The sequence below is a fragment of the Plectropomus leopardus genome, chromosome 13 (assembly GCF_026936395.1).
Source record: "Plectropomus leopardus strain MGB_pleo_1.0 chromosome 13, ASM2693639v1, whole genome shotgun sequence".
Classification (NCBI taxonomy): Eukaryota; Metazoa; Chordata; class Actinopteri; order Perciformes; family Serranidae; genus Plectropomus; species Plectropomus leopardus.
The window spans coordinates 8,504,419-8,626,314 of NC_142188.1; the positions used below are offsets into that span (position 1 = coordinate 8,504,419).

Sequence of the window (121,896 nt, forward strand, 5' to 3'; positions counted from 1 at the left end):
TAAGATTTCATAGGTGAAAATTTTGTAAAAAGCTCTGAGTTCACAACTTTGCCTACACAAGTTCCATTTGAACTCAGTAATCTAAAACAAATTAGAACCCCAAAGATGGCGTCATCATGTGACATAATTAACACAAGGTTATATAGGTTGGGTTTAGGTGGGTAAAGTTAAATAAGTTAGGTCAGGTTTAGGACACATAGTTGGGCGTCATAACTCAAAGTCATTTGGTTATCGCATGGTTCCAAACCCCACTCTCCTGATGGAAGGTCCTGTGTTTGTTTGACTTATCCACCACTCAAATCTGCTTCCCAATGCAGACTTTTACTCTTACTTCCTTCTTAACTTTTGTCAGCACATTTGTCACATTATCGCAGCCGTCACTATTATGGGGGTTATATATGAATTACTGGCTCATGATTATGCGGGTCATATACAAAATCTGGTGCACTACTTTTTGTAGGTATATATACGAACAGTGCTTGAGAACAGCCTGACTCGAAAGACATCATCAGCGTTATCACTCATGAGACAGCAAATTTAGAACTGCAACTTATAGCAGAATGTGGGGATGTTGAGATCTAGAGGTGTGTGCATTTTTCAGACAGGGCAGGTGTTAATAAAAAGATGTAATTGGCTACATTATGGGGGAAGGATCCAACACTAAGGGGTTCTCAGATGTGTGCAGGATGTTTCAGGTAACGGGTTATGAGACACCAAATGATTTGTAAGACTATGATGGTTGTCAGATGAATTGTAGAAATACAGCATTGTTTGGAAAACAAGGATAATCTGTTTGGTTTTTTTTTGCCAGAGCACTTTGTGTTTTTTTCATGTGCTGCTGATGTCTGTACACCACCTATGCCCTTGAGGAAGGCACTTAAAACTGAACTTTACTATTCGGAGCTGTTTGATGGTTTAAGTAGCTCTAAGTTTTGTGTGTGTCTAACTGTGTGGAAGGAAAGTAAGCTACAAAGCTAAAAAAAAAATAAAAGTAAAAATGACACAAAGATACAATGTGCATGTACGTCTTCAGGTTGAGGGAGGAAATGTTCTGCATATTTTATCTGCAGTCTGTGGAGGCTTTATGGATGCTGCTAACATGAACCTCAGACTAGGTGACAGCTCCTCGAGATGAGTGACAAGTGTAGGGGCGTGACTAAACACTGGGGGTGTGGACAGCCTACCAATACTCGTCTTCTCATCTCAAGGCAAAAAGTTTCATACAGCTGCACTTTCACATGCAGATTTAAAAAAAATGTCATACTGTGATAACTCGAATGTCGAAGTGTAAATAGCTAAGACATAACATTCAGATCAGAAAAACGACGATGCTGACACTAAAGGAAATTAGGATATGGTGTAATGTTCAGACGTGTGAAGCCCTGTCTTGCTCCGCTATAGTGAAGTGGTTAGTAATGCAGGCTGGAGACCGATGTGGACGTGACAAATTGAGCCTGCTTTGAATTCCCCAAAACCATCAGCATCTGCGGCTTGGGGGAAATAGGCCTGTCACACTCGCCTGATAGATTAAAATAGTCTATATATACATATGTATTTACTGAGATACACTTTGCCTTCCATTTGACAGCTGTCAGACAGCAAGGCATTTGTGTGTGTGTGCATGTTTGTGTGTGTGTGTGTGTGTGTGTGCATGCGTGCCTGCATGTGTGAGAGAGAGAATGTGATTCAACTTGTGTGTGTGTGTGTCAATATGTATGTGTGCACCTCTGCAGCTATGGCTGTTGCTGTGTGTGTGTCTGGAGGAAGCATGCTTGACATGCAGGAGCTTAACACACAGCACTTTGATTTACTGCTCTCTCTCTCTCACACACATACACACATACCTGCCAGGCTGCTCATACATTTATAGATGAATGGAAGGTTTTGGGGAACTGGCTGGCCTGAAGACATTATTATTGCTTGTAGCTGGAACGTATAGATGAATGTTGCACTGCTGGTGGAGTGTTAGAACGGTCAACCACAAGGGGATACAGGAGGAACAGAGGATATAGAAGGAATGACAGAGAAAAAAGCAAAAATAGAGATATCGAATGACTTGGAAGGAGTAAGCACTAGTGGAGTATGTGAAGAGGAGACGGGGTGAAAAGAAGAAAGATACAGAGAATGAAAAAGATACGGACAAAGATTTTGAAGCAAGCATCTGCACCTTTAACACCGTGCACACTGGAGAGAGAATAAATCAGAGGTCTCTCTCTGTGTATGTCCATGGAGGACTGGGAGTTTGCAGGTTTTTCCACTTAAAAAGATACTTTAGCGATTTCCATCCAGCTTTGATCAAAACAGTGTGGGTAGTATGTATGAATGAAATTATGTAAACTTTCTTCCATCTTACCAACGCACAGATCTACCTGCTTATTTCTCAGCTCAAAACCTGCAGATGACTCAAAGCACTTCATCCTAAAGATCTCAGACTCAGACCAAACTCCAATCAAACGGCAAAACTAGGTTAAATGCTGGTTAAATATAAAATAAGATTCTGTTGCCTATTTCTTGCCTAATATGTCTTTAAAAACATATTTTAATGCAATGTTTTGCTAAACGGAAATGGAAATCTTTACTCTAGTCATGTAGCACCAATTTCAAAAGTATTTGCATTGTTCCACTGCAATCATAGCCCAGTCTTATGAAAAGAAATATTTCCAACATTGAAGTATTTCTTTAACAGAGATCAGCTATTTCAATCTGTAGTTTATCCTGTGTGGTCAATCTTAAAACAGCACAACTGATAAAATATAGTCCAATTAATTCATGCTCGGGGAGTGAAAAGGGTGAAAGTCTGCAGATTTTCCTACCAAGCTAAAAAATAAACCTCACATTTTACTGATTTGCAACCAAGGAAGAGGAGCTACTCACTAAAATCAGCCATTCCCTGTTTAGAGGAAAATCTGCAGCGCCTCAGCCCCCCAGGGATGCAAAGCATAACGATTTTGTCAAAAAAGACTGGTTGCTTCTGTTTACATTCGTTTCTCGAAAGTAGGGCGACCCACCTGTGAATGTGGTATAAATCAAATATGTCTGCCCTGTGAAGCAAGCAAATTGGGTTATGAGTTGTTCAGAGGAGGATGAGGCTTGTTTACAGGAAAGACTCCTTAATGTTTTGTGGCTCAGCAATTAGACAACAGAAGAAACTGCTAATTAGAGTTAATGTGAAAGAGGCAGTGCGGGGAGAGTAGGTGAGAAGGGAAGAGGGACTGGGAGACTGGTGAAGGAAAGCCAATGGATGAAAGAGAGCGAACATGAGAGATCCAGAGAGCAACAAAGAGGAGAAAATCAATATCTAATTTTGCAGACAAACATCCTCACAAACAGCGCTGAACCTCGAGAGGTAATTCCTCCGGTTGCTTCATTCCGCATTCAAGTGAAAACGTGATTATTTTTGCTCCGTCCTCTCTAATCTTCCCACAGATGAAAACTGTATGATAGATTCAGTTTTTAGTTGCGTTGATGCCTTTCTGAGGGTTGTGGCTGCTGTGACCTTTGTTATGAGTTGATTAAAATCTGTTGTCAATAAGTGGCAATCAGTGAAGATCAGCCGACAGAAATTATGAAACTTATCATTGCTTAATTACCAGACTCTATCCACTGACACCATGTTATGTCTAATTCTGCAAAGGCATGGAAGAGGTGGGAACTGTGATGTTGATTAAATCATCAGTCAGTGTATATCATGTTATATTAGTATTAATCATAATGTAATACACTGTCAGAAAATTAAAGAAACCAATTGGCAATGTCGAATAAAAAATGGGGTGAATTAAATGAAAAATCTAGATGTTTCATTACATAAATGCAAAAAAAGCATGTAAATCAAATTGCCATAAAGCTTGGTGATTAATTGGCAATATGTGGGATAGCTATAACTGAGAAATTACAATTTTGTGGTCCTCTCATGGTATGTTATATCACATCGACCATCCCTAGAGAGAATATACAATAAAATGCAGTGAGTCAATGTACTGATGACTGAAAGATGGACAGGAAGAGAGATCATGTTTTTAGGAATGTATCGATGCAAGAATGAATAAGTAAACAGTGTGAGCGAGGCAAATTTTCATTTAAATGAACAATAATTGATTTTTTGGGGGGGGCCACCCAGGGGCATTGGAACAAGTTGTAAACACAACATTGACATGTTATCAACTCGTAGAGTTGTTTTGGTAATCCTGCCAACACAAAGAGCAACATTTTATATGGAGTCTTGTGTCTGGTAAGCTGATGAATATACAGTGAGTCTAATATTCACTCTCCTCTAAGCTCTGTTTTGGTCTGCACCATCTCCTGAGGGAAATCTGACTTTTTAACCTGATCTCACCCTCACCCTCCCTACTTGTCATATTTTAATGCTTGGGCAGAAGCCCCTGGCATTACTATAATAACCTTGGGGGAAGCCTTTTGTGTTCTTGACCTAGGGTGATGAGGATCTTGACTGACAAGGTGTCGACGGTTAGGTTGAGGCAAGGCAAGGCCAATTTATTTATATTACACATTTCATATCCAGAGGCAACCTAAAGTACTGAGCAGTCCTAAGTGTTGTTTGGTGGATGGACAACACTTCCCTATCCAATCATTAATGCTAATGTAAAAGCACACAACATTCACTAAGATCCGAAAATATATAAAGTTTTGTAGTGCAGCGCTAAAGGCCACTGGTGCAAATGTAAAAATGCAAAACCACTACAACATCAGCTATGCATGCTACGCAGAAAGCATCATGAATGAATCATCTTCACCATCTCACTCTCATTCTCAACCAAAAATAAAGTATTACAGTCCAACTGTGCTTTCATGCTTAAAAGGTCCTGTTATAGTTCCATGTCTAAAGAATCATTTTGTTATACTTTATACAACCCTTTTTGTTGCAAGTTAAGTTTCGGCAGTGAAGTTTGTTCTACTACTGCCTCTTAAATCCCAGCTGAAAAGTGCATCTGCCGAATACCTAAAATGTTAAAATGCAAATGCAAACCTCTCTTTTTTGGAAACTGTCAAGCCAAAGTCTAAAAGAGAGTAAAATAACAATGAGGCTCTGAGTCAAATATTAATCAGTGTTGAGGTCACAGATTCTGCCCCAGCGGCCTATGTAGAACCAAAGAGGAAAATGTGTGTAGCGGCCTTTCAAACCAGGTCAGGGTAACACACACACACTCACTCACACACTTTGGGATTCATACAAGCATTTTCACAATTTAACCAAACAAATCCATATTTATGAATGTACAAACTGAATGTTCAAATTCACAAAGAGAAACAGATGATCAGAGTCAAGGCACCACCTGAAGCACATTCAGTAGATACTTTCCTTTTTTCTTTCATCACGCCTGCTATTCTGCATTTAACCTCAAAATAGGACAGAATGGCAACACTACACTTTGGCATCAGCTCCAATGAGACTAAGCAAACCTTGTACTGCATGCTTTCAGTTGTTTGTTTGAGAGAGAAATGTTAAGAGGACTCCACACATCTAGTTCTTGTGCCAATGAAATTTAACCCTTAAAAACCTGCGCAAATTGGCTTGATTTCTTTCAAAAAAAATGGGAAAATGGCAATGAACGACAAAAGAAATTATCCAAAAACATGCAAGAAATTAGTAAAAAGTACAAAAAAAATTACTAAAACAAAAAAAGAAAAAACAAAGAAAAGACTCCAAAAAAAGAAAACCAAGGAAGTGACAAGAAAAGCACAAGAAAAGTAATGTCATTCCAAGTTTCAAAGGGTTAAATGCACTTAACATCCATCCAACCATCTAACATCCATCTCAAGTCTCTGCAGATTCTGTAGTCAGTTGGGTAGACAAATACAAACAGAAATTGTGTTGAAATAACAGCATTAGCTTTGAAACTCAAATAATATCAAATGCTAATCTGAAAAAACATTTGCACTGAGCTTTCCAAAATGTCACTGAACATATTAGGGGTTCATAATCGTATCATCAACATGATGTTTGCAGAGAGGAGGTGATGCTGCACATCTCACACAAATACACACACAGATTCAATCTGAGCATTTAGCTGTGAAATGAGTTGATCTCAGTGTGACTGAAGCAAGCAGCCGCAGCACAGTGGAGCCAGCCTCGGAGCACCAACTCGCTTTTTCATTTCCCCTGTTACAAGTTACATGATAAACACATGCGTTGTCAGCTGCATCTACCTGCATGTGTTCGTGTGCAGGACGGTGAGTGAGATGTGTGTGAGTGGGGGTCAGACATAGGATCGGATTGTATGTATAAATGTGTGTGTGCGTGCGTGTGTGTGTGTGCGTGTGTTCCACAGCTGTCTTCTGCCCTCTACTGATTGCAGCACACATCTCCAGTCCTGTCTAAAGAGTGACATGACAGACAGCAGAGTCTGGGCTGCTCAGAAACAGAAACACAAGTCTGTGCAATAAAGAAAATGTTTGAGAGTGGGCGTTTAAAGAGAAGATTAACAAATCCTAGAACTACAATTCAGTCATTAAGTCATTGTTGTCTCCTTGGAGCCAAGTAAAAAACACAGTGAATTTTAAGAGAGGACAATTTACCTAGTTTACCTCTCCTGCTGGTGCACCTATGCATACCAAGCCCCGAGAAAACTTTTTATAAAGGTGCAGGGATCATGACTTTTATCAAATTTCGTCCTCATCTATACTGTAAAGTATGCATGCGATGGAAAGCAAAGCATTTAAAGTTACAGAAAACCTCAAATAGCAACTAAAAGTCACCGGCTTGTTCTTACTCTTAACACTGAAGTCCAGACGCTGGAAGGCCTGCACATACAATTAAACAATAAATCCTTGTTATTGCTATGGTGATAACCGAACTCAGTGCACACACACAAGCTAACAGAGGAATCCCACAGCTGCTTTTCAACCTCTATGTTTAAACCAGACGAGCCCCCAACAACCACAAACAGAGATACTCCGGGGCAACTTCACTGAGCTCAACAAGTAATCAAATGAAATGTTTGTTTTAGCTGAACGCTGATGGGGTTTAAAACACCTGGGTGATAAAGGTACTAATGCCTCACATACACCAGATTGATCAACAGCCTCTGGAATAGCAAAACAAGATCTGTGTTACACTCTGTGTACCATATTGTTGGAGAGAGAGAGAGACATGTTAATATAATTATGTAGACATGCCAAAGGTGCACCCACAGCTGCAGCTGCAGGAGCAAAATCTGCAGAATAACAAACAAAATCTGCAGGTAACAAACAGAGCATGCGAGAGGAGAGTAGGGGTGAGAATTTGTGCTCTGTACTCATTAGGCGGGTTTCCATTAATCCCATTTATCATAAAAAAATGTCTTACTCGCATGAGATGGTATTTCCGGTCAATCAAAAAAGCCATATTTCTCAAAACTGCAATGGAAAAACTTTTTTCGCTTTTATAAGTTACATGATGCTATGGCTATGTGCTTGTCAGTAGGAGCTGGCTCCCTCTGACATGATGCAGCAGGAGCTGCAAGAGGTGTTATCGCAACACATGACTCTTCAAAAGCTGAGCGGATCATCCGCAAGTTTTGTATCCACTATTCCTCTGTGAAACTGGACTATCACATCCCAGAAATCCCTCATACGGGGCCGCTCCCATGTATAAGGGGCTTGCCTTTCCATTGCATCCATTCCATTGTGTGTGCGCAATGTTACGGACGCGTTCTGGATCAGGAATGCTTCAACCTCATGATGAGAGGTTGAAGCACTTTTGCTTAAGCAAAACTGAAACAGGATGAAGCAGGAGAAAAGGCAACGGTCCAACTTTTTAGAAATTCTGTTCTGCGCTTTCGCTCATGCTCCATTTCACTCACATGCTCTGGTAAACAACAACAATAATGGAATGCAAAACTTATGCAAAAGGGGGTAAGTTCTGAATGGACAAGAAAGTTATATGTAAAACCAAACAGAAAACTCAATGAATAAAGACTGAGAGGTCCGGAAGGAGTTGTGACAATGGGTAGGGAATGGTTACAGTTCGGTAACTAAAAACACTTTATTAATATGTGAATATTCCTGAACTGGCTCTCAACAATGGCACTGAATGTAAATTCTGAAGTACATAATTGTCCAATATGGAAGCAATGTTACTGTATTCCTCAGGATACTGGGCTGGGTTAACACCACAATCTTTTGTTTACAAGCGTCCCTCTGTTAATCCACCCGACAGCTGCCACCATTTGGGTACCACAGTGACAGGGGAACTTGGTTTTGTCAGTAAATGTGTTTTGGCAGCACAACCTGCTCCTACAGGAATTAATCCACCAACTGTGAAGGAATAAGATCATGAGGATTGTATTTTGTAGAGAAATTTTGGAAGAAACGTGAGTCAGAACAACAAAATGTCACTTATTTAAACTTTGTGTCTGACTCTGAGGAAGAACACGAGCCAATGCTTCATCAAGTTGGCATTTCTGGTTGTTTTTGTCAAATTCTTAAAAAGATTCATCTCCTTGGTTGCCTATTCTCCACAGTGTGAATGTGTGGAAAGACTGACAGCCATTAGTAAAATAACAACCTGTTTGTTGTCCAGAGATGACTGCATTAAACACATTTCATGTCTTCCATAGTCACGAATTCTCACTGCCATTATTTCCTGGTGCTATTCTGTTGCACATCTCATTTCTGCTTCATGCATTATTCTTTTTTTATTGCTTTAATCTGATGTCCAGACTGTCAGTCCTGCACAAACTGAACAAGCAGGTACTTAAGAGCCATCATCTCTGGCTTGCAAATTAGACACATTAGACTAGATGTCATTAAGCAAACAGCAGGTCTGTTTTCCACTGTTGTGTCGCAGCTTTGTGGCTGAGCTGTCAGGATTTTAGACAAATTACTGTGAAAATGCTGAGAAAAAAATAATTTGAAAAAGTTGAGCTCCCGATCCATGCATCCATAAGCGACCAGGTAGGTGATAGATGGGCCTGTTTACTCCCTTTGAGAGAAGGATGAAGGGAAGGGAGGAGAGATGGAGGAAAAAGTAAAAGTGTGGAAACAAGAGAGAGAGATGGGACAGGGTGAGCAAGAAGAAAAAACAAGGGATGCAAAATCAACGATGGGGAAAGGGACTGGCGAGGATCTTGTAGATGAGAAGAAAAAAGGAAAGAGAGTCAATGAAGGAAAGAAATGTAAGTGAGTAAAAACTGAAAATATGAAGCCACTAAGACCCAAAGGAGTAAAGACAAGTGAGATTGAAATAAAGAAGATGGTCCTGCAAAAACAGAACAGAATGAAGATGGAGTGAGGTGAGTAAGACTTGATGGATAGAAAGTGGGAGAGAAAGACAAAATGGAAAGAGAGAGAAAGTTAGGGAGCTAGAGTTAAAGGGATGAGCTCAGGCATGGTGACAGATGCTTCAATTTCATTTCAAGGGAAATGTAAAAAATGATTTTCATAGACGAAATCATCAGTCAGCGGTTGGCACCACTGCAATTCACCTGCTGCTGATGTATGGCTGTGTGCGGATGGTCATTGCAAAGCACCTGCTGCTTTTCAACAAATTCCAACATGTTAGCCGCACAAGTAATGAAAGAAAGAGGAAATGAAAGGAATCAGCAGTGCCAGTCCGTTCTTGTTCCCAGGTCATCAAATACTGATGATACTCCTTCACACCCCTCGGTCTATGTATGATATCAACACCAAAAGCACCCTTTAGCGTCTTTATGAGATGCACCAGGCTTAGAACTAACTCCAATATTAATCTATCCGCTGCTATGAGCAGCATTTTAACACAAACACATGAGCCCCCCCCCAAAGCTCAAAGAGCAGGCTGCCTTTCTGTAGCTCAAAGCAGGAAAAAAGTAAACATCTTTCATAGTGAGGATACTTACCATTTCAAACAACACCTTGCTGTTGCCTAATTTACATATCTACTTTTAGTGTGAAACCAAACGTCTTCATTATTAGGTAACATTACATAATATACCTACAGTCATTAGGCACTGACTCAAGTGACATATCTCTGCACGTTACATGTCATAACTAACGTACTTATTTTAGCTCAATACAAGATCTTTTTTTCTAAACCTATCCGCAACCATTCACGACATTGGCAACATGTTAAAATGTGTTTCAGCTGTGCATCACTTAGATACGCTTAAGGATGCCATGTGCGTTGCTGTCGGACGCTGAGGGGCACAACAAAGTGTTGACCTGGGAATGAGAATATGTTGGAAGTACAGCAGCAGTTTAAGTTGGTGTCTCCACACTGCTGTGTGATCACTCAGAGTTTTGGTTGCACTCAGAGACCAATAAAAAAATCATTGCTGTGTCACGTAAAATTGTGGTAAATAGATCTGCAGCCTAAAAGACGTTTTAGGGCATGGGTATGTGCACACAGCACAGGTGGAATGTAAGCCATTATGTTACCTGTGAAGGCAGCAGTGCAACTGAAAAATACAACTAAAAATGCATGTAGACAGCATGTTGTCCTAATATGAACTCCAAACCATCACAGCTAAAATTTGAATAAGAAAAAAAAAACATTGTTAAGTTGCATTGTTATAGCTGCCAAATTAAAGCTGCCAAATTACAACCTTATAATGATACTGGAATCTGTCAGCAAACTACTGTCCATTTCAGCATAAAGTAGACGTGAAGCAACAACAGCATAAATGAATAATTTCAATATTCTCTCTGCTTATGGCATTTTAGTTAGCTAGTCATTAACTTTGTCTAATTCCACAACTTGTTATGTGTGTCTTGGTGGCAATTGTTCAACAGGCTTCATGCTGTTTCCCAAATTTTGTGTGGTACCAAATGTCTATAAAAATGGAATGAACAGTAAACCCAATTGCAAGGTTGGTCTGCAGTTTGCATAATTTTTTTAGAACCTATGTTATATAACAGAACCCTATCCTGTCCTCAAATACCCTGACAGAAGCAAGGATCATCAAAATCTACCATTATTTTGAAGTTATATAGGTAAAGTCAAAGAAAATAAATACATAAAAATCCAGTGTTGTTACTATAAGAATGAAAGTACAGTACACACACCCACACAAACACAAACACACACAAACAGTGCAGCCCCTCCAGTGAATGAATCTCATCGTGCTGGGATATTGAGCCCTATGGGTAAAAGGCATTGTGGTCTAATCATAGACGGCTAGATTTGTTGTGCTTCCTGTGTGAATCCTGTCGCACATCAACACAAAATCCTCACAGTGATGACAGCTATATCAGTACTAACAGTATTCTACGATTCTGCCACATAGAAAGTTTAATCTGCAATCTAAACACAAACTGTAAGAAAGATAGTGGGGTGTGCGTGTTTTGTGTTTTGAACGTGTTTTGAATAACAATGTGTAAAGAGTGATGAAGTAGGAATATAAGGTTGCAATGGTAGGACGTACAAGTAAGTGCCAAATGTTTCTCAATATAATGAGAACAGAACTTTGGTGTTACAAAAATAGCTAATATGATGTGGACACTCAACAAGGATGTAGGGCTATCCTATGAAGTCATAAATGCCAGCCTAGTTTCACTGTATTTAATTTGCCTTTGACTAGACACCCAATTCTCTAAAGAGACTCTCAGGCACAGTTTCCTTCTGCTTTTTTTCCTACTTTACTACTTTTATCACCTTGTCTTTCAGTTGTCTTTCCAATTGACCTGGTTGGTCCTCCTCTGAAGCAGATGGAAATGTTGAGACCTCTGAGCAGTTTTGCTGCTCTATCACCTTGTTCATTACAGCATGATAATGACAAGATGTCCCATTCTGTACTCTTAACACACTAGCAGATATATATATATATATAGAAGTAGATGAATGCACAATTCCAACAGCAGCTCTGAAAGTAAGCACTATAACTCAAAGGTCTCCAGTTTCATGGTGGTAAGTCCACGGGGAAAGAGCAGCAGCAACCGATATCACAAATATACAAACTTAATCAGTACAATTTCACTTGACAACTAATATCCATTAGCCTCAAGAAAAAAAAAACATTTACCCAAAGATCCTGCCCAAAAACTTCCATCATCATCTAAATTGTGAAGAAATGCTTTGAGTAGTGTCTTTATTTCATTAAGTGGTTTATTCAATCGATTTCTGCATGAATAAAAATAACTGTGGAATTTGTAACATTGTGCCTAATGTATTCCATGAGGACAGCAGAAGATGTGTTATTATATTCAGCTGTATTGAATGATATAATGTAAATCAACATGTACTAATATAAGCAGTGAGTGAAAAGTGGTGTGTCGTCAGTATATCTGTGGTAACTGTTTTTATGGTTGCTGGTGATGTAGCCAGAGAAAAGCATGTAGAGACTAAACATCACAGAGCATATCAATCTGGTTCTTTAGCTACCTAAATGGTTGAACATTTTCACTGGGCATTTTTTCTCCTCCTAGGCAGTCAATAGTGAGCTGCAGAGGGTGTGTCACAGCTTGTTTGTTGGTAATGGGTGAATGGGTGCCTATGTGGGCGACGACTGAAGCAGGACCCATAAAGTCCATATATACTATACTTATGGGGCTGCTGTGGCTCATGAGGTAGAGTGGTTCAATCCTCAGTTCCTATCCAAATATTGAAGTGTCCTTGAGACATTAGGCAGGCCACCAGTAGTGTATGAATATGTTAAATATAATATAAATATAAATAAATCCAGTCCATTTACTGTATAATTTATGTGCAGCCAAAAATAAATAAAAATAATGAGGGAAAAGCTGTGCTGAGCAGTAGAGCTGGATATCGATTCTCAGTGGATTTACCATCTACCAACTCTGACATTCGCCATATGTTAATGTCAGTCTCAAACACATTGCTTCACATAGCTTTACTTCATATATATGCAAAATTACCCATTCTGTGCCTTGCAAGATTATTAAATATTCAAATTATGAATGTCTTATTCTGAGATTTTCTCATCCTGTTGACATTTGATGGAAGAGTTTCAGGCAAATCTTTTGGCAACGTTTCCGTTATTTTCCTGCCAGAAAAGTTTGGCTGTGCACAAAGGAAACAGTGAGTTATGTAATGGACGGGTCAGAGGAATGTCAATCAGTCACCATAGAAAAATCACATTATGCTAATTACCCATATGCTAATTAACCTTATGTTAATCCTCTTAAAGCTCACTGCCTTAACCTAGGCCTTAGATCATCTGAGAATGTGTGTCTGCAAGTGTGCTTTTGGATACCTGTGTGTTGGATGTTAGTGTGGCTGTGTGTGAGTATATCTGTGTGTTTGTGCATGTGTAATGCTACTGTAAGAGCTGTTCTGGAGTCAGTCACCCAGCATTAAACCTGTGTCTGCACGGTAAAGCTGCAGTCCATGCACTGAGCCAAAATCGGCCTTATCCTAATCCTCAAATCTTATTTTTGTGGCAATTCTACATTCACCAAGGACAGAGGGCAAGTGTGTGTGTGTGTGTGTGTGTGTGTGTGTTTCTGTGTTAGAGAGAGAGAGACAGAGAGAGAGAGAGAGAGAGAGAGAGAGAGAGAGAGAGAGAGAGAGAGAGAGAGAGAGAGAAGAAAACATGCTTCTTATGCACTAATTTAACAAAATCTAAGGAAAAACATGCATTTTTCTTAACCTGCAGCATCAGAGTGCATCACTTAATCCTAGACTTAATCCTGTTCAATAGAACAAGGCCATAGGGAAACATCTTTGATACATACAGGCATTTTTTTTTAGCTGCAAATAGGCCTAAGTAATGTAGTTACTTTATACCCATTTGATTAAGGAGTACGGTTGCTGCATGATGTCTAGAGGTCTAGAAGCAGTTAACTTCCTAATCTATACAGTGCAGTCAACAACACCTTCACACCTACACAAATTATGCCGATTCAGTGATCTCCTTTATGGTTTATATTTATGGCTGTTTTGATTAATTAAAGCAATGGTTGCTCATAAAACTGCAGTGTGGTGTCCATGAATTTATGGTTTTAACAAGCAGACATAAGGCCAATAAAGCAGAAAAGCTGCAAAAAGATAAATATAAGATGGCTTCACCTGGCACATCTGGTGTATTATTTTGCAAAGAGGAAATGCTATAAAATCCTGGAATAGTCTGTGGAAAAGTTGACACACAGAGTTCAGTCCTTGTGTCTCTCGCTGCATTTTTTTCCTCTCTATGAGGCAATAATGTGGAAGGGGAAAATGAATATTTCACAGCTCACATATCAGCAATATATTCTTTTTAGATTAAATTCTGCTTCCCAGCCCCCTACAGGCATGACTGCTGGAGAATAACAATACAAAATCAGCCAAAACAATCGCGGCAATAGAAATGACTGAGTGTGTTCTACTTGCTTACATTTGTGTAATCATGTTGCATTAATTTGTATCTGTTTACAAAACAAAATAGCTGTACTGTGAGGTGTCATCTCACCAAAAGCCAGAAAACTGGTAAGCACATGTGAACATGTGTGTGTAAAAATAAACACCTGTGAAAAGGCAACTTTACTGTTGATGCATTATCCAGATACACACCACATACTGTATGTGTGACATACCTCATTTAACAAGACTAAGAGTCTACAGCCATGCTAGCAGCTCTGTGAGGTGCAATTCCACTGTTTCGATGGCCTATTACTCTGAAACCCCAATTTTCAGAAAAATGTCCCATTGAGGCCCATTTGTCCTACACCCTCCTATCCGGAAAGCAAACACCCATTACTCCGAAGGGCCATTGCTCCAAAACAACACACTCTGCTTGTAGTAAGAAAGATTCATGGCTGTCATCAGTCGACCCTAACGTGATTTTTTTATACCATTGAGATGGCAAGATACCCTCTACTCGACCTATCTCATTCCTCATGCCTAAATGTAACTGATCCAACCAACAAAGGAAATGAGTACCAGCCAGTCAGACGCAGACTACAGCGGGTCATGCTTCACCAAAGTAAAATTTGACATCTGGTGAGGATTTGTGGAGAGTGAGTAAAGGTCAGGGGATCACCAAAGTCTGTGAGATTCATCCTCTGGGGACTATGACTGTTTGTACAAAAGTCCATAAAAATCCTAAAAAGGCTACAGTAAAAACATTTTCAAGTCACACTCTTTGTATTAATGTCTCTATCTCTATCTATAGTCTCACACTGTGTCCTTGTAAATTTTAAAGCCTATCAAATCTTTTTCCCCACACTGCTCATTTGATTATCATATGTAATAATCCTCCCTGACCAACGATTAAGCGTGACGACTGATTCAGATTCCATGTATAATTACAGTGAACAACTTTTACCTTGGTCTGACTGAGATACACTCATTAACAATGTTGAGCTCACACAAATCTCCAGTGCATGAGCACACATGTACTTGAATAAGATGACGTGCAGATGAAAGAGCAGTGACACATACTAAAGTAGGAAAGGGCTTCATATAGCAGACTTACAACACTTTTTTTGAGCCGTCATACTTAATAACCACTCAAAATGTCCTGGTTGAACGAAACAAGACGACAGCATTGAAATGGTGGAAGTGCTGTGCATATTGTACATTAGTCATACTGAGAACAGCTTTTGACATTTTTCTTTCTGTTTTGGGGCCCCTCAAAGGCAGTATCTTTATTCACAAAGAACAATAAATGTGGAAAAGTTGACACGTTATTATTTTACTTGCCTGGCGGAAGGCATATGTTTATGCAAATTAAGATATATTGATCCTTGAAAGTACAACAGAACATCAAATTTCAGGAAATGTATTCGTCCTTACAGTTTTTAAAGTTACTGTAATGCAGAAAGTGTTTGCCAATAAACAACATCATACAATAAATAAGATAAATGTCAGCCATGGCCAAATGGAAATTAGAAAGGTTTGAAATAAAACTTCCCACCTGCTGTCAGCTGATGACCATTTGAAATTTACTTTGTTAACGAGTCACAAAGTGAAGCGCTTATTAGCTTTGAAAGGTCATGCACATATTGCACACAAACGCACTTTAGGGAGGGGTGGCTATATTTCCATAGAGAGAAACGGTTAACTGGTTTTGATAGACACAGTGAATAGTTGCGACAATGGAAAGATCACACTTTCAAAACACAATGCTCAAACACCTGATGTTCTGCCTCTACTCTAATAGTCCTGTATAAATGCTACATATACTGTGCAGTGCGGCCCACAATAGCTCCACTTATCATTGAGGTGACAGGCACATAATAACATGGCGCTGCGGCTAATGGCTCCCACACACTCAGGGCTTAAAATGTATTTCTCTCTGACTATATAACTCCTGCCCTCCTTCTCAAACATGATGGGATAATACATCCAACAAAAGCCAATGATTCATGGGTAATGACTAGCACCAATGTGGATGGACTTGTCTTTAGCCCGCAGCTAAAACCTCTACAAAGCTAGTTTGTTTGTTTGCTTTTTAGTAAGATGTTTTGGTAATGCTTTAGATTATGACACACAATTTACTGCACAATTCTTTCACATGTGTGTGTTTACAGTGTACCAGTACAGTTTAAACAAGTAGGTAAAGAGGAATAAAATGTCTTGTCAGGCAACAAGAATATAACAATCTTGAAACTTAAAAAATAATTTATACTGCTGGCATTTTCTAACAACCCTGTACCTATTCTAATTTTATAGTATGACCTACTTAGTAAGAACTTATTATCCATCTTTACCCCAAGAAGTTGTGGTAAGATGAGGTAAGACGTTGAGAATTTGCCACCACAGAATAAAACATACTGTCTGCCAGAGTGGAAAATTGTCTTTGGCTCACTAAAACGTAAAAAACAAAAAAGAGATTGAATGAAAAACTTACCCATAACCATGCCAACAAGACAAAGGCTGCTGTATTGCAATATGCAGCAAAATAAAGAAAAGAGCTGAGTGAGGGCAAGACTGAGAGGTGAGATGATGCTTGACCATAGCTGTCAAACCCAGAATGATCTGAAGAACCTGGGATCTTACAATTATTTAACATGTGTAATGAGGAAAGAATTAAATATATTTTTACTTGCTTAGAAAAAAAAAGACATATGCTCACTCTTGAGGCTCATTTATGCTCAACTTAAGATGTGCATATAGACATGAACAAGCTTTCTGTCCAGAATCTGTGTCCATTTCCTCTGTATTTGTGCACATTTCTGTAAGCTTGTGAATACGGAAAAAATAAAGCAATATTACTGGAGATCATGTGGGCAGTGTCACATAGTCCAGGCCATACAGGACTTAAGGACAAAGACATTTAAAAAATGGCGGAACAGACAGAATCTGCAATGTAGTGAAATTAATTCTAGGCCGACACATTGTAATATATTTCAATGGCCTCACAGTGACCACCATCTACAACACTACCTCTGTTAAAAGGTATATTATTGAGACCTCCTTTACTGTGGCCATATTTGATGTTATAAGAATCTTTTGAGTCCATCTATTGGATGTATCTGCGCCAACATAGAGGACACGTGGACATGGGCAGTGATGACCACAACATTTGAAATGGACGGATCTATTTTCATACATAAAGGGAGTATAAATAAGCCTTTAAGCTATGCTCAGACTGCAGGAAAATAAGATTTCTTTCTCAAAGGAGATTGACTATCTGCACCGTTATTTGCAGGTGATCAGATCAGATTTGTATGTTAGCACATTGCAATCTATCTACATGTGTTGCTGCCGTAACGTCATAGGCGCCAGTAATAAATAGCTACCCTGGTGATGCTGCTTTACAATGTAGAAGAAGAATAAATGAAGATCCATCATATTGTCCTCCAAACAACCATACCAGTCTCAGACAATTTATTTCTGTGATCCTCCATGGACTGTTCTCCATGTTGTCCTCCATAATGCTTTGCTATAAGCATCATGGATTCTGCTTAGCACTTTCCGTTATTCTGAATTCAACCTTGCTGTTGTGTGTTGCATTGCAAGTGGCACAAGAGACATAGCGTCTGGACTAAGATGCATGTGTAGAAATCTGATTGGAGTCACTTCTCAAATCCAAATCCAAATGTGGTTTGGATCCAAATTGTAGAAATCTTTTTTCACGTGTTTTTTTTCTGTGTAGACTTTCTAAAATCCTTCTAAATACAATCTGGATGTGCCAAAAAAAAAAGATTTGGCCTGGCAGTCTGAAAAAGGCTTTGCATCCATAAACTAATAAATCAGCTGATATATATTATGAATATCGTCATGTATGAAGTCAGCGGGATCTGTAGCCTGGGGACTCACCAGAGCAGGATTCCTCTCCTCTGATCTGTTGCACTGTGTGCTTCTGGTTTCCCGTCCTGCCAGGTAGTTAATTGCGTTCACCTGTTGTTGCAGATAGAAATCAGCCTCTGATTAGCCCGAATGGCCCCACATCAATTCCACACTGCATTATCATGCCAAAACCCATTTCAGCAAAAGAAACAGTTGGGTTTGGTTATCAGACAATAATTACAAAAGTATCATCATGGATGGCACTGAGCCCATGACAAGGTGACACGGTAATAAGAACATTTTTTTATTATAATAATGTGTAGCTGCATGCTGTCCACTCTAAATGACTGAAATTAAAAGTGATTTTTTTTGTCTTTTTGACCTTGCATTCACACCACATTTATATCAATTTCAAATTCCCGACTGTTATAGTGTGGTTATGTACACGACTGTTGAATTCATAAAGAATCAATCATCATTAAAACTCTGTCACATGAAGAGCTGGAACTCAGGTGTGTGTGATTACAACATGTGAAACATCTGTTACCAACACGGATGACCTTCTGCTTGCCAGCCAATGAAGTACATGGATATTGACATATTTTACCCATATTTGTTGTAAGTAGTGTCTGAAAGTAACACGTTACAGGATTACTTCTTTCAGGAACAATCAGTGCGAGGGATTACAATTTAAAATGCTGTACTGCAGATACTAATCCCAGTAAAGCTCTTTTTTTTCAATAATATGTCTTGTTCACTGAAGACATTCTGGCATGTCACGGTAAGAAAAGCACAGGTGTAAATACTAACATTGATGATGGCTGATTTCCATTTAGCTGCTTGTTTTTATTGCTCTTGGTATTTTGCATGCTGGCACATGGTCACACTATCATTGCTTACTGGGGCACTTAAAAGGAACAGAGCAATCATTATTATTTTAAGTAGAAGAGGTTGTACATTTTCCCCTGTCGGGTCACCGTGTTTGCTCTGAGAAAGGCCTATTTGGAGGATCGGCTTTTTGGCTACTTGTACTTTGATGAAGAGTTGATGCCAGTTTCTTCTCTGAGTGTGTTCAGTGCAGTTTTGTAGCACTCATGATCAGTATGATCTTGGTCTCGAGATTGGTCTGAAAACCCCTTTTTGAAGGTCTTGTTCTCGTCGTGGACTAGACCACATTTTTACGCAGACTCATCTTGGTCTCAGAAAAAGAGTCTGGATTTTATTTCAAGACTTCAAGACTGCTGATTGCAGCTCTTTAGTGGTTGTCTTTTTGCTCATTAAAAACAAAGGAAAATTCCTATACATAAAATTTACCTCTGCAATGTGTTATGATTATTTTATCAAGTGATTTCATACTTTTAAAATTACAGTATGGTGATAAAAAGAGGTGAATAAAGAGGAATCTTTATTTTTTTCTGTGGGTGTTTTTATTGGAATGTGGATCTTTCAGATCAGTTTGAGGAGTGCCTACAGCCTGCATGTTCCACAATTTATCGTGAAGTGTGGGACAAAGACTAGTCTGGACTCAGACTGGTCTGGTAACTATGTCTCAACCCCTCAAAGTCTCTGCCTCATCTCAGTCCTGATACATTCTGGTCATTTGTTGGTCTTGATTCAGGTGGAGAATCTGGTCCAGGATATGTTAGCTGGTGCAATTTCACAAAGTGATAATATAAATAATATACCAAAAAATGTCTTTTGAAAAATGGAAAACGATAAGAAGTACAATAAATACGATACATTTCTTGTTTACTTCCCTTACTAAATCTAATTTAAGCTTATTATTACTGGCATCTTTGACCAAGCTGGACTTGCAGAAAGTTATACAAAGAAAGCAAATCTTTTTATTTTTGCCATTTAGTACGAATAATTATTTTGTGAAGCGTTCAATGCATATAACAAAGAATTGATTAAAAAAAACAACAACAGGTAACTTGCACAATGGTTGCAAAAGATTTTGACCATGCCTTTCTATACAGAAGCTCAGATGTTACAAAAACTCAGTTAGCAGGTAGCACCTAGAGAACAACCCTTGATCAAATCACCAAATTATTGTTAGTTAAGCATTATTAATATAGGAATTATGGCACCCTATCTAAAGCTGAAGTTGAGGAACAAAGCAGTTGCAAGCAAATGTCTACTGTTTTAGCATGTCAGTGTTGATGGAAACATTCAAGACATAAATGGCATTTTCACATTTATTTGCACTATGTGGACACAACCCTGCAGGCAGCTTTTAGCAGAAGCCTTTACTAACAACATCGCCCAGGGCAGAACTGCAAAGAGCTTGACAAAATGGGAACTGGGAGGCTTGATCAAGCAGCCGATATTAGCTAAGACACGCATTTTCCCTGATTACGCTGCCAGAATTAAAACTACAAAACCTGAAAACCAGCTGGACTGTGAACCCTGATCAGTGGAGGAAATGACACTCAACTGTAGGATTAACAGAGAACCTGGCACTCAGGGTAAATATCAAATCCAATAACTGATACCATTCAGATGACCTTTGTGCAGCATCTTGGCTACTTCTTGTCTCTTCTTTATTCTCATTCTTTCCCTTCTCCTGCCGAGCGTCGCCACAGAGCACATGTGTTTTTCTAACCAATTTTTCACATTTTATTGCCCTCCCCTCACCTGCTTAGATCTGTTCCCAAGGACATGTTGTGTGTGTGTGTGTGTGTGTGTGTGTGTGTGTGTGTGTGTGTGTGTGTGTGTGTGTGTGTGTGTGTGTGTGTGTGTGTGTGTGTGTGCGTGCGTGTGCGTGCGTGCATGCGTGGGTGCGTGCGTGCATGTGTGTCTAAAAGGTAAGAAGTGCAAGGTCTCCGAAGATGTGGAAACCCTTCCCCCCAAGCAATTTCAGTCCAGGTATTGACAACTTGATCTCTCCTGCATTAGTGTATAGGTACAAGAGTGTGTGTGTGTGTGTGTGTGTACCTGGTGACAGAACTTCTATATCACTGTCCCCGCTGACTGGACGGGCTGTGTGTGGGATCACTCAGGCATGCTGCTGAAAGCCCTGTAAGCCATAAAATCAGGGAAAGAGACCATATATGCCATCAAATGAACAAGGTATTACAATCTGAAATGAACCATGCAAGAGTGAATGAGTGCACGTGCATATAATTGTGTGTGCGGTGATCTGTGTTCACTGGCTTTGTCAAATGACTGGGGGTTTAAATAGGCAGCCTGTTCTTGTTCACACCCCTTGGTGTGCGGCATTGATGCCAAAAGGCTGCCTTTAGGCCACTTGTCCACCAAAGCGTTTTTTTACAGCTGAAAATGCCGGGCACTTCTCGGGAAATGCCAAACTAGGAGCGTTTGAGTGAATTTTGGAGGCATTCAGGAGGCCTGAACCTTACTGTGGCTGTTTCAAGACATTAACCATATTTTAAAACATCTTTCAGCTGTGTGTTACACAGATACACTAAAGGAGCTCCTTTAAGTCACTACGAGACTTAAAGGAGCGTGACAAAATGTCAGCTTTTGATTATCTGAGAATTCAAAAAGGTTGAAAGAGGAGAATGTTTCATAATAATTTAAATGTCTTAAATTTCAAGATGTGCCTGTGTGTTACTGGCTTCATTACCTTTATAGATATGTGTATCTTCCTTCATGTAAGTATGAAGGTTCATATACATTAACTATGTGTGTGTTACACTCCACTAAATCCCATTTGCCATCATAATGATGTTGTGAACATGAATTTATAAGGCCTTTTCTTTTCCGTGTGTGCGTGTGTGTGTGTGTGTGTGTGTGTGTGTGTGTGTGTTTGACAGGACTAAAGGACATCTTGCCATTATCATGCTGCACTGAACTGTGGCAGAGCTGAAAATGGCTCAAAGGTCAAATTAGTTCCATCTGAAAAGAAGAAGAAACGGAAAAGGCTGTTCATGAATGAGTGTGTGCGGGTGTATGTGTGTGAGCGCGTGTGTCGGGGTTTGTGTGTGTTGAAAGGGAACCAACAAGGTTTATCACCTTAATGTTAGTTTGAGATGTTTTATGGCATTCATAGAGCTTCAGCAAATGGCGCGATGGGTGCCTTTCCTGCTGTTTGCTGTCCTGTCAGTTAAAACAGCTCAGATCATAAGTGACTAATGGCAATGGTTGTGTGTGTGTGTGTGTGCGTGTGTGTGTGTGTGTGTGAGTGAGTGAGTCAGTGAGAGAGAGAGAGAGAGAGAGAGAGAGAGAGAGAGAGAGAGAGAGAACCAGAGAGGGATGTTTGTGTGCAACATTTCAAGAAAAAAGGCTATTTTTTAGTGTATGTGTGTGTATGTGAATGTGTATTTGTTTGTGGTTGTGTGTGTATGTGTGTGTGTTTGTGTGTAAGTGGATGTTTATATAGTTAATAAGTGAATGAGCTGCTGGGCACTGTTTCAGCATGATGACATCATTTGCCCTGAGCAGAGTCAAGAACATTCAAAACTGTTTTCCTTGTCCAACAATGAAATTGTATTTACAGTGTGTGTGTGTGTGTGTGTGTGTGTGTGTGTGTGTGTGTGTGTGTGTATTTTTGTGTGATGAGCTGTGTGTGGGTGTGTGAGCATGTCAGGGGGCCTGTGTGTATGTCTTACAAGAAACATGTTTTTGTGTAGTTGGTAACTATGTTGGTCTGGAAGATTGTGTTCCTCATCAACAAGCCGATGAGGAACACCATGACTGCAGAGTACACATTTCAGTATATGGGAGCGTGTGTGTGTTTTTATGAGAAAGTACAAATTGTGCGTCATAGAGGTTATTCAATTGTTGCTGTGGCCAAACCTGCTCCTCAGAATAAGAGATAAAAACATGTTTTTTAGGCTTTATACCAGAGCTTAGGCCGCAGTCTGAGGCTGCCATTAAAGCTGCTTTCACCCTCGCTCTGAATTACAGCTTCAGGTAGGCAGAAAGCTTTGTATCAAATGTTGAATAACGTCGACATAAAAAGGCCTCACAATGTTCCCGTGACAACAGAGCCAGGGTTCAGTACCTGTGACAGTGTTCTGGGTCATGCAAAGCAGTGGGTTTAATCTAAAAATGAACACAGAAAGACGGTGGCTGCAGGGGTGAGGTGATGTCACAGTTTGGTTTGGGGCAGATGATTAATCCTCATGAACATGAATTAAGTTATTGGAGTAATGGGGGATGATTCAACTTCAGTCTGATTTTAGTTTAAAGGAGATAAATATTGTTTTAATTGGTAATGGCATGATTTATTCGTGAGGTTTGTTCATTAGTTGATTAGTCATGAGTCTGTTGAGCGAGATCGTGTGATATAATTGAAAGTACCAGAACACCCACTTAAGGTCCAGTGTGTAAGATTTAGGGAGATATATTAGCAGAAATGAAATATAATTTAACAGGTATATTTTCTTTGTTGTATAATCACCTTAAAATACAAATTGTTATGTTTTCGTAACCTTCGAATGAGCTGTTCATATGCACATAGGGAGCTGGTGTTCAGTTATGGTGATTGACATGTTCACCAACGTGTTTCTACAGTAGCCCAGAAGGGACAAACCAAACACTGGCACTCACATTTTTGCATTTTAACGTTGGCAACCGTAGTAATTAGCCTATAAACTAACTTATTTGTGACATGAAACTGCTTCATTCTGTGTTTTTAACGATTTAGATTACTGTTTCTGTCTGTTTTGTGGAGGAGGAGGCCTCTGTGAATAATTCAGTCACTGCTTTCCAGTTCTGCCTGCTATCATTTTTTGCCATTTAGCAAACAAGCACATTTCCTTCTCCAATATAAGCTAAGAAGACAATGCAACATAATGAAAAAAGTGGTTGTTTGTCCTTTCAGCTGTGGTGGTTTTTAATGCTGACTTAAAAGGTTGATACTATTGATGAAACTGTTGTTTAAAACCTCTATGATGGGAAACATCCACTGTAAGTGAAGTACAGAGCCACTAACTGCCAGTGTGCCTGTGACACGCTGAGAAAAAACACTCCACTGACGTTCCCTGCACAAATATAGCTTTGTAACTGAAATATCACTACAAGCCAAATTCAAAATCATAATGTCAGAAGTTACATGACATGCACGCTCACCCGGCTTTGTCCCCGCCCCAGAGTCTCTTTTAATGATAGGCTGTGAAGCATTAGCGCCGAGGGAGTGTCAAAGTCCTGCTCGGCTGTCAGAGCTCCTCTGTGAAACTGCAGATGGAGACAGAACATGACTGTAATTATAACACTTGTCATTTATGTAGAAAAGATCAGAAGCAGAGAATGAGAAGAGGGCAGACACACAGACAGCAGAGAGAAAGCAGAGAGGGAAGACTGATTCATTCAGTTTGTTCTTAAGCTTATGCACTTATACACTTACATGTGCTGTGCTGCAGATCCAATAAACAGCATCTCCTAAGCAAAAATAAATAACTGTGATGTAATCAGACAAACTGCAGATGAAACAAGGTCAACCACAACATTTGTCTGGTTTTAGACTGACTGACACGACCATTCTGAGTTTTGCCATCATCCATCCCTATGTAAGAACACAGTGCAGTCGCCAGAAGAAAATGTGGGCATTGCCCATTTCTGCAAACCACTAATAAGGTACACTTGTATGTTTCATACATAGGCTTGTCATATCAATGTTTCTAAAGTGACATAGTGTATGAACTAACATGAGCTTGTCATTAGTGGACATAATGGTGGATGGTGCAACACCTGCAAGACAGCTGCCAAGCTGCAGAGTACTGTTCATGATCAACAAACAATCCTGGCTAATTCTGGCATTTTTATACCTTGTGTATTTGTTAATTTGCACTGTCCCTTTTTAAACAAACTAAACCTAAACAATGAAGTACCACACTCCCATGTTACAAGTACTTAGGCATTTCATTTGCCTAAGTAATGTGTTTGTGTTTTTCTCTTTTTTTAATGCAGATGTGTTCTGTTATCATCACAAAGCAAGGACAAGACTTCTACCAAGGGCAAACATCTGCGTTTTAAGCAACATTTTCATGTGGCATCCCCCGCCCGAATGTACATGAATCTTTTTTTTTTTCATAATTTTTTCCGCTTGATAAATCGGATCAAATCAAAGCAGTGTAAGACAGTAGGCTGAGACAGTGTGCTCAGTCAACCTTTTCCTTGTAAATAAATGTTTAGAACTTCCCAAAAAAACCCTGTAAATCAGGTTCAAACCCAGATGTTATAAATGCCTATAATTTAAAAAAAAAAGTGATAGAGGCTTTTGCAAATTTGGAAGCACATGCAGGATTTTTCCTCATTATGCTTTTGTGCCTCATAAACAAAAGTGTAATTTGCACTCATTGTATCCTTGTTGGCGAAAGCACATTACCAGTCTCCATTGTCTGAAAACACTGCCGGGGGTCCAATGACCTTTCACTGTCCCTGACCTTGAGTGGGGAAAACCAGTGCTTCCAGCCAAGCTATCAGACAGACAGACAGACAGACAGAGAGAGAGAGAGGATAACAGGATTATTTTACGGTGGTTATAGTTCGCTGATCTTAATTGTATTGTACGTGGTGTGGCTCACAGCTACATCTCCCCATGTCAAAGAGAATTAAAGTTACGGGAGTTCAAAGTAACTTTAATGTTCGGCCGCGATGCCCTCAGCCCTGCACTGTATCACTTTTATCAGCCTGCTAACTCTCCTCAGCCTGGTTCCCACTGCAGGCCACAGTTTACTCATTACACTGTTTACTATGAGAGAGACAAACATGTTTAGAAAACGTTTGCTAATACACAGGTGCCTCTGAGCAAGGCTTTCAACTCCCACCTGTTTTATTGGAGATGCTCAGTGGAAGAATAAATGTGTATACTAAATATTAATATTACACAAGGTTGCAGACAGGACCAGGGCAAAAATACATTAATTTTGTTGATAACAGGTCGATCTTAAGAAGGATACGATTGCCATTTTAACAAATATGCATGAATAAAATGATTTAATTGAAGGAGTCAGCTCGCCTTGGTCCCTGCCTGCCGCTCGGCTTACAATGCGCCTAACCTCCATGCCTGTCCCTGCAGGTGGTGGGCCCAAAGGGTGGCGACCCCACAGGGTGGTGGCTCCATGTTGTCTTTTTGGGCTGTGCCTGCCACCGAATGTACAACTGCCAGCGCCCTTCCCAGGTCTGACCCCAGAGGGGGACCCCAGTTTTCCCATACTGAGCAAGGCTGCCAAGCTCCTTTGCTTCCTTTTTTCAGTCGGATCACATAACAGTTGCTAACAGCACTTTCTGACCCAAACAGGTTGTGTGAAGGTGAGGGTAAGCAGTAAAAGTACTATAAATATTGCGCCCACTAAAAATGATATTGATTTTTTAGGTAAACATTTTTAAGGTGGCTACTTTGGAGCTTGACTGGTCACTATGAGCACTATTGAAATATATATAGCGTTGGGTTATTTACAGCATTCTTGGGGCACAGATGCTGCAGCAGAATGTCACTGCTGGGTCTAAAAGTTTTTACTTACAAACTGTTCCTCTCATCCATCAATGTGATCTGATCAGCTGTGAACGGATCGACAGATCAATTGTCCACCCAGCAAGTGACAAACTTCTGCAGAGGTCAAAGTTAAAAGGAATGTGCTGTGATAAACCCACTGTGCACTACCTGCTCAGCAACAAACCACTGACAAATAAAGTTGGCAACTAGCTGGAGAACAATGTGGTGCATTTAGCAGCTAAAGACCCAGATATTTCCCTCAGGAGTCGGTGGAGACCAAAACAAAGCTAGGAAGATATTGAACATGGCTCCTAATGAATACTTATGTTGCTCTGTGTGTGCCGGATGTGTAAAAACATGTTTGCTATCACAGTGACAAAGAAGTCATTGTTGTTTTTTTTATCTTTTTATGCTGCCCCCAAGTGGCCAAAGATAACTACTTTAAAAAAAAGTGCTGCATTATGAAACAGTATAAATATACAGAAGCAAACAATCATTTTCTCTTTCTGATGGCCCAAACAACACCCTGGATAAACGCTGCCTGGTGCTAATTAGCCCTGTTTGATCCTTTGGTGAAGATGTGGCAGCTGCTTTGGTGCTCATGAGGCTAATACTGTTTAGAAGGCATTTTCATACTAGCTTTTTGCATCACAGTAGTTACACAACGAAAACATCTTAGTCTCTCTAATCAACTTTCCTTATGTTTTCTTCCCTGTTTAATATTTTCTTTTTAATCTCTACATCCCTGACCTTGCTCCATCACCTTTCTTCCGCCTAAAGCCAAACCTCTACACTTCACTAATGGGCTTTCGCAATGGATAATTAAATCCACAGAACTAACCAATGAACCTGACACACCAGTCTGCAGGGAGATCAATGCCTTGCACTTATTCATGCAAACCTTGACTTTGCTGCCATGAAAAGGCTTTCAAGTCCCCCCCTGTGTAGATTGCACTGCATGCCTGTATTTTCCAGGAAGGTGCATTTAGAGAAAGAAAATGGCTTAAATTATGTACTTGTCTTGATTTGCACAAAATTAGTGTAATCAAAAGAAAAGTACGGCTGCGTATATTTCCATCCATACCTTAATAAAGACGGTGGCAGATTTGCAGTCCTGTGGAAGGTTCTGCAGCAGAGTGAAGTACTAACTATCAGTGCTGAGTGTTGTGGAATTGCTTAAGGGTTAAAAGCAGTCAAGCTGAGAGAAAATGGAGGGAGGGTGAGGGAGTTTATGTAACGTGACATAGCAACTACAGCTTTCCCGTAAAGTTCACCCCAATGGCTACGCTGGAGGTGTGCGTTTGTTGTGTGTATGTGTGTGTGTGAGTGATATCCCTGTTGACATTTAAGACTATCGAGGATCACCCTTCTGCTGCTGAGAATGAAGATTACAGACGATACAGAGAGACAGCTTTGAGTGTTGTCTCAGTTCTCACTGCAGTCACATTACCTGAAGACAGGAAACGATTTGCTGTAATGCGGAGGATCATATTAGTCCTGTTCTGAAACATAAACAGGACTGCAGGGCTATTCACGCTAAGTAACTATTACTATAAATACAACATTTTAGTAACTGTTCTATCTCAAGTGGATGGCAGAGTCCACACCAAAACTATAATGACAACGACAGTGCCAAACAATATTGTTAAAATCACTTTCAGAGCAATTTGAGTAACTATGGAAACACTGACAGCCAATCAAAATCCATCTGATTTTATAAGTCACACAGCTGGAGCATGCAATGAGGGCTTAGTACCACTGTTTAAAAGATGGTTATCATTCATCAGTATGGATGCTCACATTGTGATGATTTTTGTTAAGTATTGTTGGTGTGGAGAGCATAGACTGTATATAAAGACTGACAACATGACAGCTCCGCAAAAGTGTAACCCCCCCCCGGTGTCTCACTGCAGAATAGGTCTTAAAGTTTGCCACTACATGTTAGTGAGTGGGACATAAGCCAAACTAAAAACTCAAAGTATACGCCAAATACATTTTTCCCAAAGATGCTTTCTGTCACTGAAGGTAGTTTTCATCACCCTGCTGTTTGTTCAAGTGATTGAGTGTTTTTAGAAAGCTAGGAGCACTCCATACAATGCATGTCCAGACATTTCACTAAAAACCACTTAACTAACCACTAAACCTTTTGGCAAACTATCCAATAGCTCTCTCTTGGGATATTTCAGTTTTGACCAAAGTGGTGAATCCATCAGCAACTCCCCCGATGTTATTCAAAATTAAAGGAACATATATTTTTACCTCTCAAATATCCAATCTTCCTGTTGTCAGGAGAAACAGAGGCAGCAGTGAAATCCATAGAGGAGACATTTTTTAAAACACCAGTAGAGGAGAAAGAGAAACACTTGACCTTATACAAATGGATCTGCAGCACTGATGAGTTCAGTGAATTTCATTATCCTTCCTGAAATGGAAAAGGTTGGTGGGAAATACATGGATTAAATGTCTCTTCACATAACAGTGTTTCGTAAAGAGGATTAACACCATTTCCCATTTTTCTCAAGGATACTGTCATTCTGTAACTGACAATTAAAGTTCATCAGCTACATACTATGGATATGCATTGTTATGGTAAAATGCCAGATGAATCCACCATTTCAGTCTGCAGTTATTGTTTTAAGTACAATCCCAAAATAGAATATTACAGATTCTCCATGGAGGGAACCCTCAGTCTTGCACATTACAAGTTTGTGTTAGCTGAAAAGTGCCGTCCAGATCGAGAAAAGAATAGAACTTAATCTAATGAGATCACACCAATGACACAATATGTCTGCGGAGGACAAAGCGTTTCTGTTGGACTTGGAAAGTGTTTCTGCTAAAGGGAAATGATGATGGCTGTAAAACGTTGTCTCCTGTAGCTCAGCTGCCATTAAGAGTTGGATTTAAGCCATGCATCTCAAACAGGATGTTTAAAAAAGACTGCTGGTTCATGCGGTGTGACTCATTCCTGGATGGATCAAGAAATATGACGTGTCCTCTCTGCGTTCGGTATTGATCTGGTTTGGCCGTGACCAGATTAAAAATATCACCGGAATGCAGTGTTGTTGTGTATTGTTATGATTTTTTTGAGTATGTGGAATAATTCATTCACGTGTGGGTCTGTATGTGTGTGTGTTTCTCTCTGCTCTTGTGCTCTGTAAGAAATCACTGCAGGTCACGTTTATCTGCAGCTGTGTCAATTTCCACTTATGTATACTTTGTAACTCTGAGATATCCCCAGTGCTTGCATGGCAACATTTGCAGCGCCTCTGCTGCCTCACCTAAGTGACCAGCTATCAGACGGATTCCTCTGACTTGTTGTCGTGGTAATGTTACTGTAAGACACTATATTATCCTTCACAGGGCCCTGGTACTTGTGACATACTTAAATCTTTCATTTTTTTTAAGCTGAATTTCACATTAATTCCACAGCAAATTAATCTCATCAGCTTCTCAAGGGTGTGTCAATGTTGCAATCACAACAATCAACACAAATTCAACCAGTCCCGTGAAGTCTGTATAACCTTACAATTTTCTTCAATTACTACAACTTTTCTGCATATTAGACCAATCATCGTAGTTTCCTGTGAGTTTCACCAATAATAAAAGTCCTCGGCTTAACTTCAACAAACTCACTATCTTGTTTCTGAAGATGACATGTGCAACACAAAAGATTTACATTTACCAACAAAAATTAGTATTACTATTTTGCATCGTTTGTCGACTGACACTTTTCAACCGCAAAATACACCTAGACAATGGTTGAAACGCATGAAAGAAGGAAAGATCAAGTCACCATAACAGAAGCTGTTGCATCAAGATGAATTGCACGTGCTGAAAAATCAAGCTGAGTTTTACCAAAGATGTACAATCAGGGGTAATCTTAGTGTAGTGTAGCAGAAATCCCAAACTCAGAATAGTGCAACTTTCCCACAAAAAAAATGCCTGAAAACACTAAAACATGCTTTATGATATTTTTTTAAAAAGCTGCCCTGAAATCAGTCATTTTAGATTAAAAAAAATCCCCCCAAAAAAAGCCTGAAAAGTCCTGAAGGGACAACAAGATCATTTCAATTGTTATTACAGTGGCTTGAAGTTTGAGTTTTTTAAGATCAGAATCAAGTGGATTTCCAAGTGGATTTTCACATATAAGGAGTTTGCTTTTGTATTTTTCTGCATAACAAAACACAGTGAGAGAAAATGAAATGAAAAATAAAAGCATGTATTGCAAAAATGAAGAAATGTCATTATAGAATAGAAGATAATCAAAATAAAATTATGAACAAATATATATATTTTTTTAAATATATACAATATATCTGAATTAAAGTGAAAGAACTGTGAAAAGTATGGATACCCAATCAAATAAGTACATAGCCCCAGTCTGTGCCTATTAGAAAACATTTGGGTCGCAGAGGCATCAGTTTCTCTGATCAGTAACCTGAATGTTGGATAATACATTACAAGTATAACCTGAGGCTAATATAGATAAAACTTTGTGACATTTCTGTGACAGTTAAATGCTTTGATTGTGCACGTCAGCCACAAATGTCTGCACACAGTGAGCTGTCTGCTTGGTCTTGGTAGGTAGCTGTTAAACACTCTCTCTGTCTCCTTCACATTTGTTCATTTAGATTTCCTCCAAAACTCTTTCATGTTATCGCTGTCATTAAAAACCAACGTAAAATCACATTTTCCAACAACATACTCATTTGCGCTCTCTTCTCCTGCATTGCATTTTACTCACTCTGACTCTCAGCTAATTGTGAGCCCACAGTTAAAACTGGAGCCATTTTTACCTCACAGTGAATTATTTATCAGCTTACATTATTCAACAAGTGTAATAAGTGCAGTACGCTGGTTAAATGAACAAGGGAATGGCACTTATTTAAAAAAAACACATCTCTCACTCGGTCTAACTGGCAACAGCTTTCGCATGACTGCAGGGCATTCAGGCCGCCTTCCAGAGGCGTGCTGTGCTGGGCCGTGCTGGGTTAGCTTATGTTTTAACATACTGTGTGATGCTGCACAGATGCCTGTCAAATCACATTTGTTGTGGATTCTCACAGCCCAAGTTTGTGTCCAACTAAATTTTTTGGGCTACCAACCTGTCTGTGACAAGCTATACAGCATAGAAAAAACACTGATTTATATTGTGAAACTGCTCAATTCAGTATTTATACAAGTTTAAATCACCAGGTCAGTTTGTTTTAGGGAGGAGAGGGTCTCTGCTGATAATTCGGCCACCGGCAAATACCTCCTGAACATTTTGAACACTGAAGGATTGCTAACCAGTTTCAACTGGCTGCAATCTACAACCCTCAACACTGGATGTCAGTAAACTCTTCACACTGTTCCTACAAACCATTTTTGAATGAAGCAGTAACATCACAGTTTTGACACTGGGGAAGATGACCATAACGACAGCACTGGTGATAAAATGCACTGCAAACATCTGTTTGCTGGACAGCTAGTTAGCTCCTCAGCTGCAGCACTGTAAACAGTATGTAAATTTACCTGCACATGATGAAGAAGCTGCTGTGATCCTTACTCTTCATAACCACTGCAAGAACACTATCTATCACTATCTGTGTCACAAGGACTTTCTAGTCTGTGGTCATTTTACCAGGCCTGTCTCTTTGTCTCTGTCTTCAGCTCCTGTTTACTTCCCCTAGGCCTTGCACTCTACCATTACTCCAAAGAGCTGCAATCCTCCAACTTTCCATTAGATGTCTCTCTCTTGGTCACCTGACATCCCCTCCCACCTGCACACCTACTACCAGTTTCCTCACCAGCCCTGCAGTTTATAATTAAGACACTCTGGGGTGTACTTTAATATTAAAAAAAAGTGTTAAAAATTAACACTTTTTAAAAATGTGAAAAAAATTGTTGGAACAACTTTATTTTTATGAGTATTTAAGTTAAAACGTGTGTTCATAAATAAAGTAATTATATACAGAATTACACTTCAGGGTTACTGAAAAATATCTTCATAATTATAGTCACTTTAAAAGGAAAGAATTTTAAAACGAATTTTAAAGTGTTATGTATTGTTACCATAATTATGAACACGTGTTTTTAAGTTAGTTACTGGTAAGAATTAAAACAACTTTTTCGCACATTATTTAAAAGTAATTTTAAAGTGATGATGCGGTCCATAAGCATTACTGAAGTGCCACAATTAACACTAAAGCACACCATCGAAAGTAATATCACAATTATACAACTAACTACCAAAAAAATAAAGCATATATACACCTTGAAAGGCAATTAGCTCTCCAAATAAAACGCCTTCAGCGACTGTTGTCTCAGTTTCCATGAAAATACACGGAGTCTGGCTAATAACTGGAAAACAACAAGTCCTGTCAGTAGAATCCTGTATGTAATGAAACTTAGTTCACTACTCCAGCAAGTAGGCCAAACCTTAGTAACGACCTAGCAACGGACATATTTCTAGTCCATGTCGAGACCGCTGGCAAACTAATTAAATACCCGATATAAACACAAAATATTTAGCCTGCTCAGTCTTGTTACGGCTAAAACATCATCTGAAAAAACAACAACATGTGAACATACACGGATATAGCAACTACGTCAGCAAACTTTACCTGGATTTTTAAGCTAGTAGCTCCGTGTCAACCCAGCAGCTCATGGAGGACGCCAAACATTTCCAAGCATTGTAAAGTCCAAAAGTCCAAAATTAATACAAAAATAAAATAAAAAAAGACACACCAAAACACTTCCAAAAATCACACTATGTTGTTATCCGACGAAATTTTCTGCTTCGAGCAATATTTGATAGCATTTAGCCTTTCCCAAACAACGTTTTTACCGTCCCAAGCGCTTAGCCTGTATTTCCCATCATGCCTTGTGCTGGACTGAGAAGTTTTTAGTTTGTAGTTAAGTTTGCAGTTTTACTTTCCAAAATGCAAGTGTCGTTTTTTTGTCAGTGTTTATAATGTTTCTGTTGAGGAAATTGTGGATTATGCTGGTTGTTGTTGTTATTATATTTGTGACAGTTTATAGTTTACACCATTAGTGAATTGGCTTTTACTTTGTCATAGTACCAAGTTATTGTGCAAATGTAAGTTGCTCGACTTAAAATATTGAAATGCGTGACTTAAACGAAGACAAAATGACCAAGCGAAATACAAAATAAAAATAGTCATAAGTTTATGAACTTATAAAATGTTACTATAAGTGAGGAAAACCCAGAGGCTGTATTAAACTTAAAATTAGAAAGATAAAAAGTAAATAAAGTTATAGTAGACTTGAATAATAATGGATAAATATGTAAAATACTCTAAATAGTAATTAGGAGATAGTAGCGAATACTAAAACGATAGATAAATGTGTTAAAAGTGTTTAACTGATATACAAACTAGTAAAAGAGATTAAATTTATAAATAAATAATCAATAGATAAATAATGTTCAATTAAAAGTCTGGCTAAAAAGGTAGGTCCTGATGAAAATAATCACTTTTTGATAGTATGTATCTCTTATCCTTTTATACTTTTTAAAAATGCTCCTTGTTCTCCACCTGGAGAATGTTACCATCAGTGCAGATTTTCTGCAGGTGCAGTCTGTAAGAAATGGCACATTTTTATTGATGAAGAAGGTGTGCTGTCACGTTGATTTGAGCAAATTCTAAATGCCACGTCAATCACATTGCTTAGTCTCAACTACCTGTTGTATAATTTACAAAAATTGCCCACAGATGTGTTTGTCCATCTGCGACATACTGGTTACATTATTCTAACATAGTGCATAGGATCCATACTAGAAGTGCACACAAAAGCTGAAAATGTTGTGTGCTAAAACATAATCACGTGCACACATCTGCAAGTAGCGCTGCCTTAAATCACAGTCCACCTGGGAATGTGTGCATGTGATTTAGCCTCAGTTCAGTTCAGTTCAGAGCTTTTATTGTCCTTCAAGGAGAAATTTGATCTGCAGTCGGCAGTAAAACAAATAAATGCATTTAAAAATATAATAAAAATCAAACTTGATTAAAAGAAATCCAGATCAACAGTAAAAGATAGTAAAAATATCAATGAAGGTCGTCTAAAACTGTCTATAAGAGGAGTGATCACAGTCATTTCCAATCGTTAAAGGTCCAAAAGTGCCACAAAAACATTGCTCTTAAGTACTGTGCATGCTAATTACATTGATTGCACATGGAAAATATGAACATTTACACCTAAAGCTAGAACATTTATTGTTCTAGCTCTACAGAGCCTATGAATGACTCAGAGTGGAAAGATGGAGGCAAAACAAAGAATTCAAAGAGGTTAAATAACTGTTTTTGCAACAATAAGTGTTTAAATAAAATTGTTTTTACTTTTAAAAGAAGGAATAGATACGTTTGACTTTCACCTAAGAAAGGGTTGTCTGTGAAGTATTGATTATATGATATGGATATGGATAAACAAGACTTGGATTACACTGCAAGAGTAATATGAGAGTTTGTGTTTTAATATAGTTTTGCTGCTGTTAAATCTGATCGCCTATGACTTCAGTTAATCCAGAATTTTTTGTTCTGTTGGATTCTTCATTCACTGCAGGCATGTGAGAGAAAATAACTAGACTGTGATGTAACTGCACTAAGTAAGACCTTTCATTTGAGCCCAAACAGTGTCTCACCGTGTCATCGCAGTGTCAGACAGAGTGAGTAATGATGAATAATACCGGTCATGGCCGGCTCATCATCACTGCAGGTGAAAATGTGATGCTGTCGTCAGTTGTGGCTGCTTTGGCCTCTCTCCCTGTACCACTGTGAGAGATGACACAGTGCCTCTGACATTAACAGAAGTTGGCAGAAAGTGACAAACAGCAGATAATGAACAGATGTTTAGAGGGAAGGTAGCGGGGAAGGTTCAGACGAGGTTAAATATTGAATTTACCTGAATGTGAAGATTTCTTGTTAATTAAAACTCTATAGAAGTTAAAAAATATCTTCGCTTATCTACTTTTTCTGCCTTGTTAGTTCCTATATAACTAACAAGGCACATTTCACAGGCAGCTTTTGCTCATTTGTTCAGATAGAGATGAATGCTACATAAGTGTGAGGGCCTGACCTTTTGGCACAACGCTCTTAAATAAAAAATAATCTGATATAATCAGCAATGTTGGGCTACAGTGGATAGGGCTTTGTAGTGGATACATTTTAGCTTAAAATACCCACATTTGGCAGCACAAAGCTGCTGGATACTTGGCCACCAGTCGCTAAAACAGTGTGTAGTGGTCTGCAGTTTGGCAGCCGTCTCACGCAGGAGTAACGCCATCTTTCATCCCCTTCCTTTAGAAAAGTTGATATGAAACAAACAAATGTAATGCATCCATTGTTTGCATCAACAAATGCCAACATTTCTTCTGGTGACTGGGATGAGTTCCTTGGTCCAAAATCAGAAATAATCTTGTCACTCAGCCTAAAAAATAGTCTGATTGACCTGGTTTCGGCTACAGATGATAATCATATTATTGCCTGTATGTGGTTAGGTTTAGGCACAAAAAACACTGGGTTATGGGTTGGGAAGAGATCATGTTCTGGCCTAAAATACCCGATTTGGGGGGCATAATCCTGGCAGGAAAAGCAACAGCGTATCAGTGAAAATCAATCACACTATCTTCACCAACTGGTCACTATGAAACACCCATGTTTGGTGCCTAAAAAGCAGATTGAAGCACAACAATGATTCAGCAAAACACAACAGGTTTTGTCGGTCGCTGGTCTCAAACTGTGGTCGACAGTTTGGCAGCTGTCTCACCTAGGTGTCATACCATCCACTGAAAGATGCAAAATTAACATTTATGGTTTGAATATTGCAGAACAGCCGATTCATAAGGATAAAATGGGTTTCTGCAGTCTGCATTAATTGCTCTTTTTTCCTCTGGCTAATGTTATGACTTAGTGATTCACTTTCTTTTTCTCTCATCCTCCTTTTGTTCTCTGCGGGTGTCCATATGTTTTTCTCCTTATGTTTTCACCCCCTCTCTCTTTCTTTCGTTAAATCTCAACAGCTCTCTGCTGCCACACACACACACACACACACACACACACACACACACACACACACACACACACACACACACACACTTCCTCCCTTTGCTGTTCTGCCTCTCTGAGTTTCTATTCATCATTCTTTCATTTCTCTCCTGTTCAGTCAATCAGTTTAATTGACACTGGGTCTCTCTGTTTCTCTTTAGGTGTTCGGTCACCCTGTTTGATGACACTGCTGACTTTACAGCTCTGCCTCTGCGACTAACAACGTACTGATGTGCTCACAATTCCTTTGTTTCCCCTCGAGCCGTTTCTCAATTTTCATCCTTTTTACCTTCCTTCCGTAATCCCCCTTTCCCCTTACAATGCTCAATACTTTTATATCCTATTTTCTTTGCATTTCACATCCTCCTTTTGCAAATCCTTTGTTTTTTTGTCACTCTCCATTCATTTCTCCATCCATTCCATTTTTTCTTTCCTCTCCTCCTCAGTGCCTCCTCACCTCTATCCTCCTCCTCTATCTGCACTACAAACACATAAATAAAATGCAAATTTGCAAAATATGACAAGAAAATAAGAGAAAGTAAGCAAGAGCTAAAAGAAAATTTTAAAAAGGGGAGAAATGTCCAGAAACTCATACTTCTAATTATTATAACTTTATATTTGAAACAGTGACACAGAATCTTTCTATTTAATTTTTAGTACTTTTTTCCAGGTAATTTCCTTGCTGATTATTTTTTCTTTCTTTTCTTTTAATTCTTCTTTTTTTCCTGCCATCCTTCCAAATGTCCATTCATCTTTTCTTATTTGCTCCTTCCTCCATCTCCTCCACCTCAGGCCCTCCTTCCCTCTTTCGCTTCCATTAGTTTCACCCCACCTCTCCTCTTTTTCTCCTACCCCCCACCTTCTTTCATTCAGCTCACCTCACACATTTCCATTTAAAACTCATTTTACCCCCTGCGTTCTTCCTCCCATCTCCTTTGTTCGTGTCAAATAAAGACACACGAACACACACACACTTTCAGGGTACTTTCTCCACGCTTCCACTGACTGTATTTTTTCATTTTCCCTCCTTCAGTATATATTTTTTGCCTCTCCCCCTCTTTGACTGTCCTCTTCTCTCCTACACTTTTTTCTTCCTCCATTTTCCCTCTCCTCTGCGTCCTTCAAGCCAAACTTCTAAGCACAGTTGAATTTCATCACATTCCTCTTCTCTGCCTCTTTTTTTCTCATTCTGTTCTCCCGCTCCTCCTGGCATCAGCAATGTTTTTCTACCCACTACCCCTGCACCCTCTTACATAACAACGTCATCAGTTCGCCTGTCAAGCCTGTTGTCACCAGAGTTGCAATATTCACACCATTCACTTCCTCCAGTTGTTTCGCCCTGTCAGATATCACTCTCTGATGTTTCTTTCATTAATGGTTTCTGATTAAATGTTACATTTTAATCCTCTTTTCCTCAAACTGCCTCATCTGTTTCTACATAAGTTAATGATTGACTCAAAATGCCTTCGGGTAGACCTCAAATCAAAAAAATCAGGCTGATAATACTCCACTTTATGTTTAGCCAGCCCGCTCTGGTTCTCAATTCGTCGTATACGGCCACAAATGTCAAAGAAAAAGCTGTGGAAACTGGATGGCGAGCAGCAACAAGCTTGTTACGTACTGGTTTATAAGTGACGTCATATGAGCGCATCATTTTCCATAACTGCAAGAACCAAATACAGGTTTCTCCTCATTAACCTTTATAGGAGACACTGTAAGGGATATTCACACAATGAAAGTATGCATGCAGATTAACACAGCCGGTGACAAAGTTTAGCCTGACTTTAATATCTTGCGTCAGGCCTCCTGCTCAACTAATTCTGCTGATACACGAAGATTAAAACAAAGCCAGGAAGGATTAGAAGACAATATTAGTTTGTACAGTTAAAGCCAGGTGTGGTGTCACCTTCCCCTCGCCTCCTGTCCCATCTCGTCTGTGTGAGGAGTGAAGACGAGGAGGAGGAGGAGGAGGTGTCAGAGAGGGGACAGCTGGGAGTTACGGTATCGATCCACGTCAGGTGAAGATGACCTGAAGACAACTCCGCAGGGAGAAGCCTTCAACTCACTCACTAACTGTCTGCCTCCGTCTCTCTGTTTCCTGCTGGTGTGTCGCAGCTTCAGTTAAGCTCAATTCAAGGTGCTTTAAGACATTTTTACGAGGAAATGTTCACATATGTATGATTTAATTGCTGTCATTAAAATAACTGTGTATTTTTTACATTGCGGTACATATTGCTAAAACACAGTTTTAAACTAGCAGTAACAGTATATCCAGTGGTTCAGTTGTTTGAGAAGTCTTCTGCATTTTCTGCAAACAATCTCTCCTTCTTTTCTTTACATCCAAAACACAAGAAATGTTGTATTTTACATTTATGGTTTGTTTGAAATCAGTCCAGTAGTCCAGCAGCAAACTTGACATTTGTTCACTTTTTCCTCATGTGGAAAACTGAATTTTGTGCAGTGGGTTTTACTTGAAAATTAGTATTAAAACACACACACACACACACACACATGCACACACACACACACACACACACACACACACACACACACACACACACACACACACACAAAACAAAACATAAAAATGTAATATATACATATATGAATGAAGAAAACATAATTAAGAAAAAATGCTAAAAAAGTATTAATTCTGTCACATAATTATTATAATTCTAAATATTTGTTTTTTCCTTTGACATGCTATAGTTTGCTTTTTTTACATTTTCTTTTTTAAGTGATGCGCTAAATCTGATCATTTCTTGCAATTTGTGGAACATTTTCTTTTTCATTTTTTTTTAAATGTTTTTGAAAGAAATCATACCAACTGGCTCAGGGTTAAAATATCTGGCATGTGACATCAGCACAAAGCCTACCAGCCTAAAAATTCATTGTTGATATGTTAACATGATGCCTTATTTTCTACAATTTATACACAAAGTAAGAGGACACACTCCTTAGTCCTGTCAGGTTTGTGGTTTGATGAGCAGTAGCTGCTCGAATCATTGATGAGCTAATCAGGAAATCCGACCCAGTTACTGTAAAACTAAGGACATATCTGTTTTCTTTTTATTGTGGATACCATCGTATCTTCTATCTCTCTTTCCCACATTTCTCCCACTCGCTCTCATATATTTTGATCTTTTAACTCCATATACACGACCAGCAGATCTGCTGACCAGCGGCTGTTAAATGCTCTGTGGTCAAGGCTCAAAATAAAGCTGCGCTCTTACTGATTTGGCTCAAGCATCATGGATCAGCCGCCTCCTCGGGTCAGTGCTTACATTTTAAAAAGCCTTAAAACACAGTTTGAATAGATTGTCATATTCATAATGTGTTGCTCTCCACTTTGTTTTTCATTGTTTTATTTAGCTGTTATTAATATTTTTTGGTTTTCATTGGTCAGTTGTTTTGCTGTATCTTCCCCTTTGTTCTGGCTTTATAGGTGGATTATAAATAAAGCTTCCTTAGACACTTACTCTTTAACACATACACATGCACACACACACTATTCTCACACACACTGTCCTACTCCTGACTCCCGAAGAGAGACAGAGGCAGGGTGATAGATGTCTACCTTTAATCTCTAAAGCCACCTGGAGAAGACAGATGATTGGAGGATTTCGTTTCTCTCTTTCTTATTTTTTCTTTATCATTTTTTTCTCTCTCATTTTTTCTTTATCAAGCTGTTCAGATTTTAACAGTGTGTCAAATAGGTTGAACGGTGTGTTTATGAGTGTGACAGGGTCTGAATGACATAGATTGTGAAGGCCAATAACGTACTCGTTCTTTCAGTTTCCAAAATGCTTTTACATATGAATACATTCATGCATCCCTAACTGTGCCCAAATTATTGATTTTTGTTGTTTTCTTTGTGTGCTGGCGTGGCATGCAAGATTGCAATAAAATTTTGTGATGGATATTTATTTTCTCCAGAGGATAAATCTCCCTAGACTCCACATTTACCCTTTCAAAACACAAACAAGTCAAGAGAATATCTGAACATTTTGCAGATACGTTTATAACGACCACTGTGGCTAAAATGATAAAGAAAAGTTAATCCAGGCAGCATGACATTAGCCAGATAACCCACATTTCTGTAAACTGCAACATGCATGAAAAAGATTGTTGAGTGGTGCACAAACAGGGCACCGTACGTAATTTTATAGTGAAAATAAGTAGTTACTCGCATACCATGTCTTGTTCTAATCAAGCTACATGCTCACACGACAAAATTAGAGGTTACATTGTATCCTGGAACAAAGGAAACCGTACCGTGTTTTGCGTTGATTTGATTTGACTTGATTACCTATGTTGTGCAATATCAGGAACTGTAGAAAAAAACAAGGACCTAATCAGAAAAATGCTCAACAATAAATAAATAAATAACCCATATTTAACCAAGTAAGTCCTTGGAGATCAACAATCTCAAGGGACATCTGGCCAAGACAGAAGCATAAGAAAAGCTACAGACAGACGATGGCAACGACAATTTTGTTAAACATAGAAAATACAAAATAGGAGAGTGTAAATAAATAAATAAATAAATAAATAAATAAATTCAGCTATAGGAGCTTGTTTTTTTCCCTCCATGGTTACAAAACAACAGTTCCTCTTTCGGCCAGAGGGAGTTTGTTCTGAAGTATTTATACCCTAGAGGCTCGATTGGAATATGGACTTAATTGAATTACTTTTCCTGAGTCATAAATAAAAGATTCTTTTTCATTATTTAATTTGCATTACCTGACAAACACAGAGATATGTGCGTAAACAGAGTAGCATCCACAGATGCAGTACAAACAATCGAGGTAGTGAAGGTCAAAGTTGGAGTTTAAAGACATGTATTATGGAAAAGCTAAAATGTTTTGTTAGAAAAAGACTAGAGAGAAGCAGTAGTGTATGAGCTGAGGAGAGAGGTGGAGGTGGTGTTTAAGTGATAAGAGAACAGTGGAGTGTACAGAGGAGAGAGATTATGATTCAGCAGGTAGAGGTGATGTAAGGTTTTACTTCAAGCCAAGAGATTTAAGTTTAGGATGGTAGTAGTGTGAGTACAAGACGTAACATCATTCATTCTGGGTCTGTACTACTCATGGATGCATGTACCTCACCACAAGAGGATTTTTCTTGTTTTTGTCTTATTTTTTTCATGAATTAAGGACAATGATTTTCATGGTAACAGTAAAACAACATTTAAAAACCAACGTACCGTATCGTTTGGGGACAAAATAACATGTACAATAAAGTTATAGAATATCAGGATATGTTTGTATGTTTGTGTATAACTATATTATATCCTTATTGTATTTCATTCTATTTTTTAACATATATGAAATAATAATTAATAATTAATAATAATTGAATTAAATTAAATTAAGGTTATAACATGGTCTGCTAACTACAGATAGCCTACAGATGAATCAAATAGGATGTAAATATTTTTGTGACTTTCTGTATATTCTTTGAAGGCTGCTGGAAACTGTTCGACTTGACTGCAGCTTTTTTTCACTTCCCCTTGCTGCTGCTTCCTGATCTCATCCACGCTCCAGGCGAGGCACAGTTCATCTCTTCACCACTTCAAGAAGGTGGATTTTTTTTCTCCTATTCCCCAGAACTTTAATGATGCTGCAGAGCCATTGTTAGCCTGTGCACAGTGTTTTGCAATCTTCTTTATCAAAGAACCAGATACTGTTTACTGCAGTTGCTAATCTTCAGGACTTGTGATTCATGTCCATTCAAGCCTTGGAAATGCTCCAACTCCCAGTCACCTCACATTGTCCATGTACAAAACTGACAAAATAACTCCTCCAACTCTACATCTCACAATGAAATATTCAGTGTAACAAACAGCTGACCCCTGTGGCTTGAAACAGCCCACTCAGATTGTCCAGAAACCAAACTGCGTCACCAACATCTTCTCAGTGAGCTGCACTTCTGTGTTTCAGAGACAAACTTCTCTTACTCTGACTCGAGCAGCACTGAACTCGAGCGGCACTGTGTTTACCTCCAAAAAAAAAAAAAATTCCCACTCCTTCACTCCTCCGCTCGCGACTACACAAAGCCGAGAAAAGTGACTCACTCTTTTACATAAAAACCCTGGATGAAGCTGTCATTATGGGGCAATTATTTTGGAGAAAAGTTGCTGAAGGGAAAGGCATTGATTCTTTCAGCAGCAACTCCCACCTCCTGCTACACAGCTGTGCAGCTGTCCTTTCTTCAGCAGCTCTTTGATTGCAGCTCTCCTCTGTATTGGGACAAGCGGCTGTAATATTGAGGAAATGATCCTGAATAAGGTGAAATTGAGACTCAAACTGTCATTGCTCTGCTGAGTGGAATCGTGTCCAAAGGCTAAAGGTGCTGACTGGTGGCCTACTGCACACGCTCAGAGACAGCTGCGTGAATATGTTTGGATTGTACAAAGAACAAACTGATCAGCCAAAACATTAAAATCACTGCCTGATGAGGTAAATAACATTGGTCACGTTCTGATGGGAAAACATGGGTCCTGGCATTCATGTGGATGCCACCTGACATGCTCTACCAACCTAAAGCACATTGCAGACCAAGTACCCCCCTCACCCATGGCAACAGCACTCTCTGATGGCAGTGACCCCTCCAACATGACAATGCACCAAAAAACACAAAAAACTGCTCAGAAATGGTCCAAGGAATGTGACAAAGAGCTAAAGGCATCAACCTGGTCTCCAAATTTCCCACATCCCAATCTGATTACGCATCCGTAGGGACATGCTGGTGCTCCACCTCACAACCCAGAGGACTCAAAGGTCTACCACCAACACCCCAATGCAAACATCACAGGACACCCCCCCAGGAGTCTTAAGTCCACTTCCTGGACAGGTCAGAGCCAAGTCTAATGCGTCTTCTACAAAGGCCACATCATCAGTGCAGGACATGGTGGTTGTTTTGTTGACAGTGTGGTAATACTCTGTAACTAACCCTTTTATGTCAAGTTGAACAAATTGTTGCATAAACAGCCCTCATTTTGCCCTATAAAAGAAGCGTTGATTTCTACCGACAGCGAGATCTTTAGCTGCACAGACATGAGTAGCAAGCATGCTACAAAATCCAAACACAAGAGGTCAGCTGACAGGCACAGGTCTAAAAGGCGAAATGTCCCAGCTATCCACTTGCATTCAAAACACAGAAACACATGCTAATACTGGGTCTGAACAGGCTCTGTGTGCTCTCAGGTGCTCGTTAGAGTGACTGGAAACACCTGAGAGTGCTCAGATTATTGAAGCCCATGTGCAGCTGATGGCTCAGAGTCTGGTTGAACCTCCACTCTGCTGCTCAATCTCCCCGCTCTTATTTTATTTGATTGTGTTTCCTTAGCTCCTCCCAACACCCACACACATTTTACACTCATACTGACACCCCTGACTTCCACTCTCTAATCTGAAACCACCCAGCTAGCAGTGTTTATATCAGCAAAGTAGCTAAAGCATCTCAAAACAACAAGGGTGGCTAGCAAGTTAGCCAAGGCCTACAGCCAAGCGCTGTGTTTATGTGCTAACGTTAGCTGCAATGTGAGCTTCAACCATCAATGCCTCAACACTCGGTTTGTTTTTTCACAGCACATTCACGACTCATGAAGCATACTTACATTATGTGATCCCGAATCTCCGGATATGCCTAACAAAGAGGGAACTGCCTCGTATCTCAGGAGTAACGTTGTGAAAAAAGAGCTTTAAACTGTTTCCAGTTGGTGAAGTAGTAGAAATGAGTCCAACCCAATAAAATGTTCAGGTTGTATTATTGAAGAATAGTGGTAAAAATGAATTTCAACCACTGGAAAACAGCAGCGTCTCCTTGACATGGCGACTCAAGCTTAAACTCTCAGGAGCCTCCAGCCCAGTGCTGCCAGATTAGAAATGTAAACTATCGCACCCGAGGCTTAAAATGATCCTATTTTGAGATAAATTACAATCACAACAACAAATAGGTTAAATTTATAACTTTAGTAAACAAGTATTTAAACAATATTTGTGCTTAATGTAAGTGTCCCAATGGTCAGATTATATCAGTTTTGTAATTATTGATCGTACATTGTACAGAGGGCAAAATTATTGTACAAATACGATAATTATGGTACATTTTGCAACACTGCTCCAGCCTCCAGCCCCTGTGGTGGGCGGTGACTTAGGCAGGCATTCTATGCATAATTAATTTGTTACATTGTGATGTCACCAAGTTACTAAAGTAAACACTGACACTCAAACGAGCTATTTCAGGCAACTTAAGCAGTGTCTTCTGAGAAGGAGAGATCTTCCTTTGGCTTGGACTTTATTACTTAGGAGACCTTTTATAAGCACAAAAATGCTATACAAAACAATAAAGACAAGCAAAAAACCCAAATAGTATAATATATCTCCTTTAAGTTAAGCATTAATTTTGTCTGATTTGGTTCAATTTAATAAAATAAAGATATTTTGTTCAACTTCACCATGGTGTGTCTGTCTCAATTTTTGTTGTGGCCATTTTTAGCCAGGTCATAGCAAAATTCAGTACACAATATGGAAAAAACAAAAACAAAAACAAAAAAAACAGTAAGGGACTACAGCTTGTTATGGCCCTGGTACCCCGAGTGTCTTCATCCCTTCCATAACAAAAACCAAACACAAAATATTTAGTGTATTCCATCATTTAGGATGATATTTTAATAATAAATAATAATATAATAATAATAATAATATAAATTGCACATTTAAAACGTGCTTGAGTTCATATTTTTAGTTACTTTCCACCAGTGTAGGCCTTGATAAGCAGTGCTAACTTCTTTTTCTACAGTGACAGCGTTCTTTACCCATGCTTTGTATGTTTTCTTATTATTTTAATATTAGGCCCTCCAACAGATTTCCTCTCATTCCCAAAATCATTCATACTGACTGATTAACACGCACCACTTCCTTTATTTTGTTACTATCTGTAAACAGATATCATTTTCCCACCCTCTTCCTCCATATTTCCCCCCTCATCTACTTCACCTTTCTCCTGCATCTCATCCTCAGCTTCTCTGCATTATAATCATCTTGTTTCCTCTCCTCTTGATGTGATAATTCGTATCAGAGGCAAAGTGGGGGAAACTGAGGCTCTGTGGGATTTTATATTTGCAGCCAATCAACAGACAGCCTCTTGGAAAAAAACTCCTTAATTTGTTTTTCCTCTGATTGTTTTCCTTCTGGAGCTGAGAGCTCATCAGATGGGCACAAACATATCTTTCCTGCTGAAATTATTCACAGAGCATGTTTAAAAAAAAAAAAATGCAACTCATGATTACAAACAGAGTTTAAGGAGCAGCAAAGATGGCTCAGTTTGGATGAATTAACAAAGAATATCCAACCAATGCAATGAACATAAAGTGAAGAAAAAGAAACTGTAAACATCATAGAGATACCATGTTTTAGATACATATAGGATTTGATGTTCTGTATTTTTAATGCAGTTAAAGGCTTTCTGGCAGAAAGGGGTTTCTTGGTTACGGTTAGGAGAAAAAGTTGTGGTTTAGGTTACAGTGAATATAAATTTTCATCAGAGAGGACTTACAAGGAAAATGTCTCCCATGTGCTTATTTAAGAGATAATGGACATAAAAGAAGATGGCAAAGAAGAGAAAGAAGGCCTAGAGGAAGGATATGTTGTGTTTTAATACGATTCTTGACAATTATATTTACAAGATTTAAAAGATTGCACCAAGGTTACATGACAATTTTATATTAAACATTTTCATTCATTGAATTTAGCCTTTTTTAAGGAGTTACTTTTTATATTTTTTTCCATACTAAATTAAGCCTATCTTGCTGTTATATTTATTTTATTAGTCTATAATGTTGTTGTTATTGGCTCATTTTCTGCCACTATGTTGCAGAACTCTTTAAATAACCTTTTCCCCCTTTATTACTTTAACTTTTACCATCCTTTCTATTGAAACATGCTCTTTAAACTGTTTTTTTCAGCACTTATTTTGACAAAGCCATAATTGGTAACTTACACCAACAAAGTACTACCAAAAACACTACTACTACTACTACTACTACTACTACTACTACTACTAATAATAATAATAATAATAACAATAAAATATCTATAAACATAAATATAAAAATGAAATACGAAAAATAAAATTTCAAAACCAGATACGTTGTATTTTGCTATTTTTCAACAGGCATTTTTCAGACGCCTCTGAAGGACCCCTCATAATTCCAACATGGCGGCGTCCATACGGGTGTGCTGTGCCCTCCGCATCACAGCCGGAGGTGAATTATTTCTCTTTTTTATCTTCCACAGCTTCGTTTAAACAGCTCAGTATATACGTCTGAATATATTTACTGTATGTATGTTTAGAAGTGTGACCTGTTACTTATATTCAGCTGTGTTTAATGACCCGGGACTGGCCTGTGGTTGCTGCAGGGCTGTCACGATGAGGCAGGAAATAACTTTAATTTTAGTGCAGTCATATTACTTATATGTGTTTCATGCATTCAAGAATAACATTTATGTCCTTAAATTTTAGTTATTTACAGTTGAAATGAGTAAATTAGCTGTCCTCGTGCCTTCTTACGGGTTGTCTGTTGCTCGCGCGTGTTAATGCTCCATAAAAATTACTGAAATTCAGGTTTTTAGATTTTGTTATTGCACAACATAAAAGTCTAATTCAAGAAAATCTAAATATATGTGACTGACTCTCCAGGTCTGTCGCTGATATCTAGGTATGACCCCCACGAATCCTTAAAACGATGCATGGATTTTCCCACCAAACGTCATTTAAAATTGTGTCGTTTTATTGTCTCCCTGCTTATTAGTGAACGAAGACTTCTTTTAAGAAACAACTTAAGACTAGTTATGCAATAGTTGAGTTCATGCTTTAATTCGGCATACTTAAACAGCATTTATTGTATTTAAATATCAACATTTATCATCTCATCTCTATCTTCTGTGCCGTGTTAATGGGCAGAAAACTGTGTGGATTAACCAGGAGAGAACCTACGAGGTGGCTGATGCTGCTTAGCTTTTATTATTTTAAATAACAGGTCCATTTCTGCATTGTGTGTGATGTAACAGTCAAGGAAGTTGTGGTTCGTTACAGTCGCTCTAATGCCAAGCATATGGAATTACAGCAAGTAGTAGTAAGTACAAGCACAAACATTTATATACAAATAGAAATGTAAAAATATAAATAAAGCAATAGTAAACAATAAGAATAATATGTAAATGCATATATAAAAAAGTATGTATTATGTGCTGAGTATGTCAGTGTGGAAAAATATTAATGTAAAGAAATACATTAATAGATAATAAGCACTAGTATGTAAATATTTAAATTGTAATATGGGTACTGTGTATCATATAAAACTGTTCCTCATGCTGCACACTGATGTGTAAAACTAGTATGTAAATTCAAAATATAAAAATGCTACAATGAACAACGGATATACACATAAGTAGGAATAACAATAAGAACATATGCAGTATATGCAGTAGTGAAGGGTGCTTTCATAGCTGTGTTTTTGTATGTAAAACCTGCTTGGTGTTATGCACATAATGCAGTTTTAATCCATCTTCCTCTGGTGCATGTCTCTTTCAGTTGCAGCACCCCTCCGAACATTAGGCGGAGCAGTTCCGATTTCCCACTTGGCGAGTCGAGCCTCGGCTTCCTCACTCCAAAGAAACTCTTCAGTTCCACTGTTTCCTGCAACCGCTTGGCAGCAAACCAGGCACGGCAGCTTCTTCAACAAGTGTGAGTACATGATAAGATTATTTCCAAAATCCCCTGTCCCCACGTCTTTATCAATAAATACACCATTGTAGCTGATAAAAAAATGTAGGGTTAATTTCTAATTTTTGTAAACATAATACATAACTTACTTAGAGTATTTCTCATATCCAAACAGTTTCCCATAATCCATAACTTACTGTCACAGGAATTGTTGTTGCTCCTTCCCAGTCTTGCATAGCCAGACCCATCTCCGCAGCGCTGGGTCAGTGCTCGAGAAAGGTCTGGAGTCACATATTATCACTCTGCTCCAAATAAATGTTTCCCCAAAATGTTTCTGTCACTGAAGATAGTTCTCATCACTCTGATGTTTGTTTAAGTTATTGTTTTTATGACAAGTTTGGTTTAATGAGGTATTAATTTCTACAAAAAGGGGATTTTCCACCATGATTGACAGCCAATTCATGCGCTTGCATTCAGTGGCGCTGCTCCCAATTAGTCAGAAAGGGTGTTTTGGTGGGAACTCGCTAATGCGCAGACTCTGGCTCTCAATGACCTCAACAGCACGAGATTGCAGTGTCCATATCCGGGATACTTGAGCTTCACTTAAGCATAGCGAGAGTAAGTGGGGACTCATCGTCCATCTTTATATACAGTCTGTAGCATTTTCAACAGTTGCAGCTAACTGTGAGGCAGCACTTTTTTGTTTCAACATGACAATGCCCATATGCACAAAGCCAGGTCCGTAATGAAATAATTCTCCCAGTGTGGTGTGGATGAACTTGACTGACCTGCTGAGTCTTGACCCCCTTTAACACCTTGATGGTGAACTGGAACACGACTGCGAGTCAGACCGTATCACTTAACATCAGTCTCCGACTTCACTAATGCTCTGGTGTCGAAGTGGGTGCAAATCTCTGCAGCCAGGTTCTTAAATCTGCTTGAAAGCCTTCACGGAGCAGAGGAGGCTGTTGCAGCAGCAGATTAAATTCCATTGTTTTGAAATGACATGTTCAACAATCACATAAGGACGTACTGTCAGGGCGTCCACGTTCTTCTGGTCCTGTAGGTTTTGTTGGATGATTTTCCATCAGAAGATGCAGGTGCACGTTTGCAGAGCTTGTTTGGACAACATGTCAGTTTGATGACAGTCCTTTAAATGGGCATTTATGGAGCTGTCATACATCCCCTCTTTCTCTCCCTTTCTTGCTTTCTCAGTCTGTCCCCAGCTCCTCTATTTATGTCTTTTTCAGACAATTTAATGCTTTGTGTCATTCAACATGTCTGGCTCACAGTTTGGATTGTGATACAAACACAGACAAACACACATTTCAAACACCAAAAACCTGTCGCTTTTTAATTGACTCCATATCGGAGCTCATATTTCTCCATGAAGAGTCCTTCAGTATTGGCTCTCAGCAGAGTATTGGTTCTGTAGATTTACTTTCATTGTTTGGTCTTTTTTACTGATGTGCAGCATTTTCAGGTTGGTCTTAATCTGTAGATATACCTCAGCACATAAACTGAACCTGCTCTACTGTATATCCACTTTAGGTGCCAGTTCTTTGCAAACACTGAGGGTTTATTGTGTTTTAATTACAGTCCCGTGGCGACCCCATATGTTACCTTCTGGACATTTTAATTCCTGGCCCTTGTCGCCCCCAGAGTCCATACATCCTCACACCAGCTGGCTTTAATGGGACGCCTAAATTCAGCTGCATAATGTCTCACAAATTGCATTCATAGTTTGCTCGAATTGTCGTGTTCTGGCTTATTGAGTAGAGATAAAGTCACTGCTGTGAAGGTGTAGCAGGTGAGAAAATGGACTCAGTCTGTCATGTTGGCATTCAGTTAGGGAAGAAAGAAAATGCTGTAATTTTTAGGTTCTTTAATGTTTTATTGAGAGCCGAACACCAGTGCTGTTTGCTGATGAAATCCCTGTATTTATCATTTCTTATTTTGTATTTGACCGCTCTTGCTTTTGACCGTTCAGCAAAGTCTGGGAGGTGACCAAACGTCTCACAAGCTGTCACGTTTATATTTGGTTTTTCACGTGTGTATTTACAGTGACGGCTGTGGAGCTGTGGAGAGGTGTGTTGGCAGAGTCAGGTGCCGGAGCCAGGAAGGGCCGAGGGAAGAGAACCAAACGCAGACTGAGGACAGACTTGAACCGAGGACAAAACATCGGAGAAGGTGAGACATCGTCTGCCCGTCTTTGTGTCTGTCAGCTGTCTTTTTTTCTTTTCCTGCAGATGTTTTCTTGACTTTCTTGGGTGCAGAGGAAACTCACAAAATTCCATAAAATCACTTTTGCATATGAAAAGTGGAGTGTTTACATTATTTTCTTCGTCCAGAAGTTCTAATACTTCTCCTTCTTTTCCTCTTCTTTTTAGTGATGGATACAACCCACTAGAATATTCATTAGTTAAAGTTAAATATTACACTGCTCTTCTCGGGAGAGGGATTACCCTTCATTTACTCTGCCTGTCTTCCTGTCTTCTTTACGTTTTCACTTTTCTCTAAAGAGGCACTATCAGTCTTCATTCTGTCTCTGTGTCCCGGTGTTGTCAGCCCGTCTCTTCTCTCCTCTGCTTTCACTTTAACTAAATGTCTCTAGTTTATTTTTTACTCCTTCTACTCACCCGTCTGTCATGGTGAAAAGCCTTTAAAATATCTTTAATGTATTTGTTACATACTTAGAAATGAATTAATGAATTAAATTGTTTATTTTGGCCATGCAACACAAACATCAGAGTCAACCATTTTGCATGTTATCATATATAAATACCGCCACACAAAAAGGTAAAAAAACAGCATCCAGTGACTGAAAAGGGAATAGGCTGAAGCCAAAGGCTCATGAACCAAATATGCAGCTCAGTTTAAAAGGTTGATATGATGCTGCTTGTTTTTGTCATACAGAAGAAGCTTTTAGCAAAAATTGGGCTTGTGTGTCTAAGTTGGACTTTGATCAGTCAAAAAGTCATTTCCAGACAGCAAACTCTTAACATACATTTTTCAAAACTTGTAAACACCCTAAAGTACCTGTGGTTGATAGAGATAGATTATAATTTATGCTCTACTTCCGTTCATATTTATTTAAACGAGAAGTTATTCACTACTCTCTCAATTCTCCACACACAAACACGTGAATATGATACATTTTTTTCTTTTCCTCTCTCTGTCTTTCTCCGTGTCTTTATCCCACAGGTCGTGGTGGTTTTCTGTGGCCTGGTCTGAACTCTCCGGTGCTGAGGGCCGGGAGTGTGCAGAGCGTGAGTCGAAGAAGCGAGAGCGAGCAGCAGGATTTGCAAGCTGAAATAGGTACAGAGACAGAATGCACTGAATACATACAAACACAAGTGTGAACACGCAGACATACAACATGAACACAAATGATAAATTACTAAGCACGTACTGATAATGTAACACTTCTAAACTGTATGAATTTAGGAATGCATTCAGTCATTTGAATTAACCCAAGAAACTCATCAAATTATATCACTGATGCCATGAATTGTTACTTCATTTCCCCTGGTAAAGAGGCTGCTGCTTTTTTTTCAGTGAAACCGAAAAGAAGTCTGAGTTTTTACCAATGGTAGATGCCTAAAAAACTGACAGCATGAAGAAAAATGACCTCCAGCAGTTTTGTTTTCTTTATAAAAGCCAAAAAAGCAATTATTTTACTAGAAAATAGTCTTTTTCAAGACTTACTAGGAAGCAACAACATGTAAAATGAGGTCTTTAGGTGGCCTTGTGGAGTTTTCTTGTAAAGAAAAGTTATTTTTGTATTCATTGTTGCTGTGTTTAAGTTAGAGATAGAAATAAAAATGTGCTGTGTGCATCTTCTTGCTCATAAAATGTTTGCAAAACTCATCTTCAGTATTTTCTATCCAGCATTGTGTACACCCATATTTTCTCGGGTTGATGCTAGAATGGATGGACCAAAAAACAGGGGAGATCGGCACTGTGATTGGCAAGAGCTTGGTTCATCCAAATATAGTAAACAAACATTCGTCCACCGCTCCACATCCAGGCGTATGTGGTCACTGTGGGAAAGCCGACTTTCTGCCCTCCCTCTGGTTCTCTGGCGGAGAAGCAGAGCACAGTCTGGTTCAGTGGGGCTTTCTGGAGACCTATTTGGGATTGCTGGATAAAGCCAGGAGGCTGAGAGTCGAGGCAGGGCCCGCGGGATACGCAGGAGAACCAGAAGAAGGACGGAAGGTCTGTGGGTCTTATGCCAAGACCAAGTGCCCGCTGTCAGTTGTCCTCCAGTCTCCACACACCCCTGGATGTGGAGCTTCCAACATGATTTGCATGCCCTGGCTCTCTGTTCACCTGCTATGACTTTCTTCCTTCATCTGATAAAGCCTCCAGATTTTTATAGACAAAACATATATCTCAATATCCACATGCGAGCGTGAAAAACTGATCATGTAACAACCAATCACAGCAGAGAGCTGAGATAAATGTCCCTCTCCCCTCCCTCCAGACCTTCTGTTTCAGCACTAAACATTTACTAACTTACACGCTCCTACTTTCCTTACTTTGCTGGTACATTGCAGCATATCTCAGCTAATAAGGCCACCTGTTGATGAGTGTATAAACCGAGAAACCATCGGTGTCGCTCATGTCAACCTGCACATGCACGAGTTAAAAACTTGGACCCACTCAAAGAAAAACAACTCCATTGGCCACAAGTGGTAGAAAACTCCACGGGGAACTTTTAATTTTGAGAACCAGACGCACCAACAGCACCACTGGTGTGAGACAGAAGCTGACAATTTGTCTCCACTGTGATCTCATTTGTTCAGAGTAATTACACAGTTGACTTGACAATGACAAATAACAACTTTGATGTTTGTCATGTTGTGCTCTTTGAAATGGCCTCTGTGCTCCAGCGCTGAGTTTGTTGGTTGTGTCTTTCTGCAGTGCGTCAGAGGGATGAGCGGGAAAGGAAGAAGAAGATGAGGGTGAAGAGGGAAAGAGGATGGACGGGATACTCCTGGGGGGGCACCAGCTTAGGCCCCCCTGACCCTGGACCCAACGGAGGTAAACAAACACAAAAACGCTCGCACAGTTTAGAAACTCTGTGTGTGTGTGCGTGTGTGTATGTAAGATGTTTAATAAGTGGTACGAGCTGCCGAGTGCGTGAGAGAGCAAAAGACTGACAGGCCAGTATGGGGGCCCATTAGGACTGATGAAGATGAGAATGTGACCAAAATGTCAAGTGTGTCCAATTTCCTAATTTAGAAAGACATTTTTCACGGATGTCTTCTTTTCTCTCTGACACTTTCTGTCTTTTCTTTATCCATCGCATACTTTTTATTTTTCTCTCTTTGTGCTATTTTTTTTCTTTCATTCTCCATCATCTCTCTGCTCTCTTCCCCCTCTTCTGTCTTTTTATCTTTCTTGTAATTCTTTCCATTTCTTTTCATTTTTACACTCAGCCTCTGGGAAGAAAATTGGCTGTTGTTTAGAACTGCAAAGATACGTCTTTTGGGAAACTATACGCTTTACTATAACTTTACGCTTATTCTATGAACTGTGTTGCTTTGCTATCATCTTTGATAAACCAGATCTACAAAGCTAAAGCTGCTGTGGACCAGGCTGCAGCAAAACATTTTATAGCGTCCTAAATAAGAAGCTGTGTCAGTTAAAGTGTACACTATATTTGAATATTTACTCCACTCTACCTTAAACAATAGCTCATTGAGGCAGTTGTAGACCAGCAAGTCTGCTGTTTGCAGGAGTCTGGTGTTTTTATTATAACAACTTCAAATCCCTGTTGTTAAGTGCTGTTTAATTGCAAGGTAAAGCAGTGACAATTATAGCATATACTTAGACTGATATTTATCTATTTTTTTAGGTGACTTGAAACTAATCAATTCAGGCAGAGTTTGCTCAGCATGCTTTGATTATATGTACAAGAAGTAGCGTTTTTTTTCTGCCTGGAAGTAATTGTACTTATACATATTCAGTCTATTAAGAAATCATACCTTTGGAATTTCTAAATACACATGTATTATAATGATAATACTCTGATACTGCCTAAGTCTACCAGTGAGTTTGTCTGACTGTGATTTAGTTTAAAAAACAACATTCGACCTTTCCCAAAGTGGACATTTTGACTCATGATAGCAGAAAAATCTGGATGTCATGTGGTAGAAAAAAATGTAGTATTGAAAAGAAGTGTATCAACAGTTTTCTCCCTCTCTCTCTAATCTGCCTCCTAACAGGAGGGTTTATATCAAGACTTAAGGTTGAAGCTTGAATGTAATGTTGTAGTGCAGAGTCTTTGAAGCCCATGAATGTGTGTCTCCCGCCTAATCAACTCTTTATTACACACCTTGAGGAACACCTGGTTAATTCACCTGATTCACTGACGGAGCCTCCGGCCTCCTGTTCCCATCCTTATTACTGGTTTAAATCTTGATCATTGCTGTTGGAATTGAGTTTAGCACATTTACCTCACACTGCTGACAGTCGAGGGATGAGGCTCTGAAGTCGCAAAGCACATTTTCTTGCTCCCTCTTCTTTAACCAAGTCTCTTATTCGCTTATCGTTTCCTTCGCTTCCTCCTCGGCTTTCTTCTTCTCTCATTTCCTCTTGATATTTCCTCTATTGTCACCGTGCTAACAAGCTCTCACACCATGAAATACACTCGCTCTCTCTCTCTCCTACATGTACAAACGCTTTTTTTCTTTTTAACGCACACTCTGTCTGTCGCTCTATCTCACACACAAATACACACTGGGACTAGTGAATGTGATGTGAAGAGAGCTGTAACTAGGTTGCCTCCCTCTGATCAGGTTTATTTTCTTACAGATGGTGGGATAATGTCCCAGTTGAGGTGTGTGTGTGTGTGTGTGTTTCCCTCCTCGGAGCCTTTGAGTCGGCTCTCCTTTGTTTGTTGTTAATTGGTTAGAAGTGAACAGGCTGCTGTCGGGAGGGTAACATCCTTCAGAGGTCACTGACAATGAAAAGTGTCAACTTGTCGCACGGCTGCAAGTGCTTCTGGGTATTTGTTACGCCAGCAGGAGCCTGGTTTAATCTGTTTATAGTGTCTGTGAGCATGTGTGTGCCTGTGCCCAAATGTGTTTGTGTGTAGAAGCTTTTCTGTCTAAACTTCTTTCTGTCTTCCTGCCTCTCTCCACAGAAACCTACGAGGACTTCGAATCGCGTATCATTGAGGTGAGTGTTTACCAGCTGGTCTTTATAATTTAAGGTTTCTCATGCATTAATTTATTCATAACGTACTGCTACTATATCAGCTTTCACTGCCATGTGTAGATTTTTTTGTTTTGGGAGCTGTATCCTTCTCTCTCTCTTTCTCTCGAGCAACTTTTTCACAAAAATCGCACTATAGGGCCGCAACAAAGTCCGCCCTTCATACTGCCCTTGCATTTTATACAGATCCAGATGATGGCGGCCTTGTTCCGCTCCAGTGTGTGATTATTCACTGCGTCATGCCATCTTGCAATCAAAAGAGGCATGCGGGCACCTCTAGTGTGACATGTATTTAACACTATGGCAGCGCTTTATAAACAGTAACAAAGGCATCACGTTAGTCACAATCAGTAACCTTCTTTTTTTATACGGCAGCTGATCTCCTCCTCTGCTCAGAGGGTGAGGACCTCCTGAATCTCGTTGTTTTCCAAGTTTGCGGACATTTATGACCGCTGTCCTTCTTCTTTGAGTTATCTGCCATGCTAACAGCTGCGCTCCCGTGGTCGGTTGCACACATAAACATGTTGCCAAATGTTGGCACACCCGCCCATGAACACGTCTTTTTGGCTTTACATAAGACCTCGTTTTTTGGCTGTTACTACCTCCTGTCCCGGCTCAGAAATGGCAAAACTCTGTCCCCCCCTTTCCATGATTGTATGTTATTTACAGAGCAGCGAGGCGGCATAACGGCGTGATATTCCCACCTTGAACATGCAGTTTAAATGCGACTTCTGTCTTGTGGCAGAGTGGACTTTGGACACTGACAAATGGCTGATTTTATCCTCCGTTATGGCAGCAACAGAAAGTTTTCTCTCACTCACCTCTGCAGCAGCAGCTCCTCTTAATTTAAACCTGTAAGCCAGGTTAGCCATTGTTAGCAGTAACAGCTAATAACTCATTACGCTGTATTTTGTGTCTACAAACAACGTAGCAACATGTCTGCAGATAGAAGTTGGACAGGACTCTGTGTACAAATGTTTTAGTGAGACAACAATAAGACAGAAACGCTAATAAATAGTATCTTACTGCAGCTTTCACTACTGTTTATGCGCAAAGCAGCCACTTTAGATTTTGAATAGCTGGTGAGGTGCAGTAGACTTTCTGAGTTCAAAATCCAACTCTAGGGTGCGTTTCGATTGAAATTTAAGTGGTACACAGGTATTTGTAATCTGCTCAGATCAGCTCACAAACTGATTGAAAGGAATTCTTTTGTGATCAGCAAACACTTTGTTCGTCACCACCCCTCTACTCAAACTCCACAAACTGCTGCTGACAAAAAAAAAGAGTCATCAAGAGTCCTGCCTGTGCTGCGTTCACAAACCAGCAAAATCTTTGAATTCAGAGGGGACACAAACAAAAAGAAAACCAAACATACAAAAAGGTTGCTGATCCGGCACATCCAATCTCTAACAGCTGCCATCACACATGGAAACATAGAAACCGTTTAAAATAATAAGAAAACAGAACTAAATCCTGCATTACAACAATATCATGCTGCCCACAAACATATTTAACTACGATAAAATAGTCACATTATTTCACTTTTACGAAGAAATCAAATTTTATGACAGTTGGAATAAAATCCTTTCTCTTTATTGCGACAGAAAATAAAGATTTTCAACCTTGTTTAAAGAGTGGAAATAAGGTGTGAACACATCATTGACACATCATCACCAACAGCTAGAAAAAGCTGAAACTCTGGGGGGTGGACAGATGATTAGTTCTTCTAAGACTGGTACCAGCTCACGGTCATGGAGAATCTCTAAATGAGACTGTGCAGAATAATGATGCAGAAAGCCTCAGAGGGTGAAACTGTTTTCAGGAAACTCAAAATGGTGGAAAATCCAGTGTGGCGTGTGCACATGGGCGGTGTTGGAGGCACATTTGCTGAGCAAGCGTAGCCGCAGTTGAGCGCTAAATTTCATGTCATTTTGTGGCTGCAGTGTGGGGAGATAAGATGGTTAATGAAATATTCAGTTTAGTGCTTCCTCAGGCCAAATTGTGTAATTTCTAAAAAGTCACATTTGCATCTGGGTTTGATGCAAAGCAGATAAAAAAGGTTTCATCAAACTTTAAGCAGTGGAGTTCACTCAAGAGGTACACGTGCAGTGCTGTAGTCAAGACTATACTAACCCAGACCAGGACTTGACCAGGACTAGAGTGTGTCGAACCGAGTCAAGATCAGGACTATATACAAGCAAACGCTGAGAATCGGAAATCAATATAACCGATAGAAGTTTGTTTTTTTGCAGCCATCTCAGTAAGTGCTGCCTTGCAGAACTCTGTTGCGTGTTTTCTTTTGGTTTTTTTGCATATGAATCCTCCTGGATGAGTGAAGGGTGGCAGCTGTTATCTGTTACAAAAAAGCAAACTATGACTTACATAATTCGCTGGATTTGAAGAAGGAAGTTTTACATCCATTCACAGTAATTATGTTAACAAACAAATCCGTCCACTATGTACGAGACCCTCTAAAAGTGGTCTTGAGACCAAGACCGATCTTGATTACTAGAGCACTAGTACACGGCTTTTTAAATAGGAATACACATCACCTAATTGCTGTTTTTATAAAGAAAGCAACTCTAAGACTTATTAGACCTCGAGTTATCAGCATGTTTAATAAGTTATACACTTATGGATGCTACATTTTCATAGAGGAGGTGTGCTTAAAAAAACTGTTATCATGCCGTTACCAAAGACGACATCTATAAAGTAAAACGCTGAGTCTGAGTACCTGAACTAACAACCGTCCAGTCTTGAGCTCACATCCCAAACACACTCCAGCCCTCGTTCTGCTGCTCCTAACTGGAACAGATTAAATACTGAGCTGCTGTGCGATAAGACCTGCCTTACAGACTGAACCGGTTCATTTAGATTCTCTCTCTGTCCTGCTGTATTTTACCTTAATTCAATTAGCACTAATGGACTGTCCGTACTAAACTAATGGGGGTAATGCCAGAAGGTCACACACACACACACCCTCGGGCATACACATACACACACAGCAGGTCCATGTGCCTTACACACACACATTAACTTGCACAGGGATACACTCATACAGATTTCGGCAAATAGACATTCTGTCTAGACTCTGTCTCACACAAGTATTGAGCTGCGATTTATACGTGTACACCAGAGGTCAGATCTTCATTGAACATTTTATTTGCATCATGCATGTGTTTCATTCGTCTTTGTTTCTATTTATTGTGTTTCTTTCATGCACACAAAGTATCAGACAGTGTGTGTTTGTGTGTGTGTCACATTGATAGTCTTCCCCAGCCCTCCTGCCTGCATAAATAAGAGTGGTGTCACAGACATTAGGCTTCCCCCTTGAAACTGAAGCTTTTATGGTGCCATCTTCCTCTATGAATGTACCCTGTGTGTGTGTGTGTGTGTGTGTGTGTGTGTGTGTGTGTGTGTGTGTGTGTGTGTGTGTGTGTGTGTGTGTGTGTGTGTATGTGTTAGTGTGTGTGCGTGTGTGTGTGTCTGGGTGTGTGTACGCCACTATAAATTTAGGCCTAATGAAATGAAAAGGGCTTACCGGAATAAAAGGCTTGTCTCCCAAGGACGATGACGGCGGCATGCCATTAGTGAACACATGCAACAGGAGGAGAGGAGGAGGAGGAGGAGGAGGAGGAGGAGGAGGGAGGGGAGGGAGGTGAGGGAGGTGAGCTGTGAGTGGGAGGAAGAGTGGACAAGAGAGTGAGAGAGAAGGGGAAAAGTCTTAAGAAGGAGTTAGGAAGTTGTGAGGATAAAGGTAGAGCAAGGCTGATAATTATCATAAACAATAACATGGCATGAACTGCAAGGAGGATAATTAGACATTATTCCCACACTAATACATAATCTATAATTTTGTGTATTCATGAAATCATGTAAGCACATATTCAGACCTAATCCAAACAATGTCGTCTTATATACTGTGCAGGATGGTGACGCAATACCCGAGTTTAATTAATTAAGAAACCTAAATCATACTCTCTTTTTTACATACCTTGTAATTTAACAAAAGACAATACAAGCAAATTATAACAACTTCATAAGTCAAGCATTAATACATAAAAAAGATTTCTTATTTGTGAAAATAAGTCATAAGTCTTTCTATCTCACTGAGTTCAGGCCGCTAAATTCTTAAAATTCCCCTGGTTTGCACTATTAATAATTTATATGCTGTGTTTCCATCAACCCATTTTAATTAATTTAAAAAATGAGATTTTTCTGACAAAATGTAAGAATTAGGGGGTCATTTGCTCACATAACATACACAAACTCCGGTGCACTGCACAACAGATGGAATAAAGTTGTAGTTCTTGTGCGTAAAATGCAGGAGTTGCATTGGAAAATGAGAAAAGGAGAGAGAAGCAGCGGCTGGAGGTGACTTGGTTGGCAGTGGGAGAGATGTGCGTAACATGCAGTGAGAGGCGGTGACCATCATCAGCTCACTGAATTGCTGTGGACCCCTGTGTGCATTCAAAGACGGATATGCACCAAGGGGTGCAGCCTGCTTTGCCGAGACTTTAGTACGTGAGATGCAGAGCCAGCAACAGACTTGTGGTTTTTTTGGGTTTTTTTTAAGTTGAAAAAATCTGGATTTTAATTAGGCTTGGACCAAAACATGCTGCTATGAGTCATACTCAGGTAGAGCTCGGTAAGAAATCATGCTAGTTCATATAAGTTTGGCTCTGATCAAAGCTGTAGTGTAAACCCTATATTGGATAAGTTAATAGCTGAAATACAGTGTATAGAGCCCAATATCACAAATCACAATTTGCCTTAAATAGTTAAAAGTTGAAATGGTGCCAGATAATCTTAATGTTTTTTTGGAGAAAGCACAATGTGGCCCTTGCGTTGACTATAAATCCAGCTTTTCATTGGTCGAACCGGTCAAAATATGCAGGTTTAGGAGCTGTTTTAGGACATGCAGGAGTAGAATCTGCATAAACACTGCATAAAAAATACCTTAATGTATGGTTTAATCCAATTCACCAACATTACAATCTGTAGCCTCCGTAATTCCATTAAATTGAATATTTGGCACAGTTTCAGTAAGAGTTACAATCAATTGGACCTCCGGGAGATGAGGAAGAGCGTGAGGGATGACAGAGAGCAGAGGTAACAGTAAAGAAGGGGAGAGTTAGAGCGACAGAGAGAAAAGTGATGTTCATGGCCTCTCTCCAGGTGCAGCAGCCGCTTGGACAGGACTCAGTGATTTCATTAACAGAGATGGACTGTTGTCAGTGTCAGAACAGGGCTTTTTGTCTCTTTCTTTTTTTTCCTCTCTGAAGTCAACAACCTTGAAAGTTTTGCTGAAAGTAAACAGACAAGCGGCTGGATGAGAGCAACTTTGCAAGAACTTTCAATTGGATTAAATGTTGTGTTTTAACAGCCAAGCAGAGCTCGCTGAGACACGTACAGAAGTTAATGTCTAAAGTGGATTTCACATAAAGGGCATTAATACAGTGTGATTATTAATTTGTTAAAAGCATTTCCTATATTTAGGAGTCAGGCTGTTAAAAGTTCACATCCTGCCTCATCTATGTATGTAATTTAAAGAAATACAGTCCTGCAGCAACTCATGGGGATCTGTCTTACTCCCTGCACCAAGTAAAGCACAGCAAGACTGTCATTGCTAGTTTCAGACCAGTGCAGCTGTCATTTTCATGGCCAGTGCCCCCATTTTGCACCCATGGTTGTGCAGGTCCTAAAATTAGTTGCTGTCAGGTGGATTGTCGGCTTGTTGTTATTTGAGGCAACAGAAAGCCATGGTGCCATTGACCAACAAAAACCAGGAACCTGAGCTATATTGCACAAAAATATATGTGCAGGTCTTAATAATAAGTTGGTGATACCTTTCTTAAGGCATGGGTCAAATCTAGCCCCTAATAGGGTGCTGAGTGCCCCCCCCAATTACTTTCTAATTTGTTATAAAAATATAGTGATTCACTCATGGAATTGTTTATGTACTTTTAGTGTACATAAGGTGTCAGACTGCATGTAACAGCATGGAAATAGAGCTTCTTTATCAAAAAAAGTGCCAGTGGAGTATCCCCCACACCCCCGACAGAGGTCTGAGCTAAGCCCCAAATGTCCTAGCATTGCACATCTTAAAATCCTAGAAACATCCGAAAATCTTAAAAATGTCCCAAAATTCTGAAATTGTCCTCAAATTACAGAAATGTGCTTAAATTGTAGAAATGTCCAAAAATCTTAGATATGTCCTAAAATCCCAGAAATGTCCTAAATCCCAGAAAAATCCTAAAATCCCAGAAACATCCCAAAATCTGAGAAATGTCTTAAAATGCTAGAAAAATCCTCAATTCCTAAAAGTAACCCAAATCTTCAAAATATCCTAAAATCAAAGAAACGCTGCTAATATCCTAGAAAAATTCTAAAATCCTTAAAATGCCCTAAAAACCTAGAAATGTCCTAAAATCTAAGAAATGTCTTAAAATCCTGAAAATGTTCTAAAATCCTAGAAATCTGCCTAAATTGTAGAAATGTCCTAAAATCCTTGAAATTTCTGAAAGTCCTAGAAATGTCTTAAAATCCTTGAAATGTCCTAAAATCCTATCTCTGCGATAAGTAGTCCAAAACACGACATAAAGCACAGAATAAACGTATATCATGTTGTTAGAATTTGTCCCCTGCAGCACTGTGTGGATTGGAAGAAATCGTTCCTCTTGTGTAGGAGTAAATAACGTCTTTACACCATTCAGTGTGTTTGCAGAGTGAAGATATCAACTTAAAATACAAGTGAAAGAAAGGATGCGTAGCTGTGCCGCAGCCAGTCAGAGAAGTGTTAAACGTTGGCGGAGGTTTGTGCTCCTGCAGCGCCTTCTGGTTCCCCTGCACTGCAGCGTATAGACACATACAGATACAGAGACATGCAGCAACAGATTGAGAAAATAAAAGATGAAACAGAAGTGAGAGCGAGCTAGAAGCATCCTCCCACCTCCATGCTGTCGCTCGTCTAGTGGAGGAAAAAACTCGTCCCATCTGCTCTGCTGCTTTCACTACGCCAAAACTGCTGCATCTCTACCTAAAATAACAACGTAGAGCCAAATGCCCAATTTCACTGGAGGCATTTACATCTGATAGAAACTGTCTGCAAGTCACACTGAAACATGAGAATTAATAACTTGTTGGATTTTTCATTTACAAAAACAGTGTTTGAGATCCCATCTGGTCTGGTTTTTTGCAGAGGCGGAGAGTTTCCTTGACAGCAAGAAAAGATATGTTGCTGCTCTGTGTTATAGGCCTGTAGCCATGGTATGCAGGCAGAATGTGGTGTGAATATAAATTTAGCATTTTAGCTATGTGTGCACTTCATTAACAACATTGTGTGCTATGTAAAGTAAAAGTGCTAATACCATCCTGTGAAAATAAAATAAGTATAGTCAGTAAAATGTAATGCAAGTATTAAAAGTTAAAGTACCCAATTTAGAAAAAAAGAAAAAGAAAAAAAAAACCACAAAAAAACACAAAACTCAAAATTCTTAAAAAAAGGAAGAAAAAAAGACACCTGAAAACTCAAAATTATTAAAAAATAAATTAGATATAAATAACTTAAGATTATAAAAAAGAAGAAATAAACCACCCAAAAAACACAAAATCATAAAGAATCAAGATTAAAATAATAGAAAAAGACTAAAGTGTTTATCAAAATAATTGACAATTAATTCTCTGTGAATTGATGATTCACTACTCAGCTAATCATCAAACAGTATTTCTATAAACTGTTGGGCAATTTAATTAATAACATAGGATCACATTTTATGAACTCTTCATATGTTTTTATTCAAAAAATCTTAATTTGTTAAGTAACTAAAGCTGTCAGATAAATGTAGTGAAGTAAAAAGTGCAATATTTACCTCTAAAATGTTGTGAAGTATAAGTGTAAAGTAGCTTGAAAAGAAAATAGTCAGTAAAGTACAAGTACTTTAAAATCATACTTAGTTACAGTACAACTTAGTTACATTCCCTGATTGTGTTTGTTTTAGTCAGAGTTATGTTAGAAAATATGTGCAGGTTTGTGAAAGCATTAGCACCTAACAGAGAAACATATCACTGTGTGTGTGTGTCTGTGTGTGTGTGTGTGTGTGTGTGTGTGTGTGTGTGTGTGTGTGTGTGTGTGTGTGTGTGTGTGTGTGTCTGTGTCTGTGTCTGTGTGTGTGTGTGTGTCTGTGTGTGTGTGTGTGTGTGTGTGTGTGTGTGTGTGTGTCTGTGTCTGTGTGTGTGTGTGTGTGTGTGTGTGTGTGTGTGTCCTGCAGGGTTGTGTTTTCAGTGTTTTGGTGTTTGCTGCTGCCCTGACCCCAATCCTTCTGCTGTGGCCCCTGCAGTCAAATTATAAATCCTTTACTGAAATGTGCGTTACGTAACGAGTGGAGCTGAAGGCAGATCTTGACTTTGAAGTTCCCTCAGCTAAATTTCAAATTCAGCACTGTTCTGTCACTCACTCGCTGCTCTCTGGCGAGGATGAAAACGTGGAGATGAGCTGTGTGTCTTGGCCCAGATAAGGTCCCCGTAAGGCTGCTGGTGGTCCCTGCACAGGCTGCCAAAAGAACGAAATATGAGGCAGCAGATAGAAACAAACACATAAAACACCTGGATCTAGTGCTGCGCGATATGGACTACAAACAAAATGTCACACCAAACTCAAATAACATTTTTAAATGAACCACAAACTACAAATAACAAAAAAAAATACTTAAAATAAGTTTTGCGTTTATTATAGCAATAACTGGTGGGATGTTACAAAATTGCATGTGCAAATGAGTGCAAATAATGATGATTTAGTTGATTTTTAGCTCCTTATTGTTTGTAATTGTTTAGTATGAAGTTCTGCAATACCTTTTGATTATTTTATCAAGACATTTCTTAAGGTATGCTTATACATACACACATAAACTATAATTAAGTCAATAAAGAGGAATCTTCATTTGTTTTCTGGGGATGTTTTCATGGGAGTGTGAATCATTAAAAAAGATTTGAGGTGTGTCTGATTACCTGTTTCACATTTTATTACAAGTGTGTCGTGCCGTTTGGGATTCCCACTGGTCTGGTCTTGGTCATGATTTGGTCTTTCCTACAACACTGGCTTTTAGTACAGTAGTTGTATAAAGGATTTTTTTTGTATTTTTATTTTATTTAGCTTCATACAGTCGGTCTTACTTATTTTGCTTTTCTCTTTCTCACTAGCACTCACATTACGAGCTGCGAGGCTTTATCTCCAAAGTAATGAAAGTCATGTTTGCTTTCATATCTGTTCTACAGAATAAATACATATTGGATGATGTATATTATCGAATTTATTATCACTTGTCTGCCCAAATGTAAATATAGACTACATATTCCTGTATTTGTATAGAATAATAGCTGCACTGTCAGGGGAATAGTGTTAAAACAACATCTTACAGTGGAGCTAAATTCAATACAACACCTCCACAAGCTGCAGATGCAGAAATAACCACACTATTTTAAGTTTTTTGGTTATTTGTCGTGATCGACAAAACAGAAAACAAAACCCACCCACCACAACAAAACCGCAGCAAAGTTATACCAGCAGAGCTCCAACAGGCACAACAAAGATGTAAACCACAGTGCTGAAGCGGCATCTGTGACTCAGCAACAACAAAACTTTCCCAAAGATGAAATATCTAATGCCTATCTGTATGGCATTGAGATATATGTAGATTGTAGTGTTATAATTTAGCAATTTTGCAATGAGACTTGCACTAATCAGTATTTTTATAAGAACAGTGGATCAAAGGTGTCAGTTGTAAAGCATAAAATATTTTATTTGTAAATCAGAATACTTGATCCCTGGAGGAAATTGGGACACATTACAGTTACTTTTACTGTATAAAGGCAAAGAGAAATTTTAAATGAATAGAAATAAGAAGTTGTCTAAGAAATATGCACAAATATGTGCACACCAAAACAGAGCTAAAAGGAGAGTCTGTGTCGGACTTGCATTCACCTACATGACCCCAAATAAATGCAAATTAATGTAAACAGGTGATCAGTTTGCTCTGACATTAGCCATAATTCAAAAATGTGTAATTTTTAGCTTGTTGTGGAGTTTGGCCTCCAAATGGCCCAAAGAAAAACAGAATGACGGAGCTTTAAATATAAAGTTTTTATTCACAACACATGAGGTGAAGAGAAGTGCGGCATTGAAATATCTTCTAATCAGAGCTCTAATTATCTTAATTAACTCGGCTTAATTAACTCATAATTGTAACTGGCTTGTTTTATGTATCACAGTGACGTTCAGCAGCCGCTTCGCTCACTCTCTGTTTTAGTGGTGAATTTATATCTTTGCCACCTAAACTTACTTCTTGTGTGTGTGTGCGTGTGTGTGTGTGTGTGTGTGTGTGTGTGTGTATACGCACGTGTGTGTTGTACAAGTTGTTCGTTAAGTTTTTTTTGCAGTATCAGCAGTTTGTCCATCTGTTATCAAGACACCACATACACTCTGCTAAGGACAACACACTCTTTTTTATCGTATATATTTACCACAGCCTTTTCTCTCTCTCTCTCTCTCACACACACACACACACACACACACAGATTGTTAGTGATTCACATTGGACAGAGGCATTCACTGTCTGCTGCTCTGCTGTGTCACCCTCCTCTTCCTCTCCTTTTTCTGTATTATTTCTGCTTCTTGTTTCTTTTCTCATCAAAATTATTTCATGTCTAAAGAGGCAATAAATCCTTGTTTCCTTTCCTTTCCCTCCTTTTCCCTGTCCTTTTATCTTCTACCACTTTTCTTTCATATCCTCCACTTCATATGATTTATTTCAAACATTTATAATAACAATAAATAAAATACAATGCACATAAAAGCAGCACAAACAAAATTTATAGTGAACATAAAGCAACATAAATTTTACATTTCATGTCTGAAAAGGAGTAGGAAGAATTGCCTTTCTTCCCCTCCTTTCCCTCTCTCCTTTCAAACCTGCAACGTTCTTCCTCTTGACCTTTTCTATCTCCTTTGTCCGCTTTCTCTCCTCTCTGGTCAACTCCAACTTCTTTCCAACTTCCAACATCTTTCCTCTTTTCCTGATCCCTTACCCTCTCTTCGCTCCATCCTCCTCCTCTGTGCGGTGTGTCAATGCTGCCCCCCGCTGTTTTCACAGTCGTGTTGCAGATAGTTGATCAGCCTGCGTAGCTGCTTGAGGGGAGTCAGGCCAGTGTGTGTGTGTGTGTGTGTGATAGATGACTGTTTGCTCTGTTTGCTAACAGGTCGATGAAAGTCACTTAAATCTGGACAGGCGTTCTGGTTCGGTTGACATCACACACACACACACACACTAAGTGAAAAGCTTTAACAATCTATAGTAGCGTTATAACTGCAGATGTTCTCACAAAAACACACTTCTTTTTGACTGTTGAGTAACTTTATTGGCCTGACTGGTGCATATAATACAAAATGTACATGACTGAAGAATTATGTTTTTAAAGCATGGTCATGATACATTATGAGTCAAAACAAGTCTGTTTTTCTTTTGTTTTAGTTTAGTTCTGCTTTTGTTTATTGTAAGGTTTATTATTAGATTCAGGTTTCTCTGACAGGTTAAACTGCCTTATATCACAGATGGATGACAGTGATTGGTTGGTGTATCTTGCTCTGATAAACTGATGTTTACAGTAATAAGGGCACATAATGACATATGACAATATATGACAGTGAATGTATCCTGAGGCCAGAGATACACTTGCTTTTACAATGTTGACCTTTATTTCTAAATGTTGCACTTTATTTCTTAAATGTTTCGAATTATTTCTTAAATGTTGCACTTTATAAGAAATCAAACCCGTTTTAAAATTTTTTTTAAATCCTAGATCTTTTAACTTATATTGTTTTGATTGTGTTTATATTGTCTTATTGTCTTACATGTCTGTTTTTATGCTGAGCTCTTGTAACTGTTTTCCCATGTGGTTTCTGCTGCAAATGGTAAATATATTGACTGTGACTCTCTGACTCTAGTACATCAGCGAGTTCACGACTCAGCTGATTGTCTACATGAACATGTGTTAAAAAAGCAAGTTTATCTCAATCCTAAGGTGATTTGTGAGTGTATTTGGTATTTTTGTGTATTGTTTTGCAACACTTAACAAACGTACACACAGAGTTGTATTAATGTGCGTACAGTGAGTGTGTTTGACATGATGGCCAAGCTTACGTGATAGATGTCAGGTGGTGAGAGACGTCTTATTTGTTGTTGTTTAGTGTGTATTTATTCTTGTCTTGCAGGTGAAGAGTGTGTTCAACATGACAGCCAAGGAGGGCAGGAAGAGGTCCATCAGCTGTCTGGTCGCTGTGGGAAACGGCAACGGAGCTGCAGGTTTGATACTCTGAAAAATACAGACTGTGGCTTAAAGTTTGTCTTTGGTCGCCTGTCTCAGACCTTTTTTAAATTCCATGTCGCTATGTGGAGCAATTTCCACATAGCCAGACCTCTCTTCACTAGAGTGGCACCAGACCCAGAGTTATGTCAGTCAAATCAGATTTGGCTGTTCAAAGATATTTGACAATTATTTTTTTGGTTTTATTTTGTTTTTTTCTGTCATATTAAATTTCAAAGTTCGAATAGGCTCACTAGGACAATGAAAGTAAAAGAGGCATTCACGTATTGTAGTAAATAAACGGTAGATCAGCAGCGTGCAACAACATCTTTTGCAGACACTACATATCAAACAAAAGCCAGAGACTGTATCATATTAAGTTGCTGTGAGCTGTAAATTCACCAATTCTCAGGAAAACAGAGGAGGTAATGTTGTCTCCGAGCCTTAAGGTGCAGAGTCTCTGCTCTGTGTAGCTGTCTGCGTCTGCGCAGATCCCTGTACCAAAGAGTAGCGTGAAATTCAAGAGCGCTCACTCCACTCCAAAATCAGGGGACCAAAACATCCCCAGAGGCACAAAGCTCAGCACACTGTCATCTGAGGGGACTCCAACTGATGATTCAAATCTCTGACTACACGCTTAAATGTCTTTCAGTGTTTTACGTGGCATTTTCTTATGCTGCCAGCGCTCGCCTCTCCACCAAAAAAAGTTCCCTCCTCAGACTTTTTTGTGAGAGCACCGTCGCTGCGTCCTGGCCTCAGCGCTGCTTTAGACAATTGTGATTGGTTAAAAGAAATGCCGACAACACCAGAGCATTTTTCCTTCGTGCAGAATTATGATGGCTCAGCCAGACGTATCTCAGCGTGAGATAGCCCTGACTGCTGAACAATTTTTTTAAAGTTCCTAAAAACAATGAACTGAACCAAAAATGTTTTTGACAGTTTCAGGGTGTTTGCAAAAGTTGAGAAAAAAAAATGTGTTATATGTGGATATGAGAAAGTGCAGGGAATGTTTCTGACAGTTTTCAGGCTCCTCAGAAGTGAGCGGCAAAATACATTTTTAAAAACGCTGAGGAAACTCTTCAGCCGACTCCTGAGATTCACCTGCTGTCAGCCTCTCATTACAGAGTCTGGTAGGGCTGCTTTGTTTAAAATGTCATCAGGTTACAGTGTTCATGGCGGCTCATTACCGGCAGCACTAATTAAACATCACTTTAAACAATGAAATCTGGCTTTAACTGGCAGCATCACCATCGACTCTCTCCTCCCTCCTGCAGGCTTTGCTTTGGGTAAAGCAGCGGACAGACCCACAGCTTTGAGGAAGGTAAGTTTCTTTTAATTCCAACTAAAACAATCATTGTGTCACTTTTTGTGTCAGAATCTCCAATTTATGGAATTCATTATGTCTTCAAAATATATGTTTTTTTATTTATTTTAAATTTAAATAGAATTGGGTGTAGTAAAAACTGAGTAATGAACTAAACTGTTTTGTTGCATTCAGACTATCTGTTATAGTTTAAGACACTTACTGGTAAACTCTAATGAATTGCTAATGAATTATTTTACCTAATAATTAATACTACTATAATTTGTATACAGCTACAGCGACTTTCCCAACTAAAAAGCTAATAATGATAACAACATACCAACTTTGAGTCAACAAATAACCTTCTGTATATGTTTTTCTATTTCTCTGTGTTTCTGTAACCTGCAGGCCAAAAACAGAGCCATCAACTACTTGCACTTCATAGAAAGATACAACAACAAGACCAGTAAGTGATTTTCTACATTTTAGGTTTCCTTCGAATGACATCCTCAGCGTTTCTTAACCAACAATCATGGAGAGTCCATAACGAAGTCCCACTGATAATGAATAATGATGAATAATTCTGATGTGAAATATCAGAAGTAAGATAAGGGAAAACAGCGGGATCCTGACACTCAGTATACATTTGTGTAGCTAGCATTTTTTTTATATTTCTTAAAAAACTGTAGAGGTTGAAGATAACTGGACTATACAAGGCCTGCTTTTGATCTTTGTGAGGTTAAATGACAATCTTACCTGCTCACTGGATCAAATAGTTGTAAGATTAGATTAGATCAGATCAGATTAGACCCTTATTTGTCCAAAATGTGGAAAATTGTCCTCTTTTCTTTAAGATAAGCAAAGTAAAGAGAAGGGACACTGAGACTGTATATTGAGTTAATTTTGAGTTTGTCTTTGTAACTTTTCCTCTCTGGTAGGCTACTAAAACAATCCTTCGACATGCTGAAATCTCATGTTTTTAGGAAGCCACAGGCACTTTTATAGTACCTCATCTTCCATTTTTTTGCACACAATCTTTCACCCCTCGACTTTTAATCAAAGCAGCAGATGTTTTCTTACTCGGCTGGTTAATGTTTGTACTGATGATTCAGTTTCACGCTGATCCGAGATGTAGAAGTGCTCCAACTGTGAGTCACATATGAGAAATGAGAAAAATGAATGGAGCTTTACTTCAAGGACCGCTTGCAAAAGCTTCTCACACTAAACAACTCCTTTACTTCACCTCCTCTGGTTTGTCGCTCTACCGCCTACTCCCTTCTCATTTCTCCTCTCCTTCGTCTCCTCCTGCTCTTTCCTCTCCCCTCATGTCCAGCAATCTCCCCTCGAATCACCTGCCTGCACTTATACAAGAGGCTTAATGTAAAAAATGCATTTTTGAAAGAAAGGTATAAGACTTAAAATGTACAGCTTGTAATTTCTTATTGTAAAATGCCATTTGGCTACGTGTGCCGCTGCTGGAGAGCAAAGCCAGAAAGATTAATGTGTGTGAGTCATCAGCCTCCACCGCGCCCCCCAGGAGGAGAAACTTAGCTTCCTGCTTTGGCCAAAGACCAGGCAAGAAGTTGTGTATGTGTGTATGTGTGTGTGTGTGTGTGTGTGTGTGTGTGTGTGTGTGTGTCTGTGTGTGTCTGTGTGTGTCTGTGTGTGTCTGTGTGTGTGTCTGTGTGTGTCTGTGTGTGTGTCTGTGTGTGTGTGGTGCTGCATTGCCACCCAGTTTGAGCTCCAAACTGTGATATATTTAATTTTTGCAAGTTCATAGAAAAAGATATTGGAGCCCCTGTACATGCCAGCTCTCACTGTTTGACCATCTGCAACATGTCTGCACCGTCATGTGATTGGTTGTTTGTTTACTTCTTGATTCTAAAGTAACTTTTGGGGGGATTATCTCACTGTGTTTGTAATTAAATTATAAATTGTGACACATCAGAAAGCTTTTAGATTATTTTCCTCACCTTTGCTGCTCACTTACTGAAGTCATCATGATCTTTCTGTGCAAAATTGTACGTTTTTCATCCCATCTGTTTGTTTGACAGTCATTAAGATATGTAAAAAAATAAAACAGTGGCCAGATTGCCTTTAGGCCTCTCAAGTTTTGGTGGCGGTCCAGATTTTGGATTTTGTCCACCATGTCATTAACAGTTTTTCTTATTTGACTGTTAAGTTGTGTCGATGTTTTGATTTGGAAGTCCAACATCTGGACGTCCTCTGGACTTGGCCACTAAATGTTTTGTTTTGGTGGAAAAACAACTGACCTTCCAGTTGTTGTTGTTGTTGGCACCAGTGTTCCCAGTCTCCCAGGACCGGGGATGCTTCGTGAATATTCATGTGACTTCAGTGGTGTTCAGGGGAAATGAGAGAACAATGCAGCGCCAAAGGGAATTTGTGTAAATCTGAGCGTGGCAGTGTGTTTGTTTGTTTCTCCTCTGGACATTTTGCATGTTTTTTTGGAAGAAATTAAGACTGAGGAGCAAAAAAACAGTTTTCAGTCCTTTTGTTCAGCAACTTTTTGCCATATTTGCCGAAACTGTCTCGACATCCACATGGAAGCACGTGAGAGTCTGTAAAAAACCTGTTTTCTAATCATAGGTGTAGATTTCAGGGGCGCTGATGACTCATCCTTCTCAATATTTACAATATTTGCATTTGTAACTCCCAGTAAACACATGAATGTAGTAGTAGAGACTTTCATTTTGACATAATTAAGAGAAAAACTCCTGCACAGTCTAACTTTTAAAAAACACCCTTTTTTCTACAGAATTAGAAATATTCACACCATGAACAATGATGCAGAAAATGCACACATTTTTGCATAGGAATCACTAAAATGCAAGAATATAAGTGTTACAAACAAAATCTTTCCTGGCTGAGACGGTCCAAACCCCCCCTTTTTCAGATGTTACCCCCGAAATGTTGAAACAAAGCCTAAGCCCCTGCTCCTACTCGTTGTGCTTCTAATGACACATGCTGGGATCCTCTGTGGCTCACAGAAAACAACCTGTTAGAGCTGAGAAGTCTTAACGCAGCTGTAAATCATTTCAATCACTGCTCCTCAACTAGGGTCAAACTGTCAAACCAGGCAGCAGTGATCAAATATGAGTCAAGATTCTGTCTCTGCACTGCCTGTTTCTTTCCTCAAATGATTTCAGGAATATAGTTAAGTAAATTGTTTATCTGTAAAATGATGTCTTCTTAGCTGGGCGACTTGACTGTTTCCAGCTAGATCACAAGCTGTGTCATTTTACAGCCGGACAGTACACTAAAATGTTTCTGAAAACATTTCAGGCGTGAAACAGGCAATAAAGTCACAGAATCTTGATTCATTTTTGATCAGTGTTGCCTAATTTGACAGTTTGACTGCAGCTACAAGCAGTGATTGACATGAGTAACAGCTGTGCTAGAGACTCCTGAAATCTGATTGGTTGCTTTTTTCCACATGTGATAATGCCGCTACGTGCAATACGAGGAGACAGAGGAGCATGTTTTTTTTTCATCTGTCTCATATAGTGACAGTTTAGGTAATTATGACAAAGAGTTATTTTTCTGAAAGTTACCAGTGACAGCTTTCAGTCAGAGCAGACTTTCAGTTCAGTGTCAGAGTTAAAGGTTAAAAACTCACAATTACTGGAATATATAAAAGTGTGTATTAAGGGGAAATTTGGCTTTTTTTTTGTCTCTACTTTGACTTTGTCGCTGTTTGAGTCTGTGAGTCACACATCACAACAAGACACACACATATACACACACATACACACACTATTCAACCTGGACCTCCTGCAGCCACAGCAAATGTTCATCTCCCTGTGCGGTGTGTGTGCGTGCGTGCGTGCGTGCATGCGTGCGTGTGTGTGTCTTTGACATTTAGTTTTGCATTTTAGATTTCTGAACGCAGCAAGACGTTTCCTGTGAACACCAAACTTTCTACTTTTACTGCTTCTCATCAATTTTCTGTTCTTTTATTCATCCCGTCCATAACTCCCTCACTGTTATTGCAGCATCCAAGCACGAAACCGAACTCATAAGCATTAAATTTCAATGACTGGATGTCCAGAATATGCACGGTTAGCAGCTGGTGTGGCGTTTCAGAAGTGATGTGACATAAGAACAAGATTTCAACCTCAAGCTACGGAGCTGCTCCGCTTTCTCAGACTTCGTTCAGCGGCACCGAGTTCCCGCTCCGGGACCGTGTGTCTGAATAACTAATCAGCCACAGCTGCTGCAGTCAGCAGGAGACGCTGGCATGTGGAAGGACATCTGGTGGGCAGGTAGAGAAACACAAGACCTGAGGGAGGACAGGAGAAAAGATGCAAAACAAAACACAAGCGCCTTCATTTGGAAATGGCACAAAACACGTTCAGATAATGAGACTTTTTGGAGTAAATTTGTCTGTTTATTGTTTTATTTGGCTTTAGTTTAATTTCTCTTCCCTGATCTACTTCCAGTGAGTGTAATTCAGTTGTTGTCTGTCTAACAGTTTATCATGACATTGAATCCAAGTGCAAGAGGACGACGCTTCACATGAAGAAACAACCCGAAGGTAAGTGTAGATTCATTAAGTGTTTAGTTGGTAGGAAAAAAGGTGAAGGCTAGTGTTGAGAGTTGGGCTATAGAGCAATAAATATTTTAAGATTATAAAAATCTAGGTCATTCTGTTTTTATTGGTCTGCATTCAGCAAGCTTCATAGAAAAAAATATGGATTTTGGTAGAAATAACAGGGGAAATAAGAAAGTGCCTAAATCACTTTAAACTCAACAAATGTTAAGTAGTCATTAATCAATTAATTTGTATGATTTTTCTGCATGAACAACTTTCAATTTTCATATGTTAACCTTCTGAGCGTCGACTAATAAAATCTGTAGGTTACACAATTAGAATTAATTAATTTAAGCAGTCTCTTTTTTCTGCAGAACTGGTATCAAATTACACAGTTTTCCTGAGAAACTTTTTGTAAATACCTATTCTAAAATTGAGAACTCATGAAAAAAATGCAATTTGTCATCTGTCATTTTGCCATGCAGTTTATCCTTGCATTCTTCTCTCTGGTTGTATGTGGAAAATTTCCAGATAATTTTCTGTATGACACTATGTCAGTATTGCAAAATGACATGTACAGTGAGAGGAGACTGTATATATGTATGTACTGTATACTTTCCACCGCAGCGCTCAGTCATACTGACATTAATGTGTGCATATTCACTCTGTCTCTCTGTCTGTGCAGGTCATGGTCTGCACTGCCACCGGGCGGTCATCACTCTGTGCAAGCTGATCGGCATCCAGGACATGTACTGTAAATTAGAGGGATCTGCCAATCTGCTCAACATCACCAGAGCCCTCTTCACTGGATTAGCCAAGCAGGTGAAGTCATGTCGGCATGGTGGGAGGGATCTTTCATTTGAGAGTTTTCAGAAATTAGTTTTATTTGCACCACTTTCTCTTGAAGTGAAAGTCAGAAACAGGAAAGTAAATATTTTAGAAAAAGTGAAAAAGGCAGGGTGAATGTAATCAGGAAGAAAAAGAAAATTAAGGTTGTCACTCAAGCATTTCACATCTGAAATGTGTCTCTGTCTACAATATGATTTATATTATACACTGTAGATACTGATACTCTTGAGCTGTAATCTAACTCAGTTTCTTCTCTTAAAGGAGGTACATGTTAGATCAGGGCATAATATAATATTAGTTTGAAATATTCAAAGTATGAAGTAACCCTATCAACTTTGAGGTCATGTCCAAAATGCCCTTTATGTCCAGAGATATCCACCGCTAAGCAGCCAGGGACGCGCTGTCCCTTCTGTAGAAATGCATCCTGGCCTGAGAGCAATAGTGAGTCACTGTAGCCTGTAGTTTGCTGCAGGACAGGGTGAAGTTGAGCCAGCCGGTGTTGTATTGAAGTGTGTTCCTCTGTCGAATAGTGTCTCCCCCGTGTTTATGTGTAGTGACCCCCTCATGGTCATGGTTAGGACTATGGGTTTGGGTCAGGTTTAGGTGGAGGGGAAACACATATCGACAGGAAAACAGTCCTCGTCACAACACCAGAGTCAGTGGATACAGTGTAGAAGTTACAGTCTCAGTGAATTAGTTTGTCAAAAACACAACGATGGCAGAAGCTCCTGGAAATCGGCTGTTGTCTCCATCACAAGCAGCAAAACTGTTAAATATTGGTGTGGCTTCCCAGCACTGGAGATGGTTTTTGGAGGTTAAAAAGATGCAGTTTGATGCCAAACACACGTTTCTTTTAAACTGGTAAGTAACATCTACTGTTGGATATTTACATAAACATAACTTTAGTTTAACTAATGACAACACAAGCTGTAGGTTTACAGTTCACAATAAACTTTTTAAATGGTGCGATGTGACTGTTTTCGTATTATTCTATAAAGTTAACTAACCACAAACGCCACACATGAAGATCATAAGATAGCGTATGATGTAGTTGTATGGGCACATTAGTAGACCAACATTTAAAGTGTGAAATCCTGCCCCCTGTTCGGTTGGATTGGGTGGCAGGAAATTACAAAAAGCTCCTTTAATCTCTGTTTCCCTCTCCTCCGTCAGACTCAACAAGCCTTGCAGAGGACGTCTGCTGAGTTCGGAGCCTCGTCACATCTCTCTTTTTCCCCTCCTCTTTTTATCGCTGTCTTCACTCACATCTGCCCTTTTGTTCTTCTTCCATTCTGCAGGAAGTCCACCAGAATCTGGCTGACAAGAAGAAGCTTCATGTCGTCGAGTTTGATTCACGGCGAGGCCCGCTTCCCGTTGTTGTGGCGACTCCGAAAGACGGGGCACGACCCAACCCGGAGCGTGAGGACGACATCCCCAACACCCGGCTGCACTGGGACAACGTACGAGCCGCTCAGGGCACCAAACGCTCGATCTGGGCGCATGTCAAACACACCATCTGGTAGTGTGGGAGACAGATGATCGGACTGATAGAGGCTGGGATTGTCAGAACTCGGCGTCTGATTTTTAGCTAAAAGCTGAAAATATGTGAAGAATAAGAACATTTTATCTCAAGCAGATTATCAGCTTTTGTTAATAAATCTAGTGCATTGTGTTTGTTTTGCCAACAGAGTTACATGTTTTTACCACAGAGGACATCCCATTTGAAAACATAATTCTCAAGATACATACAGTGAAGGCCAATAGTGACATTTAGTCAAATATTTATGTCCTAGATATCAATGTTTGCTTAATAACTGTAAAAAAAAATCCCTTATCCACCTGGAGTCATTGCAAAATACATTATGTATCAATGCAATAAAATATGGATCTGTAACAAGAAGTGTGTAATATGCACCTTTCTGTGTCTGAAGCATTAAATAATGCGTGTTGTATCTGTAAACAAAGGAACTTTTTTTCCTCCACAACAGAAAGGTTACACATTAAATAATAAAATAAAATAATAAGAATAAAATATAAAAAAACATAGATGTCCTTCTCACTAGGTTAATAACTGGTCAAAAAATTAATTGAATCAAAGTAAAATTTTCTCAGATTTTTGGGAGAATGAAATCTCATCTGAAGAATGTATTTTCTAACATGTTTTACACCTCATTGTATTTACATCTCAGGTTTCAGCCTAACAGTCGGGGCTGAGTATTGTTTAAAATTGATACCTGTACCCTTAAAGCGATATCACTACCAATATACTACTTAATTTGATACTTTTTTTTTTTTAACATAATACCTATCATGTAAATGGAAATGTTAAATGCCACCAGATGTTGCAGCTGTGTAATATAGCTGTACTTTTAAACATTTTGGTTGCATCTTAGCACACTGAAATGCCAACTCCGTCAAATACACTCACCATACCACAGACTGAATGAGCTGTAGCTGCATTTGTGGTCACATTTAGGCTGCAAACAAAACCACCAAACCAAAAGTCTTTAGTTTTTGTTTAGATCTGGGAATAAGAAGGATAAAATGCAGGCATCACTTGACTGGAGATGTTTTTATTACTTGCTACAGGGTTGTTTCAATCAATACCTTTAAGCAATTGAGTACCAATATACTGTTAACCCCCAAAGAAAAGCGTTGACGAAAAAAGGGCATTTTTCAGTTGTTGAGGCATTCCCACTTTTGTTGTGGAAATGTTGTAGAAAAACATTGTTTGAAGGAAAAGTAGGAGATTGATATCTCTCCAGTGTTTGTGCAGTAAGAGTGGAGCTATATAAAGGATTCGATCGGCTTTGGAGCACGTCAAAGTGTTAGTCTACATTTCAGCCCATTAGTTACAAATAAATTAATATAAATTAGTTTTATGACAAAATATGTCTGTATTACAACTTAATTTATGATGTTTTTCACCGTCAAGACGCTACTGAATGTTGCAAACAAGTTTTGCAGCTGTTGATTGGTCTGAAAGGTTTGAGGTGATTTATATAACAGTACTTCATCAACACATGGCATCTTTGCTCAAAGACACTACGATAACGCAAACTGCTAATGCAGCACTGTGATATACCTGTCAAACACGACAGGTCATATCTACACTGTATCGTCCAAAGTTCGTAAATGCTCCAGGTGAGGCTCGAACTCACAACCTCGGCATTGCTCTGCAGTGTACTGTCTTATAAGTACCGCGCGCTGACCGATTGCGCCACTGGAGCTTGTTTCTGAACCTCCTTACATACAGTAGTTATACTAAACCTGGGCTCATGTTGTGAGGCGATGATGTTGCTGCTGGCAAAAGAACAAACACTCCAGTTTGTCTCTCATTTCAACCCGAAAATCTTCTGACATATTTAAACTTTCTTATAAAGCTGAATTATAATCATGACATGCTGCTGATTGTTCTCAATTTCAAAACCTCAAACCAAACCAACAAAACAAAGAAAGCGTGACAATATGTTTGAAGAAGTCAAAACCTTTTATCAACAACGGCGTCTCAGTTTTCATCATTTTACAGCAACCTACATGAGATTGTTTCAAGCTCCAGTGGCGCAATCGGTCAGCGCGCGGTACTTATAAGACAGTTCACTGCAGAGCAATGCCGAGGTTGTGAGTTCAAGCCTCACCTGGAGCATATTAGTTCACTGACCTGTGTCCACATCACCTGTCCTGCTACTCAAGGTCAGTATGACACTGGAAAACTGGAATGCAGGACTTTAGCTCATAATCAAATATTTGTACATTGATGTCTTAGTACTTAAATAAAGTATCTGAGTAGTTTTTCCACCACTGACCAAAGTGTGTCCCAGTGCATTCAGTAGATATTTTTCTGGATGAACAGATACTTCAGTGGCATGGTGGTGCTACAGAGGAGGTGAGGAGGATTCATCCAGTGTCAGCAGAAAACTGTATATCTGCATGGCTGAAAGTTGTGTAAAAAGGGGCATGATTGTAAGAATGGTTCTTACTAATAATATCTTTTTGACTTTATTTGATAGCAAGGCTGAAGAATGTCAAGTAAAAAGAGACGGAGACATGCAGCAGAAGGACAGAGGATGGGATCGAACCCCGGGGTTTCGATAAGGACACAGCTCTGGCACATTGGGCGCACGCTTTGTATCAGGTGAGTTAATGGGGACCCCAGTTACTATATGTTGTTTTCAATGACAGCTACAATCACTGAAAGGTCCCTTTGAACATAATAAGCATCAAAAATAGTTGTTTCAAAAATAGTTTGTATCAAAAATTGTTGTTTTCCAAAATGTAGCTGTGATCATAGCCATTGTTATCATTTCAGCACTCTTGGCTCTGCCTATCAACTCTTTAAATATTGAAATAAGAAAGTGGTAAATATGTGTCCACTGTTACATGTTTGACAGGACGAGACTAACAACAACACTGTAGATTTAACTGCAGCAACTGTAAAGCTAAAACTCCACAATGGCTATTAAAACTAACAATAAATCAAACGAATAATAGAGCAACATAAAAAAAGGACTCAGTTATGTTTATATCTGCGACTTGTTTTAATCTTGAGAATACAAAAATGGCAAAACTATACAAATTTCTGCCTTACAGCTAAAAATTACAGTTCACCATCCTTTAAGTACTGACGATTGGCTGGCATTGAATCTATATGACAAAGAAAAACTAATTGGTAGTCGTTTAAAAAGATGAAAAATTATAAAAATCAATGAGAAATATTTTAGAGCTTTCTCTGTAGTTGTCTAACTGAAACAAACGTGTGTCAGTCTGATCACAAATAACAAAAAGGAGGAGAGATGGCTCTGATGGCAGCGAGAGGTCTAGATTTAAGAGCATAACATGTAAGAAAGGTAACATAATGGTTTTAAACTTAATGTATTTAAGACTGGGGGGCTGGTTCAGTTTGCAGATCAGCTCCTTTATGAAAGCTCAGTCTGCAATAACATTCAACCATAACCCATGGTTTTCTAAAAAGACAAATAAAAATGACACCCTTTCTCACATCATAAACAATCACAATGATTTAGAGAAAAAAAAGGGAAAATAACTATTTTAAATTGAGTCTAACAAAATGACAGCACTTTCCCATTTTCATCATCTCGACATTATGGGTTTTTTTTTTGGTTTTTTTTTGCTTTCATAAGAACACATTACTTTTCTACAGTACAGCTCCTCATTTGCTTCCTGCATGCTTGAAATAATGTTTTATGGTGCTTCACTAAACATTATCAAATGTCCGAAAATTGGGCTTAAAACCTACGTTATAAATCTGACGAGGTTTGATGTCACTCGTGGGTAATTCCACCATATGCTCACATACACACACACAGGATGCACAGTACTTCTCGGACACACGAGTCTGCGATTCTGCGTCGCTCTTCAGAAGTTTTTCCATCGGATGGAGGAGAGGATGGTGTGGATGAAGTAGTGGAGTGTGGCCAAAAAGGCAAACACCTGAAACACACAAGTAAACACACAAGACAGACTTAAATCTACTTTTTGTAGATGTTGTTGTTTGTTGAGGATCAGCCTGTTGTGTGAATAGTTATTTGCTGCTTTGCCAACTATTTTAGGGATATATGGTGTTTTGCTGTCTTGTTGAGAGTTAGATGAGAGGAGTTATACGACTCTCATGCTTGCACAATAAATATCAAGTAGTTGAATTTAGCTTATAGCACAAAGACTGGAGACAGCTGTCCTGGATCTGTCAAAGGTGACAAAATCTGTCCTCCAAGGCCTCTAAAGTTCACTTTGATTTGATTTTCTCAGCCTTGCTCATAGAGTCATACACTTTCTTAAGATTAAACAAACAGGATATAACATGTTGTAGTGCAGTAGTTCCCAACTGGTGCAGCCACAGGTTCCAAATTACCACATATTACTTTTTTGGATAAAATTTAAATAACATGTTGGCTTAAAACACATGAAATGAAATATATTGCAAAAAACAACATGCAATTAGTTAAAACTAGGGGCATTTCTAGGATTTGAGGACATTGGTGGCTTAGCAGGGACCCCTGTAGGAAAACAAATTTGCAACATTTTTTAAGCCTTCCAAACCAGGGTTTGAGGAAAGATGAAAAACCCTCTGGCTCCAGAAATGTAAAGATATGATAGCTTTTAGTCGTGTTTTTCAGTGAATACAGTGCAAATTGTTGATACTCTGTCCTGAAATCAGTTCTCACCACAGCAGCGATGTCGATCTGGTAGGTTTTGAATACGTCTTCTTTATTCTGAATGGTGATGTACGCCAAATCCACCCCTGCACTGAGGTAGAAGAACGCTGCCAGGCCGTGGTAAGCAAAGTCCTGAACACACACAAATGAAATAATATTACAACGTGGCCACAGTGCATCACTTTTATATCTTTCTCTCATTCTGATCTGATTCTGTCTCTCAGGTCTTACAGCAGCAGCCCAGCCAGAGCTGTTCTTATGACCGCCAGCAGCAAAGATGATCATCCACAGGAAGGTCATGACGAAGCAGAAGACGGAGACAAACATCACCCAGCCCAGAGGGTTCGGAGGGTCTACGTGGGTCGATGCCACCAGGATCCACACCAGGCCTCCAAACACCTGCAAAGACAGAAAAAACAGGTGGGTGGTTGGTATTGTGTTTTTTTGTTTGTTTGCTTTTTTTTTAGCGTTCCCTTTGATACTTGAGAAAATTGGCGTGATTTGGTTAAAAAACATGAGAAAAAAGGCAAGGAGCAAATAAAGAGGAAATTATCTAAAACTGGTAAGAAATTAATTTTTTTTAAGTACAAGAAATTTATCTGAAAATTAGTTCATAAAGCAAACAGGCAAAAAGTCCTTAAAAACTATATAATTCTGTAACATAATTTTAAATATGTAATTATAACAATTATGAATGTAGTTCTCCTGAGCATTTTTCTTTTTTCCCTGGTCATTTTCCCCTATCTTTCTTAAAAATGATTATCTAAATCTACTAATTCCTTGCAATTTGTGGAAACTCTAGTTCAAAAGTTGCTCATTGTCTTTTCCCCATATTTCTGAAAGAAATAACAACAATGTGCTCAGGGCTCAAAGGTTTAAATACATGTGCATGGCATTTGAAAGCAGCACATGGAAAGTATTTGCTGCTTTTAAAGGGTTAAACTGACATTAATGTGATATGCATGAATGTCTGAACAAAATTTCATGCCCAGGCTTAAATATTGTTGCAGAGTTCAAATGCATGCGCTTGCTCAAGTACAATGATATTAAGATGTGTTTGGTTTAAGTGAAAATGCTTGTGTTGGGGAAGTTCTGAGTATAGGAATGATTAAATGAGACTTGATTATGCGTCTGTTAACTCTAATTCAACGTTTCCCAAACCCCCTCTCCAGTACCACCTGTCCTGCATGTTTTAGATCTCTCCCTGCTGCAGAACAGCTAAATTAAATGATCAGCTTGTCATCAAGCAGCTTCAAGAGTTCATAACGAGCTGCTCATTTGAATCAGCTGTGTCGGAGCAGGAGAGATCTAAAACAAGTGGTACTTGAGGAGATGTTTGGGAAACTCTAATTCCTCAAGAATGTTTGCCATTTTTGGATTATTTGCTCTCCGTGGAGGCATGCAACAAAAACCTTTTCTTCACAAGTTCAACGTAACAAGTGCTGAGCAACTGATATGCAAATGATTATTTTGTGAGTGAAGTATTCCTTCAGTGCTCCTTTCTTCAAAACCTCTTTTCAGCTCCTCCATCTGTGTCCCTTATTGTCCATCTTTAATCTCTTCTTTTCAGTGTCACACTGTGACAGTGACAACAGCAAGTCATTGAATCCTGTTCTCAGGCTGACATGACTAAAATTAATGTTTTTTTGCACTGGAGTAATTCCCTGAAGACATAAAATCCTACCACCAACAGAAATGTATTTTGATACTTTAGGTTTCTGCTCCTACGGCTGGTTATTTTACCCAAAATGACCTGTGACCTACATCTTTCTGTCTAACTGAGACAAGTTGCGACACATTTTTGGTTTCTCTGTTAAAGCCACCTTAGTAATGACAATTAGAAGCTGAAAGGAAAGACAGAGCCTACGTAAGCAAATGAAAATAGCGATGATCTTATTCTTCCGAAACCCGTTTTTCCTTCATGAAAACTGATCCAAATGTGTCTCCTTTTGCTGTTTCGTATCCTTCAGTGCCATTATTTTGACCTGGACAGTGCTTTGTGAGGCCATCTGTGTTATTGATGAAACATTACATGGCTGCTGGCAGATATACACGGCTACACATGGATCAGATGTTACAGGCTAAAAGTGCATTTTAACCCTTTCTTTTAAACATTAATTTTAAGATTGTTTCTTTTGTCACCTTTTAGTTTCTTGCAAATTGCTCATTGCCTTTTCCCGTGCTTTTAAAAGAATTAAACCTTTTTGCTTCAAGGTTTCAAAGGTTTTAAATACTAACGAAGAATATGTAACAGTCTATAAAAGCACAGATCTAAAGTCAATCAAAACTGCAAAATGTAAAAAAAAAAAAAAAAAAGTAATATATATAGATATATAGAAATTAAAAGTCAGATGAGAACATAATAAAACTGAGTGTCTGAATAACAAATGAACAGAATCAGAAGTCACATCCCTCTAAATGCTGAATAAACAAACGCCTCCTGACTTTCTTCATGTCCCTTGATACAGGATGGGTGGTGTTTGGTTTGCCAGGTTAGCTCAGATAGCGTGTTAACCACATCCGTATAGTCGAAACTCTGGAATTCAAAGTGTTACATTATGTAATACAACTTGACTGATTATATGCGCGTCCAAAAGTGAATGCACATATTAAGGGTACTGCAGCTTTGTGTCAATTTAACCACAAGTTATGCAGAATCAACTGTTGCAAACATAACAATAAGTACCAACTGTTATGTCAAGTCTTGCCTCTCACAAAAAGCTTATTACACTTTCTCTGCATGGTGACAGGATATAGTCACTAGAATAACTTTCCTCAGTCATTTTAAAGATCTAAGAGCAGAAGTTTTACTGCTGCTTGATATTAGGTTGATATTAGGAGGAAAAAGTGCATTCCTCTCTCAAACGTAACTGAACGTTTAAACAAAATAAAAAAGGGATAATATTTCAGTCTTACAACCTTTGGAAAAAAGACCAACAACTGGATCACAAGCAGTACGCAATTCAAAAGGTGATTTGCAAAATACATCCAGACGTCTATGTCAACACCAAATTTTGAGATAACGTAACTATTTTGAACTGCAATTCAGTCACAATAGTTCAATGTGCCGTTGGAACCTTTTGTCTTTGACCTGCAAGTCAACAAAACAATGCTAATCAAAATCTCAAACATTCAGCACATGTGCACTGAATTAGTTTTAATTAGCCAACCAACTTTGGCAAATAAGGGAGAGGAAAAAGAGAAGGAAAAACAGAAAATTCATCTGGTAGACTACAAAAAGGACAAATGTTTGGAGTGCAGTTTCTCAGTTCATTAAACACCTCGTCACCGTAAACTGTAACCAAATATAAATGCATGTCAGGGTCATTAAAAGTCAGATCACTGTGCTCTGTTTAATCCATTTGTGATAATAAAAGTACAGAAAAATATTGTATGGCTGACTTTTTTAGCATCAGATCAGTGCAGTCTACAGATTCTCAATGCATTTAACACTCATGTCTTGATTTTCTCAAGACAATGTTGCACCATCAAAGCAAAATTATTTAACATTTTTCCCAGTTTATCACTCGTCACCATTTTAGTCAACTCCGGTTGTTTGTGAATATGGTTCATAAAAAAAATAAATAACAAAAATTAAAAAAAAATAAAAATTAGAATGAGATTGCATACATTGCTTATCATTAACTGGCATAATTTAAAACCAAAAATCATCATTATAGTGTCAGACTTTCTCCTCTCCTTCTTAGTTTTAGTTAAGACGATCGACATTAATAGTTTAAAATTGCATTTTCATACAGTCTGTTTCAACTGGAAGAACTGAACAGTCAAAGGAAATTATTGGTGAAGTTAAACTGCCATGATGCTCTTAAAAAAGGCATTCGATCAGTGCCCAGCAGCAGAGAAGCAAGAAATCTGTACTAATGTTCATATTTCAAGACTTAACATATGCAGATGCACATTAGAATAACATCTGCAGAAGAAGCAGGGCGTTAGAAACGTTGAACCTGCATTCTCATCACAACCCTTCCCTTGATAAATAAAAGCTAAAATAAACAACCTAATTAAATGTCGGAGCGCTTATCAGACAAATAAACCGAAACACCTTCCTCTGTGCATTTCGGTCATTTGAGCAGTTTCTATCTTTTGTCATCATTGAGGGAGAAGAAGAGCTGACCGCATTCCTTCTTAGATTAGTAGCACAAATACAATATGAGCGAAATGTGAGCTGTGAAAAGACGAATGAAGGCGCTCCTCCCATGTGAGGAAGACATTTCACCATCGTCTGCACATTTTTTTTTCTCTTTTATAAAAAGAGTTAAAAATCAATCAACAATCGTTATTATTTGAAGATTTATCACCACAAAATTAAAATAAAATATGGTTTGTTTTTTTTCAAAGTGCAAACTTTGATCGTGAAGTTATCGAATCGGGAGTTATAACAGAAAAATTTATACTAAAATGTGGACTAATTTTAAAAAAATCATGCATTTTGTTTGTCTGTGAACTGCAAAATGTGCAGCTGAGGCCCCAAACAGTGACTCTGTGTCCACCAATAGCCTTTTGTCCCTTAATTCATTTAAATTTTATGAATTATATTTATTATATGAATTATATGCATAAGGATGGATGACCTTTGAGATATATATTGTTTGGAAAAAATTTTTAAATAGTTTCCATGAAAAGAATTCATGACCATTAGTTACAATATTTGTTGCATAAAAATACATTGAAATTAAATCAGCTTAATTTAAAAAAAAAAAAAAAAGGAAATCAAAAAACTGATGAAACAAATAAATAAAAATCCTTCGTACTGCTTTCAAGGACAGCTGCTTTGTCCTCTATCATTATCCACTCACCAGCTCAGGCAGGTAAAATATATCCGGGGCCGTGGTGCAGATCTCCAGTCCGCTGGGCAGGCTCCCCATAGGCTGAGCAGTAGTTGCAGCCATCTCTGCCTGTTCCTTCTCCGGTGCCGAGTCTACAGCGAGCGTCCTGCCCTCTCCTCTCAACTAACGGAGCAGCAGTAGGTGTTACTGACCCTTATAGGAAAGCTAAGTTAGCTGACAAACCCGTTCTGCTCCCGTCTCACAACACTGGCACAAACCAGACACACCCTCCGTCTGACAGCACCCTGGGCTACCGGGTGTTTCATGTGAGCTGGTGACCTGCGAAAGGATTTTAAAACTACCAGAGGAGGAATTTTGTGTCCCGGGGGGCCACAGTGAAACCCGTGCAGCTGAAATATCTTCATTGTTCCTGCTGAGTAAAGAAACAGCTCAGTGAGTTTGAGCTCTGACTTTATGACCCTTACATTGTGTTAGCTGAGCGCCTGCAGACTGTATTTGTAATGTACACAGGAGTTTCTTTTCAAAATATAGATGCTCATAAATGGGTTTTATGGATCTCAGATACTTACACAGATTTAATTTAAAGCTGCACTTATTATCGATATTTTTATGTTAATAGATCAGATGATTGTGTACAGTATGAAAGAGGTCACTCCAGGTCACAAGCCCACAGAAAAACACAAGTGTCATCTGACTCTGCAGCCCCTCAGCTCTGGAGGTGTTTTAGGGTTCTAGCATCAAACTTTTGTCCTTTCGCGCAAACGACAACAGCATTTTGGGGCCTTGAAAATGCAAACTTACTATGTAAAATTACACCCACCAACTACAAGCCTGGCATGCGTACTGCATGCTGATTTCCAGGCATGCGTGTGTTGCATCAACATAGTCACTAGAAAAAACGCTGACATTTTACATTTCTGCAAACCACAGATATTTTACGTTTGCATGTTACTTTATCTTGGATTCATGGAAACCTTTATTTCAACAATGCTGTAGTTAATGCACGGTTAGGTTTAGGCACACAAACCACTCAATTATGGTTAGTAAAAGATTATGTTTTGGCTTAAAATATCATTTTTGGGGGACACAATTCACATTAAAAAAGCAGCATAATTTAAGAAAAAACAATTGATACTAAAACTTTTCGTGGAACTATCTCTGCTGACTGTTTTCTACAAAATACCCACATTTGGAGCCTAAAAAGCATGCTAAAACATAACTGTTTTTGTCTTTTGTTGGTCTGGAACAGTGGTCTGAAGTAGTCTACAGCTGAGCAGGTAACACCATCCTTTCCTTTCCAGAAGACAAAGTCAGATTACATATTATACAATTTCAGAAACGTTGATTTGCATGCAAAGGTTACCTATTCATGGATTGCAAAAAATGTACAATGCTGATATTTTTCTCCAGCGACTGGGCGAAACCTGATGCACAAACCGCATGCAAGCTTAATCTACAAAATAAGCAAAAAATGAAGAAACAGGCAAGACGCAGCATTTCTTTGTAAGACTGTATTGCTTTGGACCACAGTATGAAAACAACAAACATTTTTTAATAAGGCAAAAATCCAGACACAAAATGCAGTAAAATTTAAAAGGCTGTTTACATACTGAGGTGGTTAAAGTACTGACGATTTTTTTTATAATTGTGCAGCTAATATATCACTTTTTCAGACACAGGTTAATACATGATAAATGCAGACTGGAAACCTGAAAATGTTCAGACACATTAACTCAGAGAACTTATGCCCTGAGGCTACAGTGTGTGATGCTAACACCACTTACCTGACAGTACAATGCAGGTAAGTCAGGGCAAAAACAGAGAGGAGGAGAAGACAATAAACCACTCTGTATGTTCGTCAACTTTCATTATATTTGGTTTTATTGTCAGTTATCTTGTAGACTTTGTTTTCAGGGTTTTCTGTTTGTGTTTTTTTTTCTTTTTGCATGTTCATGTTTAGTCTGTTTCCTGTTTTATTTTGTGGGTTCACTCCTCATGTGTAATGGCTGGTTTTACTTTATTTCCTTGTGTGTTTTCCTGCTAAAGTGATTGTCTACCCCGCCCTGATTTGTTTCACCCGTTCCTCATTATCTCCCTGCTCTCCTTGTTTATTTAGTCCTTGTGCTCCTCTTGTCTTTTCTGAGTCCTTGTGATTCCCTTCATGTTCTTCAAACAGTGGTTTGTTTGTAGTTTGGCTTCGTGTTTTTCTTTAGTACTTTGTTTCTCGTCTGTCTGCTCCCTCTAGGTTTTTTCTGCGATTTTTCCAGCTTCGTGTTGAGTGTTGAATACTCGTGAACTTTTATGAAACATGCCAGTAACCCCTCATTGTGCTTGTTAAAAGGAGGGATACAAGTGTCTCTGGCTCAGTCTACTGATGCATTTTCTGGAGTCTGAAATTAAGACTTTAAAATCAGAATTGAGAATTTAAAATAAAATGACTGTTAAACAGTCAAAAAATACAGTTTCATACATATCCATAATAAAATAAAAAAAACAAACATATATACAAATGTAACATGTTACATGAGTATTACAGAATACATGTGTAACATGGGAGACAACTCTTTTAAAGGCTGAAACTTCCTGTGTTGCAAAATGATAAACAGGTGAAAATGACAAGTTAACTGTATTGTCACACAATCTTTTTATGGTAATGAAAGGTGTGAAACTGCTGTCTTCATGACACACAATCTGTGTTTCAGAATCAGCGCTAATCCCAAGACATCCAATGAACACAAAAGACAAAATGTTTCAATTAATTTATTTCACATCCCCAAAACACCTGTGAAGTGAAATTATCTAAACATTAACATCCTCAAATTTTGGAAGTTCTCATAAAAATGCAACAGAAATAAAATAAAATAGAATAAATCATATGGAAACATCCATTTATAACATGCATCAAAACTGACCGTTTTAAAAAAGAAAAAAACTTTATTAAAAAATAAAGATAAAATTTAAAAAATGTGTGATGATCAAGAGGGAGAATCATTTATTCATTGATATTTATCCATTTATTTTTTTGTTCATCGTAAACTTTGAGAAAACATACAGGACATAAAGGGCATTCCTCTCTTCAGTCACGTCTTTTAGATCCTCAAGGTTTCAGGTTTTTAACGGCACAAGATTTATTAGCAATTTAAATGTACTGTGCTACTCTAACACTAAGCTCTGCTGCTGAAAATTTTGAACAATTTTAAGTAAAATGCTTCAGTGTTACTTTTATTTGAAGAAATGTTGGAGCCGAACCTCTGGCGCTGTAATATTGTGACACATTTTGGGATCATCGGTTATTTTACCTATATAGCAAAGTCAACAATGACCAATGACATTTTAATTAAACTCTGCTGAGTGATGTCCGGACACAGATCAGGTTCTGTAGTTTTACATCTAACAAATACATAATTATTTCTTGTTCCCTTTAGATGTTAAATTTGGACACAAAATGAAACGAACACCACAGGCTTTTAGCACACTTCATTTACCAGCTGTTTCAGTTTGAGTGAGGTCTCTCAAACTGACAGTTTAAAGGGGCAGTCCACGGATTTTACACACAGTCTAAGAAAGCAACCTCTGATAATGTCACTAAGGGATGAAAAGACTTAAAATGTATAAAAGAAAGACTGCACTATAATCTGCACAAACTATGGACATGGAATTTACCAGGGAGGGGTGTTGAGTTGCATTATGGGAAGTGTAGTACCCAGTGTTCCAATAATACTGTGTACTACACATAATGTTGGAGGCCTTGACTCAGAAATACAGTAGAGGTGAATGTAACTTGGTGGTAGCAGCACTGGAAATGTATCTTTAAAAGCTGTGAAAAACTTTTATTGTACTTACTTTCTACCTCAAGAATACTCAGAATGTCCAGAGTTAAGTTAAGAAATATTATTATTTTTCGGTATGAATTTGAATGAACTGATCCTTTTAAAGTGTTTTTCTTATTTGGTGAAAAAAATACAGTGCATCAAAAAAAAAAGTCACATGTCCTCATAAAAAAATCTTACAATATCTGAATGTCATACCTGCTCCAAGATATATAATTAGATTTGTGGTTAAATTAGTTATTTACACTCATTAACCTTCTCTATACTGTATTAATTATACAATTATTTATGAAAACATATTTTAACTTGAACAGACTCATTTAACTTCTGACCAAATCTCTGCCTCTCTTTGATTAAGAAATGGTCAATAGTGGGGTAACACGTGACATTTATCAGTTAACCTGCTTGTTTTTCCCGCTTATTCATTCATTTGATGTTTTGGCACTTTGGATTAAAAGTAAGTTCTTCTTGCTAACATGAAAATCGAAAAAATAAAAATTAAAATAAAAAAATTAAATCGTGTTTCGTTGGTTATTTGGTTCTTCTGTTGGGCTTCTTGTACTTAGTTTGTGTTTTGTTTTATTAGGACCTCTTCCATCGGATGGCAGAGAAAATGGCATGGAGGAAGTAGAGAAGAGTGGCAATGTAGGACATCACCTGAAAACACACACGCACACACACACGGTGGCACAGATGTTAACACACTGATTTAAATGACACAGGGATGCAATCTGATTTGTATACACAGAGACGATCGCATTAAAGCTGCAAGGTGAGATTATATCTTATTCATTAAAAATTGATGCTCTGCAGCCAAATGTTATTCAGACTCACAGAACTTTATTAAAAATTCTACCTGAGATCTCACAACATCCAAAGGTGCCAAATTTTGTCAAGTTGAACTAAAAAAAATGTATAAAATGACAAAACTATGCAGATAAAATGTCCCGTGGATTATTTCCAGTTTGACTGAATGATGACGTGACAAAAAGATAATTTATTGTATATATGACGATGGTGATAAAACCTTAAATCTACTTAATGACAAGTAAAAGAGGAAACTGTAGTTTCATAAATAATTTAAAAAATACTTTGTATAGAAAAAAATATCAGAAACTTAATTACTTATATTTCATATTTTCTCTGACTGAATTTTAGAGTGTCGTCTTGAATGAGGTACAGTGTATCAAACATTTAAATATAGCAAAAGTTAGGATGTTTACGTGTGTGTGTTTGACATACCACTGCAGCAATGTCCAGTCGGTAGATTTTGAGATTGTCAGGATCAATTAACGACGTCAAACCCGGAAAACCGGACACAATTGTCAAACCCCAGCCTTTCAGGACGGTGATGTAAGCCAGATCCACCGACGCACTGAGGTAGAAAACCACGGCCACAAAATGATAACCCACATCCTGAAAGGACACAGAGGAAGGGAAGAGAAGTGAGAAGTTAATGAAGGAAGTAGGCAGCAATAGGAAAAAAGTCTGCACTACACGCCAAAAAGTATGTGGACACCCCTGCGTGTTGTAGTATTTTTAATGTTACAGCACAGAAATATATTTTAAACTGAAAACTCTGCTTCCAACTTTGCGGGAACAGTTTGGGGAAGACATCTTACTTCCCAGTGCTCACATACTTTTGACCATCCACATACTTTTGGCCATCTATCTATCCACAGTTAACCATGTATCCAAATAAGCCATTCAGCAGGAGGTGGTGGGCGTGTCTAACCAGGGAGGGCCAGATGCTGCTCTGATTGGCTCCGCAGAGGAAGATGAAAAACCAAAGTGTCGTGAATACGAAGCAGAAGACGGACACGAACATCACCCAGCCCAGCGGGTTGTCTGGAAAGACCCGAGTGGACGCCACCAGGATCCAAACCAAACCTCCGAACACCTGCAGGGTCACTCAGATCAGGGAGGGGGAGATGGGTGAGGGGTGAGGGGAAAAAATGATTCAGGGAGAAAGACAGAGATTAAATTATGTTTTTGTTCGCTACAATGTTGAAATAAATTTAATCAAATGGTCAGCGATGAATAAGCAGTTTCCTAGAATCCTGGAAGTGCATGTTTTTACTTTGTCAGCATTGTTATTATTGAAAAGTTTACTGAAAACTACTGAAACTAAATCATTTCCTATCTGCACTTTTGTTTTTTTGCTAGCATTTAATTTCTTATCGGGTATTAAGTCTAAACAGTTTCTGTCTACATAGACTGACCTACAGTAGTTACAAAAGTTATTCATAACCATTATAAAACAATATTTTAGTTTAAGGGGGGTGAACTAGTGCAGCAACAAGTCTGGGACAAAATCATTTTGTAATATAGAGCTTCAATCTGTTTTTTCAATCATTTTATTTATTAAGCCAATTATTGCAAATCACAATTTACCTCAGAGGGCTTTACAGCATACGACATCCTTCTGTCCCAAAAAAAAAAAAAGTGGTACAAATCTTCTTTGTAGCACCCATGTTGTTTCCACATCATGACCTAAAGCTCATGAATACACTAATGTGTGAAGAATGACCTCCGAACTCGGGAAATGGGACCGTCTGAGGATTATGTGACTGCAGCATATATCTGTAAAAATTCACATTTTGCAGCACATGCTCTAAATTCATTGTCTTTTTTTCGACTGTAGAAAGCTCCCTCAGTTCTTCATGTGTAAATATGTAAAATTGGTGATGCTCCTTCACAATAAGGGTTGGGATGTGGGTTGGGCTTAAGGACTATAATTCGAAAACACACCACACACACACACACACACAAACATAATGTTGTCACTCTTGGGTGTATTTTCACAGTCTTTCTTTCTCCTCCTTTAACAAACATTCTGCTTGAAAGAGTCTTTGGCATTTAGATAGAGCATGAACCTCCACCATTTATTTCGTGATAAGAGGCACTTTGAAATGTTTCTATAGATACTGTGTACAGGAAAACCATTTTTCTTTTTAGTGTCCTTTAATTGTTGTTGTGCAATAAGACTTTATGCTTGGCGTGTGATACTGAGACACTTGAATAGAACAGCGTTATTCTAAATGTTGACAAGTTCACTGCAGTGGAAAAGGTCTTTTGTGACTTAACTTTGATTTTCTCCAGCTGAGCAGTTGAGGGTTGAACACACACCCCACAGGTGTTTCTGCAGCTCAATCAATCACCATGAAGCCGTTAAGTATCAGGTGTGCAGGAGCTGAGCTGCAGCAAACACTTTCAGAGGTGCATTCAGCTCTCAACAAGCAGCTTTCTAGGGGGAACATTTCTGACAATTGCAGCAACAAATAAACTCCTTTGCTTCTCAGGTTAGGGACTAACACATGTAGAGAATATACCTGCCATCACAGCTCTCTCGTGGAGAGAAATCCTTCACATTTACTCAGGGAAACAAGACAAAAGGCCCCCTCCCCTTACGATTTTACACGTCATGTTACACAGTGATTTTTTGGTGCAGTTTCAACAGGAATAATCAGGTTTCTAACAGCTATTTATCTGAATTAATGAAATTTAAACATGCTTGTTGTGTGTTAAAATGTTAAGAACTGGTTTTATGGTTAGTTTGATATCTTTTGTGGAAGCATAAGACATGCTTAAACCTTCTAATGCCTATAGACAACAAAATTGCTTGAGCTTATTCTTTCAGTCAGTATCAAGTGTCAGAAAACATATCTTTCTTTCTGCTGCAACTCACAGGCATGCTTTGTGTGGGCATCCCATATCTGACATTTAAAAAAAATGCCCAGTGAAAACAAAGACCCCGAAGTCAACCAGGGGATTTTATTTTATTTTATTTTATTTTATTTTATTTTATTTTATTTTATTTTATTTTATTTTATTTTATTTTATTTTATTTTATTTTTATTCACCTTTCTTTTTTAAAAATTTAATTAAATGTTATTTTTTTATTTTACAATGTGAAGTTCCATGTGAAGTTTGGTGCAAATATGCCTTTTTATTAGCGAGTTATGTCCTGGGCATTATTTTGGATAGTAAACAATGTGTGGTGTGTAGGGTAGCAGGGCAGATGGGGCAATCTCATCATCTAAACTTAAAGTTGAAAAAAAAAACAAAATTAAAGACTAACTTATGGGATTACTCCACCTGTGATGCACAGATCTGTGACTTGAAATGAATGAGGGCCAGGGGCGTAAAGTGGGGTGGCTACAAAGCAGGGAATCTCACTGTTCAGACACAATTTCAAGCTTGTGTCTATCGTAAATGTTGAAGTTATTTAGATTTTTTTTGTTGAACATGTCCAGTAAAGCATCAGTGCCAGGCTTGTTTTTTTTTTAAATGTTGCTCCTTTCAGCCATCGCTTTGGAAAGCTGCATTTTTAAAATCTATGTGCACTCTTAAAATCTATCTGTCAGGTAAAAGTCAAGAGTAAGACAACATGCCCATTTTTTCTTGGTAAATTGTCTCACAAACACAGTGAAACCAGGTGTCACTCAGCTGTGTAAACACAGCCAGTTCAAAGTCAGGAGAGTCTATTCATAATGTAGCCACTATGATTTTTTTTTTTTTTTTGCTCAGCAATGAAAATTCAATGTGACCACACAAAAAGAATGCAACCCGCCCATACTGAAACAATACACCTGCAAGTAGTTCAAATATTTCTCCACCATGATACATTCATTGAACTCTATAAACAGTGACTTTTACATCAAATGTCCCCTTTAAAAAGGCTTTTTTCCCTCTTTGCATGTCAACCTTGTGATATGCAATGTTTTTTTTATTCTAGAAAATTTTCAACCTTTGATAAGAAATTCAAATCAAGTACGTTTTGTGGGTTCAAACAAAGTTTGTGCATTAAAATGAAGGGTAAAATGGTTTGTGGAGGTTATGTGCTGAAGGAGAAACAACTTTGTTCCCACACCTAAAACAGGTACAGGATCATGTATGTTTCTTCTCCTCACACAGCCTTTTTATATTTGTATATTATCTAACACTTATAATTATATTGCATTTGTAATGACCTATATTTCTTTTATTTTTATTTCATTCTACTTCTTTTTCTGCATTTTAATTTGTAATTTCTAATTTGTAGGGATATTTTTTACTCTCAAAAAACTGATTAAGAGGCTCTTAAAATGAGAAATTCAAAGTTTTCTACATTCTCAGTCGTTTCGTTACAGCAGGTCAAACTGTTGATATCCATTGAGTAACAAACCTGTTCAAATGTACCTGCCTCAGCCTGTCAGCTATTTCTTTCACTACATAACAAGTCCCGTCATTTGCATGACTCTCATTTTAAATTCCAACCTTTGATGGGGGAAAGCCACATTAGTCAAATACCCGAGCACAGCACGTTGGGAAAGTGAGATACAGAGGTGAGCAAACAGTTCATCACTGTGGAAACACGGCATTACTTAATACAAACACAACTTTGAGCTATCACATGTAGTGTATCAGCAAATATTGTGTAAGCCTTATCTGTACTACTCCATATCAGAAAAATCTTTCCCCATACAAGAGGAGCATTATCCATAGATTCAAATGCCATTCCAGGTAAAAGGGCATTGGCCTGCAGCCCATTTAAGGTCCACTCAAAATCGATCTTTCAAGCATCAAATATCTCCGCCAGGTGGTTCTAAGCTGCTGGATGGGGTTTGTTTAGGTATTAAAAAAAGAAGTGTTTGTATTACTATGAGTTGCCATCGGAGTTAATTAACTGTTTCTAGCTGACTATAGCCGCCGTCCCCCACCCAGAGCCTCTCAGAGCACCATAATCCCAGTGCTTTCTCATCCCAAATCATCACAAACTGTTTTTTTACAGTGGACTTCTGTGTCTATGTCTTATGCTCTAGGTATCCTGCATCTGCTGTTGACATTCTGGGACGCTGTAACCAACGCTGGGATGTCAATAACAGCACATGGTGGAACTATGCTACAAAAACAAGTGGTTATCATCCTAACTCGTCACATGTACCCACTTTGTTAGAGGACTTCCGTGTCTATATATCACGAGTTAGGTATCCTTCTGCATCTGATATTGACGTTCCGCGATTCTGCTACCAAGATGTCAACAAATGCACATGGTGGGATTACACTGCTTGTGGTTATGTTTAGGCAACAACTGCACATGATAACCAACACCGGGACGTCAACAAAAGCATGCTTGCACAGATGGTTAGGTTTAGGGGAAGGAAAGCAAACACCAAGCTCACGTATCAAAGTCCCGGGTTGGTTCCTCCATGCATCCTAAAGGCTCCCTTGTGTTCCTTATATTACGTTGTTACCAGCAGCATTTCAGCCTGACGCTGTCCTGTTGCGTTTCATGCGCACATGCCATGTTCTCAAGTGGTGCCACTCGTGTGTGTTTCAGGCGGACGCGGCACACACCGGGCCCTGTTCTGATCGGGCACATTCTCACCTGGTGCAGTCGAGTGGTGTTTCATGTGCCTTTTGGCGTTGTGCTTTCAGGCCAAAAGCACTGACAAAGCTATTTTACGAGTTTGGAATGAGACAGAGTTGAATGGTTAGGGGTACAACAAAAAACCCCACATTCACACAGGAAGCGAGCACCAGACTCCTAAATAAATGTGTGTTAGTTGGATCCATTCAACTCCCCTCCCACCTGCCAATGATGATCATCATGATGTTACTGGCAGCATTTCAACCTGATGCGACAGTTTTCGTCCAGCCACGTTCTCAACTGATGCTGGTCAAAGGTGTATCAAGCTGCTGCAGCAGGTGCCTTCTGGCTGTCCAGCAGCGTATCATAACACCACAACTGATTCTGTCCAGCTGCGTCCTCAGCTGATGCCACCTGGAGGCGTATCATACAGCTGCAAAGGTGACTTTTGGCGGCCGTCCGCAAAAGCAACGGTATTTGACGACTTCAGAATGAGAACAGGCTGTTAATGCTAACGAGGCAGTTGTATCCAAACTTCAGCAGCCTTTTATGACCTCAGCTCATTTTGAAATATTTGTTTTAAATTACTGCCAACTGAAACTGCGCTCTGTGTGTAGCCTACACATTGTTACATTATTTGCAGTCTTGTTCATTTCATTCATTCATCCGTGTAACACACAGGTGAAAAAAGTGTTGTGAAATTTTGTGATTGCTAAGGGCAGAGGATTTGGAAAAGCATTGCCACATTTTTATCAACATACTGTCTTTTTTAATTTTTAATTTTGTTTGAAACTTCACCATCATTAAATTCCAGTGTAAACAACACTTGACAGTAGCCAAAAAAGCCACCGAGCGAACACATCTGTCAGTTACCTTACCTGCCCTTTCTATATCCATGACGGTTTAGAGGCACAATGCCAAATCTGACCAGCGTAGTTAACATCACCAGTATATATCCATACCTGTGCAGCAGGTTATTTCATGAAAAGGTGCGCTGGCTGGCAGCCAGAAAAAAGACGCAAGCCAGCAAGTAAACCTTGATGGTTGGTTTAGATTTACACCTCCTGCAACTAAAGCCGTTTTTCCACCTTTGTCACACAGATTTAATCTTCAGTACAGAAACTGCAGTTTCTATAATAGTTTCTGAATCATTTCAACAGGAGCTATGTGTGTCAGGTTATATTTCTTTAATAAAATATTGACTTTTAATGGTGCCAATGTTGGAAATTGTCTCATACTCCACCTTAAGGACAGATGTGAGAGATAAGCAAAGAAATTTGAGATTTCAATAGTTTCCAAGCAGCTCTGAGTGGACACTTTTCCCTTGAAGAGGGAAGTCTGTGCATCAATTCTCACAAGAGTAAAATCTAGTAAATGATACAAGTTTGATTGGAGAGCCAGATCTGGGTTTTTAAAGATTGACACATTGATTGCAACCTCAATTCCCACTCTCTCACCTTATTTTCTGTCCTATACAAACAACATAAAATGCCCCTAAAAAACTTTGGGTTTGGTATTTACAGTTAGCAATGACAAACTGAATTTCTGTTCACAAGGGGAATGAAGTTCCCAAATTGGATTGTGAAAAACTGATGGTTACTTTTGCAAGACTAAACAAGACAAAACAAAAAACACATTTATCATATGTAAAAAAATATGTTAAATAAAATCATAAAAAGAGTTCAAAATGAGGGGTTGTTTTGTTATAAATTAAATTACCAAAAAGCTTTCCAAAGATTGTTAATTAGCCAACTGACAAAAATTAATAGCCATCTTTTTAAAATTTTTTTATTTTTGGGGGTTGTATTTAATTATTTATTTATTTTTCTAGATTTCACTTTTACTCCAATATTTAAAGTCCGTTTTCCTGATTACTCACTTTTACTTAAGTAACTTTTCCAATGCAAGACTTTTATTAGTAACAGAGTATTTTCACAGTTTAAGTAAAGGATCTGCGTACTTCCTCCACCACTATCTATTATTCCAGCTATGACATCACAGACCTCCTCTTACAGCTGAAATAAAAAAATCTGCAGTTTTCAAATGTCGTGACATTTTCGCTTGATATTTTGCTTTTTGCTGCTTAAACCTGTTACAGTTGCTGTTTTCCCGTTGCTATGACATTATTTGCCGGAAACAGTTTGCCCCATGGGAACAACTGTCAGTGTAAACTTAACCGGTTGCCAAGTTTACTGAGTGACACAACTGGTAATTCTTTGCCAAAAATCATTAATAAAAAGAGATATGAGGCTCCAGCCTTCTTATTATTGTTGCATCAGCTCATCTGATCTTCACAGTTAGTTTGCTGGTCACCCTGTTGGCCCCGCTGATCAAACACTGATGCCCGCTGACCAACATAACAAGACGAGGCAGATTCCTATCTGAAATCGAGACTCGCCCCAATGGAGCAGTGATGGGGAGGAACAGAGAGTCAAGGAAACAAGATCATAATCTAAATGGTGCTGACCCGAGAGATTTAGAAATGATAGGGAAAAAAGTAGATGAAAGAAAGCGGATCTACGACTCACCAAATGGAAAGACTTAAAGGGATAATGTTTCAAACAGGAGAGAGGGGAAACAGGGACCCCCCAAAAAAACAGAAAAACGACAATGAAGACACTCACAAACTCAGGGATGAAGAAGACATCAGGAATGCTGGTAAAGATCCTGCCGCCTGTGGGCAGAACATCACCCGAGGTGGTGGAAGCCATAGTCCAAAACACTGTGTGTGTGTGTGTGTTTGTGTGTGAATGAGATGTGTTACCTGTTTTAATCTGCTTTTTAAAGGCCGTCTGTCTCTACCCCACCTCTCCCTCATCCTGCACCTCCCTCTGCCTCTCCTCCACCTACCCATCCATTCCTCTGGTTGAAACTACCAGTTTGACAGGTGCTTTTTGGCTTGTGTCTATGTAAATGGCAACCACCTGTTTACATGCACACAAAAAAGTGACCTTGAGGCAACTAATGCAGCATTCACAAGGGATACTGCAGGTGAACACCGTTCACTACAGCCATGGTTAACAAATACAATATGAAAAAATTTAATTTATTTTTATTTTGAAGTATGCTATATTAGTTTATTTCAATGAAATGTTTATTCTAGTTCCACATTAATTTCAATTACTTCTCTGTTTGGTTACCTTGCACAGCCGCTGGATCACACAAGAATCCTACATAACACAGACACACTTTAGTTTTTATTTCGACAGCAGTTTTATAGTGTAGCACCACACTGAAAAGCAGCTCCCAAACTAAATTAAAACAACAAAAGGTGAACAATATTTAATTATCTCTGTGTATCGAAGCTTGTGCTCCTGCAGCCTTAACATTAATTCACATTTATGTACGGAGGTGCATGTCTGAAAGGGGCTTAAAAGTCCTGTAATGGGTTAATATAATACAGTCATAATACATACGTGGCCTGCAAAAGTAACCATCCAGCAGCCCAAAACTTTTTGATCCAAGCCTGATATGTTTTTAGTCTATTTATTTTGCGTGCATATGTATGAAAACAGGAACTGAAACAGCCTTTTTTTGGCTTATATCACGAAACTTTATGTCCAACCTTTGATCTCCTTATCAGTTAAATGCAAGTTTAAGTTTATGTTCATTTTTTGATCTGCGTGTTTGTATGGAAACCCACTGAACTGCATTCCTGCTGAATTAACTTTGAGGCTAAATGGACGGAGAGAGAGGGAGGGAGGGTCTGTTGAGGTAAAGTGTGTGGGAGGATGGGGAAGGACAAACAGGGACACACAGATGAAGTGGTTTTGGAGGCGAAACAAAGCAAAGAGAGAAGCTGGGAGTGGTTGTTACACTGTAGTTTTCCACCTGACGCCAGGAGAGAAAATATCCAACCAGCAGAGACTGCAGGAAGCTGCAAGAAACTGTCCAGAATTCATGAAATTTATTTTGTTCAGTGTTTGTCAGAGATGATGTCAATTGTTGATCAGCTGTGAGTCACAGTGGTGTGTTAAGAGTCGGATTGTGCTTTTGTCTCTGAGTGTGTCAACCAGTGAAACTGCCAAACACAGAGTGATGGTTTCCAGGCTCAGGGATTAAAACTCGGCACAATATACAAAACCTATTGTGCAGGAAGCCTCTTCCTTTTTGTCTTTTTCAGTTCATTAGCAATCAATCTGCAACACAGACACTCGTAAGAGTTTTTATCTCTGTTGCTAAACCATTATCAGAAACAAACAACATGAAAACCATTGTGTTTTATTGAAAAGATACCAGTTTTTAGTATGTGACAGATTTCACACTATTATTACCACATTGAGCTTTTTTGTGGTGTCAGGTAATATCATTAAAAATTACAGATGATAATGGAAATAATAATAATAATAATAAAAATAATAATAATAATAATAATAGTAATAATAGTAATAATAATAATAATAATAATAATAATAAGAATATTTTATAGAGAATTATTTATAGAGCACATTTATACAAGGGATGCGGCTCAAAGTTGCTTCACAAAAATAAAATCAAACAAAATCAAAAAGACAAAATTAGACAATCAAAAGACAGTCAGTGATAAATACATTTAAAAATGTGAAGGTAAAAAGTACACTAGTATTTATGGTAAAAAATTAGAGACTTAAAAAAAATTATATTTACAGAAATACAGTAATTAAATTCCAGACAAAGTATCAGCTGTCATTTAAAAATGTTCACAGGGCAAACTTCTCTTATAGCTTTTGGAAGGGTACTCCATCATTTTGGAGCGTAGTTCACAAAAGCTGCACTGCCTCTTTTCTTGTGCGTATAATTGTGTGTATTTGGAAACCAAGCAGTGGAAGGATTACAGAACGACAGAGAGTGGACCAGCCCCAAACTATAATGTAGATATGGGCTTAAAATGACACGTAAATACATAAATAATGTCTCATTCACTTCAGTATCATGTTTAACCTTTGCATATTTGTTTCGATGTACTACTCTTCCATCTTGATGAAACAGCCTTCCAATGAGGGCTGAAGAAACTCTTAGCTAATGAGGCATTTTACAGACCGTCACAGTATTTGAATTTTGTGCATCGAGTCACTCTGAGAGTAGAGTAAGAGGTGCTTTCATGTTGTCCAAATTGGGGCTGTCTTGCTTTGTTGTGCAGATGCTGACACACCCTGAGTCAACCTGTAGATCCCTGCTGAGGTCAGTGAAGTGTGTTTGGAGACGCTCTTCTGTCGCTATAAAGCTAAAGGTCACACACCAACAATTAGAGCGAGGGCTGTTCCTCCTGATGACGTGATCCGGTCAATCCGACATGACTGCTAAGAGATTTCCATAACCTTTAGCTCATTAAAGCTTTAACATTTGCTGTTTAAACACGTAGGAATGAGAAAAGGAAGCAAAAATTGATGTCTGCTGATCCTGTGTTTGGCAGCAGAAACAGAGGTTTGTTGAAGTGAAAAAGTTTGTTCAGGGATGATATTATTTTATTCTGTCTCATTTTAAAGGAAAACTTTGTGACCGCACCCCTCAGTATAACCTCAAGGGTGTTTTAAATTAAGTTTCTGACACAGTGAATTACTTGTTTCACAAGTTTTAAAGGAAACTAATAATCTGGAATTATTATTTGTAATGAACTACAGCAGGTTTACATAACATCAGCTACAATTAGGTGCTAACTATATCTATTTTTAATCTATAACTATGCAAATGTGAAATGCAATATCATTAACGCTGCACTAACGACCTCATAAGATGAGGATATGTCAGTGTTGTGTTTACAGCTTGTAGTGCTGCAGCCAAACTGGTCAAAATCTATTAATGCAGGTTTTAAAGTTAATGCAACCACATGTGTAACAGATACAATGAACCTTTAGCTTCTTTACATTTCAGCAACAAAGTGATTAATGTGTGAGGTTCAGGCACAAAACCCAACTGGTTATGATAAGGAAAAGATCATGTTTTGACTTTTTTTTTTTTTTAAATGGTTTTGGTAGCACTAAATGCCACGAAAACGATTGCTTGTTGATGATTTATCCCCACAAGAAAAAAACATTGCTAAAACACAGCCATGTTAGGGGAGTAAAACGCAGCAGAAAACAGTGATGACTTACTAAAATGACACCAGTTTTGTTGTTCATTGGTTTTAAATAATGCCACCAAATAGTAGACATGGGGCAGGCACATGGCCTCTGTTGGTTTTTTTTTTCCTTTTTCTTTTTTGGTGACTGCTGACTGCTGGCTGAAAACAGCTGCTAATGTGAGCAGTGAGAGTGATTAAAAACACCAAAATTACTAGTTGTTGAACAGATTCACTTCTACTAACCTTAGACTCCAATTATCATCATCCCAAACATCTAACCGGAAGATACAGATTTTCAGTTCACATTCTGAGACACTTCAGCAAGAATTTACATGTTGTAATTTAATCGATAGGATTCTTAATGGTTTCGTTATCTACCCATATAATGAACTGTAAAACTATCTTGTCTTATCAACCACCAAATAAACACACATGCACAGAAACAGTGTTACACTCGCCAGGCAGCCAACAAGTTGTGTTTGGCCAGTGTTAAGAGAGACACGCCTTGGACTAGCTCCTCCACTTTAGATCTTGTTACGGCCATAACTCTACACACACACGCACACACGCACACACACACACACATACACAGAAACACCTCCATGGGAACCCTTGCCAGCTCTGTCAAACTACAATGGCTGTTTGTCAGTGTCAGGTGTAGTTACACACACATCCACAAACAATGATAAAGAATGCATTGTGTTTTGTGTCCTCAATGACAAAAGCATACTTGTTTTATCCATAAGAAAAAGTAAAAGAAAAATGTAAAATATCTCAGGAGCTCACTACATCGCGCCGTGAACTCTGCCTTCGAGTTGAGCCGCGCGGTCTGATGGACACACAAATTGTTTGCGAGTAATTGCACTGCCTCTCCCCAGTTACTGCTGGGGGAAGTGCTCTGCAGATGAAACTGACCTCTGACATCCGGGAGGAAACACAAACTTAAAAGGCTAAACGTCTGACATACAACATAACCCCCCCTGCTGCTCACCTAAATTCTGATCTTGAGTGTAGGGAAATAAATGGACACAAACACAAATGAATGCATATGTCTTAAAGGTGCTTACTTATAACTGAGGGGAAAGCAAATTCTTTTCCAACATTTTTTCATTCATTTATTTGTTTATTTTATTATGGAAATTTCAAAAGCACTTTTTTAAAAAAAATTTATCTGGCAAGTTTCGGTACAAGTTCCTTATGTTTTTTTTTAAAATGTATCTATTTATTCATTTAAATACATAAACATTCATCCAGCAAGTTTGGGTAAAAGTTCCTTATATTTTTATTTTATTTTATTTATTTATTTAACTGGAGCAAGACATGACAATTAAGAAAATTACTCTGAATTTTGTTATTATGACATCTATGATGATCGATGGTATCATTTCTTCATTATGTATAATATTGTCACATCTGGCCCTGGGTGACTTGTTTTTTATTTTAATTTTTCCGGTCGTTTTTGTGTGCTTGTTGTGTGTCTGCTGTGTTTTGGTTTTGTCTCTTGTCTCCCCACCACCCTTATCTGCACTCCTTCACTCTACACACCTGGTGGCACTCATCAATCTACAAACCTGCCTGCAATCAAGACTGTGTCTATAAGACAACCTGCTCGACTATCATTCCCTGCCACATTGTTGCCCAGCATGGTTTGTTGCCTGCCAAATCCAGTTCATTTTCTTGCCAGTTTTTGTCCACTTTTGTAATTTTGCTACGTCCTCAGTCCCACGCATGGCACAGCCTTATGGACGCACAAACTACACTTAAACTTGTATGAGAGTAACTGCTCTGCAGTGCTGATTTCCTGCAGGGTTACCTGCTCTGTAGATGGACCTGACCTCTGACCTCTCGGGAGAAACACAAACATAAACGGTTTGCCAATATTAAACATCCTACATACAACATAATCCCCCCAGCTGTTCCCTTGGCTTCTGATTTTGGGAATGAGAAATGCATCTTAATGAGTGTGGGGAAATAAATGGACACAAACAACTGAGGGGAATACAAATTCTTTCCCAACATTTGTTTGTTTATTTTATTTATTAAATTTTCAAAAACACACATTTTTACACATTCATCTGGCATTTGGGGTACAAATTCTTTATGATTTATTTATTTATTTATGTATTTATTCAGTAGAACGAGACATGACAGTTGGCTCTGGACATTTTTTTTCACATTCAACTTTAATTTAATTCCTCTGAAATTTGTTTATATGACAAATAAAAAGAGAATGTGTGGAATGATGGATGGTATCATCTGTCTATTATGTATAATATGTGCACTATGTCATATTGTATGGGATTTAAAATTTGTTGTCCTCCAGCAGTCTGCTTTTTTTCTTCCTGTAAAGGATGGATGTCTGCCTATTCAAACAAGGAGTAAAAAAAATAATAAAAACATCCTAATGCTTCCTGGATCATCTTTCCAGTCTACAACTATTCCCCGGAAACTCCCACTTTTCTGCTAAACCTGCTCTTCCTCCCCTTCGTCCTCCTCCTCAGACACAATGGTCCTCCTGGGACACAAAGAAAAGTGGGTGAGAATGTCTCAATATTTTACAGTCATGTCGAAAGTGAGCTGCTCTGTCTGTGCTGAGTATCATTCCTCTACACACAATAATGGCCAAAATTCAGAGATTAGCAGATGGATTGCATTTCAGTTTGCCTTTGAGTTACTGTACTGTCTGCACTGAAGCCAGGTTATACATATTTATACAACTTATTCAAGATTAATATCTTCATACATCACTTTTCCAATTTTTTTCAATGAATCTCAACAAAGAGGGCTTTTACACTCAGCCCATACAGCAGGGATATTCAGCTTGTTTTGGCATGGGGGCCACTTTTGAAAACTGAGATAAGGCCAGGGGCCAGTTAATGATCAAACATTAATAATATTCATCAGATAAAATAACTAAATGAGGCAAATCCAGTTTCAGCAGCCCCACACTGGTCAGATGTAAACAGCGGCCTTAGGAAGATTTGAGAAGCATTTGGACATTCAGGAAGTCTAGTCCAGATTTCTGGAGGATCCTCCCACGAAACTTATAAAAAATAATAATAAAAAAAATACAATGATAAGCTATATTTTTGTGGGTTGTTTTTTCAATGTCTACTCAGGTATTTCTTTTCAAAATCCAAAAAACTTGCCTGTGTGAATCAGTTTTCTGTCTCTGTGAGTTAGAAAATGGTCAGCAGGTTACTTTCCTCCCTGTCACAGGCCAGATGTGGCCCGTGGGCAGTAAGTTGAGTATCACCGCAGTACAGGCTTCTAACTCATGCAAACAATGACGTTTTTGTAACAATACTGATAAATAATGTGGTAAATGAGAGCAAAGGATGTTCTGAAATGATTAGTTGTTTAATGATTGTGTTTTTAGTGCACACTGTATGTTGTTTTTCAGTGCCCACAGTACAAATACATTTCCCTGTAGGAAAACAAACATTTTAAAGAACTGTGTTTTTTCAGATCATCAAATCATCATATAGACTTGATTATTTATTCAAACTGAATAAATATGAATGAATAATAATAAGTGGTAAATTGTGATGAGCTTTTTAGTGTCTTTATTTTATTTTTTGTTGTATTTATTTATTTATTTGTTTGTTTTATTTACTACTCTTTTTCATTTATATCTCATTTGCTCCATATGTAGCTTTTAAACTTAGATTTGATCATTGTTGATTGTTTTTGTAAAGCACTTTCTTTTGAAAAAATCTGTATAGATTACTTTTGTTTTATCATTATTATTTGTTTATGCAGTGCTTTGTTTTAGTTTCTTGTCAGAATGTAATCATTTTTTATTATATTTATGATCACAGACAAAAAGTGTTGCTTTTGATCATATTAGTGAATCAAATATGTGTCAATAATGTTAATATAATAACTGCAGAAATAAATCTTCATGTTTTTTTCAGACACAATCTGTTTACAGCAGACCAGCAGTGATAAGCAAAGAAGAAGTTGTCAATAGTAATTTCTTGTGTAATGCATAGTAGTGGATGAAAAAAGCTTTAATCAACAGCCAACAAATAAATCTGCTCCATGTTTCTGTGTCAACATGATGTCTCTATGTGATTAAAGCAACAACAGTGAGGTAATTCTACAACTTCCGTCCTGCCTGAGCTGCTCAAAGCGTTTTCCTCCTTTGTTTATTGCAGCCTTAAGATATTCTATTACTCTGATGGTAAGCCAGTTTTTTTTCTCCCAACAATAAGCAACGATCACTGGTCACCACAGGCACCATGGCAACAGCGCTGGAATGTGGAAATACAGGATATGCATTATTATTTACCAGCAAACACTGCACCAAAGAAAGGCTCGTCTGAAGTTATGGACATGAGACACTGAGATCTTTCCAGGAGCATGAGGACATTTTCCTCAGTGTCTCATTTGTTAGTTAGAGGTTAGGTTGTGGGTTAAATGTGAGTGTGTTTTAAGTTGTGGTGTGCTGAACTATTTCTTTAAGTCAACGAAATGAAAAGAAGAAAAAATCATGAGAGACAGCATTCAAGGTGCCGGACTTTGGAGTCGTCAACGGGGTGGGCACAGTGTATCACACTATAACCAATCATATATTTGTCGAATCAACTTTTAGTGCAAAATCCTTCCACCAGATTAAAAAACACACATTATGTGATGCTTACTGACATTATATATCTAAATATGCACATTTGTTTTCCTTGTTATTGGTCTCCAAACAGATCTGTCCACCTTGCTAGGATGTTGTGAAGGTGGGAATTGCAACATTTCTTGCAACCTTTAAACCATGAAGACCACATTAAAAATAATCTTCCAATTTAAATACAGTTTTTATATTTATTCTTGAGTCATTAAAATATATAAATGCCATCTCAACATTTTTAAAAGTCATAACCCAAGACTTATGATCGATTATTTAACCTGCATACTTTCTAAAGCTTTGGGCCGAATAATTTCCATTTTGTTTCAATGACTGTTATGCTAACACAAAGGTTATTGTATGATGAACTGTTGTATCACTTGTTATGATTCATCTTAATAGGATGTGAAACTACAAACTGATGGATAATCTGAGCCTGTCAGCGCCCAGACTGAGCCAGCCTCTCACTGCTCCTGTTCTTTTATACCAGGCTAAAAAAAGACGACAGCACTCTAATTATTAACTCTGAACACTGCTCTTATACCCTGTAACTCGACACCATAGACACACACACACACACACTCTCTCACACACACACACACACACACACACACAACAAATGAACTAATAGGTGGAGATGAAAGTCGCTACTCAGTGACCAGTCAGATGGCAGACTAGAAAACAGTGTACAATAAAGTCTGTAACAAATCAACAACTGACTTTAATATGTTTATTAAAATATAAATAAAAATTTGGCAGTAATTGTCAGTATAAAAAAACACTCTATTATTACAGAAATCTGTTTTGCTCTTGGCACAGAGTCTCACTGCCTTATTACTGTAGTCCGTTTTAGTGTTTACTTTAAGAGGAGCAGAGTTTACGGCATGATTTTGTTAAACAGGGATGTTTGGTGATGACGATAGCATTGTACACATTTGCTTTTATTTCACAGTCAATTACCAGGTTCATTATCTATAATCAGCGTCCATGTAATCAGAAGGTTCACAGAAATGTCTTTGTGCATGCACTGTGTGTTATGTTTGCAGTTTTCAAAAAAAAGAGACCACTTCACTGTCAAAGTTATTAAATGAAAGCTGGGACTTTGTGTCATAGTGCATCATAACATTTGGCTACAACACATGAGAAGTAAAGTCTGGTCAACTTGCCAAAAAGCAATGAATGTATATGTAATGAAATGTATATTGGCCTCCATCCATTTGAGCATAAGGAGGCTGAAGACAGAGCACCTAAAGAGCAAAGACCAAAGAGCGCTGTCTGCTCCAGTTACACTGATCATACCCCAAAGCTCCCGTGGGATCAAAGCACGTGCCCTGCCTTCATTTAATAGCCGTGTTTCCTGTGCAATACAGAGTAGAAGCAACAAATCCACCCGAAAAAACTAACATACAATGAATTGATCCAATTATATATTCTTTGTGAATCCAAAGCTGACATCACTGATTCCTCCGTGCCATCTGTTGTTGTTCAAAAACAATCAAAAACATGTCAGTGAGGGACCTGATTACACTAGGTCACTTGTTTCTTCATCACAAAGAACATGCATACTGTAGTTTATTTTGAGCTCCATTCACCACATGTGTATTAATGCACAGCTGAAAATAGTCCCCAACAAAAACACTATTTACTTGTGATTAAAAGTCTGAAAGTATTAAGAAATGAAATGAAACATTTTTGTTTTTAGTCTTTTCATTGGATTTATTGACAGTTACAAAAATATAAAATATCACCAGCCTTATTCTTTAAGTTTGGTTCCAAAATGTGTTTATGGCACATTTAAGGGCTTTATTTGTTTATCAAATAAACCACACCTATGTCTAGAATATACTTGATTACATGATTTTACGTTAAAATGAACTCTGAAAATAATCAACCTTCCTTCTAAGTGATTTGATGTCACCGCGCCACATGGAGGAGGTCAAAGGTCAACTCTGTGATATCGAAGGCGAGATGCTGACGCTCAGGGTCGACAAAGACCTCTGGGCTTCCACATTTGCCGGTGTTGCTTTGGGTGTTTTTGAGAGCATCCAAAGTGGTGTAGATGACTCTGGCTCGCTGCTCCTCTGATGGCGGGTCCGCCCAGCGATGACAGGGCAGCAAGGGCGAGTGGAGGAGGAAGTAGACGGATGAAATGTAGACTTTAACAAACTCCTGTTTTAAATAGGACAGGTCTCTCTGCAAACACAGAGGAAGGAAGGAACAGTTTATTTTCACACCTGGTCAGCACAAAACACAGATTACTCAAACTGTCAGCACCCTCTACAGGTCACTATCAGTACTACACACACACACACACGCGCACACACACACACACACACACACACACACACACACACACACACACTCTGACCTTCTGTGCTCTGCTCATGCTTGTCTCAGCACCCAGCCAGGCAGTCTGAAAGAATACATACACATTTATTTTATATTGTACACCATTATTAAGAGGTGTTGGCATGAAATGTTCACAAATTATTATAAATTAAAGATTTATTATTTGGTTGAAAGGAATAGATTTAACTCTTATGTTCTCCCTACTGACCCTGAGAGCATCCAGCAGGTCTGGTTGGTCCAACAGCACAGGGAAGGTAGAAAGTACAGGACTGCATATCAGATCTGAAAAACACAGAGTTATTTGAAATATTTCAAACAACTATGAATATCTACGATTTAGATAAGTCATTGTGTATGTGTGTGTGTGTGTTACCTGCATCCTGCATGGTAGGCCTGTCCATCAGCAGTGCGTCGGCCAGCAGCTGCCTGTGTAGAGCCAGCAGGTGGACGCAGCTCAGAGAGTGCAGCAGAGTGTCCGGAAGGAGACTGAAGAAGAAAACATACTTGTACACATTTATTGTTTTTAAATTAAATAACAAAGTCCACTGCACATCTTCGAAGATTTTCGTGCTGATCCCCCCACCTGAGCTGCGTTCTGGTCCGGCTGTTGGCCGATTTCAACTTCACAATGAGTTTGGGCTGCCGCCTGGCCTGAAGCATCTGCTGGAAAACACCAGCTGGAGCTGAGAGGAGAACAGAAGAGAGAAAACATGCTGGTCATACTAATGAAATCAAAGTTTACAAAAAGTTTTTTATGTACTGAGCAAGTTTCAAATCTAACAAATGCTAATACTGAGCTTTGATTTAAGCTTTTTGTCACACATGTGCTGCAAGTGTTGAGCTCTGCTGTGTCTTCTTACTTCCTCTGGTGACTGATGCCTCCATCGCTACATCCTTCTCATAGGGAGTGCCTCCGTTCACTGGCAGCTCATAGGTCCTACACATTAGATTAGGATTAGGATTCAATTTTAAAAGGGAAACTAGTGTGTGCACATCCAGTCACGCAGGTGCAGGACAAAAATATGTCACTTTTTTATTGTTTTCTTTTTTATTGCTTTTGCAAGGCAATAAATTAGATTTTAAAGCATTAAGTACACATCGCTAATTCAGTAGGTATGTTTCATTTTCAGTTATGTATTCATTCTTTCAAACTGGACATGTATATAAAAAGAAGAATAGATGACTTTAAACAAAAATGTGTGTGCCCTTGCATTTGTGTGCTATTTACACTGTAAGATTGTGTCTGTGTGTATGAAAAAATACATATTGTGAGTATGTATGTGGCTGGCTACATGAATGAGTACGTGTACAAAACAGTGTCCTGGCATTTTTGTGGATCTAATACTGTGTGCAGTGTATGCACGGATGCTTTTGTACCATGAAATGCTGTATGTGTGTGTACCTGTTGGGGAGTGGATTTCCAGCATCATCAGTCAGTTTGAGGAAAGTCCAGCCACAGCTCAGGTCCCCTCTCTCACCTGTAGACTAAAACACACACAGAAGATCACACACAGCTGCTTTTCCAAAAACTGCTTTATCAGTAATTAGAATTTCTGCTAAGATGTCTTCCATGACAACAAAAAAACGCTCAGTATAGCAATTTCTCATTTCCTGTGTGATTTTATGTGTCCTGTCTGCACTGACTTAATCTCATCACTACCAAGTGTATCTGTATGTGTGTGTTTGTTCTCACATTGCGTATAAAGGTGACTCCCAGTTCAAAGAGGATACCGAGATCAGGAGATGCAGAGTTGCAGCGAAGGAAGCAGTCTCCATCAAGGAGGGCAGGTAGGATACCTGTCATCTGGAGCAAACACACACACACACACACATTAAAATGCTGGATTTCAGACTTAAATTCAACCGTAAGTCCAAGATAGAGTGAATTTTAGCACTGCATCTCAGTGCCAATCATCAGAGTTTTGGTTCAAAATGCGGTTTGAGCAACACCACACAACAGAGAGAAAATAACAGCTTGTAATTCCACATTTACAATGCTGAAAACATACCCTTGGAGAGAAGTTCCAGGTTTTGGGGCTCTTGGAGTTGTAGGATGCTCTCACTGTGTGGATGTTACTCAAAACCTGAAACACAAATACAGCTCATTAAAAATACAACAACAAAAAAAAACCCTTAGACAAAAAAACAGGGTGAAAAGCAATAAAGTCTGGTCTGAATAACAAAATGTTATAATTTCATAATTTCCCTGATTTGCGTCATAAATTAATAAGAATTGTCTGAAATGTTGCAACAGATGAATAAACTAACAAATCATAAGGGGCTGATAATGTAAAACAGCAACAGAGAAAGTTGCAGAGAAACATGCAACTATACACTGATTTTGTGTATAATTTATTTTAAAAATATTTATTTAATTGTTTCCATGCTTCAGAGACTTGGTTCGGGTCAGGAAGTACAGTGTGGCTTTATATTCAACAGAAATACTCCACCTGAGTTCCATCAAAGGCACAGAGGCGGATGTGTCTGCTGAGGACCTGAACTCCAACGCCAGGAGTAGGAATCATCCTGCAGCTCCACAAACTGAAACAAACACAAGTCCTGACCTGCCGAGCACGAACCTACGAGACAGAACAGGAAAGTGAAGATTAACAGAAATATGAAGTGTTTTTATCAAAGAAGCATGTTCATGGTGGATGGTCCGCAGTGTGAGAAACCAAAAAACATCATCTCTATTAATCACAGAGACGATGAGAGAGACAGAAGCAGAGAGAGCGCCTCACCCTGCCCGTGTCTGGATCCAGGAAGAGGTCACTAAAGGAGAGCTGTGATTGGCTGAGCTCTGGCTGAATATAGTGACTTGCTCGGTATGTTATACCTAGAAAAAAAAGGGTTACTGCTTGCTTTTAAATCATATGGCATTCATTAGTTAAACAACTACTAGTACTAACAGTGACAGGCATACTCTGGACGTTGTAGTGGCGGTGGTATAAATTGTGAAGGAATCACCGAAATGGCCTCTCTGCCTCTGTTTCTTACTGCATGACTGTTGCTCTTTGATTGGTTCAGAGGAGGTCGTTTAGACTCTGGGAAATCATGATCTGCATTTTACAATTTCTGACATTTTGTAACAGAACGACTCATTGATAAATCAAGAAAATAATCCGTTAATTGCGAATAATTAATTAATAGTGTGCTCTGAGACAAGTGTGGTGGAATTCAGCTGTAAAAAGCACCTGCAAGCCTGTCAGTTTAAAATAAGTGTGTGTGTGTGTGTGTGTGTGTGTCTGAGTATGTGTGAGTGCATGTGTGTGTATGTGTGTTACAGAGGGTATAATGACCTTCCTCCACCAGCAATTTATTGAGAGTTGATGGTCTGAATCCTGAAGGTATAGCCCCCATAGCAGAGAGCACATCTGTTGCATCAATCTGTCACACACAAACACACAAACACAAACACACACACACACACACACACACACACACAGAGAGAGAGAGTAAAAAACATGAATCATCGTACATATGATTCGGGCTGTACCGAATGTCATGTTTTACATTCAAAGCTTCTTTAAATAAAGCTTCAAATATATGTTTTTGTCATATTTGTGACATCATCAACCAAACAAATGAAATAAAATCCTCAATTTGAAGGGAATGGTTCATCATTTATTCTATCAACTTGTAATTAACAGTGCTGTAATATTGCATCAGCATACAAGCTGATTTAGAATTCAGATGTCAGTGTTATGAATAAAGCTTTGAAGCTCTGACCTTTTCAGTCCAGCGCTATACTACATAATGAGTGGGTTTAATATTTGTCAGTAGGAAGATTACAGTAACATCAGGAGTAGTACTTGTAGTTTGGAGATATTTACCTCAGTCAAAGCCTTTTTGACAGTACTCCAGTTGGAATGTGGAGAAGTGCTGTTGAAGAAAAGAATTAAAATTTAATTGATTGATAGTTAATAAGTGTCAGTCATAGATTTGGGAGCTGCCTCTAATTCCCATTCAGAACCCCTGACGAGGTTACATATTAAAACAAGCAATCTACAAAATCTAAATGAAAATAGGTTAAAATAAAGAACCCCTGTTTCTCTTGGTCGTCAGCCAGTTCGTCACCATCTGACTCTGACTCCTCATCTTCATCATCATCGTCATCATCATCTTCTTCATCATCAACACCAGAGCCAAGCTAAAAAAAATTAGTGGCAAAAACTCTTAAATTTCACCCATTTACATCAACACACTGCAGCTACTTACATCTAAAATTACCAACACAAGAAAGTATGATGTGATGCAGATGTCGAGCAGCTTGTGTACCTTCAGGTAGGTTTTTGGAACCACTCCTCTGTTGCCTTTGGCGTCCTCAGCCAGCCACCATCCATCTGCCGTCTTCCTGATAATCCTCAACACCTCCCCTCTCTGAAATCAGCAGGGAAACAAAGTCAAGTTACTTCACGTTATACATGCATTACTAACAAACATACTTTCTCAGCTCAAAATTAAAGACGTGTGGAGTTGACAAGCTTGTCAGGAATACTTGACTTCATACTTTTTCCCTGTCAGTCTTTATTTGACTTAAATTGTCCCTGCAGGGATGTGCACATACGATTTGGGGAGCAAGAGCACCCTCCTCTGCTAGTACATGTAATACAATGCAACTTTTTGAGATGCTAGAAAGATAGGAACAACTAAACCGAGCCTCTTATTGTATACATTTTAGGCACTGCTTTTTTTAGCCAGTCTGTGCTTTATCTCTGAAACAGGCAGTACTTCACCTGAACAGACAGATCTCCCTCCTGTTCTCCTTTGAAATCACTCAGGGCTGTGTAGATGTGAGAGTCTGACTGAGACGGCGATTTCACAGCTTGCTTCTCATCTCCATCATTGGCTTCATCATCATCATCATCATCATCATCGCTACTCTCTTCATCATCATCCTCATCATCATCCTCCACCTCTGTGTCTTCCTTTGAAACATCACTGTGGATCAGAACACAGTAATGTGAAAACATATGTGAAATTTGGATTACATGTCAAACTCATGAATTTAAACCAGTGCTAATATTTCTATACAAAGGATACATGCAGATTCAATTTGTTGCAGGAAAATTAGGCCACTTAAACAATGAATATGATATATATACTTGGATCATAAAAAGAGCATGTACAAACTAAAACAATCATAATTGACCACTTTTTCTGTATTTTCTTTGCAGAGAACATGCAGGTCACACACCCTGCAGCAGTACTGGGTCCTGGTGGTGAAAGCTCCAGAGAGAGGGTGTTTACAAGCTCCAAGATGTTCTGCAGGCGTCTCTCCTCCTCCTGCTTCCTCTGATCATAGTTCCCCACTGGAGCCAGCTCATCTGCCTAGAAAATGAGGCAAGTTTTCTAACATTAATTTTAGCTGCTAAATTAATGTCAGAAATCTTAAAAAAAAAAAATCACACAATGTCCAAGTCACCAATATCTGACTTTCTTGGACTCTCGGGGATATCCCCTTTCAGAAAACAGGATTATATTGATTTGGGACAAAAAATAATGTCAATTTTAAGGATAAAAACAACTGACATAAGTCAAACAATAGATCTGAATATTGTACCACATACACTTTATACAAAGAAGACGTTTAATAATAAAATAGTAGTTCACCAGTTTATTGACAGTAAAGCACAAACCTTGGTCAGTTTCTTCAGTGTATTTAATGCTTTTTCTGCAGACATCTGCAGTTCTTGACATCTGTTTGGAAATGGACATTTAGACAAAAATCAAACCTCAATGCATCACTTTAAAAAGATGTTCCCGTGGCTCTGTTAGAGCTGTTTACCTCCGAAATGCCTCCTCTGTGGATCCAGCCTGACTCTGCACATCCTTCAACAGACTGTCAACCTAAATAAGAAGAATTAAAAGATCAGTTGGCAGAGAACAAAGGGGTGTTGAAACCAATGTGCAGTCAAACTTGAATTGCATCTGTACATTTTTTGCATCATTGCATCTTGTAGTTTTTATACTTGATGTTTAATGACATAGCTAAAAACATGTCTCATATCTGTAATATATTCTGTATGTTTTCTCCTGCAGCAAAACGACAAGCCATCATGTGATCCTGCACTTTGTATGTGTTGTGTTGTGTTGTGTTGTGTTGTGTTGTGTTGTGTTGTGTTGTGTTGTGTTGTGTGAAGAACAAATATCTTCTGCTCCCGGCCAATACTCGTTTAATAATCTCGCATTTTCACGTTTACCTACCTTTACACTTACAACTTCATTAAACAAGTCATGAGACTTTTTTCTTAGTGTATTTCAGAAAAGTCGGTATTCACGTCTTTAACAAAGGGTACTAACTGTAAAGGGAAATTCTCTTTAACTTTTAACTTTGTTTACATTTCTTACTGAAATAATCAACCGCCAAACGTGATTCATCTTCAGCCAATTCTTGACTTTTATGCGAGCAAGAGGCACACCTGTAAAGGGCTTTTAGCTAACAGCAAAATTGACAAAGACGTTTATCCCACACACGGAGCTGATAAGTGTTATAGCTCATGATCACTTTGTTGGTGTCATCGCTGAATCAGTTACTGTCAGTCTGTCATTCAATCCCACTGTTGTTGAGTTCAAACTTAACCGCGAGAAACACCAAAGAAAGCCCAATTCTGCGACTAACCTGTTTTTTGATTTCGTCCACTTCTCTCTGGACAAGCTGCAAAGGTCCTTTTCTTTTTGGTGGCATTTATAAGCTGTTTCACGGAGCATATTAGATGTGTTAGCAGGTTAGCCTAGCTAGCTAACTGACGCTACACTTCCACTGGTCGCTAGGCAACCGGTCCCTCTTCCGGCTTGGGCTTGACGAGATTTAATTGTCTATTTTCTATATTTTATGATTATTTTTTTTTATTTGTAGAATAATATTAAAATATGTATTTTCGTATAGTTGTATTTTTATTTTTTTCATTTTACATTTCATTTTCAATCGCAAATGCTTTCATATCGGATGTAATGAGGACGGTACCGCCGCCTTCTGGACTGGAGGATAAATGTCAAACGCTATATATTTTTCCATGATACCTCCACGGATCAAGTAAATTTTTTGATGTTGCTGTTTACTTATGTCATTTGTTTTGTATGTATCATTCTTTCCGGTAACCTACAACGAATTTCTGGATAAATTAAATAAACATGCAAAAACATAGGAGTATGCTCTTGTTTTCGTTTTCCATAAAGTGCCCTATACTTCTATTCATCTATCTAGATGCATTTATATAATTGAATTAACGCATAGTAAAGAACGGAATAATTATAATTATTATTATTATTATTATTATTATTATTATTATTATTATTATTATAGCAATAATAGTGTTACAGTGACCAGATTCTAACATTAAAGAAAAAGCCCAACAGGAGGTCTATAAACGTGAGGTGAAGTTTTGGGAGTGTTTGAATATAAGACAAATTATTTTTATACTTCTAACTGAGTGCACCAAAATAGAAAAGTGCATAAATCAGAGTTGTGTAAGTGCCCTCCATATGACCAACAGAGAGCGCACTTTGCTTGTTGTGAAACATGCTGCCTTCACGTTATCCTCGTTAGCGCCAACTTTTATATATTAAAAAAAAGTCAAATTATGATTTAAAAGCACATTTCAGCGCTGACATAGACAAAACCTGTCAACGGAGCCTATATGCCTTTTAAAAGTCACTAATCCGCATATATTTTTGCTATCTTTCCCGGAAAGTTCAAAATTACGACGTTTCAGGCGGAAGTGAAGGCATCAAACACTACTACTCTCCATCCTTCCGCCCTCAGTGTTACGTCACTTCTGTCATGGCTTCCCCCGTGGCGCTCATACAAGGAGCCAGCAGAGGACTGGGGCTTCAATTCTGCAAACACATCCTGAAAAACAAAACCCCCGCCGCCGTTATAGCGACATGTCGGAACCCGGACGGAGCGGCCGAGCTGCGGGACCTGGCCGGACAACACCCGGGCAGAATAACCGTCCTCAAACTGGACGTGAACCGGGAGGAGGACATCCGCGGAGCTGCGGACCGGGTTAAGGAGAGCTTCGGCCGGCTGGATCTGATCGTCAACTCCTCGGCGATGCTTCATCCGTCCGGAAAAGGAGAGACCAGCCTGAGGGATGTTTCTGCTCAGGTAAGGCATGGTGTGAGGACACTTTGAGCTGCTATCTTATTATAAAAAGTGGAATGTAACTGATGCACAGTATTGTCTGATTTTATAGACTTTTATTAAATGTGCTTTTAATTCAATTCAGTTAAGGTTATCATATTTAATGGGGGTCAGTTAAAATTGTCAGGTTTTGTGATAAGTGAGGACCCATAACAGTGATTTCTTAAAGGGTCCTTGGACTTAGGACAGACCGTTGTAGTGTCAGTGGACCCTCAATATTGACCCCCCTTGACTTCCTTAATAAATTCTGTTGTTTAAAATTGACCTGACTTATTTAGGAAATGTCCAATAATATCGCGAGACACTATTATCTTAGAAGAATATTTAGGATCTAACTGTAAATTCGGCATTAATAGAATGTACAAGATCATATTATTGTGAAGGTCATTTAAATTTTTATGTTAATTTCGCCTCAGTGGTTGCTTCCATTAAAATACTCAAACTCAACTCAACATTACAGCACCTTTTATTCAAACGTGCAGCCCAAAGTGCTTCACATGGCAAAATTAAATGATCACAGACACGATTTAAAGGAAAAGACAAATATACATCAAGATTTGCAAGACAATAAAATATGTTTAAAAGCAAACAAAGAAACAAAAATAGCTTAAATAAAAGTCTATAAAATAAAAATAAGATGAATAAATGAAATAGAATAATATTAAATAGCAGGGATTATATGAGGTAAAATCCAAGGATTACAATTTAAAATAAAGGCAGAAATGTTATTTAAAATAAAAAAGAGATATTAAAGGTATAGGTCTTCAGTTTACGCCACAGAAAACAGCAGGAGGCAGTGTCAATTAATTCCATTCAGACTGAGATTTTAATGAAATTAAATGCCGCTGGGTGCAACATTCACATGTTCTTTTAAAGTTCTGTACCAATAGATGTTTTTTTGTTAAATGAATTTTTGTACTGAGTTTTTCTGCATTGAAGTTTTAAGGAGATCATTTCTTCTGCAGTTTTTTTCAGGCACTCAATGCACAAACACAATCATGTATCCCTTATCTATCCAGAGGTTCATTTTTTAATTGTTAAGATCTGAATTTCAGGGCATCATTTCCACCTTGACGACCAACACAGTGGGTCCCCTGGTCATGGCCAAGTATTTTGCTCCGCTCCTTCAGAAAGGTGGGGGTAGTTTTGGTCAACAGCCTGCAGAGAAATCCAAACAGCACAGCGGCATCATCGTCAACATCACCGCCAAAGTGGGGTCCATTGGTGACAACGGTGGGTATTGTGTTAGTGGTGGTTACTCTGGTAATGGTTGCATGCTGGTATATCATGGTATGACTCACTGGTCTTTATCTGAGCTTTTTCCTCTCTCCTTTCACTCCTTTTAGGTCTCGGTGGTTGGTACAGCTACAGAATGTCTAAAGCAGCTCTCAACATGGCGACCAGGAATCTGTCCATAGAGCTGGGCCGCAGTCGACCCAAGGTGGGTTTGAGTGTTGTCATAGTTGCTTTAACATTCATATTATGTGACAAGAGTGGAGACAATTGGTTGCCTTTTTCTCTTTTCCAAGACCAGCAGACAAAACGTATGTGGAGAGGCATGCGGGATGCCTTTATACATGCTCTCACACTCAGACCTGGAAAAAGTCATCCATACATTCATCTTTTCCAGACCTGATTACTGTAACTCCCTCCTTGCTGGTATTAATCAAAGATCTCTCTTTAGCTAGTTCAGAACAGGCAGCTGGGCTTCTCACAGGTTTTAACATACAGCTTCCCTCCACTGGCTCCCTGTTCATTTTAGAATTGATTTTAATATTTTACTGATTGCTTAAAGCTGGTTTGGGTCTGGTCCCAGGCTACAAAACATAAATGTTGCGGTGATGGTGCGTTTGCCATCAGGGCGCCTCGGCTCTGGAAGGACCTGCCTGAGGAGATAAGGCTGCAGAATCAGTGACTTCATTTAAATCATTATTAAAAACCATTAGACTTGCCTTTATGCCCTTTTAATTTATCTTTTAATGCAGTCTTTTACTCTGTCTTGATCGTGTTTAATTATGTTATTTATGTTATTATGTTTTATTTCTGTATTTACTGCAGATATTCTTTGTATTATTTGTATTATATTAATTCTTATTGGTATGGGTTGTTATTGTTGTTTTTGTTTTGTAATTGTTTCTCTCTTGTTTACTTAAACTTTAAATTTTGTCAGCATTATCATTTGGCTCTGCAAGAAACCCTTATTCCTTCTGCTTTGCTTTGTTTGTCAAAGCACTTTTTATTCATGTAGCACCTTTAAAAACAGAGCTTTCAGTTGTTATTATTATTATTATTATTATTATTATTATTATTATTATTATTATAATATACCCATGGCCTTTATTTTATAGAGCTGATGAACTCGTTTCTGTTTTTTTTCCAGGTGGTGTGTGTGTCCTTACATCCAGGGACGGTCAACACAGACCTCTCTCGACCGTATCACAAGAACGTGCCAAAAGACAAACTGTTCAGCGCCGAACACTCTGTGAACTGTCTGATGAGCATCATAGACACTCTGAACATCGAAAAGACAGGCAAGGCGTACAGCTGGGACGGGATCGAACTTCCTTGGTAGAAACACAAAACGGATGAGATGAATTAACTCGCCGGTATTCTCTATGCTAAATCTCTCTTGACCGTACAATGAGCTGAACTTTACACTGAAAAGAAAAAATTCTTAGTGTAAACAGTCAAAGACAAACCTCTTTATCTACCTCACAAGCAGCCAAAGTGCCGACATACCGTCACATAAAGGTCTTATGTGGCCTTAAGATTTAATGTAACTGTAACTACATCTAATGATCTAACATTACACTGCAGGTCTCTCTCTGCCTCCAGTCTGTGTGGCAAACTATGCTAATCATCAGGCAGGAACTATAAGCATTTTTTAAAGTGAATTATTACTTTAGATGTGACATCTAAATGCAGTTTCACTGACGCTCATGCCTTATTTGCTGAATAAAATATGGTTTTGTCATGATATTAGACAGCTGAATTATGTGTCACGGTATCAAATCATCACACTATGCTCTCACTGAAACATACTAAACAATAACATTAAATGTTTGTCCAAGATTAAAAGTGGGGATGCACAATATGGGATTTTTTGCTGATATGCCGATATAAAGACAACAAATTTAGCTGATAATTGATACTGATATTGATACATCCACTTTTATCTCCACATTATTTTAGTGATCATCAAGTCTCTTCATTAGTGAAATTAACATGATACTATGCATACTCTTAATGTGACGGTCCAGCAGCAGATGGAGACATAAAATACAATGCATTTCAGTGTATGTAATATTCATTCATTGTGCAAAATAAGAAAAATACTACCAGTTCACTTTGACAATTACAAAAAAAAATAAATTATTGGTTTGTGATATCAGCAGAAATAAGTATATTATATCTGCTGATACCGCTGACATGCCAGTATTATTATTATTACTATGCATCCCTAATTAAAAGGGTTTATATAGTCACTTTAATTGATTTCTGTTAATGCAATGCCTGTGTAGGTCAGAGGTTAATTTCAGTGATGGGACGGTCAAAGGGAAAATTTCATTGTCACAAAAAGAATAGCATTTTTACATGTATAGTGTGTTTGGTTAACAGGGGTTTTTTTTGTTTTTGTAAAACTGGACCAGGTTATTTCACTAAAGTTGGAAATAAGTCCTTTATTTAACAAAATAAAAGAAATGAATTGCATTTTGTTTCTGAAACAGTCAGTTATATATATAATTTACTGTGAACAGGTGCTCTCAGGTGCATAAATTCTGCGCAGGCCTTATTTACAGAAGAAGAGGAGAGACTCGAGGCACAGTGGACTGTTAGGGGATTTTTATACAGTGTTGACCTGATTCTTACCAAGTCTAGGTCACAGGTTAATTTATAGGAATATTATTACAACCATGTGGTGCAAAAAAATGCTTTACTCTATCTTGAAAGCAAGACCACTTTTTAAATTGTAGTTTTAAAAAACTCATTGCTGAGTAAGAAATGTTCAACATTTAATTATGTTTCACCAGAAGATGGCAGCATTTCAAGACTCCATTAGCCTGCAGTATTGACACTCTTCTCATTCATGGATTTCTCCACATAAGGAACATTTTAAAAATAACACTTACAGTAATTGGTGGTGTTTGTTATAGTGGAAAATGTGACATTACAACATGCATTTCTAATTCCCTAGTGACTGGAATAAGTCAGCATTGCTCCACTTGTGTAAAAAAAAAAAAAATCTGATCATGTTTATCATTGAGCATTTTTACTCCGTATGGTGCTTCTTAAAATTAACACCATTTCTTATAATCATAAAAATAATACTTTACACAGCACATTTAAAAAAGGGTGTACGAAGTGCTTTGACAAGTGAAGACAGCATAAACCAGACAATCAGAAGGCAATAATAATAATAATTATAATAATTAATAATAACAACATTGAGCCAAACAGTCTTACCAGATGTACGGGATTCAAAAAATTGAAACAGGAGGGCAGAAAATGCAAACTGTAAGACTCAAAATGTCTATATAAATAAATACACATAAAAAGACCTAAACAAAAAACAAACAAAAAAGCCATTCAAACAAAAAAGCGATAAAAAGAAAAATGAAATAAAATAAATTCATATTAATAAATAAGGTATATGGTACTTCACTTGCCAATGAACTGCAATTACGCTTGTGGAATGATGTTTTGGCTGTATTTAACCCTATAGTTACTTACGGCTAATGAATGGTAGTCACTGTTGTTTTTTAAAGTACTACTTCAGCTAATTACGTTACAGTTTGCATATTTACAAGTCTTGAAAAGACCGTCATTGTCATTGCTTTCTGATTAAAACCATATAGTCATAGCTTCAGATAGTTTTTGAAAACTGAGATGTATTTCAGGAATTCGGTGCCAAGAAAGACAGAGAGAAATGTCTTCTGAATGGCCCCAGACTCGTCACTGTTTTCCCTTATCAGCCTGAGATTGTTGTTTGACCTGTGTAACGGGATTGAACTGTACTCTCTGTTCAGTGC

The 121,896-nt window shown here is 38.5% G+C and overlaps 5 protein-coding genes and 2 non-coding genes across 7 annotated transcripts; 3 read left to right on the forward strand and 4 right to left on the reverse strand.

The window, feature by feature from the left end:
* Positions 1-46,686: 46,686 nt before the first annotated feature.
* Positions 46,687-76,447, forward strand: mrps5 (mitochondrial ribosomal protein S5). Its single transcript, XM_042502546.2, has 12 exons — positions 46,687-46,802; positions 48,131-48,283; positions 50,327-50,452; positions 51,467-51,580; positions 53,189-53,308; positions 55,416-55,450; positions 67,752-67,842; positions 69,118-69,164; positions 69,555-69,612; positions 73,639-73,701; positions 74,384-74,520; positions 75,846-76,447. The coding sequence occupies exons 1-12, from the start codon at positions 46,754-46,756 to the stop codon at positions 76,068-76,070; spliced, it is 1,218 nt and encodes a 405-aa protein (XP_042358480.2). The 5' UTR covers positions 46,687-46,753; the 3' UTR covers positions 76,071-76,447.
* A 1,236-nt stretch (positions 76,448-77,683) lies between these two features.
* Positions 77,684-77,777, reverse strand: trnai-uau (transfer RNA isoleucine (anticodon UAU)). The gene is made up of 2 exons: positions 77,740-77,777; positions 77,684-77,719 (listed from the first exon to the last, which is right to left on the reverse strand). It is a non-coding gene; the product is annotated as a tRNA-Ile (tRNA).
* A 322-nt stretch (positions 77,778-78,099) lies between these two features.
* On the forward strand, positions 78,100-78,193 carry trnai-uau (transfer RNA isoleucine (anticodon UAU)). Its single transcript has 2 exons — positions 78,100-78,137; positions 78,158-78,193. It is a non-coding gene; the product is annotated as a tRNA-Ile (tRNA).
* An 868-nt stretch (positions 78,194-79,061) lies between these two features.
* On the reverse strand, positions 79,062-85,762 carry LOC121954574 (mal, T cell differentiation protein (MAL blood group) b). Its single transcript, XM_042502162.2, has 4 exons — positions 85,538-85,762; positions 80,952-81,119; positions 80,730-80,852; positions 79,062-79,998 (listed from the first exon to the last, which is right to left on the reverse strand). The coding sequence occupies exons 1-4, from the start codon at positions 85,628-85,630 to the stop codon at positions 79,924-79,926; spliced, it is 459 nt and encodes a 152-aa protein (XP_042358096.1). The 5' UTR covers positions 85,631-85,762; the 3' UTR covers positions 79,062-79,923.
* Positions 85,763-88,272: 2,510 nt separating this feature from the next.
* On the reverse strand, positions 88,273-98,520 carry LOC121954573 (myelin and lymphocyte protein-like). The gene is made up of 4 exons (XM_042502160.2): positions 98,335-98,520; positions 91,094-91,258; positions 90,601-90,774; positions 88,273-90,015 (listed from the first exon to the last, which is right to left on the reverse strand). Exons 1-4 carry the CDS (start codon positions 98,419-98,421, stop codon positions 89,941-89,943), a joined length of 501 nt encoding a protein of 166 aa, XP_042358094.2. The 5' UTR covers positions 98,422-98,520; the 3' UTR covers positions 88,273-89,940.
* A 9,540-nt stretch (positions 98,521-108,060) lies between these two features.
* On the reverse strand, positions 108,061-115,493 carry nphp1 (nephronophthisis 1). Its single transcript, XM_042502369.2, has 20 exons — positions 115,343-115,493; positions 114,509-114,570; positions 114,360-114,420; positions 113,918-114,051; positions 113,457-113,661; positions 112,999-113,100; positions 112,764-112,870; positions 112,554-112,602; positions 112,020-112,107; positions 111,462-111,556; positions 111,171-111,299; positions 110,730-110,804; positions 110,414-110,524; positions 110,123-110,205; positions 109,581-109,657; positions 109,304-109,403; positions 109,094-109,206; positions 108,929-109,002; positions 108,740-108,784; positions 108,061-108,564 (listed from the first exon to the last, which is right to left on the reverse strand). The coding sequence occupies exons 1-20, from the start codon at positions 115,406-115,408 to the stop codon at positions 108,286-108,288; spliced, it is 2,055 nt and encodes a 684-aa protein (XP_042358303.2). The 5' UTR covers positions 115,409-115,493; the 3' UTR covers positions 108,061-108,285.
* A 999-nt stretch (positions 115,494-116,492) lies between these two features.
* Positions 116,493-120,577, forward strand: LOC121954810 (uncharacterized). The gene is made up of 4 exons (XM_042502517.2): positions 116,493-116,830; positions 117,922-118,099; positions 118,213-118,307; positions 119,247-120,577. The coding sequence occupies exons 1-4, from the start codon at positions 116,504-116,506 to the stop codon at positions 119,436-119,438; spliced, it is 792 nt and encodes a 263-aa protein (XP_042358451.2). The 5' UTR covers positions 116,493-116,503; the 3' UTR covers positions 119,439-120,577.
* Positions 120,578-121,896: the final 1,319 nt, after the last annotated feature.

Bases quoted from the DNA above. Each gene is read 5' to 3' on its own strand.
- mrps5 (XM_042502546.2), top strand. From the start codon at position 46,754: ATGGCGGCGTCCATACGGGTGTGCTGTGCCCTCCGCATCACAGCCGGA. The intron at 53,309-55,415 runs GTAAACAAACAC...CTCTCTCCACAG, and splicing joins TGACCCTGGACCCAACGGAG to AAACCTACGAGGACTTCGAA. The intron at 67,843-69,117 runs GTTTGATACTCT...TCCCTCCTGCAG, and splicing joins AAACGGCAACGGAGCTGCAG to GCTTTGCTTTGGGTAAAGCA.
- LOC121954574 (XM_042502162.2), bottom strand. From the start codon at position 85,630: ATGGCTGCAACTACTGCTCAGCCTATGGGGAGCCTGCCCAGCGGACTG. The intron at 81,120-85,537 runs GTGAGTGGATAA...CTGTCTTTGCAG, and splicing joins TATTTTACCTGCCTGAGCTG to GTGTTTGGAGGCCTGGTGTG. The intron at 79,999-80,729 runs GTGAGAACTGAT...TGTGTGTTTCAG, and splicing joins AGATCGACATCGCTGCTGTG to GTGTTTGCCTTTTTGGCCAC.
- LOC121954573 (XM_042502160.2), bottom strand. From the start codon at position 98,421: ATGGCTTCCACCACCTCGGGTGATGTTCTGCCCACAGGCGGCAGGATC. The intron at 91,259-98,334 runs GTGAGTGTCTTC...GTGACCCTGCAG, and splicing joins TCTTCTTCATCCCTGAGTTT to GTGTTCGGAGGTTTGGTTTG. The intron at 90,775-91,093 runs GTTAGACACGCC...GTGTCCTTTCAG, and splicing joins GCAGCATCTGGCCCTCCCTG to GATGTGGGTTATCATTTTGT.
- nphp1 (XM_042502369.2), bottom strand. From the start codon at position 115,408: ATGCCACCAAAAAGAAAAGGACCTTTGCAGCTTGTCCAGAGAGAAGTG. The intron at 114,052-114,359 runs GTTTGTGCTTTA...CTCATTTTCTAG, and splicing joins CACTGAAGAAACTGACCAAG to GCAGATGAGCTGGCTCCAGT. The intron at 109,003-109,093 runs GTAACACACACA...TGTGTTTTTCAG, and splicing joins GCCTACCATGCAGGATGCAG to ATCTGATATGCAGTCCTGTA.
- LOC121954810 (XM_042502517.2), top strand. From the start codon at position 116,504: ATGGCTTCCCCCGTGGCGCTCATACAAGGAGCCAGCAGAGGACTGGGG. The intron at 118,100-118,212 runs GTGGGTATTGTG...CACTCCTTTTAG, and splicing joins GGGGTCCATTGGTGACAACG to GTCTCGGTGGTTGGTACAGC. The intron at 118,308-119,246 runs GTGGGTTTGAGT...TTTTTTTTCCAG, and splicing joins TGGGCCGCAGTCGACCCAAG to GTGGTGTGTGTGTCCTTACA.